Source organism: Tiliqua scincoides, chromosome 4 (genome assembly GCF_035046505.1).
Source record: "Tiliqua scincoides isolate rTilSci1 chromosome 4, rTilSci1.hap2, whole genome shotgun sequence".
NCBI classification, from domain to species: Eukaryota; Metazoa; Chordata; class Lepidosauria; order Squamata; family Scincidae; genus Tiliqua; species Tiliqua scincoides.
Window position 1 is genome coordinate 170,228,055 of NC_089824.1, and position 112,475 is coordinate 170,340,529.

Below are 112,475 nucleotides of genomic sequence, written 5' to 3' on the forward strand. Positions count from 1 at the left end.
CACTTCAATGTATCAGAGCTAATACTAGAAGTCTTAGGGCCCAATCCTATGAGCCGCACCGCCAGCTCTGGGTGTTGTGAACATGCCATAAATCATGTTTGCGGCACCTGGGGAGCAAGGCGTGCTGGCGCTGGGCCTCAGCACCAGGAAGACGTCGCCAAGGAGCAGCCGGCTTTTAAGGGCTGGGGAAGGCGGAACTGGGCATGGGAAAAGGAAGAGCAGGCCCAGAAGGGGGGCAGAGATAGCGGCAGCCTTGGCCGCTATATCCTGTACCTCCTCCCTACCCAGAAAGCCCAACAAGGGCCTCCTCAATTCTGCATCCACTCAATAGCAGGTGCAGATTTAAAGAGAACAATTGATGCCAGCTGCGTTATACACAGGGTAAGGGAGCAAATGCTCCCTTACCCAGAGGAGACTCCAGGAGCTGCCTTGGTATCCACATGATACAGCAGCGAACATTTTGGCACCTTTGTTCCTCTGGGTGCCAGGGCGGATAAGATTGAGCTGCCCTTCAGTTGTGTGAGTGTCATCAAGTTGGCCACTTTTTTTGTTGTTACTAATTTGTTGGGTGACCTGTACTATTAAATAATAAAATAATGGGAATGACACCATGAGTTAACCGTACCAGGTGACACCAATCCTAGTGATGCCACTGGTGCGAAGTTTGGCTTAGATAACTTTTAAAGTGGACCCAAGAAACTGGTGGAGGCGGGTGGAGAGGGGAGCATGTGAGGGGGTGCTAATTTCGGAGAGTAAAAAGTTTCTTATGTTGGAAGGAAGGAGGTGAGTAAAGGGCAATGGTGGAAGGATTACTATTGGGGGTTATTAAGTGAACTGTGAATTCTGGTGAGAGCAGGGACTGGGAATGGGAGGAGGGGCTTAGAATAACTCTGTGAAAGTCTAACTATGTAAAGTTTATAATCATCACAGAAAAAGGGTTCTCGTGAGTTCTGCTTTGTATACGAAGTCTTTCAAGTCACACAGAATCCCTGCAGCTCGTAGAATAGGAGGAGGGGGTTTGAAAGTTAACATGGGGGAGTGGGAAGTTTGGGTGTTGCTGGTCACTGGCTTAGATGACTTTAAAAGTGGATCTAACCATTCATGGTGGACCATTCATAGTCTATCAGTGGTTATTAACCACGATGGCTACACTGAACCTCCAGATACAGGGGCAATTTCTCACTGAATACTGTCTATGCGCAGGAGAGCATCAGCAGGGGAGGGCATTGACTTTCATCCTCTGCCTTTGGGAAAATGTTCACTCATTTATTTTCTGTCCATTATTATTATTATTATTCATTTCATGTCATCGTGACTATTACTGAAAATAATGTTGTCGTATATGGGGTGATTGTCAAAAACGTATGGGCCTCAGGTGTCAAAGGACCTAGCTCTGCCTCTGCTGAAGACCGAACTTGGTTAGAAGTGTTCCACACTATGGGGAGAGAAAAGAGGTTCAGATAGCCATGGGTCCTTCCAGAGGATATTTCTTTTTGCATCGCACTCTTGTTGCATATGCAATGCATATATGCAGCTGAGACCAAACGTGTACACCTGGGCAGAAATGGTTAAACAAATAAATCTTGCAGAGGGTAGGCCATTTTTCCCCCTGCATATAGATATATGACAATTTTAAATGCTGGGTAGAAGACTGCTGCATACCACAGATATGTATTAGATTTCACTTGCAAACTCACCAGTAAGGAGCAAGTTCCTACTGCTCATTCCTGCACCATGTTAGGATATCACAGCTTTTTTTTCAATGTTTCATAGGTCAAGTGCTTCTCTAATCCACTCATCTACCGATAAAGGAAATGGTCTACAGCAGTGGTTTTCAGACTGGGGCATCGTAACACCACAGCCTGAAGGCCCTGGCCTCTTTCCCCTTAAGGGGCAGGGGGGAGGCAGGGAGGAGGTAGCAACATGATCCCCAGGCTCACGCCGCTCAGGAGGGCTGCAGGGACTGGGATGCACTCACCAGTCCCTGCAGCAGCCGTCCCGGGGTGTCGGGAGCCCTGTGTGAGTTATCTTCTCCCACCACTGCTACCTCCCCCCACTCCCGCAAGAACCTACAGCGGTGCAAACTCTCCAAGAGACTTTGAAAACCGCTGGACTATAGTTATATATATCTACATCAAAACTGTTTTAAAGTAGCAGACAAAGTATGGCACAGCAAGATTCCTCCTTCCTGTGTATTATGGGCAGCCAGGGTGTCTTGTCCTACCGACACAGGATTGGAGGAAGCATATGTAGCTGCACCAGGGTCTGGGTTATTTTTTGTTTGCATTGGGGTTTTTTTTGGGGGGGGGGGATAGGGTTCAATTTGAATTTCTAAAAATAAAAATAATCTGGAAAGCTCAATTCATAGTTGTCGTGCAGATAAACTTTGCAAGTGAGAAAAATAAATAGGACAAGGATATTGGCATAGGCGCTGAAAGTAGAAATCCACCCAGGGCTGTCCCTAAGATGGAGGGCTCCAGGGACAATTTATCAAGGCCTATTGAAGCCAGACCAGCACCTATATGGCACCCACATTTTCTGGCCCCCCCCCTTTTAAAAGCATGAGCACATACTACCAACCCCCTCCCCTTACTGCCACTACATGCTTCCCCCACCACTGCCCCGGCCACTGTTTCAAAATAGGCATGTGCAGGAGGATGCTGAGAATGGAAGAGATTCTATTCCCAAGATCTCCTGCCTGGCCTGTTTCAAAAAAAAACAGGCCTTCCTGCCAGCACGCAGGCTGCTTGCGCTGCCGCAAAGCGCTTTACAGCTGCTTTGTGGCAGTCCACACCAATGGAATAAGCATTCCATTGGCACTAGATAGAATTGAGCAGAAAGTTCATTAACTAGCTCTGTTCAAGGTGATCTCCAAGGCACTTGTATAAGATACAAAGCAGCAGGTGTGGTAGGAGATTATTATTATTGTTTTAAAATCATGAGTCCGAAGTGAAGCTAAATGCACTTGGTAGATAATCATCTCCAGCACTTCCATGTTGCAAAAAAATAGCAGTTTCTTTCTACTGAATAATGATAGGTATAACTTTGTAGGGACGTAAGGAGCTCTAACCATGAACCAAGTCCAGCTAACACAAATGAATGAAATCTTTTCACTCTCCACCTGGTGCAGATTCCATTTACCAATATATTCCTGTTACCAATATTCCAATATTTCTACCACACTCCAGATTAATTTCCAGAGGATGAGAACAAGGATTAAAACTTACTCCAGCAAGAATGGTTTTAACAGAGTATTTTAAAAGCCAACATAGTACTACCAACATAATGTACTGAATTTATTGGCCAATAACCTAGAAGAAATTATTCAGAGTGAAAGCAGCTCAGGGAACATTCTGAAAACTCAGCAGCAGCAGAAGAGAAATTGGAGATTCAGAAAGAGTGGCTTCAATTCTTGCTTGTGGCACTTCATCAGGACACTATGATGCAAGTGAAAGTGCCACGGGGATAAGCAGGCAGGTGACCAGGCATTCCAGCAGAAATGAGACAGAGGAATGAAGAAGACAACAGTTCAGCCAATATGACTCTCAACAGCTGTCCATTCATGAGACAGACAGAAGCTCCTGATATGTGATGCAGGCTGGGGGAACATAGTAAGTGCCCCATGCCCTCTCAGCTGCTGCCCCATCCACTTTTTCCTCACCCTCCTTGTAGAGCAGGGCCTGACAAATTTGCTTAACATAAGTGCCACTGACAATAAACGTCAGATGTTTGAGAGCCACAGTATTTAAGAAGCATTTAAATTCTTAAATATATTTACTCACCCTGAGCACTAAACTTACATCCAGTGACTCTCAGAATATGCCTGGTAAATAATTATAAAGCTTGAATATTTCTTATTTACCTTTTATCTTAATTGTGATGCAAAAAAAAAAAAAAGGGAGCTCAGCTAACGTATTTCTGAGTGCCACGCTATTATATATCAAAGAGCCGCATGTGGCTTGCAAGTCGCAGTTTGGTCACCTCTTTAATACAGCAAGCAGGAAGTGGAAGGGAGGGGATTTACTCCTTCCTCCAGCATCACTACTGAAGAAATTGGTGGCAAAGTTAGAGAAGGAGGTAGGGGTGACTGCTACAATCCTATTCCCAATCACTCTCCAGAAAATCAGGAAGAGAATAGCCACCTCCCTCCAGCTTTCCCTCATTGTCTAGGCAGGGAGAAACCTAAAAGTTCTACTTTTAAGATCCTCTTCACCTGACCAGTTCTGAAGGTGTGGGGGATGGAAGTGGTAAGGCATAGGCACCAAGGAAACAAAAAAATAGGGCAGAATTTGGACATCATTTTCAGCATTAGTTTGACCCAGGCCTGGCCTGGTAGCGGCAGTTCCATGAAAAGCACAGTTCAAAAGGAGGTTGAGATTGCCCCTGGTACGTCAGTGCCAAATTGTAGATTCAAATCAAGGTTGTAAGATAAGATGCTCACCATGGCTTTCATGTACCTGGTTTGGTGCCTTTGTGCACAACAGAAAAGGCTGGAAAACCATACCAGAGCATAGAGTGCATTTGCACATGGTGGTGGTGACTGGAGTGCAGGTGGTCCACAATGATGGCGGTGTGCATTTAGTTTGTGACAAATGGAAAAACATGATAATTTGGCATTTATGATGTCATGTCCCATTTGTGCCTTTACATTTCCTTTCCCCTGGTCAGCAACTGGGGGAGGGAAGAGACTAAGCGAGCAAGAGAAAACTGTCAATGTAATCTCTCTAGTCTTGAATTCAGGCACATCCTAGCCAAGGTGTTCTAGAATTTTAAAAGGGGTCTTGACACACCCAGGCCTCCAATGACTGAATGGCAAGGAATGAAGGGATGTGCAGGAAACAGAGGCAATACCTGATTGGGTTCCACATGCTTTCTTTGCCCCACCAATAGGAAAGACAAAGAGAAGCATGGCAGATTTGTTCTTTGTGCAAAAAATTATGATTTTAATTCCAGCATTTTTTTCCTTGGGTATGCTTGAAGTTTGCCTATAGACAGAGGATTTGAATTCAATTGTCTTCTTTACTGATGTCGTCTTCCTTATACTCTTGTGTTCTTCTGAGTGTGTGAGTATACAGTTGTTTTGCATTGCTTGAGCTTGTGGGTTTTGCTTTGGTTTTAGGTGGGGCATTTCATTGGAAATCTAGTTTCCAAATAACTTTATTCTAACAACAGTCCAATTATTCCAATCATTCTCCATCATCATCATCAGAGACTGGAGGGACTTTCCAACCAGAGCAATTAGGTTCATTTAAAATTCACTTTCTAAGCAACGAATCCCAGATACTCCAGTTTTCCTTGTTTTCTGTCTCATGACTGCGGGTGCAATCCTAACCCACTTTCCAGCACTGACATAAGGGCAATGCAGCTCTGAGATAAGAAACATTCCCTTACTTTGAGGAGGCCTTTGTGAGTGCAACCCAACTGAAGGATGCAGCACACACCCCATTGGCACAGCTATGTCACTGCTCAAAAGTTGGTTAGGATTTGGGCCTGCATTGTATTACTTGGGGCAAGCTTCCTCTTAGCTGGGGCAGTAAGTTACATTCCAACACTTCACTCTTTGCTCACTGCATTTATCATGTACCTAAGGACGTTTCCTATTTCCTAACCCAGCGTAAGACAGAAATTCTGCTCACTCTTCTGCCACCCCACCAAATTCCAGTGCTAATGCAGAGTCTGAGATTGACTGCAAATGTCAGGCCATTTGGCTGCAGAATAGCAAAGGTTAAAAGGCAGAAGTGCAGCAGATTTTCCCATTGAAATCAATGAGAACAATAAAAGAGACAAATTTTGTGGCAACTTTGCATTGAACAAATTAATACATACACATTCAAGTCTTTTAGTAACAAAGTCAAATGGAAAACTAAATTTTAAAAATGTTTCCTGCACAATTCTGGCATTTGGTGAGTTGGCTGTAGTCCACATGACATGACGGGTAAGATTAACAAAATGAATACAGGTCCAGATTATTTATACACAGATTTTTTATACACGGACTTGACTCAACACGAATGGCCCCTGCAAATGAGAAGGAATGTGCTGATCCCTGGAGAGGGGAAAAATGCATCCCTTTAAAATCAGTTTCAAAAACTGAACAGTCCTTTAACAATAGCCTCCTTAATGAGGGGGGGGGCAGCTGGCTAACAATCCATCAGTCCTTCTCTCTCCAGCGGACCCCTCCCTTCCCCCTGAGCACGTGAAAGAAAGGTGATCGCTTTGCATTGGTGAAGGGAGGGGCTGAGTGAAGTGCACGACTGATTGATGAATTGTCTTCTTAATGACTCTTATCTTACATCACAAAGGTCATCAAGGCTGTTTTTAAATCACGGGAGCAAAGAAACTTTGTTTAAATTGATTTGCTATAGTGCGTTTTTTTGCCATCCACATGAGTGCTTGGAATGGAACCCACGCGAATAATGAGGCTTAACCTGTAATGGAATCACTATGGTGGAGTGGTGTGTCACCTCCCATTCACCCTATGCCAGTACAGTATTACTTCCTGCACCACTGGTATATTCTCTAAAAGCATCTCAACAGACTCATAGCCCTGATATGGTGTGGTCTCCCTGAAGTGCAGACTTAACATATGACAGTTTGCTTTGGGCATTGTGAAACTTGGACTTTGTGGCCATGCTGTACTCATTCTGCAATTCCCCTGGCCCACATGTGGGGATCAACATGGCTGCCATGTGGTTTTCAGGGACTGTAGGTAAACCAAGTCCCTACTTACAGAGAGATTAGGCTCTAACAGTGCATATGTAACTTGAAACTGACATAGACAGAAACAGCTTTTTCTTGTTGGCCCAATACTATTGCACCTGCACAGAAACACCAACAAAGGATGTACTGCATCCACATGAAAGCACTGGAAGCCCAATCCTCTGTAAGCTGGTGGCTCCGCCAGGTGCAGCAGCACCAAAACGGCTACCACTGCATCCAGCGGCACCACCAAAACTACCAGAGGTCTCCTCGGGGAAGGGGACTTTCCTCAGGAAGTGGGGCTTCTCAAGCCTGCGCCAGCTACTACTAAGCAGACTTGAAAGACTCAGTATTTGGCTTGTCAGCCCAACAAGAATAGGATATGGTAGAGCAGAACTCCGCCAGTCTCCCCTCCTGCCCCAGTTACTCCCCCTGACCCACCCTCCCCCGCCCCATTCCACCCACTCCCTGCCTCAAAACTACTTACCCCTAGCCAGCACTCCTGGAACCCCAGCTGGCCCTCCATGCAGCACTGAGGTTCAGCGGTGACTGGCGCTGGCCCAGTTCCAGTGGCCCCTCCACTCCAGGTGCTGCAGAAATGCCTTATGGCACATTTGCAACACCCAGCGCTGGCGCAGTAGCTCAGCACTGTCGCTGTGGATGTTTAGAATTGGGCCCTGTGGCAGTTGTCCATAATAATAATAATAAAACTGGTATTTATATATTGCCTTTCTGGTCATCGGATTACTCTTCTGACTTTATTCAAGGCGGTTCACATAGGCAGGCTATCTCTAAAACCCCGAGGGGATTTTTACAGTAACGAAAAGGTTCTATCTTTCAAGAACTGCACAACATTTCAGATGGATCTACTGGAAGTCTGTTTAAGCTACACTCACCCCCAAATCAGATATTCTAATTGATGAAACATGGCAGAACAGAAGGAGCACAGTGAAAGAAGTTTCCAATAAAGAGAAAAAGCATGCCTCTAAAGGTCATCATGTGAAGGAGAGGAACACAGGGCATTTCCATTCCTGTTGCAGCCACTGTCATTATTTATTAGCGTTTAAGGTGCCACAAGATTCTTATTTGCTTTTGCTGCTACCGCTCTTGAAGTTGTTAGCACTGATGCAGGTACCACACTCTATACCAGGGGTGCTCACACTTTTTTGGCTCAAGAGCTACTTTGAAATCCAGCAAGGCCCGGAGATCTACCAGAGTTTTTTTTACAATGTTCGCGCCATCATAACATATAACATTTATGTGTACAATGTATGTTGGTGTACCTTGAGCCCCACTGAGTATAACAGGACTTACTCCTGAGTAGACATGCCTAGGATTAGGCTGTGAGGCTGCAATCCTAGCCACACTTACCTAGGAGTAAGCCCCATTGAGTACAATGGGCCTTACTCCCGGCGTTTCCTCCCAGAGGCACCTGAAGGGGGGGTTGGCACTCCGCGATCTACTCATTTTGCCTCTCGATCTACCTGTAGATCGCGATCCACCTATTGAGCACCCCTGCTCTATACCATCCTATGGTATCAGGCCCACTGGCACTGTTACTTGACCAATTTCCCATGAGGTTGCAGTGTCCTGAATTAACACGTGTCTGTGATTTGCTTGAAACTTTTATATGCATCCGGATAATATTAACACTGCATGCACAATTGTGGCGAACATACACGCTGCTAATAAGAGGCAGTTTCTTTGCACACAATTGTTCTTTTTGGAACAGTTATTAGTTGCGCCAAGTCCTAGACCACAGATCAACTTCCCACCCACAGTCTGACGAATTTGTCTTCTTCAGGGCCTGCTAGACAAATATTAGGTAAGCATATGAAGAATGTGGCTCTCATCATCATCATCATCATTTTTAAATGCTTGAAACACTGAAATATATGGTCCAACTATAATAAGCCTGGTTGCAACTGGGGAAAAACAATGTGGCTACATAACAGCTGCATATGCTTTACGTTTAGACAAATTGTGGGCTCTGTGCCAAGATGACAGGCTTGCAGTGAGGCCCTGTATTCCTGCACATAAAACTTTAGGAACATATGAACTGTCCAATTGGCTCAGAGCTGTGATGCAGCTATCCCACTATATCCCCTCAAAGGCCAACTAGCACCAGATGTTTCACAAGAATGCCAAGAACCCACAGTGGGCAGATGTGGGCTAATCTGTGTGTACGGGGGTTTCATCCAAGAGCTCGATACAGCCTGAAGTCCAAAAACTTTGTTTTGGAAGCATAAGTTATTGGACCTCTGAAAATTATTTGATTGATGTTTAAATAGCAAATCCCTCATTGAATTTTCCAGCAATTCAAACAATTATTTCATGTCAAAGTGATCCATACAAATGTTAGGACTGTCACTCAGTTAAAGAAATCTTTGTCGATTAATCCCAGGAGGTTCAGTTAATTAATTAGATTTGCTTACAAGCAAAAGCAATAATACTGAAGTCATAAAGCATCCTTTTTTGGGTTTTAGATAAAGCGTGCTCATTTTGTAGCAGGCAATGTCTTATGAGATGCATTCCTCTTCTCTCAGGCACAGGAAGAAAAACCTCTTTGGTGATGGTGCCATCTGAATCTTTTGGAATGCTTTCAAGAGTTACATTTCTGTGAACAGAAGTGCACTCGGTGAAGTCATAAGAGCATAGGAACAGGCCTGCTGGATTAGGCCAACGGCCATCCAGTTCAGCATCCCGTTTCCAACAGTGGCTCACCAGCTGCTTCCAAGAAGTCCACAAGCAGGAGAGAAAGACATGGGTCTCTCCGAGAATGGAAGAAGCATTCTGCTCACACAAAGTGCTCTTCCATTCACAGAGGGAGCTCAGATTCATTGAAGCTTTACTTTGGAAGCAATCCTTTGTATACACTTGCATCAAAGATTCTTATAGTTTTTCAAAAGCCTCTGCGTGATTAATCAGGGCAACTTTCGCTATTTTTCCTATCAAAACCTTTTTTAAAAAACTCAATCAATTAAGGCTACAATCCTATACATACTTACAGGGGAGCAAGTCCCATTAAACTCAATGGGTCAATTAACTTCTGAGTAGACATGGAGTGGATTGCACAGTAAATGTTGCAGCTGAAATAGTATTATCATGATAATTGAACCAGGAGCAACTGTGTCTGTACTGCTTTGAATTTTAAAGACAAAGTTCTCTCCTGCATCTACGTATTAGACTCACACCCTCACTCCTTGTCCACCTGTTAAACTTCTCCCAACAATGACAAAAAAAGAGTCATTTGGGGAAAGGGAAACTTAATAAGTGGAAGAGGTCTCTACAAAGCCTGGTTGTGACCAGTAGTGAATTCAGCAGGTGGCCAAAGATGCTAAAAGCATCTTATTCCTGCCAGTGAATCATGGACTAATATGGCATTGAGGCACATAATGCCATCTACAGCTACTGACAATTTTGCATAGGAACCTCAGTGGTTTCAGATGATGCTGTACTGTATACTTCATTTCCCACAATGATTCATGGCACCGTTAGATGTTCCATTGACTCTTCGGAAGATGGTGCCACTTTGATTTTTTTCCCATTTATGTAACACTTATCTGTCTATGCCAAGGCAGCCAAGATGGTTCACAATACTAAGAGCAAACAAAACACGGTTATGGAACATTTAAAAAGCGGAATTATCTGAGGCCATTGGTGATTTTTGGAGGAGCTGATGACAAGGACTCTGTGACTTGGGTTTTACTCCTATGATACAAACCGAAATGATGGTGCTACACATAGAAGCATACATAATGGACAGTTCCAGAAAAGAAGGCACTGATGTCTCTCCTCAGAAACAGGGAATTCAAAGTGTCCTTCCCAATATTTAACATAGTTCCAGGGCACCCAGAAAGTGGAAATTTGGCAGTTTCCCCAATGCGTCACACAGTCCAAGACAATTACTAGAAGAGTTGACTTCATAAAATGGCTGGCATTCCAGCACACAGCAAGTGCATTTCCATCTCTTTCCAAAACCACTCCAGAAGCCCAGAAATTCACAGCCCAATCCTATCGGGGCCATTGCCCTGTAGTACAGCTGCACCAAATAGCTGCCACTGTATCCTGCAGGGCCAGGGAAGTGGCTGGAGGTCTCCTTGGGGTAAGGGAACTTCAGTTCTCTTACCAGTGCTGGGCCCCCAAAATCCCTATAGGACTACTTGGATCAGCGCCAACTAATCAGACGTGTTAGGCTCTGAGGCCCGGGGAGGGATAGGATTTGGCGGTAGCCAAGGCTGCCATCCCCGACCCTCTTGGGCCTAAACCACATCCACTCACCCCAGTTCCACCCCCGTCCTTGCCTTCCCACCACCCTCCCCCAACCAGGAATGCCTCCCTGCCACTCTGCAGGGAGCTTACTGCTCCCAGATCCATGGAGGCTACCAACTGGCCTGGAGGTCCAGTGCCTTTCCCCACCCAACTGCCCCAACATGCTGTATGACACATTTGCAACAGCCATTGCTGGGGCAGCATGCGGGCCACCAGTGCTGCCTGGCTTTAGGAGTGGGCTGCCTGGAGCAAAAGAATAGTTGGAACATCTGAGAATTGGAAGAATGCTTGTATAAATCTCCTCCCTGTGCCTCACATGCCATGAGGAGTTGCAAAAGCAGTTGCTTGAGAGAGGGTCCTACTACGTATATAAGGGTCTCTAACATCCTGAATGTTTTATTGTAATATTATATTATCCAATAAAACTGATGTAAAATTTTATGTTGTGCATCTCGATGAGAAATTGGCATAATTTGCATTGCTTAATTGACATATAAATTCTCACCCAGATTATCTATGTCTGTGTTATATAATTGTCAGTGGTTCTTTGCCATGCATTTTCTCCAGCAATTCCTCACAGTGGGTTTAATTTCTTTAATGGTCCATAAGCACTAGTTCCCTCACAGCAAAATACCACGCTTTTAAAATACTGATATCATCCACTCTTGTATTTTCAAATAAATCTTCTCACAGGCAGGGTTTTTTTACTAATGGAATGCGGGGGGGGGCGGAGTTCCGGCACCTTTTTGCAGGGGCCCCTTTGGAGGCATTCCGGGGGGGGAACAAAATAGAGGCATTTGCTGGGTGGGTGCTGGGGGGTGCAGGGTGGGCGGGCGCCTGGCCCCTGCCTGACCGCACAACGACCCCCTCCTGCCCCCATCCCCAAGTTCTTGCCTGAGCCCAGCCCACCTCCCCTCCCCCCGCGCTCTGCTTCCCCGTGCAGGTTCCAAGCCAGTGGAGGGTACAGGGGACATGCACCGATGCCTAGGAGGAGGATGGACAGCCAGCCAGCCAGGGAGACGGGCTGCGGCACCCACGGAACGCCCAGGTACTGGCTTGGCAGAGGAGGAGGGGAAGGAAGCTGGCTGGTGCAGCTCCCGTGCCAATCTGCAGCACAAGCCTAGGTGTGTCTACTCAGAAGAAAGTCTCATTGTGCTCAATGGGGCTTGCTCCTGGGAAAGGGTGCATAGCCTTGCAACCTGAGAGCCCAAGCCTATGCATATCTACTCAGAAGTAAGTTCCATTGTGTTCAATGGGGCTTACTCCTGGGAAAGTGTCATAACAACATAACATAAGAACATAAGAACAGCCCCAATGGATCAGGCCATAGGCCCATCTAGTCCAGCTTCCTGTATCTCACAGCGGCCCACCAAATGCCCCAGGGAGCACACCAGATAACAAGAGACCTCATCCTGGTGACCTCCCCTACCTCTGGCATTCTGACTTAACCCATTCCTAAAATCAGGAGGTTGCGCATACTCATCATGGCTTGTACCCCATAATGGATTTTTCCTCCAGAAACTCGTCCAATCCCCTTTTAAAGGCGTCTAGGCTAGACGCCAGCACCACATCCTGTGGCAAGGAGTTCCACAGACCGACCACGCGCTGAGTAAAGAAATATTTTCTTTTGTCTGTCCTAACCCTCCCAACACTCAATTTTAGTGGATGTCCCCTGGTTCTGGTATTATGTGAGAGTGTAAAGAGCATCTCCCTATCCACTCTGTCCATCCCCTGCATAATTTTGTATGTCTCAATCATGTCCCCCCTCAAAGCGTCTCTTTTCTAGGCTGAAGAGGCCCAAACGCCGTAGCCTTTCCTCATAAGGAAGGTACCCCAGCCCCGTAATCATCTTAGTCGCTCTCTTTTGCACCTTTTCCATTTCCACTATGTCTTTTTTGAGATGCGGCGACCAGAACTGGACACAATACTCCAGGTGTGGCCTTACCATCGATTTGTACAATGGCATTATAATACTAGCCGTTTTGTTCTCAATACCCTTCCTAATGATCCCAAGCATAGAATTGGCCTTCTTCACTGCCGCCGCACATTGGGTCGACACTTTCATCGACCTGTCCACCACCACCCCAAGATCACTCTCCTGATCTGTCACAGACAGCTCAGAACCCATCAGCCTATATCTAAAGTTTTGATTTTTTGCCCCAATGTGCATGACTTTACACTTACTGACATTGAAGCGCATCTGCCATTTTGCTGCCCATTCTGCCAGTCTGGAGAGATCCTTCTGGAGCTCCTCACAATCACTTCTGGTCTTCACCACTCGGAAAAGTTTGGTGTCGTCTGCAAACTTAGCCACTTCACTGCTCAACCCTGTCTCCAGGTCATTTATGAAGAGATTGAAAAGCACCAGTCCCAGGACAGATCCTTGGGGCACACCGCTTTTCACCTCTCTCCATTGTGAAAATTGCCCATTGACACCCACTCTCTGCTTCCTGGCCTCCAACCAGTTCTCAATCCACGAGGGGACCTGTCCTCTAATTCCCTGACTGTGGAGTTTTTTCAGTAGCCTTTGGTGAGGGACCGTGTCAAACGCCTTCTGAAAGTCCAGATATATAATGTCCACGGGTTCTCCCGCATCCACATGCCTGTTGACCTTTTCAAAGAATTCTATAAGGTTCGTGAGGCAAGACTTACCCTTACAGAAGCCATGCTGACTCTCCCTCAGCAAGGCCTGTTCGTCTATGTGTTTTGAGATCCTATCTTTGATGAGGCATTCCACCATCTTACCCGGTATGGATGTTAGGCTGACCGGCCTATAGTTTCCCGGGTCCCCCCTCTTTCCCTTTTTAAAAATAGGCGTGACATTTGCTATCTTCCAATCTTCTGGCACCGTGGCTGTTTTGAGGGACAAGTTGCATACCTTAGTCAAGAGATCTGCAACTTCATTCTTCAATTCCTTAATAACCCTTGGGTGGATGCCATCAGGGCCCGGTGACTTATTGATCTTTAATTTATCAATGAGGTCTGAAACATCTTCTCTTTTAACCTCTATCTGACTTAACTCCTCGGTTAGGAGGGGCCGTTCGGGCAGCGGTATCTGCCCGAGGTCTTCTGCCGTGAAGACAGATGCAAAGAACTCATTTAATTTCTCTGCCATCTCTAAGTCTCCTTTTATCTCCCCTTTCCCTCCCTCACCATCCAGAGGGCCAACCGCTTCTCTGGCGGGTTTCCTGCTTCTAACATATTTGAAGAAGCTTTTATTATTCCCCTTAATGTTGCTGGCCATGCGTTCCTCATAGTCTCGCTTGGCCTCCCGTATCACCTTCTTACATTTCTTTTGCCACAGTTTATGTTCCTTTTTATTCTCCTCATTAGGGCAAGACTTCCATTTACGGAAGGAAGCTTCCTTGCCCTTCACAGCCTCTCTAACTTGGCTGGTTAGCCATGCGGGCACCCTCCTGGATTTAGTGGAACCCTTCTTTCTTTGCGGTATACACCTTGCAAAGGTGTCATAGCCTTGCAGCCTGAGTAGACAGGCAGTCCTCTCCACACCTTCCTGGGAGGAAGCCCCACTGCCTCTACTGGGACTGACTTCTGAGTAGACAGCCATAGGCTTTGGCTCTGAAGCTGCAGTCCTCTCCACACTTTCCTGGGAGGAAACCCCACTGCCTCTAATGAGACTGACTTCTGAGGAGACAGGCACAGGAGGGGCTCTGAGGCTGCAGTCCTCTCCACACTTTCCTGGGAGGAAGCCCCACTGCCTCTAATGGCACTGACTTCTGAGTAGACAGGTACAGGATTGCGCCCTGAGGCTGCCATCCTATCCACAGTAAGCCCCATTCACTAAAGCAGACTTCTGAGTAGAAATGCATAGGATTGGGCTCTTAGGCTGCAATCCTAGGCACTTTCCTGGGAGTAAGCTCCATTGACTTGAATGAGACTTACTTCAACAACAACAACAACAACAGTATTTATATACCGCTTTTCAACAAAAAGTTCACAAAGCGGTTTACAGAGAAAATCAAATATCTATTGGCTCCCTGTCCCAAAAGGGCTCACAATCTAAAAAGATGCAACACCAGCAGATAGCCACTAGAAAAGACATTGCTGGGGTGAGGTGGGCCAGTTGCTCTCCCCCTGCTAAATAAAAGAGGAGCACCCACTTGAAAAAGTGCCTCTTAACCAGTTAGCAGGGGTTACTTCAGAGTAGACATACCTAGGACTGGGCTCTTAATCCTGGCAGAGATATATACCTGCACCCATTTTCACATGCTAAGGGCAGGTGAAAAGGGATTCTATGTGTGTACAACATGCTGTCCAGCCTTGCCAGAGATCCTCCTCATCCTTCCCCCACAAGCATGCCCTCCGCCAGCCAGCATTTGCAGCTCCTCTCCAGCAATGCACAGCAGCTGCTCAGGGCAGCAGAGAACATACAATTGCATGCCAAGCGCCTTCCCAAAGACAGAGTATTCTGATACCTGAATTAAACCATGTTTAATCACTTGTTTGCAAACGTAGCTGTTTCTATGTACACCTAAGGACCCCTCTCATGTAAGAATTCCTTTTTTGTTCTTACTCCCACAGTTGCTTAGAGTAATTTTACTACATGGAACTCAAGTAAGCCATTTTTCAGAATCCATTCACTGCTTCCTCTCCTGGAAGTAGTGCCACACTACATACTACACGCTACAAGTGCACCTGTACAGTATTTTTCCCCATGTGTAGAAAAAGTAGCTAGGGGGAAGGGGATGTGGAGATTGACAGCCCAATCCTATGCATGTCTACTCAGAAGTAAGTTCATCTTTAGGGGGGAAGCACATAAAAAATGGTTTAAAAATAAATAAATAAATAAATAAATAAATAAATAAATAAATAAATAAATAAAAGATTAACAAGTTGTGAGTTCCTGCACTTTTTTTTTTTTTTTTTTTACAAAAAAAGCACTGCTCACAGGAGATCCATGTATTTAAATTCTCATCTCCTTCCTTTATCACCATGATCTTCAAACTCAATCAAGGGCATAGCCTGAGCCCATCATCTGCTTTCTCTTCCTCTCTTCTTCCTATTTCTGACATTAGCCTTAACTAACAAAATGTCCAAGTTCTATGGAACCACAAGAACTGCAATCAGAATTAGGCAGACTTTATGAAACTTAATTTTTTTTTGCAAAACATATGCTATCTTGGCATGGAAACTGGACTTTGGCAGAAAATATGGATCCACTGCCTCTTCAGTGTTGCACAGTAGGGTGTAGTTGAGATTCCTAAACATACTGCCCCCACACCAGTTGTATTAACCCACAAAGTACCACAGAGAAAACTGTGGCTCTTGGTAGTGACACAATTTCTTTAATAAAAAGGAAAAACCACCTAGGAGAAAGTGCATCAACAGCTGTATTTAATTGCAAAAAAGTAAAAATTGGCCCCATCTCCCAAACATACAAATCTGACTTATTTACACTCTTTACAAGCATTTCCCAAATATGTACAAAAAAGATTGCAATATATTAATTTATCATAAAACTATTCATGAATTGCATATTTACATTATTTCAATGCCTTGTGAAATAAAATTCCATAATTTGGTGCTTATATTTGCCTATATATACAACACTATTTCCTGCTTGCCCCTGAGCCATTATAATGTATAACAGTGAGCCATTTTACCCATATTCCCTGCACAGACAAATGACATTAGTAAAAATAAAAGTCAAAGTCATTTGTTCAAGTCTTAAAAGCAACAGGAAAACCCAGCATTTCCCGCATGCAATAAAAGAGTAAAATTTTATATATATGCTAAAAAGCCATCATATTTAGGATTCCCTAAACTGTACATTTTCTCCACTTAAAATATACAGGGGAAAAAACTCTGAAATTTAAATACCTTCTATTCATTTGTTGCAAAGCACCTGAATTTCAGGATGCTCAGTCTGACCTCTGTGTGCATGGACTGCCTGCCCAGAGACTACCATGCAACTGAAGAGTGGTAGGGGTGCTCACTGCTTTGGCAGAACAGCGGTTTAAAAGAAGACCTGACTCTGCAAGCCTCAATTCCTAGCAACAGTCCTGCTAAAAACTTACAAGATGGTCAATTTCCTTTCCAGGAGCAGTACACACCTCTGTGCCACCTGAACCCACTGCCCACTACTGCCTCAGCCCATGCACGTGCCTCCTATGCAGGGAGGGTGAGTGAAGAAGAAGATTGCAGAGGAGGAGAAGTGGCTTCCACCTACCCTTCCCTTTATTTACAAAGCGCGCACCATGCAGCCTCCTTGGCCTGTGCATCTTCTGATGGAAATGAACAGGTGCAGGGGAGGCTGGGAACCCAGCATCCCTGGCTCACTCTCTCTGCAAACAGAAGAGGGGCAGAGCAGGGCAGCCACATGCAGCAACCTTTTGTAAATGCAAAGAAGGGGAAAGGCAGCCTCCAAATCATTTTTCCGTGCCTGCTTGGTGCTTTCTAAGCACCATATAGGTAGGGAGAAGTGATTTGGAACTGTGGCAGCTTCCCCCCCCCAACTTCATCCAACAGTGCTGGAGGAGGAAAGAGACTGTCACTGCTGCAATCTGCTTCAGACTTGCTCCCAGAGGACCAAAGCCTCCAGTGCAGAGTGGGCTGGAGAGAGATGGGTGGGGGAGGCTCATCCATTTGCCGCCCCTTCAGGGGTTCCACTCCACATAAATATTTCAGGCAACCTCATGGTTGGGCCACTTCTGCTCCATTCATATCCACTCCTCCTAAAGAGATGAACTACACATCGTTGGACTCTTTTCCAACTGGAAGACTCCTGCTCTCTCTATAAATGCTCACCGAAGACCCACAGTTCCTCCTGACTAGTAAAGTTACACAAGGTTTGAGGTTTTGAAACTGAAGTTCATGTTACCACTTTGAAAAATCCCAGGGTGATTTAAACACCAACTGCCCATTAAAGTGCAAAGGAACTGGGTGTGCCTCAGCAGCTGGGAACCTCTATTTGAACGCCTTGTGATCAATGAGCCTCTCCTCGCCCTTGTTCACCTTTTCCTTCCATTATGTCATATCAATTCAAATCACTGCAGCAATGTGGTTTGCTCATAGGAAAATCTCCCATTACTAAGAAAAACTGGCAAGAGAACTTTGTATCTTGACTTATGAATTTTAACAACCAAATGTGCCATTTTGCGGCACCATGACCCGACCTTCCTTGGGATCTCTGTTCAGGAATGCATTGTGGCTTGAGGCAGCAACTGTTACCCTGCACATGCTTGATCTCATCTGATCTTGGAAGCTAAGCAGGGTCAGGCCTGGTTAGTACTTGGATGGGAGACCGCCTGGGAATACCGGGTGCTGTAGGCTTATACCATAGTCTTTCGAGACTGAAGGTTGCCAACCACTGCGGCTTGAGATGGACATTGATTGCAACAAATACTGCAGCACAGCAGAAGTGACAGCTTGCTTCTCCAAGAATGGCAAAGAGCAAGCCAAGGTATACAGCTACAATCACACATAGCTGGGCAAAATGAGTAATACAGTGGATTGCAGAGGTGTGAGAAATAATGAGGGCTAATACATTGCATCTATTCATTCATTGCTGGGATGCTCTATCAGAAAGTGTGTGACTGGGTCATTTTATTACAAATCATAAGAATGCTTGGAACCTGCCATTCTTCCCAGAGTTCTCACTCCCACTTCATGCCTGCTGCAGAGTTTTGGAAATCATTCCCTTCTGAATGTGCACCACCAACACAAATTATTTGAGGTGTGTTTGCTTTTACGGCTGATATGTCTGCAAAACAGGTTTCTGTCTCTTCACACTTGCTGGGTTAGATAATCAGTTTCATAGGCTCTAAATTTTAGTTCACAACACATCCTTCTGAAGGTTCCTTTCCATGCTGCTTATTCACTGCAAAACTGTTCTAAAAACAGAAAGGTGAAAACACAAATTCTCTGACCACTGCAGAAGGGACTGGGGACAGGTGCTAGTGCATGCTTCAGAATGCTAGTTTGCATTCCAGATCAGCAAGAAAAAATAATTAAATGCTCTTAATCAGCTGAAAATCAGAGAGCTTCAACTTCTAATTCTGTTGAGCAATTACTTCTGCTTTTAATTCCTTGCAGCTTGTGAAAGGGAAGGAGAAAATGTACTGGAAATCTGAAAACAAATGATGTAAACTCCAGAGGGAATGAGGCTTGGACATGTGCACAGCACCTCCTAAGACACAGATCTGGAAACCTATGCAGAGACAAAGTGCATGTGGAAAACCAGTATGTAAGCAGGACGGATGATCTCCTGTCCAACACACTTAACAAATTCCTGATCTGTAACTGGGGCAGGGAAGAGTAACAATTTTTATGGGAACACTTGTGCAGCACATGTACAAACCAGCCTTCAAATCCACTGCTCTCTTGAGGCCGTGAGGTTAACTGGAGAATAACTGATTCCCTCTCCTCCTTGTGATTAAGCAGTCAGCATTACTAACACAGTTCCCTAAAAAAGAGGGAACTGTGTTTTCACTATTAAACTGGAAATGGTGTCCATATGGTTGTACATACAAGTGTTATTTAATCTTTATATCTTAGTCATTCAAAATTCTGGTTGAGATTGGTTTCTCTCTTTCTCATTACATAGTGCAGGGCGAACAGTACAGTCATACTAATCCTTGGGAGAAGTTATCAGAAAGAAACAAAGACAAACATTAGTAGCTTCAAACTATAATCTTTTTTCTTTTTTTAAGTAACCAAAATATAAGGAGACCTGAAACTCCCACGAGCATGTACAGAATTATGCCTTTAGCTTGCGACCCAATCCTATCCTGGGTCGGCCTTCACAGTGCAGGGCTACTGTGAAGGGCAGACACAGAGGCCACAGCAGCATGGAGACGAAGCCAACCAGGAGGGTTAAGTAAAGAAAATTTTTACTTACCTCTCCAGCCACTCCATGGCCCCTTATGGGCCAACTCAGATCTACACCACGTCTCTTGCTGGTGTAGATATGCTCGGCTAAAGGGGGTGTGTTTGGGACAGAGGTTCCGGATCAGGCAGACACTGCTGTCGCCGAGATCTACCCGCACAACTATGTCAATGGCTGGTCTACATGGTGCCACTGCTGGTGAGTGGCCTTCCAGTCTTTGCACCAGCAACAACAATTCACAGAGCAACAGAGAGGCTGCTGCGATGGGCGACCATTGCATATAAAATGGTGGCTGACCAGAAATAGAGCTTTCCGGACCATCAAGTGCCAAATATTGCAGCTTTTACAGTATTTCCTATAGTCTTGCAAATTTCCACTATGCAGAAAAGGAAAGTGAAGATTGGGGGTGGGAGGCCAGCCATCTGGTCACAAGAAATCCTGGAGAACAATGCAAATTAAATGCCAATCTTTCAAAAATCAAAGCCTCCATAGTGATATTTATTTCTAAGCTAAACTTTTAAAAGTTGAACTTTTGAACACACATACCTTTAACTTCATTGCCAAAAATTAGCCTCACACCACACAAATCAGTCTCACATATCAGCAATTAAAACAGGAAGCAGCATCTCTTGATTGTTTGCACACCACATGGGAGAATGGAACCCCAATTCTGACATAGGTCTTTAACTGCTATAATAGAAAAATATGTTGAATATATTATTGTAACAACAAAGATACAGTCAATTCTTATCATCCACTGGGGTTAGGTTCCTGAAAAACCCAGCAGATACGGAAACTGAGGTTACTGAATAATTGATCCTATGCTATACACTAGAAAGGGTATAACAGGACTGCCTGTTGTCATATTCATTTCAGTCCTCCCTTTTGCTGGATGTCCCCAAGACAGCTAATAAGCGTAAAAGAATTAAAACAATTTACAGTGTTGTTTTTTTAAAGCACACCTTTGAAGTTTCAGCAGTTCCAGAAGTTGTGCAGCTGTGGTGCTGCAAAGCATTCTACGGCACTACTGGCTGCTGCAAGGAATCGCGGGCGCTACCATTACTTGACTGGCTGGAGAACAGCTTCAGAATGGCCGCAGATAGCTCCAAAACTGCTGCCACAGATAACTTAAAAATGGCAAATACCTTCAGCGAATGCCCGAGGATAGCCAAGGACAGGCAGCAGATGGCATGACAGTAATAAATGTGTTCCCACAGATAAGCAATTCACCAGGAAGTGACTGTGCAGTTACTGAGGATTGACTGCCTAGTTTCTCTCTCTTTAAAACTGAGTTCTGTTTACAAACAAACCTTTGTTTCTCCTTTGGAAAATTGCATTGTTAACATGTTTGAAAAACAAAAGAATCCCCAGCAGTGCATAAACATGTTAAAATGTATGCCCCAGCCTCATTGCTGGGCTCTGACTTCAGCCTGACACATCTGCAAATTGTCTTAACACAACTGGAACCTAAAGATTTCCTCGTGGGAGGCACCACAACAACTAGAGTCAGCACATGCCTGAAACTGATCCTCTCTAAAGGCACCAGGCAGATGAGCCCTCCAGCAGCAAGAAGTAATGTACACAGTTTGGAAGGAGCTCAAGAATAATCAACAGGCGTTTGTAGACAAGGATTAGTATGCAAGAACATACTAATAAAACGCAGGGGAAGAGGAGAGGGCAAACATTCTCATGGCACAAACTTAAAACTAATGGTTCCAGTTCTGTCCACAGTAATTAAAGTATCCACCCTTCGGCATTTTTTAAGAGCTGGACAGTATTCAAGCACAGTTTGACGTAGTTTCAGGTGGAGATAACCACAGCAGAGTGGTGGCCAACTTGGGATGCCCAACATAGACACCTCAAAAAAGGCCCAATTGGCAGAAGAACAGTGCTCAGCACTCTCTGAAAAGAAAAAAGAAAAGAGGTCAGCCCTCCAGCAAATTGCACCAAGCAGCCAAATTGTGAGTCAGCTTGAAAAATTTTAGATTTGGCATTAAACTGATCCAGTCCTGGGAAGTGGCAAGAATACACATTTCAACATTAGTGAAAAAAGATGGAAAAAGTAACTTGCAGAGTGCGTCTCCTCATCAAATATACAAACCCCACCTCACACATTTAAAGGATGACTACATCAAGCCACACCAGTGTTTTCTTAGGGGGAAACCTGTCGTGACTTTTTTACTGGAAAAATAAAAACAATGCTTGAATGCTGTGGTAAGGCAGAAATACCATCACAACGTGGCAACACAAAACAAACTGAAGCTGTGGACAAAGTCCTTGCATCCAAAGCCATAACACAGAACCAAGACTGAGCAGACACCTTATGCAGGAGAAAAATTTGTCCCCAGATTTCAGATGGTAATTTCTGTAGTTTGCTTCTTTTGTAGACACGACCCAGACATGATAGACCAATCAGCACACCCAAAATTACCTCTCCAGGATATCTGGGAAGTATTTAGTGAAATTCCTTCCATAGTGTCAAAAGGGTACTGTCACATAGAGTACATTACAGAGCTTACATTCAGAAACCCTTCCAACTAGTTTCAAGGTCAAAACTGCACAAGATTAGAGAGAGAGGCTTTCTCCAATTTCTACAGCTACAACTGAGGACAAGTCAACATTATCTTGAAGGCCAGCAGAAGTTGCCCTTTTAAAGCACATGACGCTCTCCCTCACTGTAGAAGGGAAACCACAACCCTGGAAATTGCAGCTGTATTCTTCTCATTTGATCCTACAGTTGATTTTCACTGCAATGGTGTTCTCTCTGAATTTTTAGCTGGCAGATCCATCACAAACAACAGTAGGTTCCGATCCCCGGGAATTAAAGCTTGTTGTCCAATAATCTACATTTGCAAAGCCTTCAGGAGGAAAAAGGAAAAGAAAAGAAATTGATCAGTCTGTTCTGCAGTTTTTGGAACCAAAACTGCATTATTTTTTGACATGCTCTTTCTTCCATAAACTGGTTTTAGCTTTCAAAACTTACTTATACTGCTAGTCTTGAAGGTGTGTGCCATGAGGTACTTTTTCCCCCTACCCATCCCATAGTAATTAACTTGGAAGCTTTTATAAAGAATGAAACTATTGTTTCTAACTGTCTCTTTAGGCTTGTATTGTAGGTAGCAATGATTAGAACTGTTCAACACTTCTCCTATCCCCACATCATTGATAACAAGGCAACTTAAAGACATTTTTATTGTGACAATAAGTTTTGCAGCTCAATTTTTTTTTCAAAATCTTATACCCTTACATTAAAGACTCCTGTGGTGCCATAAAATTTAGAATGATACAAACTACAATCTACTTCAACAGATGCATCAAATGCTCTTACTTTACAAACGGTCATGCCACAATAGATTTAGGGCCCAATCCAATCCAATTTTCCAGTGCTGGTGCAACTGTGCCAATGGACCATGCACTGCATCCTGTGGTGGGGAGGCCCTCACAGAGACCTTCTCAAGGTATGGGAACATTTATTCTCTTACCTCAGCTGCACTGCGGCCGCATTGCACACTTTCCATACTAGTGTTGGAAAGTTTGATAGAATTGGGCCTTATTCATTTAGAGGTGCCACAAGACTCTGCCATTTTTGCAACAAGAGATTCACACAGCTATTCTTCTAGAATGCCACCTCTTTATGCACGAGCCCATCCCTGTTCCCTTTACAGTTCCCCAATCTCCTGTTTGAAATACGCCATCGAGTAGGGTGCTGCTCAATATGGGCAAGCCAAGGATTTATTTAGTGGCATAAAAGCCAACTACAATATGTCATGCTCTTCTCCTTCTTTGCATTTAACACCACAGTGTACTGAGCTAATGTCTTTTTCATAAGCTTTCCACTATGGCAAGGCATCACTCCAGAATGAGAGAAGTCAATTTTGAAAAACCACAATGTATACACAAAGTTCATGCTTTTATCAACTGAAAGGAAGTTGAATACATTTTCTCCTCTATTGTATAATAAAATGTAGAATAGAACATTGAGCTGGGCATAATTATCTTAATACAGCTTTTCTTCTTCCAGCACATCAGGTACAAGGCACAGTCATGAACAGGTGCCAGAACCCTATAGGAAACCCAATAGCTGGTGTTACATCATCAACTAGGTCTACAATGTCAGTACTCACCAATATCGCCAGCTTCCAGTTCTACCATCAATGGTTTGCAATGCTTTCTGCATAATGAAGTAGGGATAACGTTCAAGGTAAGCTGACCACTTCCAACCACAAAGATGCTCTGCAGCTTGTATGTCTAAAAAATAAGAAGGAGACACTTCAGTTATTTCCTGTGTCGTTTCAGATTTGCACTGGAAATAAGAGTGACTAAACACCATTTCTCTATGAGAATGACCCCAAAGGAGGCAATCATACAGAAAGACTGCTTACTATAACAATACTGATCTATACAACCAAAATCCAACTAGGGCAGACTTGACATTCCCCTTCCCATCATCATCTACACATCACACCATTGTAAATGGACTACTAGAGCCCTGCTGCTGCTTCGGCAACCTGTCCTACAAAATGAGGTTCCACCTCATAAGACTGATTTGGACAATGCACCTCTTCCCAGCTGAGAATCAGTCAAAAGTATCCCAGTTTTGAAGAACATGTAACTGAAGATGTCCAATAAACTTACAGCCTTGCCAAAGATAAGTGAGTGGAGTGCAGTAGAAGTGAATGGAAACAAGAGTTCCCAAAAAACTAGGCTAGAACTCCAACCATGAAATATGTGTTGAATACTGCATGTACAATGCTTTTGATCAGAGCACATTACACTGGTGATCTATAAATTGCATTGTATTTTATTATTACTTCTGATCATTGTTTTAAATTAGTTTTAATATTTTATTGATACATTGGGTCGCATTGGTGGCCCAGAAATATTTAAAATAAATAAATAAATAAATGTAAATTAATATACTTGTTAGTCCTGCTAAAGAAAGAGGCAGAGTGGCTTACAATATCACAGGCCAATGTCTAAGAGTTCAATCCTGGCTTACCACTGGTATGCACTGTCAAACATGCCATAAGGCATGTTTGCAAGGCCTAACACCAGGCCAGCACCCATGCTAGCCCAGCACTGGGTCAGCGCTGGGCAGGCACCTGGCCTCCACCGCTTGGCAGAGAGGAAAGCAGATTGAATTCACTCTGATTCACTACCAAACAAACAAACAGCAGTACCCAAAGAATGGTCCCTTCAGAAGAGGGTGGGACATTTTATATAAGGATTCTTCAGATATCCTGGAACAATTCGACAGGTCAAACCATTAGGCTCCTGTCACAACAAACACAGTTGCATTTTGCACTGTTTGCAGTTTTATTATCTTTTAAACTCAATTAGAGTTTAAAAAAAAAAAGAAAGAAAGACCGTGGAAAGAGATCTAGCAGATGGAAGTTAAAAAGAGAAATGGATGTTGCCATCTGTATTAAGGTACAGCTTATGTGAATACAGTATAATTAAGAGCTTTTGATCATTGTCAGGAGATGCCAACACAAACACAGTTCTGAGAGTTACTGTATTAAGTCAGGCTTACAAACCATTCTCACAATGTGCACAAGTATACTTGCTATTTGACAGATGGGTAGTACAGGAAGCACACACAGAAATTATTGTTTACAGACTTGCTCAGAAACAAGATATTGAGGAATACATAATCTTGATATTTCACTTTTGAAAATTTACAGGACAGCTCCAGTCCTTTAGAATGCATAAAACAGAAAAGGGGAATGCATTCTTAACACTTACTTTATTTTGAAGTCTTGGATGTTGAATGAGAAAACAGTTTTCCAGTGAAACAGTCTTTGGAAACAGTAGTGAAGAGAAGATAGGGAAAATCTCATGTAGAATTCGAGTTTTATTCAGTGGTTTTCGCCTATGGAGAATTTTAAAACAGAATGTACTTAATGCTTATTCAGTCCCAAACTACTTCAAATACATCTCTTTTGCAACAATTATTTTATTGCCTCAATTTTGCAGAAGTGTAATTTTAAAAAGCAAGAGACTGTTTTGACATAATTTGGATTTGATCTTGGCCTAAGTTCAGATCACTTATCCTCTCTCAAGAGAACAATGTGGTTAGGGGCTCAAGGCTAACGCAACCATCAGACACATTTTTAAACTTCTCTTTGAAGGACAAAAAATTGACCAGTTTCTTTATAAAATAAATGCTGAAGAATGGAAATAAAGGCAGGCGTCACCCCGTTCAACATTAACAAAAACCACATGGGAAAGGCTTTGGGAATCCCAGCCTATTTAGCATTCCAGGAAAAGAAAGGGCAGGGATACATTTTAGAAATCCCAGTGTGAGGACCTGTCATGATTCATACATTGATATCCTGCACCCAAATTGTCCATCACAAGTTCATAAAGCGAGAGCAGCTCTGAACAATTGAGAACGCTGTATTCTACAACCATGGAATACCTAAGTATAACTTAAAGCAAACCTCTTTGCAAGCATGGACACAATCACATTACCTCTGCCAATCCAATCCTAAGAAGTGTGCCAGGTAGGGGGCTTAGCCACCTGCTTGAGTGTAAACACCTGCTTGTGAGCAGAGGTGAAAAGGAGCCTATCATATGATATCATCAAACACTGCTTTAGAGTTATTGCAGTGGAAACATGAGGCCTTGAACAGAGTTCAGTCCACATGCAAAGTACAAAACTATTCCATATTCAGATCTAATAAGCATTGTATTAGGAGACTTCTGGAATCTGAAGCTAAGTTATAAAGCTACTTTAAAACAGACACAGCCCAGTCCTAACTAAATCCCTCCTGTTGATGCAGCTGCTCCAACAGAGTACACACTGTATCCTGGGAGGCAATCCAAAAGGCCTCCTCAAAATAGAGGAACATTAATCCCCTTATCTTGAGGTAAGCCTCCCCGATACTTCTACTCGGACCTGTGCCAGCGCTTTGGCTGGCACAACTCTGAGTGGAACCAGAGAGATAGATCAAAGCCAGGAAGGGGGACAGGATATCAGTTTAGCCACTGCCACCAATAACTGCCCCCCTTCCTGCCCTCAAACACACACCCCTCCACCTTGGTCCCTATTCTGTTCTTGTCCCCACCCATCCCATTCCACACACCCACCGTCTACACCTGCACCAACTTACCAGTGCCAGGGCATCTTCAAAGTTGACTGGTGCAGTCTACCTCTGCTTGCCATTTCCAATAGCAGCCCAGTTGCATGCAACAGCATGTCACATTTTGAATGCCAGGAAGGCCACTGTGCCACCAGAACATGAGCTTCGATGACATAGCAGCCTGTTAGGATTGGGCCCTTAGGCTGCAATCTTATACATGCTTAACTGGGAGTCAGCCCCACTGAACACAGTGGAATGTACTTCTGAGTAAATGTGCATAGAACTGTGCTGAAAGACTTCAGATACTAGACCTGCAGAGTTAACAGTGTGGCAGATCCAGTGAAAACATCTACTGAAAGCTTATGGCAGTTAAGCAAATGAAGTCCCCAATGCCGTGTCAACTACCTTGTACCATCTTATCAATAGCAACCTAGGGAGCGAGCAATTTAAAGACAGCAACCTCAGCATCATTTTTGCTTTGAAATGTACCTCTGTATGGCACAGACCTATAAGCTACTCTCTACCTCAGTACAGTAACTCAGTTTAGAGATATTAGACTTTTAAATAGGAATAGGCAAAACTATGCCCCAGAATTCTATGGAATAATTCACTCTTCAATTGGTGGGGGGTAGATTTCAGGGAATAATTGCTCTGAATAATAAAAACATGGCATTTCTCTTGAGCTACGCATCTGAAAACTTTTACTGTCAGTTCTGGAACTAGCATTGTGTTACAGGTTTGGGCCACACTCTTCAGGCAGACACTTTGCACAATGAACACAGGCGCGCGCACATGTTCTCTGCACACTTCAAAATTTAAAAAAAATTAAAAGACTGGCAGGAAACATGTGATCTTATTCTCATTTAATTGTGTTTACAATCCAACAAATCACATAGACAATTATTTGTTGGATTGTCTGAAATGTCAGTGTATTCTTCAGCTACGAACAAAATTGAGTCAGTTCTGGAAAGGGATAGAACACAACTAGTAAATGCTAGCTCAGACTCACCAGAAAATATTAAATGGAAGTCCTTGTCTTAGATGACTAGTCCATACTTTATCCAAATCCTCCTGTATCACTAAATCTGTCAATTCAGGGTATAGATATTGAAAATGTTTCATTTCAGCATATGAACGATACTGTCCTGTCTTGTAAGAAAGAGATGAAATTGTTTTAAGAGCTGCCGCTTCTCACATTCCCAATGAATACAGCACATTCTGCCAGGTATCCCACAACATACCTTGATTGAGAGAGGCTGTGATTGCAGCAGTTTTTGTGACAGCTGTCCTCGGTCAGCTGCCATCACAAGACTTTTCATGGAACAGCAGCAAGAGTGGTTGGCAGTCAGAGAAACATTCCGCCTACAATCTAGGCCCCACCAGTCTTGACACTCTTTGGAGGAAAAGGACATGAGGTTTGTGAACTCCAAGAATTCACTTAAGCAGACAGCAACAGATTCCAAATATTACACTTGTCATTGCTAACCCTGCTGTGAAATATGAGAATACCCAGAGTTTCCAGGGCTAGTTCAAGTTTAGACTTGATAAAGACAATACATGGACTATTTGAGAGCTGCCAAGCAGCACATTGCAGTCCCACCTCAAATGGAGGATCCACCAGAGACATCTCAAGTTGGTAATGCTACTCTTGAATCTTTACAGACTCTGACAATAGTAGGTATAACATTCATAGATATGTGAAGACTTACAATTTTACCAACCAAATGCAATGAGTGAGCAGGAGAACGTGAAAGAACTATACACAAAACACCCTTTAAAAGTTAGGGTTTCATGCCCTAATCATTTTAACATAAACAAGGAACATTGCAGCCCTATCCTATCCTCCACCTCTGCTAGTGCAGCCGTGCCAAAAACAGGTACGCTGTATTCAACGGGGGGGGGGGGGGAGGGAGAGTGGGTTGGGAGGCTTTGGAGGTAAAAGGGGATTTAAATCCCTTACATCTCCACAAGCCTCCCAATCTTCAAGGGTCTAGGACCTGCACTATTGATTTCACTGGCCTAAGTCTAAGGACAGAAAGGGGACAGGAAGGCTGCAGAGAAAGGACTAGGATCCAGCATGCACTATTGCTGCTGGATCTACCTTTCCCGCCGCCTCTCTACCACGTTTCACCCCTCACGGTTCCTGTTCTGCCCTCTCCCCACCCCCTCTTACCTCCCCTACCACCTTACTGTCATTAGCAGATGACCAAGGATCTGCTGTAACACACAGGAAGGCTCCATCCAGCAGTTCTCTGGCAGCATATTGCTGGAGCATGCTTTATGGCTGTTTTGTGGCCGTTGTTGCCAACGGAATGCACGTACCACTGTTGGCAAGACTCAATAGGATTGGGCTGTTCGTGATCTAGCCCAGCTCCACTGAAAACAAATGACAGTCCTTTCAAAGCACTCCTTGGAAAATCCATTTGACTAAAGGAAGATTAGAAGTTCCTGTTACAATATTATAGATTAGAACAAAAACTAAGGGAAGTTCTCTCTTTCACATTTCTATTGCTGTAGGAGTACGGCAGCACCTGAGTTAACACAGAACTCCTCAATGGGCAGAACAAGGCAGCTTATCCATAGTCACTCATGCAAACACACAAACCGCCAAAATGGCTGCTTCTTTTGCAAAGGATGTGTAACTGAAATTATGTTACACAGAAATCTATCTCAGAAGAACAACACACAAAAAGGACTGGGCTGCACTACTGGAGAGAGGCCATCTCCAGAGACAGCTGAAATCACAGTGCTTAATCCTTCACGGCTTGTTAATCTGTGATGCTGAAGGCTGTACTTCATGTGCTACCATTGGAATGTGAACTGGAAAGAGCATAATATATTGTAAAATTCTAGTCTCCTTAAGCACATCCACATAGACACACTCACATGCAAAGTGTATTAGCAAGTAAAATCATGGCTTCAACATGCTCTTCCCACTCACACTACAAACAGGTCAAAGGACCAAAAGCTCCTTCTTCTCCTCCCCCTACTCAGTTTTCATTAAGGAGGAAGAATTAAGGAAGAGTTTTTGCCAGTGAAGCAAAGTTCTAAAAAAATTACCTTCTGGAAAATGGCAGACCTGATTGATATTTCTCTGGTTTTCTATCAGTACAACCTGGGACCAAACAATAATAATTCAGAATTGCTGCTGCTTTCCCTCCCCTCTTTTTTTCAATAAGGACTATCCTGTTATGTTTTTAAGTTCTTGCAAACCATTTTCGAAGTGTACCTAGTTTGCAAGGCTGAAGTTGCAGGGCAAGACAGATTAGTATAAAGAACTCTGCTTATACTGTACATTAAACTTTTATCAAATAAGGCTCAGTTTGTCTTTGCAGTCAGTTGGGTGTCTGCATTCTCAATTACATGATTCAAGAAATTTATGTTTGCTGTGAATAACTCACCCAGTGAGTACACAAGAGTACAAGCAAGCTTTTTTTTTTTAAAGGAAAAAAAATTAATCTGAGATTTATTGTTGAGGCTATTCATTTGTAAATCAGAACATGTGTGACCTGCATGAAAAGTGAAATGGAAAGGGTCTAGCTTGATTTGGACACAAGGAGAGAAAAGGAGACATAGAGGAATAATAGACTGAGCAAATGGAAATGCAATAAACAAGGAAGTCAATTGGAGTTTTACAGAATATTCTTTTTTCCCCCTCCAATTACACTACTGCATTCCTTTTAGATTATCACCCTGCCCAGGCACACTCAAGGATTACTTTGGCTTTAAGTGCAGCAGACCTTGTATGTGATCAGTTTGTAGATTTTTGGAAATGTGACAGTCTTGCAGAACTATTGCTTTAATGCTGCAATTACAGCATGTACATTAAAATGTGAAGAGTAATTGCTCTTGACTTCTGTCACAGGATTAGTAAAATACCAGCAGTGTAATAAGCGATTTGTTGGTCAGCTAAACTTCTGCTAGTTCCAGATGTTTCTTTCATAAGCTCTTTTTAAGTCTGCATGCAGATAGCAATCTTTCAACTGCTTTATGACGATAAGCAGTGGGTCTTTATAAGCCTGCATGTTTGTGAACATGTAGCACCTAACATAGCTTTGGAATCATGCTGTATTTTCATTATTTGAAACATGTTGTAGCTCATGGTTGTAGATAAATTAAAAACACATAGGTACTTTCTGTAAAACTTACAAACTAGAACAGTGGCTCCCAAACTGGGGAGCTGCAACCCACCAGGGAATCAGAAGCAGGGCATTCCATTTTAAAGGCAGTAGCCTAGCTCCAAGGGCAGCAACATTACTGCAGAGATTGCAGCACTGCCACTGCCAAAGTGTTTTTTTTACCTACCTGAGGGAACAGTACTGGCCTCCTGCAGGGTCCTGGAGACTAGCAGCCCCCTCTGATCTCCTCCGCAGTTTGTTTACAAAGCCTTTATCTCCAATCTAAAACTACTTCTGGTTTTCTAAGAAAACAGGAAGTAGCTATACTTATCAACTTTTAGGTATCTAAAAGTTACCAATATAAATGAGCTGATGTTGCCATGACAGAAAGAGATTATGAAACTGAAGGACCATAATTCTGCCTTCATCACATGCTTTTATCTAGAAAGGAAGCAGGGAACATATTGTTAAAAATCCACAACAAGAGGACCACTTCATGTTGTTACTAAACAGTAGGCTTCTGGATAAAAGTACCAGAAGGATCTCTTAACCATCATTAGTCAGCATAATCCTACCCTGCACCTGTTCTCGCTCCAGAGTTGCCCTGTTGCCCCCAAACAAACAAAGATCCTTAACTGCTTTGTTACTTCTTTTCCCTGTTGACAAGAGGTGTAGACAAAAGCTGTTGCCAAATATTTCTTAGTTAGTTTTACTGCTTTGTATGGGATTCTGTATGCCACTCAATTCCAAACCAGCTCTTTGAACATCAAACTATATATCATGGTTACCCATTTTACTTTCCTATCTTCCTCGAAAAATAACCAAGCAAATTTTTATTGAAAAAACCCACATTCACATTTTCTCTCTTAATGTTCACTATTCAATAATCTTAAATCACAACACAGGTAACACAGGCCTACAAAACTGAGGGTCAGAAAAGTTTTTCCCAAACTTTATGGTGGTTTGATATGAATTTGGGGTGCCAACTCCAAAAATGGCATCTGTTTTGCCCTATCATGTCTAGTTTTGGAGATATAGTATAGCCTCATTAGTGAATGGTTCAAGCAGCTTCCTCATGGTGCTGTAGCTTCCTCATGAGGAAGCTGCTTGAACCATTCACTAAAGAGGCCATGCCGTGTCTCCAAAACTAGACGTGATGGGGCAAAACAGATGCCGTTTTTTGAATCAGCACCCCAAATATACCCAGGAATTGGTGTAACGTTTAAGGAAGCAAAATGTGTGTTAGCCTGTGTAATCAACTGAGAAATGCTGAGAAGTCTGTTTTAAAGGAAAGGTGCAACATGTTGAACTAAAGGAGCCAGGAAGTTAAGACAACATGAATCCAAAGCATCAGGCAATTAATTATGTCACCCCCCAAAGGACATTTTCTCAGACAACAGCACCCTGTGATGCATGCCAATTGCTTTCATAACTGAAATTTCAAAAGCAGTGATTCAAAGGAAAATACCTCCATGGCCATGCCCAGTCCTTGGAGTGCTGGACTTTGGATCCTAGATCATGTGAAGAATCTTGCTCAGAATTATATTAAAATTGGACAGACAAACCAGGACTGGAAGTCTGAAATCTTACTGTAATACCCTTCCTACACCAACATCAGTTGTTCAATTTTTAAAAAATTAATTCTACATGACTTAACTCGTGCAACAGATTGGCTCCAGCAACTTTAAATTTAGCACGTTTTGCACATCAGGAACTGAATAAGCTCAACATCACATCTTCATCATGCTTTCTATAGGTTGTCTTTCATCTGACAATCCAACCTGCAGAATCTGTAATATGCATCCATCCTGCATAGTTCCAGTAACAAACAGTACTGTTTCTTGGCATGGTTAGGTGTGAATGTCATGCCTGCATTGCCAAATAATTTGATTCAAGGGGAGTAAAGTTCCTGGCTAGCAGATGAGATCACTGAGGGGGATGCGCTGCCTTCTTGGAATTTATGCAGCTACACAAATTCAAAACAGTATCAACATGCTTTAAAAAAAATAAGAATATATAGAAGACTGACAAAACAAAAATATGTGCCAACAAATCAATTGTACTATGTTCTGAATCAGGCAACAAAGTGACTTTTTCTCTGTATCACAGACATGTTCTAATTCAAAATGTTAACTCACACCAGGCACAATCCTAACCAGGTCTACTCAGAAGTAAGTCCTATTGTGGTCAATGGGACTTACTCCCAGGAAAGTGAGGTTAGGATTGCAGCCACTGATACTGTCTTCTGAAGCTCCAAGTGTACACCTAACTGAGGCACATCACAAAGGTTAAATATAAAGCAACTCATTGCGCATTATTTTTTTAAAGGGAAAAACTGAGAATAGATTTACCTTTCACTTAAGAGGAATTAACCATAATTTTGATTCATTCAATAGAATAAACCATCTCTAGTTTCATTTACAACTCTTGGGGTAGGGAACATTGCTAGAGCAAGATTTGCATCAGAAGGTCACCTAAAAGTAACCTACAGAAAACTGGGTGGTATGGATTCTTCACATTTGAAGGGAAAAATGATGCACTGTCAGTTACTAAGCTAATCTGAAGCATGTTTACTGAGAAATAAATTCCAGTGCATCCCTTGTATAACCTGAGAGACCCCATCTGTCATTTTCTTTTCCTCTTAGCTGTGACTGGAGGTTCAGAAGTTGATAAACTGACAATAGCACTGATTTTAGTATGGCACACCAAATCTCAGTGGAAAGACTGGATTAAATGCCTCTGTTGTCACTACCTAAAATCGATGCTATGATGTCCATTAAATTTTATCTAAGCTTTTAAATTTTTTAATGGCAAAGGTCCAGAGACATCTGTGTTATGTGTATTCAGTAATAACTTCAAAATTTTCAGCTTCCATTTTAGGGGGGAAAGGTATTTGTTCTTAAGACTACTTGAAATCTTAATGCTTGAAAAGCTTGAAAACGGAATCCAAACATGAGAAGTTAATTAAAAAGTAATGCAACATTTTCAAATCTCAAATTTCAAAAGTAACAAGAGTTCTGCTGTTGTCATCCTCAAATCACCCCAGCTGGTTGGAACAAGAAAGGACATGGTTCAGCACAAACCAGATGTCAAATTGGTTCAAAAAAAAAATCCATATACATAGATGGTTTATGGGTGTGCTATCCAAAAACAGCAAAGAGAAGAGAATAGCAGTGTTATCTATGATTTAAATAATGATAAGCATACCAATCCTGGAGCAAACAAGGAAATACTTCCAGTCAGCCTTGCAAACTTGAACATTCACCTATTGAAACTGCCATTAAGACAACAACTGTTATGCGCTCTCCACATCTAAAAATAATCATTCTGTGTCCACAATAAAGTAAAAGAATTTCATGACTCAATTCATGAAACCCATTTCCTAAATTTTCATTTGAAAGCACTGGAGGGGGAGGCAAAAAAGGACAATGGAAGGATGGTAGAGCAAAGCGATTCCATTGAAGTCAACACTGTGGGACAGTAATAACTATAGTGAAGGGCACAGAAGTCTCACTCCCAGTCTTTGAGGCTGGGCCCCAAATTCTGGCCATCAGTATCTATCATTTGGGGGACAACGTCTTATTATTTTGGCAAGCTCTGGGTCCTCAATAATAGAAATAGATGATTGCCTTGTATACCCCTTAGCCTTCTCGGTGTTATCTCCACATTTTCCACAACATATCTGAATTTGGAAATGTGTAGTGAGAATGCTACAGTTGGGCCTAGTGGCTCCTATATCAGTCTTCTATAAAATCATTGCTAATTAAGGACATTCAGATTCAGAGCTTAACATTAAGAAAGTGGCTGTACTTTCTCACTAACAAGGAGCACTCAGTTTTATCTCCCCCAGTTTGGCATTGGCAGGATCTTTATTCCATTCCATCTTACTACATAATTTGAAAGCACTCACTTTACTGAAACATGTATTTTTACACTCAATTTCCACTCAAGGAAACAAAGGGCCCAATCCTATCCAACTTTCCAGCGTTGATACAGCCATGCTGATGGGACATCTAGTGTATCCTGTGATAGAGGGGAGCAGCCACAGAGGCCTTCTCAAGATAAGGCAACGTTCCCAGTCAATACCCCCAAATAGCCACCTATAAACCTCTATTATGGGCCAGGTAAATATCCTGCAATCCTAAATGCAAAACAAGGAAAGAGTTACCCGCTTTCTGGATTCTAAAAATATGGAACTGGTTTGCTATCAGAAATAATTCAACTGCTGAACAATAGCCCCCCCCCCCCAAAAAAAAACCAACCATATATAAAACAGAGCTTGCACTACTTATCCCCACAAAGCCAGCCTGGCTATTTAACAATAATATGGGCCAACACATGTGTCTGCTATTAGGCCTCAGGTTATATTAATAAAAAGGGCTGTTTACAAATGTGATTCAGCACACTTGGTAACAACATTAGAAAAATCCTACAAGAATCCTGGAACATCATTCACACCACAATGGCATAAAGATGCTGCGGCTGGGCTTAAGTAAATGGGCAGCATCCCCTTGAGACGCAAGTATTTTCTGATGGGACTTAGCAAGAACACAGCAGTCTATGATGTGAACCTTTGTGCAAGCTTTCTAGAAGAACCAGTTAATTTTATTCAGTTAAAATATTTTGACTGGACTATTCAGTTAATTTACTCTGAAGGGGCCTAGAAATTGGATGGAAGTCAAACGTGCCTCAATTTAAGCCAGGATGGACAGCCAAAAAGATAGATATTGCTGCAAATTTTCCCAGATGAGCAGAGCTTGCTAACCACACCCTTGCTCATAAATTAGGGCTTGGAGGGTTCAAGGGTTCCAAAATGCAAAGAGATGCCTTATCGCTTCAGTCAACCATAGTTATATTCCTTCAGACTTCAGTTACAATTTACGACTGACATAGATTGCTAATGTGCCATCTGAAAGTACCATTTGGCATCTCCCCCCCCCCACTACTTTAAATCATGCAGCCCTGAACATATCCAAAACTCTTAGCCAAATTTTTTCCAGTAAAGAAATCTGCACTTGGTTTTTCCCACAATGCTTAGTTCTGTTCTTCGAAGTAACCTTAGAACAGCAGAAATGCATACCAAAGAGCATAATCATTGCCGGCCTGCATTTGCTATGCTAAATGAATTCAGAAATGTGGGAGGAACCAGTATTGCTGGCACTTCCTTGTGTTACCATCACCTTAAAGCAGGTCTCCAAACCCCGGCCCGGGGGCCAGATGTGGCCCACAGCAAGCCTCTTTCTGGCCCGCAGCCAACCTCTTGTTCCCTGAAAGTCTCTGGCCCATTCAACTGAACATGACCAGAAGTGTGCTCTGATTGTATCTGGAGAGCAACCTGAGGGCCAGAGAGGTTGAATGAATGAGCCCATTCATTCATTTATTCACTCATCTAAGTTCCATCTCTAATTTATTTATTTAAATTTTATATTTAATTTTTTTTCCAGCCCTCCACAGCACGCCAGATATTTGATGCAGACCTCTGGTTAAAAAGTTGACCCCTGCCTTAAAGAGACACTTCCTGACCAAAAACAAATGGAGAGCTTCACTGTAAAGCACTTCCTTATACTTTTCTAAAGAGTAAATCATGTCCTCAAAGAACCCCACTTCTCTTTAAGTCTCATACAGTAACAAAATATATAGTTCATAATGTTTAGAATCCACATAATCTATGATAAAAGAATGGGTCTATTCTCTTGGGGGGAAATTGTGTCTATATAACTGTCATGTTTCAACAGCACATCTGATTTTTGAGACTTTAGGTGACTCAGATTAACCAAACGCTTTGTCCAATTTTGAACTAGGACATCTATAGTTTCTGAGTCCAGAAAAAGCGCTTTCAACCATATGAGATTTTCAAAAAACAAAGCAAATATACAGACCGCTTTCACTGCCTAAAATTAGAGCAAAGGGTGCTCCTGCTCCAGCAGCCATTACATAATCATGCCTTCATTCTGCTAACCTGGAGGGGGCTCAGAATGTTCTTTCAACGGCAAGAAAAGAACAGCAATCGCAGCTGCTGACAAGTGATGAAGGACTTGCATTTTTGAATTATTTCTGAGGTGGTTGATGCAACTCATATGACATTCAGCTCCATAAAAAGTGAACATGAGCTAACTGAGAACACTTGTCTCCCATCTTCCCATTTAAATGGGGCCAACAAATTTCAGGTTCTCATAACTATATCGTTGGCAGAGAATAATGAGAACGTTAAATTGCTGGGCATGTAAACATATTTGATAAATTCCTAAGCATGCCCAAGGGTGCATCTTTTACCCATGTCATGTTGGCAACCTTCAGTCTCGAAAGACTATGATATCGCGCTCTGAAAGGTGGTTCTGGAACAGCGTCTAGTGTGGCTGAAAAGGCCGATTCGGGTGTGACAGTCCCTTCCACACCGGGAGCAAGTGCAGTCTGTCCCTGGTCTGTCTCCCTGGCTATGGGCCTTCCTTCTTTGCCTCTCTGCCTCAGTCTGTTGGCCAAGTGTCTCTTCAAACTGGGAAAGGCCATGCTGCACAGCCTGCCTCCAAGCGGGCCGCTCAGAGGCCAGAGTTTCCCACCTGTTGAGGTGCATTCCTAAAGCCTTCAGAGCCCTCTTGCAGATGTCCCTGTATCGCAGCTGTGGTCTACCTGTAGGGCGCTTTCCTTGCACGAGTTCTCCATAGAGGAGATCCTTTGGGATCCGGCTATCATCCATTCTCACAACATGACCGAGCCAACGCAGGCATCTCTGGTTCAGCAGTGCATACATGCTAGGGATTCAGCACGTTCCAGGACTGTGTTGTTTGGAACTTTGTCCTGCCAGGTGATGCCGAGGATGCATCGGAGGCAGCGCATGTGGAAAGCGTTCAGTTTCCTCTCCTGTTGTGAGCGAAGAGTCCATGACTCGCTGCAGTACAGAAGTGTACTCAGGACACAAGCTCTGTAGACCTGGATCTTGGTATGTTCCGTCAGCTTCTTATTGGACCAGACTCTCTTTTACCCATATACATGTTTAAATCAGAAAAGGACTTTCTGCCATTTTTAACACCCTTCAAAATGAAATTACTCACTACTGGCAAAAGGGCCTTTTCAGGGTAGCTTAAGAATTGCAGGGCATGACTGAAAAAGCCTGGGATCCATACAGCCAACTAAATTATGGTACAGGGTAGAGATGTATTAGCGAGCTAGGCCTATTTAAGATGGAGGTTTTACTAAATGTAGAATTTTTTGTATTTCACATTGCCAGACTGTGACAGCCAGTAAGCTGTGAAGGATCAGAGACTGGTCTACTGAACAGGTATGAATACACAAAATGCACCATAGCCTTCTGCTTGCCCAGTACACAATCAGTCTTTTCTTCAAAAATATTTCAAGAGACCCATCAGACTGCAACAACGAAAAATGTGATGCAACCAGCATTACAATGGAAGGCAGGTCAAGTCCTTATCATCCAGAAACTGTTTTAACTTCTCCTGGAGAAGGCTCAAGACACTTAACAAATCTAGGTGACCCTGCTCTTTCACAGAATGAGAACCAGCGCTAACAAATAAGCAATTAATTACTCAATATAACAATCCCTGTTATGATATAGCATAACAATCCCCAATGACCTTTCAGTCCATTACAATCCAGACAGTTCTACCCACACCCATGTCTGTTTAATATTTATTCTCAGTGGTTTACTGTGTCAGAGTTCTCTATTTAAGACCTTTCTGCATTTCCAAAGTTGGAAGACCTCTGCTAAGACATGCCAGCCTATTTTAGAGTTTCCCTAGAGTGCCTTTCTCTCTTCTGGGGACAAAAATCTGATTAGTTCATTTCTTGACTTGTATATTGCAATTGCTTCGGCAAAAACAAACAAGTAAGTTCTCCTGCTCCACCAGGTTAAGCATTTCAAGTACCTGGGAATCAACTTCCATTACAGGCTCACTTGGGCTTTTCATCGTAAGGCAGTGCAGAACGCATCCAACGCATCCTCAGCTATTTCCCGTTTCTTTTTTACCTGCGGCAATGGTTATGTTCCAGCTGCTCTGGAGGCATTTAAGGGAAAGATTCTTTCCCTGGTCCTTTATGGCTCTCCCGTCTGGTATAAGGCTATTACCCAACCATTAGAACGCATTCAAGCCTCCTTTCTGCGGAAGATTTTGGGTTTACCCAGGTGCGTTCCCTACTCGGTTCTGTGTCTTGAGGTGGGGTTAATTCGGCTAAAGACGACTGCTTGGCTTAGATTACTGAAATTTTGGTTTAGGACTTTATTTAACCCTACCTCCTCTGGTCTAATGCTCCAATTATTGTCGGATTCAGTCCTGCCATTAGAGATCACTGATCTTCTAACCAAGCTCAAGTCAATAGGGCTGGACACTGCAGAGCTAGGCATGATTGGGTGTGATGCTGCTTACAGAATCGTCAAAGAAAGAATTCTTGACATCGAACAACAAGAGCTGTTTAGTGCCGCCAGAACCACATGCTCTCCACTCTATCTCCATGTTCCAATCAGTTTTGGGAAACTGGCCTCCTTCTTTTATCACCTGGAGTGCCCACAGGCTCGGAGAGCATTCACACTTGCAAGATGTAATGCTCTTCCATCAGCCGTGTTATCGGGCAGGTTCAGTGGTATTCCCTACTCGGAGAGGAAATGCAAGTGTGGTAGGGATTGTATTGAGACCATAACACATACCCTTTTCTACTGCCCACTTCATGACGTCTCACGCAAGAAATATCTAGGCCCTTTGCTAACTAGGATGCAGGGCTGGGAGGACTCAATCATGCTTCAGTCTCTCCTTTCCACATCTGACTCTGAGACCCTTGATAGGGTCGCTGCCTTTTTATCTGGGGTAATTGCCAGGCAGAGCTCTGGAACTCTGGGCAGTATGTGAGGAAAAGACTGATGTCTATGTTGTGGTGTCTTTGTATATTTTTGTTTTGTTTTGTTCTTTCTCTGTATTTTATGCCAATAAAGGTCTACTGAACTGAACTCCTGCTCCACAATGCACGAGTGGCCTGTTGGTCACCCTTTTGTAGGGTACCAAAGGGAACAGAATTGGGTCTCAGAGCAAAGCTTCCAAAAATTTACCTCCTGCACTATCAGTGCTCTAGAGCCTTGACTCTGTCCTTTATTGACCAGTGCAACTCTGTGGATCAAAGGTGCCATTTAGGCTGCTGTATCAGTCTGCCCAAAATCAGCGGATCCCACAGGTGTGTCCTGGTTCATCAAGCTTTATAAAGCCCTAGCCCCCAGAACTTGCTAGGCAGTTTGAGCAACTCATCTTGAGCACAAGGATTCTTCTGCTTCCTTTTACCATTTTCTGTCTCGGGCTCTTACCCTTGCAGGATAACCTCATGCTTAGTTTTGCCTCCTCTACCTCATACTTATTGCCTCAGATCTCAACAATGCTCCTGCCCTGGAACTCAATGTTGCCTGTTTTGGACCATATCATTGTCTGCTCCCTCTGGAATGAAGTCCAGTTTTGCTGGGTCTCAACACCCAATAGCCTGAAACAGACCCTTGCTGAAGCGTGACATCCTTGCTATGTATGTTTAGCCTGAAATCGTCTAAATGCAATTAAAGTCTTAAATGCCTAGCCAAGTGAAAAAGTCACAGTAGTTCTTTAGGATTTTAACATTTTACATGCATTGGTCTACAAATAAATCCATAGCAACAGCTGGTAACATCATTTATGTGTATGTGGTGGATATGGGAGATGAAAAGTCAGAGTTTCTGCATCCTGAAGCAGCTATCCAAAAAGAATGAAATGAATGAAAAAGAATGGAAGTCTGATCCTGAAAAGATGAGTCTGAACCTTCTTCACAAATCTGTGCTAAGGTTGCAACTTTTTTCCTGCCAGGGCTCCATGAAAGAAAAAGGCTATGTAACAAGTAAAGCATGCCAGGAAAAGCTTCATACAAAGAACTTCTACTCAAGGCAGGCCTATATTCATGAGGACAATTGAAGCAGCTACCTCAGGCAGCAGGTTTGTCCACCAACATTCTGCTCCATGATTCAATGATACAGGTATCGTGTGCATATCTATAACCCTGTATCACTTTTATGAGATGGAAATTTATGAAACAAGGGGTTGATTAGAATTGGTTAAGTTTTCTTCTTCCAAACAAACAAAACGACTTGCCCTAAAAATACACAGACATCCCCAGTGCTATCTGATGTTATCTTTGCCAATGTCTCTCTGCCTATCTTTGCTTGTGACTTGGCCTGGGATCCATTTTATGATACAAGAAAATTTCCTAGCAGGTTGCCAGGCTGCACTGTGGGGTGGTGTGTCAGAGCATGCTCGCTAAGCTTTGTATAAAGGCAAAATGAAGTCTACAAGCTTGCGGAAGAACCAACTAGTGCTGACTGCAGGTCTAAAGTATTCATCTTAGAAGCAGTTTTCATTTTGCTCCTTACACAAAGCAGAATACAATTTTTATAATACAGGCTGGAAGGAAGAGTCATTAGTGAATGTTATTCTCCCATATTAAATCAGCATTTAATATATGCCACCACTTCTGTTTCCCACATCTTCTCTACATTTGTTATGGTTAAAGAAACATAAATAATTTCCTTACTCTCCAGCATATACTTCTTGGTAATGGGTAAAGGCAGCAACCGGATATGGCTAAAGAGGGAGCCCCAAGCATGGGCGCTGGAGAGTGTAGTTTCAGGTGGTGAAAGGGTATATGGCTGGATCATAAAGTACGCAGTTAGTAAAAGTAACCCCAGGGTAACCAGGCCCTGCAAGAGAAGACAGGCATTAGATTAATCACAATTGTAGTAATCGGGCATGTCTTCAAAGCAAGAATGTTACCCAAAGCAAGAAATTAAGGAGAATGTTTGTATCTGTATTCCAGACTGTTGAGATGTGTCAGTTTAAGCCTCTGTGTTGCAAGTTTTGGTGTTAAAGTTATCATCTGATCCTTATTTGCAGTTACTCAGAATGAAAGAGAAAAAGCTAGCTGACAAAACAAGTATTCCACATTTTTTTTTTGCTCTTAGTTCCACATTGCAACCCTTTCGCTCTATGGCCATGATTCAGAGAACGATGTGACTACTTCTATGAGCACAATAGGGCATTAAAAAAAACACCATCTCCAGTCCCCAACATTGCACAATCACTTTTGGAAACTCAGGTGAGATTTAAGTGCAGTTTACAATGCAGACCAAGTAAAGAGACTATTGGAGAGGAAAAAAAACAGGTCAAAAATCTACATCTGCACACACAGTTCTCCCTCACATCAGATGGTTATCAGGATTGCCACTTCCTGTGTCAATAAGCAACACGCATTGATCAATTTGTGATTCCCAACATTTAATTGTAATTTCCTAGCAAAAAGCCATAGTTCATACTCCTTGTTTTGTATTTCTAACATTCAAACCCAAGCAAATTTGCATATACAGAAGTTACATAAGCCTGTATCAGTATCAATTACAAATGCTTTCTCCTTCATGACCCTGCATTCACATGCCCTGTCATACAGGGGTAGTTACCTGTACTAACTAGATATTGCCAAGATTTGCAACTTGAATTTAAATAAAATATGCAGTTTTGACAACTTGTTTTTGAGAAGTCTACTTATTATTTGTAAATCAGTATTACGTATTCTTGAAATATCTGCATCTTAGTAATATTTTAATCATTTCACTCCACCATATGTGATGCAACAACATTTTCTATTCATGCAATCATTTTCATCCTTACGAACCTTGATGAAATACAACTGCAAGTGAAACACACATGCACAAAACCAAACCCAGAGATTATATTTAAAATGAGGAAATGGTCATGTGGATTTTTCTTGCAGAAGAATGCTACTCAAGATTAGTAAACAACTCAAAATGAAATTCATAAGTGAATTTCATCAGGGCCAGCTTTCTCTTGAGAGAGGAAGGCCATTGGGCACCCAGGCTTAGGAAAATCACATAACCATCAGAGGGGAGTGAAGAAATTGCCAATGAGAGTCATGGAATACATGAATTACAAGAAAGCCTCAGAGATCCCTGGGGAGTCAGGATAGCATTATTACATCATTCAGTCCGGAAACAACACTTGGCACCTCCAGCCTCACCTGGTCAGATCATATGACAAGCAAGACGGAAGAAATGATTCCTAGCAGAGCCCTGAAATTGCCCAACTCTGCCAACCTCTGGTGACAGAGCTTTCCAATAAGAGCTGTTGCAAAAATACTCTGATCAACGAAGTACTATGAGAAATGCTACCTGAACTACTACATGAGGGACTCACATAGGAGCCATAGCTCAGTGGAAGGGCACGTAATTTGCATGCAGAAGGTTCCAGGGTCAATCCCTGACAACTCCAGGTAGGGCTGGCGAAGGCCCCAGTCTGAAAACCTGGAGCGCCACTGCCACTCAGTACAAACAATACTGGCCTAGATGGACCAGAGGTCTGATGCAGTATAAAAAAAGCTTCCTATACACATCCAGGTATACTAATTGAAATGTACACCATTCAGTACATGCACTTACCTATAAACAGTAGTTTGCACTTGCAGTGCACTTGCACTGCAGTCCCCAGTGTGTTCATTACACTGTTGTTGGCAATGGCCAACATAAATCAGCTACAGACAAACTGGGTCAAGCATATTGAGATCAAAACCTTTATCCTCTGCACCTTCTAACTTTCCTCACAGATAAACTTGACAGCTAAAATGATTGCAGTCATTATGTTGCTATGCTAACTGCTTTGTGAACTTTTGTTGAAAACAAGTATATAAATATTTTTAATCATAATTTCAACTTTTTATTGTGACTGTTGCATTCCACTATTGCATTCCACAAATCACAGCACACTTTCTGTGAGGACATGGCAAAGGAAACTACAGATCATCTACAAATGCTTTACCTTATAGAGAATCATCAAGAGGGGGTACCGCGGGGGACCCCTTTGGGGCTCATTTTTTTCCAGGAGTTGCCTGATGAATTTTTCAATGGCCTTTTCAGACATGCCACACTGGTAACCAGTCTGTCTCACCAAGTCAATGGTCTCTGAAAGTTTATCGTAAATGCTGAGTTCGCTGGCAGAAAGTTCCATGTCCTCTGGTGAAAAATCCTATTAGGGAAAATTTGGAAGAGTTAAGAAACAAGACATCTCAAGACTGTGCCTGAAGAAAGATCAGATGAGACAGTTTCCAATGCATGCAAGGAGGTTTGCTGTGGTACAATTGCTAAGCTGGCTGTTAATGCAGATTATAATAGCTCATATAAGCAAAAGGAGAATCACATAATGCTGCAATCAGTTACCCCTGCAGCTGTTTCAAGATTATGAATAGCAGGTGCTGAGGAACAAACAGGAAAGGTCCTATTTACGTGCTTCTTGCAAGCATCTAGCTGGTCATTGTTAGAAACAAGATACTGGAATAGACAAACTCTTGATCTTATCCATCTGGTCCTGTCTTCAGAAAGAAACATCAAGAAACTTGATAACACTTTCTTTCAACAAGGGCAAGTTAGAGATCATGGAAATTATGGACCAGATCTTCAGCTAAAGCCGTGGTTCTCAAACCCTCTGGGAGAGTCTGAGAGCCCATAAGTCCTTGCACAGGCAGGAGGAAGGCAGTGGGGGTGGGGGGAAGGCAGTGATGTGATGCCCAGCATCGTGCTGCTATGAAGGAGTGCAGGCACGCACTTCCACTCACCCCCGCCTGCAGCACCCTCCCAGGGATCGGAGCCCAGCCCCAGCCTCAGCAAGCCTCTCCACACAGTGCAGTCCACCGCAGAACACAATCGCGACCACTTATTGTTTCTCGATTGCAAAACCGGAAGTGGTTGCAATCGCATTGTGCTGGGGTCTGTGCTGTGCTGATGCCAATGCCAGGCTCCTCCGACCCCTGGAGGCTGCTGCAGGCAGGGATGAATGGAAGCACACCCCTGTGCACTGATCAAAGGCGCGGTCCAGGGTATTGAGTCTCTGCCTTCCCCTGCCCCTTGACGGGGCAGAGCCCAGGGCCTTCAGGTTGGGGCATCGCGATGCCCCAGTTTGAGAACCACTGAGTTAAAGGAAAGCAGTGTAACTGCACTGCTATGAATATACTGTTACTTATGCCCATCTTTTCCAAATGAAGATGTGACCCACATAAGATATTTCTGATCAGAGAATACCAAAAACAACAGATAGGTAAAGTTGCATGTGAAAGTTTGAACTGCCTTTATTGTTCCATAAGAACAGAAAACAAACGGAGTGTAATGCCACTCTTGGAATACTTTTGGTGTATGTTGGCTCCATGCAATGGAATGAAAGGTGTGTCGATTCCTACGCAAAGATCAAGACTTTACTAGATAACCATTGAAGAAGGGGTACAAAACAAAAGGTTAACAATTACATTATTACAAATTTATATACCATTTTTATTTATTAAATGTATATGCCATGGACCATGCTTCTTCCACATGAAATTCAAGGCACAGTTAACAAGATTCTCAGGCAGTTACCCAACCAGACAAACCAAATATGGGCCCACTTAGCTTCTGCAAGATTGATAACCATGAGGATGCAAGTCACAAATCTTCCTTCATTTATCCTCTCAGCATCTTATGAGGAAACAGAGGGCATAAGCCTCAATTCAGGCTTCTACAGATACACTCAACAGATCAGCAATACCAGTACCAGCAGCTCTAATTTCTCAGTGTTGCACAGTATGACCAGCACTGAACAATAATTCCAGATCCCAATATACTGTTGAGTGTATGCAACATACTGTGCACCTCTGTGCAACTCCTTATGCACCTCTGTTTAAAGAACCAGCCCTAGGAACCATCCAGGCAGCACAGTTCCCAATCAAGTAATGTGTCCAGAAGCCATTGTCCACGTTCACATAAAGCAACATGTTTATGCTATTCATAGGCATAAAAATGGTATGGGTCTGAGTCTGACCTAAGACCCTTTATAGTCAACAGATGTTGGTGACAGACAATAGTTTTTTCAGAGGCAATTCAGCACAAGCATCATTGCCTGTGGTGTATTCACTCATATGTCCAGAGAAAAGGTTTTGATGAGTTTCAAAGTTTGAACAGTATTTCAGGAATGCCAGTGGTGCAACAAGTCTACACATGAAAGGGCAATGATATCTGTTCCACAACACTTTCAACTCACTTCAAGACTATAATCTATATCCAAGCTCTTTACTAGATGATCAGTCATCTGGATTGTAATCTTTCTAAAACAGAGATGGTGCCATTTTATTCATCTCTGTAAGCACACAGTAGAGCCTATAAATATACTGTTTTGCTGTGTTTTATTTGCTTATTTAAAATACTAAAAAAGGAAGAGCTGGCACAGAAAGAGATTGCTTCACTCTCTTTGTTTACTTTCCTTTATCCTGTTCTAAGCAGCCAGCAAGTATTGTGATAAATGAATCAAAAGTCTGCAGTGCAAGCACAGAAATCTCTCTTTCTCTGCTGAAATAGCTTTTAATTCCTAGTGGTATCAGATGCAAGGCTTGAAACTGTTTACAAAACTGAGAATTTATTTTGTAACTGCCTAGCTCTATAACAAATTCCACTCAACAGTTTATCACAGATTTTTTTAAAGCAACATCACACACTGTATATTTATTCATTCCATTAGTTGTTAAAGTTCATCAGTGACAAAATGAGGTGTCACTCCAGCCACTTCAGAAGGAGACACACACTTGTCTTCAAGTGTAACACCAAAAATTATATTACCGTAACAGAATTCAAGACACCTGATTGCTTCTGCTGGAAAACAGTTCTAAACAACTTAGGGCGCAAACCTAACCCTTTATGTCAGTGCTTTCCAGCACTGGCATAGCAGTGCCAATGGAACATGTGCTGAATCCTGCAGTTGGGTGTCACTCACAGAGGCCTCCTCAAAGTAAGGGAATGCTTGTTCCCTTACCTCAGAGCTGCATTGCCCTTATGTCAGTACTGGAAAGCACTGATATAAGGGGTTAGGATTGCGCCCTTAGTCTGAAAGCAGGAAATTACCACAAAAGAAGTAAACTGCTTTCAAATGTTTTAAAAACAACAACACTTTTTTAAAGACTAGTTCCCACTTACGGTCATATAAGACTTATTTCCTACATAGTGTACACATCTAATGCAATGCAAATTAACTTTTCAAAAGCAGTTGGATAATATCACATCTAATGCTATTTCACATATTATAGGTCTTTCAAGTAATTATATAAGAATTGGTAGTTTGTACAGACAAAATATTTCTTCCCCCCAGGTGAGAACAGCTTTTGAATCTGAGATGTTTGCTTTTTCTGTGGTGTATTACAGAAGAAACCAATATCTCAAAATAAAATATCTCATATACTTCAGAAGAAAACAGGATAATGGTTTGCTTGACTACCTGTACCTTTTAGTACCTTTCAGGCACTAAGGGTTCAGTCCTATGCTGCTCACCTGCCAGGCAGTACAGCTGTATACTGCAAGGTAGAAGAAGCAGCTGAAAGTTTCTCAGGGTAAGGGAACATTGGTTCCCTAACCCTGTACAGCACCCCTGCAGCCCCAATGGGTCTACTTGGATCTGTGCCAGCTCGAGTCAGGCTTTAAGGCTCAGGAGGGGGGATAGGATCAGCTGGAAGCCCCTGCCGCCATCCCTGTCCCCTCCTGGGCCCAATCCACCTCCTGTTCCACCCTCCCCCACCCAGTAATTATATTAATTACAAACATTTTACTAATACGAGAGGTACAATTTATGGGACTGGGCTGCCAAGAGGTACGCAAGTGAAAAAAATGTTGGGACCACTGCTCTGTTGAGACCCACCTAGCTATACGAGGCTTCAAAAAAAAAAAGGTGATCTAGAAAGAAATAATATTTTTTATTTTATTTATTTGCAAAACAAAAATTGATCCATTTCTCATAGTAAGCCAGACCTAATTATTTGTTTATGCACGTGCAAAAATGACGCTATTTCCTCACTGCGATCATTTTACAATATTATTGAAGGTCAACATGCAGAAACCCGATTTGTTTTACTAGTAAGAGGTGAGGTTGAGGTGAGTTTGAATAATCATGGTTTGAGGGCCTTAAGGTCTATGACCCAGGTGAGTGAAAACAAGGGTTAGGCAGGCTGACAATACTCTGGCCATATAAAAAGGAGTACACATGCTAACTATCCAACTGAGCAGCTGGGGAAAAATATTTTAAGTTGCTGAGGGCTGGATAAAATCTTGTGGCCAGTTGGATGTGGCCTCCAGGCTGTAGGTTGGAGACCCCTGATCTAGACCATCCAACCTTCTGCTTATTGCATGAATTCTAGAACTAGAGTGTCCTTGACAGACAGTGGTTCAGCATTTGCTTGTTCAGCACCTCCAACAACGCTCAACCCCTGCCCCAAAACTTGGTAACACTGGTAACAGTTTTATCATTAAGAAGCTTATCCTAATTGAAACCTACCCTCCTGCAATTGAAACCTACCCTCCTGCAACTTAAATCCATAAGAACAACCCCGCTGGATCAAGCCATAGGCCCATCTAGTCCAGCTTCCAGTATCTCACAGTGGCCCACCAAATGCCTCAGAGAGCACACAAGACAACAAGAGAACTGCATCCTGGTGCCCTCCCTTGCATCTAGCATTCTGAGGTTCTCTCTGTTGGCAACCTTCAGTCTCGAAAGACTATGGTGTCGCACTCTGGATGGTGGTTCTGGCACAGCGTCTAATGTGGCTGAAAAGGCCAATTCGGGAGTGACAATCCCTTCCACGCTGGGAGCAAGTATAGTGTGTCCCTGGTCTGTCTCCCTGGCTATGGGCCTTCCTTCTTTGCCTCTTTGCCTCAGTCTGTTGGCCAAGTGTCTCTTCAAACTGGGAAAGGCCATGCTGCACAGCCTGCCTCCAAGCGGGCCGCTCAGAGGCCAGGGTTTCCCACCTGTTGAGGTCCACTCCTAAGGCCTTCAGATCCCTTTTGCAGATGTCCTTGTATCGCAGCTGTGGTCTACCTGTAGGGCACTTTCCTTGCACGAGTTCTCCATAGAGGAGATCCTTTGGGATCTCGCCATCATCCATTCTCACGACATGGCCGAGCCAACACAGACGTCTCTCGATACCGAGCTAAACAAACGCATCAGTAAAGCAGCTACCACGTTTTCCAGGCTCACAGAGTCTGGTCCAACAAGAAGCTGACGGAACATACCAAGATCCAGGTCTACAGAGCTTGCGTCCTGAGTACACTTCTGTACTGCAGCGAGTCATGGACTCTTCGCTCACAACAGGAGAGGAAACTGAACGCTTTCCACATGCGCTGCCTCCGACGCATCCTCGGCATCACCTGGCAGGACAAAGTTCCAAACAACACAGTCCTGGAACGAGCTGGAATCCCTAGCATGTATGTATGCATTCTGAGGTAACCCACTTCTAAATCAGGAGATTGCACATACAAATCATGGCTTGTAACCCATGATGGATTTTTCTTCCAGAAATTTGTCCAAACCCCTTTTAAACCTCTCTTGGACCTCCAAGGAGTCCTCCTTAAGTCCTCCTCTCTTGGACCTCCAAGGACAAGTCTTTGCCTTCTTCTCTGCAATACCCCTTCAGGTATCTAAAGAGTGCTGTCATGTCCCACCTCATTCTCTGCTTCCCCAAGTTAGGTATTTAGTACTCTGAAGGCCACACAACTGTGCTAATGCACTTACACAAGGATTTACATTGTGTAAGTCACACATGGGTGGATAAAAACATGGAATCATGGAAAAGTCCACAAACAACAGACCACAGGATATACAAGTTTGCCTATTTGCAAAGTGTATAATCTCATCCCTTGACATCCATTTTTTCAGGGCAAATAAGTAAGTACCCTGCAATATCCCCATTACATCTTTTTTCTTGGTCTTGTAACACTTAGTAGGACTACCTGCTTGCCTTAAGTGAAATATGCAAACAATCAGCATCAAGTTTCAGAAACAGTTTTAAGCTATGCAAAATTTAAAAGAAACTCTTTACTAACACTTGCTGATTACTAAGATAGTGTTTAAAATAAGTCTTTAAATGACTTTCTGCATGAATAATAAACTAGAACCATCCTTCAGTTTTTGACTACTTTAGAGATCCTAGACAGCTTTAACAATTGTATAGAAGAGGGAATTTCATAATGACAAGCTGAACCTGCTGAAATTCTCTCACTTACACAATTGTTAAAGGTCCAGGATCCCTAAAGTTGAAAGTTTGCCCACTCCGATCTACTTCACTGCCCCACAAAAGCCCATGGACATCCCACTGGGGTGACAGGGATTCACTGGCTGGCTCAAATCTGGCATATCTATCACTCTTATCCTAAGTGACTCCATGCATTGCCACACAGTGTAGCCAAGTGTTTGCAAAGACATTTTAGTGTGGGAACACAGAAACAAAAGCCCTCTAAATTTGAATAGCTGTTTTTAGACTTTCGCTTAGAGCAGTGATTTTCAACCATTTTCATCTCATGGCACACTGACTAGGCACCAGAATTGCCAAGGCACACCATCAGTATTTTGACCATTGACAAGGCACACCATGCTCCTGGTAGGAAGCTCAAATCCCCCAATGGCCCTACTAATAAATGACTGTCCCAAACCCCTGTGGCAAACCAGCAGGCAATCTGTGGTACACCAGTGTGCCACGGCACAATGGTTGAAAATGGCTGGCTTAGAGAGAATCAACCATGTTATTAATTCTCTTCCTTCCCATGAGACCTTCTTCTCTCACTGACAGCCTAATCCCATCCACACTTTCATGGGAGTAAGCCCCTTTGACTGTAATGGGACTTGCTTATGAGTAGACATGCATAGGACTGGGCTGTAAGTCCACAATCCTATTACCTTGGAGTAGATCTCATTGAACTCAATGGGTTTTACTCTGAGTAGATATGCACAGGATTGGGCTGTAATTTTCAACCTTTTTTCATCACAGACCTAAAGCAGTCAAAAAACTGGTGTGCTGACAACTGACAAGATGCACCGTGCTGTTGGTGGGGGGCTCACATCCCCCAACGGGCCCAATTATGAATGACCTCCCCCAAACTCCCTGCAGACCATGTGGGGCACACCAATGTGCCAGGGCACAGTGGCTGAACATCACTGCTGTACCTACTGTCCTCCCTGCTGCCAGGCCAGGCCCCAGGCAGCAGAGGTAGGAGGGGGCAAGGGCAGCCCTGCCCTCCCTCCAGCCCCCCAGCAGCCAGGAGGGGACTGCAGCCAGGCCAGTGCAGGGGCCCCCCCCCGACCCTCCAGGGCTGTCCCTGTTCCAGCACCCCCACCTCCCCGGAGCGCAAGGGCCCTTCCCGCCCGGCCCCCTCCCTCTCTCCCACGCCAGCGACCCTGCGCTCTCACCCCACGCACGGCTGGAGGCAGGGCAGCGAGCGCGGGCAAGCAGCTGGGCCTGGCGCTTCCTTCTTCCGGGCTTGGGCGAGGCGCACATTCACCGCCGCACTTTCGCCACCGCGGCGTCTCCTCCGCTGCGGGAGCTGCGCCGCCGCCGCCTCTTCTCCGCACGACTCAGGCGGTCCCCGGCAGCTGCTCGCAGCCCCTCACGCGCCTCCAGGGTGCAGCCCAGCCAGGGACCGCCGGGCTCTGCCTTGGGAAGCAGGTGTCGCCGCGGCCGGGGGCGCTGCAGAGGGGCTGCACGGCAGCAGGGAAGAGCCTCGGGCAGCACCTCCCTCAGGCGCCAGCCTGTCCACACTGACCTGAGAGGAAGCCCCACTGACTGAAATGGGACTTGCTTCTCAGTAGACATGCATAGGACTGGTTCTGAGGCTGCAGTCCTGTCCACACTTAACCTTGTAGTAAGCTCCATTGACTATAATGGGACTTACTTCTGAGTAGACGTGCATAGGACTGGCTCTGAGGCTGCAGTCCTGTCCACACTTAACCTTGTAGTAAGCTCCATTGACTATAATGGGACTTACTTCTGAGTAGACGTGCATAGGACTGGGCTCTGAGGCTGCAGACCTATCCACACTTAACCTGAAAGTAAGCTCCACTGACTATAATAGGACTTACTTCTGAGTAGACGTGCATAGGATTGGGACTGCAATCTTATCCACACTTACCTGGGAGTAAGCACCATTGACTGTAATGGGATCTACTTCTGAGCAGACATGCATTGGCTTGGGCTTAACCTTGGAGTAAGCTCCACTTACTTCTAGTTCTGAGTAGACATGCATTGGACACTTAACCTTGGAGTAAGCTCCACTTGCTTCTGAGTAGTCCACTGACTATAATGGAACATTTCTAAGTAGACATGCATAGACTTGGGCTCTTAGGCTGCCATCCTATCCACACTTAACCTGAAAGTAAGCTCCATTGAGACTATAACACAGGCCAACTCACATTTTGCTTCCTTAAACGTTTCACCAATTCCTGGGTATATCTGGGGTGCCAATTCCAAAAATGGCATCTGTTTTGCCCTGTCACATCTAGTTTGGGAGATATAGTATAGCCTCTTTAGTGAATGGTTCAAGCAGCTTCCTCATGAGGAAGCCTACACCATGGCATCTATCCATGTTTTCTGAGCTTAAAAGAAGCATCCCTTGAAAAGACAGCCTCTCTAGCAGTCTCTTTTTTAATGGAAAATGCTATAGGGCCTTGCTCCACACAGAGTAGCAAAAACATGTGCAAGGAAGTGTTCGATGTCTGGTGGCTGCTTTCCTGACATGATGACCTGCTCTATTGCCACGTTTCCTATTCTTTGTGAGCAACTAGCTCAACAGCATCTTCCACCATCCACGTTCATCAATCAGATCTTTCATTGTTTTTCAAGATATAGAGTGAACTGGATGGGGGCTAAAAAACTGGAGACGACAGCCCTGCTGGGTAGATAACCAGGATATAGTTATATCTCCTTGGCTGTTGTCTCCAGTTTTTTAACCCCCATCCAGTATCATCCCCTCCCACTGATTTATCTTCATACCAATTTGGTGTCGTGGCGTACCGCAGCTTTTCTGCCTCCCTGTTGGGAATCCATGATGGCTGTAAAAATATTATGTAAGCATAGTCATGTAGGAAATGATAGAAAAATTCAGGACTGAATGATTTTTTAAAAAATCCTTTTAAATGCTTATAGCTCCCAGGATGCTCATTGCTAAAAACTGGAATCAATTTTAAATTTTTAAAAAAACCCTTCTTGAAATCTAAAATATAATGATTGTGAATAGAATTGTTACAGTTGTTACAGTTGTGTGTCGCTGAACAAGAAATATAAATGCAATTAAGTCCATTGTCAAATTATTGTCCTTTGTTTATATACAATTGCAATTATAGATATAGGGCTTGGCCAAACTCTCTCTCTCTCTCTCTCTCTCTCTCTCTCTCTTTATATATATAAGCAGTATGTGTTAAAAGATGTGTACGTCCTGGCCCTTTCCTTCACTTCCCCAGTAGATATTCCTAAATGCTTGATTCCTAATTGTGCATCTGATCCACACCTAAACACATGCTAAAACCATTTTTACAGCACAGTCCTATGCACATTTATCTGGGAGTATACTCCATGGAACAAAAGCATGTGTCAATGAAACAATTATGTATTCCTCTCCTGCTTATCCTTGCTTCCATTCCCCTCTTTCTCTGTTGTCTCTCTTGTCTAGATTACAAGCTCCTCAGTGCCATGTACTTGGAAGGCAGGAGATCACCTTGGGTTGGGGTATCAAACATAAGGCCCATGGGCCAAATGCAGCCCCCAGAAGCAATTTATCTGGCCCCCATTATAATTGGGTTCTCCCAGCTTGATAATGGGCTCTCTCATATCTTGACAATATGAACAAGATCTGCACATTTTCTGTCATTTGCAGCTAATAAGTTTCTATGTGAGAAAAAGTGCTTCTTTCTGGCCATCATCTGCTTAATGATGTCACTTCCTGCCTAATGATGTCACTGCTGGCCCTCAGCAGGCACCATGAATGCTAACTTTGGCCTTCTGCTCAAATGAGTTTGACAACCCGGATCTAGGGAGACTGTTGTGGGTGTTGTCTCTACTGGGAATACAGATGGTGGCAATTCATGGCAAGCCTTCCCTTCTGTGGCACTCAGCCTGTGGAATTCCCTTCCAGTTGAGATAAGTACTCCCTCTGTAGGTGTTCCAAAAGGGGGGGGGGGGTAGAAAGAGAGAGAGATTAAAAAATCAATTAAAAACCCACTTTCCTGCAAAGTAGTACATTATTGTTCCTACAAACTCATATGCAAATATGTAGCACGACTGATTATTAAAAGTGAAAGAATACTGAAGATGCAGCATACTAGGTACTATTTTGTATACTGCATTTTGTTGCTTGGTACCCAGCCACTCTGGGTTCATTTTGAAAAGATACAAATACTGTATTAAAATAAATAAACCGCCTTGGGTCCCTTCAGGGAGAAAGGTGGGGTAGAAATACAGTAAATAAATATACTCAAGTGATTTTTGTCCCATCACAGAGTACAAGTGCTGAATGTGTGTTTTACTCATGTTTATAAGCTGACTTACCATTGAATTGATGCCTTTTTTTTCCTAATAGTGCAGCTATTATAAACAGCTATTTTCATTAGAAGTCTAATTTCACTGTTGTTTGTTTTTACATTGTTTACAGATTTAAATTCTGGAAGAAATTCAGATTGGCCCAAATCTGTTAACCCAACTCATGTATTTTAAGTTGTGTTTGCTGCCATCCTGTGGAGACAGTTCAAGCAAGAATATAATCTGCACTCACCTTCTGCTGCAGTAATTTGGTGAAGAGTTAACTGGAGTGAGAAAAGCGCCACCTTCTGTGCTAAACTGAAATAGTATCTAGGAAAAATACCTTTTCCTATATGCTGTATCAGATTTGCAGTATCGCAGCTATGCATGGATGCTAGGGAAAAAGAAAGGCGCATAAAAAGAGCAGGTTGTTTGTTTGACTAATAGATATACTAGCTCGGTATTTCGGAAATCCACAATTTCTCCTGGTATCTGAGATTCATATGGTAGTGAGCTGCTTAGTCAGCAGTGGTTATCTCTCCATGCCCTCTTATAAAGGATATCACTTGTCAGTCTCAGGGCGGAATCCTAGCCCCATGTCTGTGCTTTCCAGCACTGGCATAGCAGTGCCAATGGGACATGTGCTGCATCCTACAGTTGGGTGTCACTCACAGAGGCTTCCTCAAAGTAAGGGAATGTTTGTTCCCTTACCTCAGAGCTGCATTGCCCTTATGTCAGTGCTGGAAAGCCGGAAAGCACTGACATCAGGGGTTAGGATTGCGCCCTAATGCTATTAGGGTAATGCTGCTTGTTGGATTGCTGTAAAGGTGTAGGAGCAGGATCAATTAAAAAAGGGGAAAATGTACTGAACAAAGGGGAGCATTGTAGCAAATGTTGTGCCAGTATGGTATACTGGCTGGATTTGGGGTTAGGAACTCCAAGTTAAGAACATAAGAACATAAGAACAGCCCCACTGGATCAGGCCATAGGCCCATCTAGTCCAGCTTCCTGTATCTCACAGCAGCCCACCAAATGCCCCAGGGAGCACACCAGATAACAAGAGACCTCATCCTGGTGCCCTCCCCTACATCTGGCATTCTGACTTAACCCATTCCTAAAATCAGGAGGTTGCGCATACACATCATGGCTTGTACCCCATAATGGATTTTTCCTCCAGAAACTCGTCCAATCCCCTTTTAAAGGCATCTAGGCTAGACGCCAGCACCACATCCTGTGGCAAGGAGTTCCACAGACCGACCACGCGCTGAGTAAAGAAATATTTTCTTTTGTCTGTCCTAACCCGCCCAACACTCAATTTTAGTGGATGTCCCCTGGTTCTGGTATTATGTGAGAGTGTAAAGAGCATCTCCCTATCCACTCTGTCCATCCCCTGCATAATTTTGTATGTCTCAATCATGTTCCCCCTCAAGCGTCTCTTTTCTAGGCTGAAGAGGCCCAAATGCCGTATCCTTTCCTCATAAGGAAGGTGCCCCAGGGTTTTTTTACTAATGGAATGCGGGGGGGGGCGGAGTTCCGGCACCTTTTTGCAGGGGCCCCTTTGGAGGCATTCCGGGGGGGAACAAAATAGAGGCATTTGCTGGGTGGGTGCTGGGGGATGCAGGGTGGGCGGGTGCCTGGCCCCTGCCTGACCACACAACGACCCCCTCCTGCCCCATCCCCAAGCTCTCGCCTGAGCCCAGCCCGCCTCCCCTCCCCCCACGCTCTGCTTCCCCGCACAGGTTCCAAGCCAGTGGAGGGTGCAGGGGACACGCACCGATGCCGAGGAGGAGGATGGACAGGCAGCCAGCCAGCCAGCCAGGGAGACGGGCTGCGGCACCCACAGAACGCCCAGGTACTGGCTTGGCAGAGGAGGAGGGGAAGGAAGCTGGCTGGTGCAGCTCCCGTGCCAATCTGCAGCACAAGCCTAGGTGTGTCTACTCAGAAGAAAGTCTCATTGTGCTCAATGGGGCTTGCTCCTGGGAAAGGGTGCATAGCCTTGCAACCTGAGAGCCCAAGCCTATGCATGTCTACTCAGAAGTAAGTTCCATTGTGTTCAATGGGGCTTACTCCTGGGAAAGTGTCATAAGAACATAACATAAGAACAGCCCCAATGGATCAGGCCATAGGCCCATCTAGTCCAGCTTCCTGTATCTCACAGCGGCCCACCAAACGCCCCAGGGAGCACACCAGAGAACAAGAGACCTCATCCTGGTGCCCTCCCTTGCATCTGGCATTCTGACATAACCCATTTCTAAAATCAGGAGGTTGCGCATACACATCATGGCTTGTACCCCATAATGGATTTTTCCTCCAGAAACTCGTCCAATCCCCTTTTAAAGGCGTCTAAGCTAGACACCAGCACCACATCCTGTGGCAAGGAGTTCCACAGACCGACCACGCGCTGAGTAAAGAAATATTTTCTTTTGTCTGTCCTAACCCGCCCAACACTCAATTTTAGTGGATGTCCCCTGGTTCTGGTATTATGTGAGAGTGTAAAGAGCATCTCCCTATCCACTCTGTCCATCCCCTGCATAATTTTGTATGTCTCAATCATGTTCCCCCTCAAGCGTCTCTTTTCTAGGCTGAAGAGGCCCAAATGCCGTATCCTTTCCTCATAAGGAAGGTGCCCCAGCCCCGTAATCATCTTAGTCGCTCTCTTTTGCACCTTTTCCATTTCCACTATGTCTTTTTTGAGATGCGGCGACCAGAACTGGACACAATACTCCAGGTGTGGCCTTACCATCGATTTGTACAACGGCATTATAATACTAACTGTTTTGTTCTCAATACCCTTCCTAATGATCCCAAGCATAGAATTGGCCTTCTTCACTGCCGCCGCACATTGGGTCGACACTTTCATCGACCTGTCCACCACCACCCCAAGATCTCTCTCCTGATCTGTCACAGACAGCTCAGAACCCATCAGCCTATATCTAAAGTTTTGATTTTTTGCCCCAATGTGCATGACTTTATACTTACTGACATTGAAGCGCATCTGCCATTTTGCTGCCCGTTCTGTCAGTCTGGAGAGATCCTTCTGGAGCTCCTCACAATCACTTCTGGTCTTTACCACACGGAAAAGTTTGGTGTCGTCTGCAAACTTAGCCACTTCACTGCTCAACCCTGTCTCCAGGTCATTTATGAAGAGGTTGAAAAGCACCGGTCCCAGGACAGATCCTTGGGGCACACCGCTTTTCACCTCTCTCCATTGTGAAAATTGCCCATTGACACCCACTCTCTGCTTCCTGGCCTCCAACCAGTTCTCAATCCAGGAGGGGACCTGTCCTCTAATTCCCTGACTGTGGAGTTTTTTCAGTAGCCTTTGGTGAGGGACCGTGTCAAACGCCTTCTGAAAGTCCAGATATATAATGTCCACGGGTTCTCCCGCATCCACATGCCTGTTGACCTTTTCAAAGAATTCTATAAGGTTCGTGAGGCAAGACTTACCCTTACAGAAGCCATGCTGACTCTCCCTCAGCAAGGCCTGTTCGTCTATGTGTTTTGAGATCCTATCTTTGATGAGGCATTCCACCATCTTACCCGGTATGGATGTTAGGCTGACCGGCCTATAGTTTCCCGGGTCCCCCCTCTTTCCCTTTTTAAAAATAGGCGTGACATTTGCTATCCTCCAATCTTCTGGCACCGTGGCCGTTTTGAGGGACAAGTTGCATACCTTAGTCAAGAGATCTGCAACTTCATTCTTCAATTCCTTAATAACCCTTGGGTGGATGCCATCAGGGCCCGGTGACTTATTGATCTTTAATTTATCAATGAGGTCTGAAACATCTTCTCTTTTAACCTCTATCTGACTTAACTCCTCGGTTAGGAGGGGCCGTTCGGGCAGCGGTATCTGCCCGAGGTCTTCTGCCGTGAAGACAGATGCAAAGAACTCATTTAATTTCTCTGCCATCTCTAAGTCTCCTTTTATCTCCCCTTTCCCTCCCTCACCATCCAGAGGGCCAACCGCTTCTCTGGCGGGTTTCCTGCTTCTAACATATTTGAAGAAGCTTTTATTATTCCCCTTAATGTTGCTGGCCATGCGTTCCTCATAGTCTCGCTTGGCCTCCCCTATCACCTTCTTACATTTCTTTTGCCACAGTTTATGTTCCTTTTTATTCTCTTCATTAGGGCAAGACTTCCATTTACGGAAGGAAGCTTCCTTGCCCTTCACAACCTCTCTAACTTGGCTGGTTAGCCATGCGGGCACCCTCCTGGATTTAGTGGAACCCTTCTTTCTTTGCGGTATACACCTCTGCTGGGCCTCTATTACTGTTGTTTTAAGCAGCCTCCATGCACTCTGGAGAGACTGGACTCTTTTTACCCTCCCTTTCAACCTCCTTCTAACCAGCCTCCTCATTTGAGGGAAGTCCGCCCGTCGGAAGTCAAGGGAAGTCAAGGAAGTCAAGTTGGTCCTCACTCAGACATGAAATTCAGTGTATGGTATTGTACAAATCACTCCAATGCTTAAGCACTAAGGAGGGGCCGGAACTCAGTGCTAGAGTGTATTTTTTACATGCGAAGGATTTCAGGTTCAACTCCAGCATCTCTAGGTAGGTCTTGGAAAGACCCCCATCAAGACCTAGCCATTGCCAGCTGGTGAACATGATACTGAGCTGGGTAAACCAAGGGTCTTGCTCGATAAAAGGCCACTTCATATGTTCAGTGACACTATAAGCTGATTGTGTGGCATCCTCTGCAATTAGCCAAGGAAGATGCCCAGGTGATTGTTGATTTGAAATGCCATCCACAATTTATTGAAGGCAGTGGCAGAATACCTAGGGATTTGAGTGGTACCCTATGGTTGCCAGTTCAGGGTGTCACTTAGAGATTTGATCTGTCTCATGACCTGTGAAATATGAATAATTTGAGTTCCCCCATGAGCAACACATTCCACTCCATTATGACCCTGTCCAACATCAAGTGATGTGTTCCAGCCAATGATCTGACTGACAAAACTTATTAATCACACATTTGTACTCACACTGATGAACTGGAAACAATGAGAAATTACAGAATATTTTTATTTATAGAAAATTCCAGTCTTATTCCAGTCATTTGTCTGCTAGCACAAGACAGTCATAAACTGGTATATTCTCACTGAGGATATTATAATTTGCAGGGTAAAAGTAATAACAATATGCAGCAAATATTATTTTCTTTACATTTTAGTTGAAATTGTACATCCCCACAAAGTCCTACAAAATAATGGAAGAAAACTTTGTATATAATTATATTTTAGTTCAGATAAGAATAGGCTATGTTTTCTAAACCATATAAAAATCCCTGAGTAGTTCAAGAAAGCAAACTGAAACAGAATGGAAGGAAGGTTCCCCAGCATACCGTACATGGTGGGGAACAAAGTAGAGTTGCCCTTCCTCAACAAGCCACAAGCAGGCTGAGAAAGACTCAGTCTCTCTTAGGATGCAACGAAAAGAGAAAAAAACAAAAGTAAGACAGAGTCTTTGGACGTCCAAACCAAGTGTCTCTGCAATAATGTGCTGAATTGGGCATTCCAGGTTGCAGGTGATGTACACTAAAGGGAAAAATGAGGAGTTTTCTAACTGGAACTACTGGGACAGAAGGAATGATGACAATTTGTGATAAAGCACCAAATACCAAACTCCAAACATGATGACAAGTGCACATGGTCTGCTTGCTATTGGCGAGGAATCTACAGGTGCACCACATTTTTTTTCTCAGCCTACAGTAATGATACGAATGCGAAACTTTAGATATACATTATTTGAATTTTCAGGAGTGCGCACACAAATTTTTGGTTTCTTCAGACAGCGTAGCTGCAGCAGTGTTTCGAAATGGCGTCTGTAAGTGATGTACGTTACAAGCAGCGTGTCATTGAATTTCTCACTGCGGAGAAAGAAACTGTTGGGAACATTCACAAACATTTGTGTACAGTTTATGGAGAATCTGCAGTCGACAGAAGTACGGTTAGTCGCTGGGCACAGAGGGTGAGGCCATTAGAAGGCGGTTCGGCAGAGCTCCAAGATTTGCAGCGTTTGGGGTGGCCATCCACGGCTGTCACACCTGACAAGATGCAGCTTGCTGATGTGCTCATTCGCGAGGACCGACGCATAACGACTAGGCAGTTGGCGCTAAAGCTGTCAATCAGCAAAGGAAGTGTGGATGCAATCATCCGTGCTGTTGATTCCTCAAAAGTGTGTGCATGATGGGTTCCGCGCTGTCTTACGGTGGACCACAAATCTCTCAGAAAAAACATTTCTTCTGAGTTGCTGAAATGTTTTGAAGATGAGGGGGAAGCGTTCTTGTCCAGGATTGTGACAGGTGATGAAACCTGGGTTCACCATTTTGAGCCCGAAACAGAACGACAGTCGATGGAATGGCGTCATCCTCAATCTCCACAGAAGAAAAAATTCAAAGCAACTGCTTCCACCGGTAAGGTCATGATCACTATGTTTTGGAACTGTGAGGGCGTCACACTCATTGATGTGATGCCAAGAGGCAGCACCATTAATTCTGAAGCTTTTGTGAAGACATTAACCAAACTGAAGAAGCGCTTCCAGCGACTTCGGCGCCATAACAACCCAGGTGAATGTTTGATTCAACATGATAACGCTTGGCCTCACACAAGTTTGAGGACTTCGGAACACATCACTAAACAGGGTTGGACTGTGTTACCCCATCCACCCTACAGCCCTGACCTAGCTCCCTCAGACTTCCACTTGTTCGGGCCATTAAAGGATGCCATTCGCGGAAGACATTTTGAGGATGACAAAGAGGTGATTCGCACAGTGCAGAAATGGCTTCGTGACCAGAACAAGGAGTGGTACCGACAGGGCATACATGCCCTTGTGTCTCGCTGGAGGAAGGCCATAGAACTGGACGGAGATTACGTGGAAAAATAGGGAGTGTAGAAGAAACATCATTCTTTCTTGTGTGTAAGTTTCATTGTGTTCAATAAATAATTGTTGAAGAAAAAAAATGTGGTGCATTACTTTCTGGGCAACCGTCGTATATATGGCTACCTTACAGCTAATGATTGTATGAGTACAAGGCAGCACTACCATTAGGTTGTGTGAGATGGCCTTCCTCAGGCAGCAGGTTTTGAGATACCATTGAAGGGCAGCAAAGTCAATGATTTAGTTTGTTGCTATCATATTGGTGGGGGGACACCCTTTCAAGGTTTTCATTTGGTTGGTTGGTTTTGTTTTTTGTTGAGGTGCTTTTGAATGTTTTCAAAGCTATCTCTGCACGAATAGAATTTAAAGTCTAGTTCCTTCTCCAACCTGTTCTCAAGATTTGAATCATCTCCAGGTTCAGGGATCCTTGGCTAGACAGTCTCTAGTGGATTCTCCCACTACATACAAGGGGGCACTGGAGAAAGCCCAATTCTCAGTACTGCCATAGAGAGTGGTGGCGGAAGCAGCAGCTGTTTCTCATCAGTAGTTGCAGCTCAGGAGTTAGCAGTGGTCCCTCCCAGGATTCTGAGGCTGCAGTAGCTGCTTGAGGATGCTCACCCCTGATCCCAACTTTGGTCAAGGCAATGAAGAAGAAAGAATGGACACTGAGAGCTCAAGGTGTGCAATCAGTGGCATGATGTCTAACAATAAAGAACACGTTTTGTTGCTAGCACATCAAGTTCATCCTCCCATCTACTGGTCATGAACAGCATCCTCTTTTCTTACTAGATGGTGCCGGTAATTCCAGAAGTTCCTGTTTTAATTTGTCTTCATGAGCTTTCAACAACCTGATGTGATAAACATGGAAGAAAGCATCTTGTTTACTATTTAGCCCAAACCTAGAGGTAGGAGTTTCAAAAGCTTCCCTTTTAAGCAGTGACTCTCACTCAGTTACAGTCAGATTTGGCAGTCAACATAAACACAGTCTTCACATTGGAAGGCATTCTGTGCAGGCTACAACATTCTTACAAAGAAGGCTCTTCATGTAGGAATTTCATTTGCCTGTGTGTGATATGCTGTACAGACCCTATTTTGTAACAGACAGAAATGCAACCCCCCCCCCCCGCAAGGTGCTGCATCTGCTACTTTTGTGATTCCTGCATGAAATAAGACTTTCATGCAAGAGAGAGTAAGGGCGCAATCCTATTCTGCGCTGGAACAGGCAAGCTAAGAGGCTGGCACTGTATCCAGTGCAGGATTGTGGTCATAAGCGGCTCAGCCACAGGCAAGGGGAAACATTTCCCCTTACCTCTGGGTAAGGGCTGCTGGGCCCTATGGGTCTCCTCAGACTTGCACCACCTCTTGAGGTGACACAAGTCCGAGGAGAGTGGAGCAGCCTGAAGCCGCTCCATTCTCCCCAGGAATGGGGCTTGGGATCCAGCATAACTGCCAGATCCCAGCCCTGCCTCCCGCTCCCCCCCCCCGCCCGCCTACCCCCAGGGTCACCCACCACCCACCCTCCCCCTGCCCAGGAACACCTCCCTCCCACCTCCCCACCGCCTACCTTTCTTCCTTGCATCGGTCCAGCCATGCCAACACAACTTGCAAGGAGGAAGCCGGCGTGGAGGCTTGCGTTGGCCTCCACAGGCTGGCGCTTTTTTGAGCGCCAGCCTGGCTTCCTCTTGAGGAGGCACAAACATACCTTACGGCATGTTTGCGACCCTCCTGAGTCGGTGCAAGGGACTTGCATCGGCCCATGGGCGCCTTTGGATTGCGCCCTAAGTCACTCATGAAAGAGAGACTTTCATGAAATGGGTGCAAGAGAGAAAGAGGAGGAGCACTTCTTGATTGTTGCTATGGTGTTATTCATGGCAAGCAAAACAAGTCTATCTCCTTCCATGACCATGCTATTTGGTGAACTTCTGGTTTGGAATGTACATGTTTATCTTCCGCAACCCAACCAGGACTAGCTTCTGAAGCACAGCAAGGTTTCTGCTGGTCCAGAGATTTGTTATTCCCCTTACTGTCCTAACATTTCAAGTACCTTTACTTGTTTTAGTATTTTCTTGTTGGTTGCACAAGAAAGTCCCTTGCTATGTCAAGTCAGAGACTTTTTCTGGTTCCCACAAGCCAAAGCTGAACTTCAACTGGCTACTCACCTGACTAGCGTGACCATGGATTCAAGCACATTGTGACCTGAGGCAGCACTGCATTCGTAAAACGGGAGTGCATACTCCTGGTATAAAAGCATAAGAGATTATAAACCATGCACATCTCCTACTGGAGTGGCAATTTCCAGGTTTTGTACTCACCCATAACAAGTCAAGACCCAATTCATACAATCATAGTTTTGAAAGGGACCTACAAGATCATTGAGTCAACTGCAGGCTGTCCTCAAACTACACACATCCCCAAAAGATGGCTATGGAGAGATTACCACCTTCCAAGGCAATCTGTTCCACTGCTGAGTGGACGGTAACATCAGGAATTTCTTCCTAACATTTAATCAAAATTTTCTTTGTTGTAATTTAAATCAATTTGCCCTGGTCCTACCCTCCAAAACAACTAAGAACAAAGGCAAATTATGAACAATTCACTTTCACACCCTGAACATGGCAATTTGAATAGTACTCCTAAGCAACATTCATTCTTGTGTAGAATATTATGAGACAAGAGGTGACATTGTGTGAGTGGTAGTATTGGGTACACGCATCTGATTTCCTTGGGTCCTTACATGCTATAGTAACTTGTTTCCTTTCTCCTTCAACTCCCTGGAGGCATAGCCCCTTATAACGCTTTCAGAAACTGTATGATTGTGAATTGCCAAGAGAGTATTCTCAGGTTACTATAAGGATACAGTGAAGGAATGATCAAAATATCTATTCATTTTGTTATGTACTATGTGAACCTTTTCTTTAAAAGCAATATGCATATAAATATTCTTAATAATCATCATGCTGCTACCATTAGGACTCAATACTATCCCCTGCCAGCCCATAGCATTCAGTGCGACTGTTGGAGCCCATGCTCCATGTTGTGGGGGGAGGCAACCAGACAAGAAATAGAAAACTTTTTCTTACCTCCCCAGAGGCTGCCTTACCTCCAATGGATCTTCTCTGACCTACCCCAGCTATTTTGCTGGCATAAGTCCAAGGAGACTCAGTGGGTGGTTTAGGGAAGGGAAAGGGGGATAGGACCTCAGTGTGCACCACTGAGATCCTCCCTACCCCCTCACCCTGTCTGTTCTGCTACCCAACCCCAAACTACCAAACCCCAAACTCGTACCTCCACTGCTGACCTACCTGCTCTGACAAGGTGTCTGGAAGCCTCAAGCCATTTGCCCCAGCAGTTTAAAAGAGCATGATGGTGGCATGCTTGCATTCCACTGGTCTGAGACTTAGGGCACAATCCTAACCAGGTCTACTCCAAAGTAAGTCCTATTTTGAAGTCCTAAGAAATAGTCCTAAGAAATAGGGCCTTCTCGGTAGTGGCACCAACATTATGGAACTCCCTTCCCCTTGATTTGAGAATGGCTCCCTCTCTTGAGAGCTTTCGGCGAGGCCTGAAAACACTGTTGTTTAAACAAGCCTTCTGATTTCTGGCCTTCTTAACTTTTTATACATCTTTTAGTTTTACAGGCTTGATTCCTCGGTGATCTGCTCTTTTACTCTTTTAATCTGACTACTGTTTTTATGGCCCTGTAGTGTGTTTTTAAATGTTTTTATCTGTTTGTATTAATGTTTTTTAAATTCTATTGTTTTTTAATATGTTGTTAGCCGCCCTGGGTCCCGTTAGGGAGAAGGGCGGGATAAAAATAAAGTTTTTATTATTATTATTATTATTATTATTATTATTATTATTATTATTATTATTATTATTATTATTTTGTTCAATGGGGCTTACTCTCAGGAAAGTGTGGTTAGGATTGCAGCCTTAGAGTGGCTGACCACAAGATCCACCACTGTGTGCCCTGGGTAGGATTGGGCTTTTATTTGCAATCTATGAATCTAAGAATTCACAGAATCTAAGAAGTCACAGCAAAATATGTCCACAGAATTTGGTCAGTTAGACCATGAATGAGTTCCCAGGGGGAAGGAAGGTGATCCATACCAATGGAGCTCTCCAGAGTCTGCCACAGATGTTGCACAAGACCAGTCCATCATGCTTCCACCAAAGTTACCTTACCTCTCCACTAGGGGCAGGGCTCAAACAAAGCCTCACAATTTAAATGCATAACCAGCAACTGCTGCTCATGTTGATGAGTCCGTTTGCCTCTGTCCCTATCATGTGGAATAATTGGATGCTTGTGCACTGCTTCAGCATTATCTGTGGTAGCAGGAAAGGAGCAAGCCTCATTTGTCCTCTTACACTGGTGCATTGTTGTTGACCAGAGCCTCTGAACCTCTTGATTAGGTCCCCAAATGCCCATCTTAGGGCCAAATCCTATCCTCCAGCCCTGGGGTTGCTGCACCAATGGGGTGTGCACTGCATCCTGTGGTGGGAGGGTAGCTATGGAGGCTTCCACGAGGTATGGGAACATTTATTCCCTCGCCTAGGGGCTGCATTGCAGCAGCACCAGCACTGGAAAGTTGGATAGGATTGGGCCCTAAGTGTGCTATGGGGACTGAATAAAGAAGTGCTAGTGGGTTTCAATGGGAAAAACAGGAAGAGAAGCAGGAGGCAGAGAGGACATTCTGATTCCCTGGCCACTTTCTGATCAATAACGATTGGGAAAGTTATGTCCATTCTATTCTTATGCAGCTATTCATTATCTGCTTGAAAACTCCCTAATTATTACATGTAGCTTTTTTGTTTGTTTGTTTTACCATCAAAACAGAAGGAATGGAGAGGACAAGAGCTTATTATAGGCATACCTTGGCTAAGTATTCTCCATCCTCTGTAGACACTCTTCTTTCTGCAATGCAGTCTGTTTTGTTACCAAGCGGAAGAATGATGACTCCATCTCCTGCTCCTTCCTGGGAAGAAAATGCACGTTTTTCTTAAGGTATAAATGGAAACTTAGATTCTGCATGTGTTATGATTGTAATGTGTTTCTACAGGATAAGGTGTGAAGTAATCCTTCCCAAAGACCATTAAAGAGACCACAATACACTTAGGGCCCAATCCTATTCAACTTTTCAGCACCAATGTAGCCGCAGTTGCACCCAAGGTAAGGGAACAAACATTTCCTGACTTTGAGAAGGCCTCCATTACTGCCCCCTCACTACAGGATGTAGCACATGCCCTGTTGGCATGGCTGCATCAGTGCTGGAAAGTTGGATAGGATTTGGCCCTTCCTTGCCCTGGAATATGATACATGTGAGATCTAGTTCTACATCCTTTCTTTGAAAGAAATGAGTTTAAATTTTAAATCTCTTACAATGGGCAACAATAGTACCATCTCTCATTAAACTTTAGAACAATCCTGAGAGGCTGGTCTCTCAGTGAGAGAACTGAGGGTAAGAGTGGCTTGCTCAGAATTTGAACCCAGTGCTTTCCAACACCCTGTCTACTGAGCAACAAAATAGCATGAGTAGAAACCCTATTGCCATGATTACTCAGCTGGTTGGTTGGCAACCCTAGGCCTAATAATTACAAGAGTAACTACATGGCAAGTCAGTTTTAACAAGGTCAGATACAGCATACCTCTTGCAGTGGTTTGCTGGCAGACTACCAACTTCCAAAACTTAACAGGCAAGGAGAATCTGATAAATATACCAAAGGGCATCACAACATGACAGCTAGACTTCAGCACCATGGAGGTGCTGCTGTCATCTTGCCCACAGTTCTCCTCTCAGTTTCTGTGCATCTACTTAGGACAACTTCTGCCTTTCATTGGTGCCAAAGAGAGTGTTCCCCCCCCCCCAAAGAAAACAGCAGCTATGGAGGTCCTGATCTGGATCAGGACTGGAATTCTGGTTTTAATAGTCAATGCTTAGTCCAAGATGACCCTGAGGATATCTTCCCAGGAGGGAACAAAAGGCTTTGACTAGGGTGGAGATGGTTGAAGTGTAGCAAGAATACTGCTTCTAGGGTGTAACGTGAACATTAGGAGAGAGTGGGTATATTGGCTAGTCCTGGGCATTAAATGCCAGCTGAATCTCCCTGGCAGAGGCCTCATTTGGGCTAAGGTACTTCTCAGACATGAGCCTTGGGTTGGGCACAAGATACTCATTTAAAGTGAAGCACTCAAGGGACCACGGGTGCTTACATTCATGAGGTGGGAAAAGGGTGACTTCTAAACAGTGCCTCCTGTTGCAGTCTGGCCAGGCTTCACCAGACTTTAAGAACATAAGAACAGCCCCACTGGATCAGGCCATAGGCCCATCTAGTCCAGCTTCCTGTATCTCACAGTGGCCCACCAAATGCCCCAGGGAGCACACAAGACATGACCTGCATCCTGGTGCCCTCCCTTGCATCTGGCATTCTGATGCAGCCCATTTCTAAAATCAGGAGGTTGCAATTACCCATTATGGTTGTAACCCATAATGGCTTTTTCCTCCAGAAACTTGTCCAATCCCCTTTTAAAGGCATCTAGGCCAGATGCTATCACCACATGCTGTGGCAAGGAGTTCCACAGACCAACTACACGCTGAGTACACACTGAGACCAACTATACGCTGAGACCAACTACATGCTGACTTTCTGAAATACTGACTCATGTCAACAGAGGAGAGAGGAGGGCTGGGCAACAATGCGATGTGCAGTTTGACCCATCACCCAGTGCTTTCTGGATGGATTGTAAAACTTGGCAAACAAAGAATAAAGGTGACATCAGTTTACTTTATTCATCACATGAACATGAACAAAAAATATTTTAAGGTGTGTCGAGCATCTATATTTGTAAAGAAACAGTGTATCTTGACTAATGTCCACTGAAATAATAGGAATATACAGATTAATATTTTATAAAGAATCAGAATCTAAAATACTTCTCTATGATTTTTATGCATAATCTCTTGGTGAAAAGCGGTATATAAATACTGTTGTTGTTGTTGTTCTAGCATTAAAGTTCAATGGGGGCTAAATCTTGCTTTTGTATGCATAAACACAGTTTCTACTTAATACTAACACTAACAATACTATTTATTTTTGTAAATAGACAAAGGCTGTCCTCCTTAAATAGATTTTTAAAAGCAGGGTGAGTCACAGCAGTTGATTCCCCCTCCCTTTCTAAATAACCAGGGGTTCTGATGCTAATATTCAATCATGATATTGAACCAAGAGTACAACTTGCTCTTGTGTTTGCTTACTCACTTGCTCACTTTTGCTCACTTGTCTCTCTCACACTTACACACACACACACACACACACACACACACACACACACACACACACACAAGGTTTCAAAAAAGCACAGTTCCATTGCAATGAAGTTCCATTGACTAGTTACACTCCTTTACATTCTCAGGAGCTGAAAAAAGCAAGTGATGCTAAGCAGCAATGGAGAGTGGCTGTCCTTACCTGGATACAACTCAGCCAGTATCGCATATTTGCAAAACTGTATTCTGAAGTGATGTCATACATCAAGACCACTCCATCAGCCTTTCGGAAGAACTGCTTGGTGACACTGTGATACCTGTCAGGAAAGATTTCTCATTTTAGTTATGTACATCCTTTATAACCTTGTTATCAGTCTGCCACAAGTGAGTACTCTGTTCTTTCCTCTGTATACATAGGCCATAGGCACATATTTATATTTATATTGAATATAAATTCATATTTATATTGAATAAACACACAACTCAGTGACATGGCTGGTTGTCTCCTTCTTTCAGCCCAGATTGCACTGTACACACATGGTCAGTTGGTCACCTGAACACTAGTTTCTCTGCAGGCCTCTTCTCACAACCCCTTTTCACACTGTACTTGCTGCATGCATTGATTTCCAATCCTAACAGTCATGCACCAAAGTATGATTTCCAATCCTAACAGTCATGCACCATGTGAAAGCTGATTTCATGAATAAATAGGACTCTTGCAGCAACATCCAGACAGCCTGTCTACATCAATTTCAGTACATGGCACAGCTTTCACCTGGCTGGACATCAGTATGAACCATGAATGCCACATGAGAAGAAGTTTATAAGAGTAGGCACAGGGATTTGGCATCCCAGTGTGAGTTGAGCACTGAGGGTGCCAAATCACAATCTGGATGCTTGCAAGAAGTGATTCAAACAACCCATGTGCCACATACACAGTGTAATGCAGGTTGAAAAAAACAAGAACACACCAAGCCAAGTGTAAAGTATCAACCAGGATCTTCTGTAATGGATAGGCATTTGTCCATGTTATCCAGAGCAGAATTTTGTAGTTCTGATAGTTGCCCATAATGGCTCTAGAAGGAAGGCAGCAATCCTAAACACACACCTAGGAAGTGAGGACCACTGAACACAGTGGGACTTACTTCTGAGTAAACATTCATAGGATTGGACTGAAAAGCTATACCTTTTGCTCTAACTAGGCATACAAGTCCTGGGCGTGTTATTTATCTTGACAGTAATGACAATGTAGTATCAAATGCTTTTGATGGTTACATGTTTGCAACCATTTTTAAAAATCCAAATTCACAATCACCAAACATTTCTTTTTTCCTTTACACACAAAACAGCACGCTACCTTTCTTGTCCAGCTGTGTCCCACAGTTGTAAAGCAAAGCACTTGTTATCCACAAAGAAGTTTTTGATCCGGTAGTCCATTCCTAGGGAATACAATGTGGCCGTTTACAATATGGTTCAGTTAGTCTCAAACAGCTTCAAAGAGCTCAAGAACGCAAGCTGGAGCGTGACTGATAAGAATAAAACATGGTATTTCTCTAGTGCTTCCGTCACTGAATTTTACTGAGACTAATAAATCAAGACGAGCACAACACTGGGGAAATAGATCTGCATCATTATCAACAATGTGCAGACTGGAAGCCTGACATGGAGGGGTGAACTGGACTTCTTCCATGTTGGAGTCAATTAACCACTATGCTATAGAACAGGACCACACTCCAATAGAAAAATCAGTTGTACTCAAATGCAGTAAGCCTTGCATCTGGGTTGTAATTTATTTAAAATTCCATATCGTTCAAAAGAAGGACATGGCTGCTGTTTCCACTGTCTGGAGAAGATGCAGCCAGGAGAAACCACAATAACGCATAGCCCTAACTTCTTCCTATTTGAAAGACTCCACTTCGGTGGCAGAAGCATGTTATGCAGAATTGCCAACTCTGAAGCTATACTTGGAGATGTTATTTTTTTCCCCAGCACAATATAATGTTAGAAATTCCTGGAGGCCCTGTTACTGTCTTCAGGATTGCTTTCAGTAATCACTGGAAATTGATGCTGATTCCAGCATCAGACTTCAGGCCAGTCCCGGAGGGTTGGCAGCCCTAGAGCCACACTACCTTTGCGTCTCTATGGGACAACCCTTACTTGCTTGACACAGGTCAATCCTCAAAAGGCCACATTCCATTTGAAAGATACATTGGGACTGAGCCCCTTGATGGCCAAAGCCCTGTGTGTAGAAATTTGGCCAGCTTTGATTGGGGCTGGGGCAAGTGAGAATAGGGAGTGTAGAGATACTGTTTTCATTTGTGTATTGTTGATATGGATCAATATTATCAGCAGGAAGGTGATCCTGATGTTTTTTACTCAGCCCTTGACTGCAGTCCTATGTACACTGACCTGGGATTAAGTCCCATTGAACCACTGAAGACTTATTTCTGTATTTTTTGTTGAAAAGTGGTCTATAAATATTCTTAATAATAACAGTAATCTAAATTAACTGATTTGAGCATATGCAGGTTAGTGTGCCCCCTCTCACAGAAAAAAAACTTATCTATGTCCTTTAAATTGTCTTCAGGCAGATGCCTGTGACAGGCCTAAAGGAGAATCCATCCTGCAGCTGCCACTAGGGACCACCACCACCCAAATCATGCTCTTCCTTAGACCACATTAGATCTAAGAATTAGACCAAATTCTAATGTGGTCACTAGTCCATATGCTATGCATAGTCATAGGATCATTCCAATTTGGAGCACTTTAAAACTTCGACTGTCATGCTGCCTTCAAAGTAAAGTTTCCAGCAAACACGGTAATCAAGCTGCTACTAAAAATAAAGACCAATGTTTAACCAGGGAGGGCTATGGTTCAGTGGTAGAGCGCCTGCTTCATGTGCAGAAGGTTCCATTCCTAGTATCCCCAGAAAAATTCTGGGCCAAGGATGTAACTCAGGATATGGCAACTTTCTATGTGCTTTATCACTGGTTCAAATTGGTTTTATAGAGAGTGCCAAGCATCACTGTGGCTCTTTCTGTAGACAGGTCCAAGGGAGCCCCAATCATAGGAGGTGCCTTTAAACATTTATTTTGCCAAGCTTTTCATGGGTAATTTGTGGGAGGGGTGCACTGTAGATTCCTGTTCTTTTTATGACTTTTATTGTCTGCTTTACTGCCTGATGTGTTTTCATGATAAAAGTTCCATCAAACTTTTAATTGGGCACTTGCATTTTGTTTGTTAGCTGCCTTGAGACTTTACGAAAAACGGGTTAAAAATGGAAATAAATAAATAAATGAAATGCAAATGAAATAGCCAGAGCAATAACAAAATGCCAGACAGAAGCCAGGCTTCTCAAGTACAAGGCCTAGGTCCTTATCAAGTGTGCCCTGTTGCTTTCCAGCATAAGGTGATGGATTCATACCTATCGTTGCAGACATATTGGACCCAAATGAATTGTTGTGTAAACGGTGCAGAAAGGCGGTTTTGCCAACATTAGAGTCTCCCACAAAAAGCACATTATACAGGTGATCCGGATGATAGCAGACATCTGTAGTGCCTTCTGAACTTTCTTTAGCTGTTGCATTCTCTTGGGCATCTGGTTTGACATTTGTTTCTTCAGCCGTTTCTGCGCTGACCTCTTGATTCTTCTGAAACTTGGACATAGTCTCTGCTCCTCTGTCTTCTGTTAATGATACTTCAAACCCTTCCATGGTTTGCACCTGGCCCTCAATCTTGGACACATTCTCTAACTGGGAGTTTGCCAAAAGTGCTGATTCTGGCTTGAATTCTGCACGCAACTTGGGTAAAACTATCCTGGCTGGAAAATGAGCTGGTGGCACATCTTTCACGGGTGAGTGTTGGGTATCTGGGGTTTTAATTTCTGGAGATGTTTCCCTTCCCATTTCTTTCTCAGAATCAGCAGGCAGGCCATGAACCTGAATGGTATCTCTGCACTGTAAAGCGTGCATATGATGTTCAGGTTGGATTACCTGCTCCAAAACCAGAATGTTCCCTTCTACTGGGACTTTCTTAAAAACATTGACTTGTTTTGCCATCTCTGAATATTTTGGAGATTGAATTTCAGGAGCAAGACTTCCCCTCTGCACTGGCTCTGGAGTTCCAACTTCTCTAGACTCAAAACTCTTTGTTTTTATCATCTCCAGAGTTCTGGTCTGTGTAAGAGCTTTTCCTTCTTGAAGAAAAACATCTTGTGATTTAGTCTGACACGTAAGAGTTTCAGAAATTTTCTGAACGTTTCTCAACAGAGCTCCACATTCTGTCATTTCTTCTTGCAGGATACTTTGCTGCAAATTTTCATTTTGTCTAGTCTGGGGTAAGGATTTCTGTTCTTGAAAACCCAGATTATTACTCTGTTGTTTTTGTGGTCCTGGCACCTTGACCAGGGCTGCTATGGCATCACTCAGCTCTTTGAACAAAGAGTTTTGGCCTGAAGACTCTGGTAGGAAATATTGTTGTTCTAAAAAAGACCCTGCCAAAGGATCTTCTTCAATGGAGATCACTCTTGTTCTGGACTCCGACAGGTCTGCTTTGGTACCTGAGGTCATATCATCTGGTGCTCTATGGGGAAAATGATGAATAATTTGATAATACAGTATTTGCTATACAGAAGAGGAAATAAAGCCTTAAAAGGAGACAAAACTAGAACGCACTGTGATCTCAAAGACCTATGAAGTGCAAAAGCTCAGAGTTCAAAAGCTTCTACATTTGCTGCTTATGCTGAATCACTGCATCTATTTTTAATTTGTCCCTGTATTGTTTAACCCTATAAATGCTGTGAGGGATCATAAAAAAGGAATGTATATGAAGACCAATAGTAGATTTGGTAAATATGAAGAATCCTCCTCCAAAATAAAGCAAATGTTCATTGAAAAAAACTGAGGTGACAGGACATTTTTTAAGCAGTTAAAGAGCCTTGAATTTTTCAAATCAAATCTCATACTTTGAATTTTCAAGATACTTGAAAATCTTGAGTAGCTTATACTCCTACTTCAAGAGCATGAAGACTAAAGACTTCATGTCAGTCACAATATTCATGTGTCATTTTCCGCATGGAAGAAATTTAGAGAAAGATCACATGTAACTAGACACCATGTCAATCTAAGACTGTAATCTAAGCATACTTAACCAAATACAATAGAATTTACTTCCAAGTAAATATACTCGGAGCTGGGTTGCAAGTTAATGTGGGAAGTAGTATGGTGCGCTGATGATACCATAAATAGAATTAAGACAAAAATACATGGTGTAAGATGGTTTTCCAGATTTTTCCTGGATGCAAGGCACTTTAAGAAATGATGTTCCTATGAATGTCTGTTTAGCCCTATACAGATGTTGTCTATGCATATTAAAAATGCCTGGTCAGTTGGGGCAGAGAGCAGGCTAAGAAGCCCTGCCCCTATGCGAATGTGCTCCTGAAATACCATCCACATGCATTCAGCATTTATCTGCAACATCAAACACTACATGCAGAAATTATAGGGTGGTACTCCTGCCATGATCACCACCCTAGAATATTTCAGCATGGCACTTACAGGAAGAAACTCTCCCTACATTCAACAATTGTTGCTGAACATGCCAGAGGGTACCATTTTGGGGTGTTTTCTCTGTTCCCTCTGCCCAACAACATGTTCCTTATATGCAAATATAACACCTGCATAGTGTTCTTGCCTTTTCTTCAAGGAGCTCAGGCCAGCATACTTGAAACCATTTCTTTTTATGTTCACATCAGCCATGCAGTAGATTGGGGCACATTGGGGCAATGTGGGGCAAATGTGCAGTAGATCGGGGCACATTGGGGCAAAAAATCAAAACTTTAGATATAGGCTGACGGGTTCTGAGCTATCTGTGACAGACCAGGAGAGAGATCTTGGGGTGGTGGTGGACAGGTCGATGAAAGTGTCGACCCAATGTGTGGCGGCAGTGAAGAAGGCCAATTCTATGCTGGGGATCATTAGGAAAGGTACTGAGAACAAAACAGCTAGTATTATAATGCCGTTGTACAAATCGATGGTAAGGCCACACCTGGAGTATTGTGTCCAGTTCTGGTCGCCGCATCTCAAAAAAGACATAGTGGAAATGGAAAAGGTGCAAAAGAGAGCGACTAAGATGATTACGGGGCTGGGGCACCTTCCTTATGAGGAAAGGCTACAGCGTTTAGGCCTCTTCAGACTAGAAAAGAGATGTCTGAGGGGGGGCATGATTGAGACATACAAAATTATGCAGGGGATGGACAGAGTGGATAGGGATATGCTCTTTACACTCTCACATAACACCAGAACCAGGGGACATTCACTAAAATTGAGTGTTGGAAGAGTTAGAACAGACAAAAGAAAATATTTCTTTACTCAGCGTGTGGTTGGTCTGTGGAACTCCTTGCCACAGGATGTGGTGACGGCGACTGGCCTGGATGCCTTTAAAAAGGGATTGGACAAGTTTCTGAAGGAAAAATCCATTACGGGGTACAAGCCATGATGTGTATGCGCAACCTCCTGATTTTAGAAATGGGCTATGTCAGAATGCCAGATGCAAGGGAGGGCACCAGGATGAGGTCTCTTGTTATCTGGTGTGCTCCCTGGGGCATTTGGTGGGGCCACTGTGAGATACAGGAAGCTGGACTAGATGGGCCTATGGCCTGATCCAGTGGGGCTGTTCTTATGTTCTTATTAATGGCTCAATCCTATCCAGGCCTTATACTGGCGGATCTCGTGATCTGCCACAATAAAGCAGGGTCGCTGGTGCTCCAGCCGCTCCTGTGGTCCACTAGCAACAGTGCAAGAATTGGTAAGCCCCAAGCTGGCTATGGTGGCCCATAGAAACTCCATCTGAACAGGTAAGGTCCCAGGAGGGTGGATTGGGATCAGGATGGGCTGGGGCAATTTGAGAGGTGGATCTCAGTGGCAGCTGAGATCCACCGAATCTTATCCCCACCTCTTGGTGCAGACCCACCCCCAGAAGACTTTGCTGATTTACACCAGCCAAAGAGCCAGGGTAGTGCTAAAGAAACTCATTGGGGATCAGGCAGCCTACAGAGGGGTAAGTAAAACTTAGGCTTAAAACTGATCCTCAGCCAGTCCATAGTAATCAGCATACATTCTGCTGGAAGCAGTCCATGCTCTGGGTCAGCCCCAGATAGATCTGAGCCATGAGAAGAAAACCTGTAACTTGCCTCAGGCAACTCCAATGAGCTTCACAGCAGAAATTTAGAATGTAGCTCCTTCTGGGCCTGTATTTTCAATACCATAACCATCCATTACACCATTCCATTCCCTCCACTGAAGTAGCGACTTGTACCTTCAGAAACAAGGTGATAACCCTGTGATTGTAACTGTTATGAATATATGATATGCCTGATATGATATGCTAGTGTCATAACTCCATGCCAAAAGGAAAAATTAAAATCTTTCACAATTGGTCTGTACTACAGGAAATGTGTGTTACCTAGACAGCAAAACCTCCTTTCCAATCATGTTTATAACAGCAGGCTAATTGCTACCCATTCATGCTTAAATGCTCTAGGGGAATTTCCCAGTTCCTATCAGTGGAGTCCCAGAGAGTGAAGATCAGACTGTGTGGATTCATTAATTGTTAGAAAACTGAATTTGAATTAACCATTATTAGCATAAAAGGACACCTCCTGTACTACAGAATGCTTTGCATTTTCTTATTAGTCTACACTTTTTTCTTGTCAGTTGGATACCTTCCTGGTTGCTGGTTCTTTTGTTCCCTGGCTGACAACAGGAGTTATTGGATGGGGAGGCTGCAAGCAGCATTCACTGCTCACTTCCTTGATCCAGAGATAAAACTCATGCAGCACAATCTTATGCATGTTTACACAGAAATCCCATTGAGTTTAATGAAGTTTACTCTCAGGTAAGAGGTTTTAGAACTGCAACCTTAGAAACTGGATTTTAAATTTCAAGTGCCCCAATTTACTAATAATAAACTCCATTTTGTCCACTATAAATTGCCTCTAGAGTTGAACCTTCCATAACTCCCATCAGCCTGCCTTTTCAGCAGGTTTTGGGGGTATATAGGAGACAACTATTGAGTCTGCCAAGATTAATTTTAGGCATTCTTCAATTTTAGGCATTTTCAACCTCTTCTTGGAGGTTAAAAAAATAAGTAATTAATTAGGGTCATTTCAGTGATAGCAGCCCTAGTAGTAACTTCCTGTTAATACATGTATCAGAAGAAGTGAACTGAAGTCTACAACAGCTTGTGCTGAAATAAACTAAAGTGCTCCAAATTTTGTGTCTTTGTGATTTTTGCTACAACAAAAATGCAACAAACCCCTCTGGAACCTGCTGATATACCGTAGTGGGAAATTATCTAGTGGGGCAGGAGGTCTGGCTCAGTTGGTAGAGCTGCCGCCTTGTATGCCTGAAGATCTGAGGCTGCCAGTTCAAGACAACTGGAAGTACCCAAGAACAGACGACACGCTGATATACTGATGAGCTGACCCTCAGTGGCAGAGAGGAGTTGCCGTCAAGTGGAGCGTGGGAAGCGAAGGGCCAGAGAGAGGCCAGACTGGGAAGGAATCCAGCTGGAACGAGGAGTTCTATGAAAGGCTAGAACTACTCAATTGTAAAAATCCCTACGGGGGTTTAGAACAGCCTGCCTATGTAAACCGCCTTGGATTAAAGTCTGAGGATAAATCTGACGACCAAAGAAAGGCGGTATATAAATACCTGTATAAATAAATAAATAAATATCTAATGTTTTTATTTTAAAAGGGCCAGTGTAGAAGCACAAGGCAAGGAAACTAAAAAATAAGCTCTGCTGGGCCCCAGAGCACCCCACAAATATTTCTAGATGCAGTATATATGAAAGTTCAAGAGAACATCAGGGTTAGAGAAGGGAATAGTAAAGCCACCTAGGTGCCCCAAAAGTGCTCTAGGGCAAAGAACACCACTGCCACCGTCCCTCCAATTCATCATGTCAGGAATAAGTCATAGATGTATTTTGGTGCTTACTGCTGAGCAGAGCTGTCTAGTGTGTCTTCACATGGACCATAGTCAAAGCTTGTCTCCAATTCACAGCAGATCATCTCATGTTTGTTCAGAGGGCCCTTTGAAGAAGAAGCAATACAAAGGAATGAAGAGTACAGGAAAAAGAAAAGGACTACTTAACATGTGATTCTCAACTGTGTGCTGAATCACACTAACGCGCCAAGTGTTCAAAGCACTTTAAGTGCCTTACCTTGTTGCAATCCTTAAATCCTAAAAGGTAGATCAATATTGTTATCCCTACATTGCAGATGGCGGAAGGATGCTGAGAGCAATTGGCTTCAGAGGCATATCCTGGGGCAGCTCTGCCTGGCAAGGTGACATCACAGCATCACGTGACGTCATTTCCAGGTTCAGAGGAGGGCGGCGGCAGCTTCACAATGTGGCTGCTGCCCCCCATTCCTTCTACAGCAGCTTCCAGGCAGACTCTCGGCTTCTGCCGAGCCACAGCAGACCTCTGAGCACAGCGCTGTGCTTGGAGCTCTACCATGGGTTGGCAAAAGCCCAGAGTTGGCCAAGAAGCTGTTGCTCAGTGGCGGCCCCATCAAGTGGCACCCAGGGCACGCATCCCCACCTGCCGCCCCCTAGATACATCTCTGGTTGGCTTGTTTGAATTCATGGCAGACATGAGATTCAAATGTGGAAGATTTGGAAGATACTGATTTAACCTAAGCATATTCTCTGCTGCTGCAGTGGTACATATAAGGTGCTGATACTATCCCCATGGCCTGTGAGAGCTGAGATTCCCCTATGATCATACTTACATAATTGCCTGCAATTATATATAAGGCATCCCACTAAGACACCCAGACTGGCATTTACGTTGACCTTTCAGGATGACAATTCTGAATGAAAAATGGCTATGCAAGCAAAGAAAGAGTACCTGTGGACTTTGAGAGGTCTTGCTGGAAGTATCACAGTCACCTTTCCCACACACATGTTTGTGTTGTCTCTGTAGGTGCACAAGCCTAGACAGTGATGATAGCAGCATCAGTGATGATAGCGGGGTTTCTTGAATAGCATACAAGTCGATGGGCAGGGGGCAGAAATGATAATGCAAACAGGAAATGCATGATAACTTAAAGTTCAGGGAACAGCAGAGTCACCACATGGTGATCATGGTACCATTTTAGAAAAGCCTTGGAGAATCAACCATCTGAAGAGGTACACTGTCAGGACTAGTGACTGAAATTGGAAGCTCCACCCATACTTTTCCCTGCTGGTAGGCATCTTGCACAAGTTTTGCTAGGGGTCAGAGAACAGCCCTAATTATCAATATCCTACTTTGTCAAGTCTGACTCTTTGTCCTACCTCTTTGTCAAGTCTGACTCACATGGAACTAATGAAAGGATGCTGGTGGCATTAGGCGTTCTAATGATACAAGTGCTTGTTCCCTGCAAAAGGTCAGCTGATAAACACCCTGTTCTTTCCACCAAACAGAAAGTACTCTGGTTCATTCAACCCTGGAAAACCTTCTGAAGCTAGGAGCAGTCCCAAACTAGACTATGGGCTCCCACTGTATATTCCTGCAGGGAATGGTAGCGATTGTGAAAACCTGCTTAGGGCTCACCCGCCCCCGCCGCCTTCTTGGTGTATCTGGGATACTCTGCTCTTCATGGCATCCATGTGCTTTTGAGTCTCTTGAAGCTGACGGAGGGTTTGTTGTAACTGTTGCTCAAGAGCAATGTTGGTTTGCTTGAGCTGTTGGTTTTGGGTACTGGCCATGTGCTGATTTTCTTTGAGGTTGAGAAACTGCATCTCAAGCTGAGAAAGGAGCAGAAAACCAGTTAGAAACCAAACAGAAAGATGCTTGAAAGCATTGTGCCAGTGAAACTCTTCTGCAACAACATTTTAGAAATCTCAGACCATATTCTCAGCTGGTAGAGACTGGCAGAGCGCTGGCCACTGGTACTAGCATTGGCATCTTTTTAAAAAAAAACAACAACAAAGCTTCTCATGTCTTAACAGTTGTGTGACAAATAGAAATTCAACAGAAGCAGTGGCAAGGAAGCTGCCCGTTTCCAATTTGTACCTGTTTAAAAGATAGAGGTGATGCTGTCAGGAGCAAAGGTGGCAACCCTAATTAACACATTTTGTAGGCTGTTTGTCACTGCTAGTTAGATTTGGACCTTGAAGATAATAATGACAGTACAGAAGTAGCCTAGAAATGCCTGAGTATATCCCAGGAGACGGTGACCGATCTGTGAGCAGGATTTACTGCTATTATTCTGTAGGAAAATGCTCTGGGACAAAAGGAGTGAAAAGGTGGTCCTTTTCTCAAGATTCCACAGAGCAGACCTCTGCAACATACTCCAGATCAGTTCCATGGACGGGCTTTCCCTTAGCACAGGTGTCACAAAACTAAGAGTATGCAAAGGAGGTTACCCAATCACAGCAGGTGTCTTATCTCAGGGTATTCAGCATTGTACCACATGGTACTTTGGCTGTGGTCTGATAGATTAATCCGTTCTGCCAAAAAAAAAAAAAAAAAACTGTCCCTGGGTGTGCAGGAAATGAGGCAGCAAGCAGCTGAACAGAGGAGAAGGTTGTTAATGGATTCAGTGTGCAATCGGCCCCATTTTCCCCATTGGCAGCTTTAGCGAGAGGAGATGCTTCCAGAAGGTGGCACTGCTTCCTTTGCATTAAGCCTAGCCAAGCAGGAACGCTTTCTTCCGTGGGCCACAGTCAAGCAATCTGTGGCCTCTTTACAAGGAGCTCTGTGGTGATGTAAAAAACGGAAGAACCACTCCAGGCATACACTCTTGCCCAGCTTATGTCACAATGGCATCTTACCTCTTTTTGAACAGCTAAGAAATTCTGTATTTCCCTTTCCCTGACATTTAGAACTTCCTGCATTTCCATGCTATGGTACTGGCTTCGGGCTTCACTCTGCAATACCAAAGATGTCACTTTAATATGACAGTTCCAGGCAATTGCTAACGGAGTTGTCACACACAAGGTCTATCTGTGTTTAAGTCTCCCTATAATGAAAATATACACTCAAAACTGGCTAGAAAGTACAGCATGTTCAATTATACATCCCCATTAGCAGCATGCACATGTCCAGACAAACAGCTCAACAGAGGCTTACATGCATTTTGGGGGGCCTTGTGTAAAAACAAGGTTTCTCAGATTTGGAATTTTCCATATCAATTCAATGATGTCAAAGCAGCTCAAATTATGCTTTTGTCCTTGTAAAAAATAATGAACACTGAGACTGAAGATTAAACACTGGGGCAGCTACAATCCATTATTTTAAATGTGTTAAAATATCATCCAAAAATTCTGTGTATCAAATTCTCGGAAGAGATTCCAGAAAAGTAAACAGTAAAGAAAAGCAACCACTGGAAACTTGTTGAACTTCTCATGGAACTTGGGTATATTGGCAAGGGGACTGTCGGTGTGCAAGATAGGCTATTGGCTCTTGTCTTTAGTTCTTTAAAGAGCTAAGAATATTGTAACCAGTTGTGTTCTGCGTCTTGTCCTTTGAGGGCATGGGTGTTACAGTTGGGGGTAAGGAGATTGTTACAGCCTCACAGAATTTGTACACCTCCATTTCTAGATCAAGGTTGTGCTGCTGTGCACTGAATTGTGTAAGTTCCTGTTTTCATCACAAAGATCATCACTTCAAAAACCCTTGGGGAAAAAAATAGCATGAGGGTCTGATGAAGGCAGTATTCACGGGCTCCTACTTTTTCATTCTGAACCACAAGACAACTTCCTTATCCGCAAGTCCCAATGCCAGCAGTTCCCCCTCCTCCATCACACCACTCTCTGGGTTCTCTAAGGGAGGAGAAAGACTACTTTGCTTCTTTCCTGTGTTCTCCCCACAGCGTAATCATAGGCAAGTCAGCTCTCCCCTACAGAAGCAAAGAGAAGTCTCCAAGCACATGATTGGGGGCCCAATTCTATCCAACTTTCTAGCACCAGTGCAGTCGCAATGTGGTCTTGAGGTGAAAGAGCAAATGTTTCCATACCTTGAGGAGGCCTCTGTGATTGCCCCACCACCACAGGATGCAGCACATGCGCCATTGGCACGGCTGCACTGGCACTTGAAAATGGGATAAGATTGAACCCTGGGTCGCCTTTAGAGAATGCAGCCCAGCGCTTGCAATGATCCCTGCTTCTCCTGCCCACACTAGGGTTCTCAACTACCCTTTCTGAAGAAAGACATTTATTCCTTCACTGAATTTTGAAACCGTCTTCCTCCCTACCCCTCCAAACCCCTTAAGTGGCTCAGGAGAAAGATGAGACATCTTCTCTTGGAATGACTATGCAGTATGACTATGCAATTATTGTGCTGTTAAACACAATAATTTGATATTATTTAAAATGGTATAGTCTACCCTGAGCCTTTGGGAAAGAAAATGATTTTTAAAAATCCAATACGCCCTTTCTCATAAATCCCAGGAAATAAGCATGACCCAGCTGTGCACCTACCTCATGCTGCAGCCTTTGTTTTTCCCTCTCTATTTGCTGCTCCATTTCCTCATACAGCTGCTGCACCTCCTTGTTGTGATCTGCAACTTGTCTAGTGAAGAGGGCCATAAATGAGATTGGTTTACACCACACGGTTTGTTACCAGTAGTTCACTTACAAGAAGTGGGCTTCTTTAGCTAGTCAGCAACTACTCAGAGCAGGGGATGGAGGATGGTGAACAAGACCCTGTCCTATTTCTCCCAAGGTGACATGGCAGCAAATCTTATTACCTCAACCACCATTCCTTCCAGACATATTTCTTGCCTCTGGGTTGGCAACTGAGAGGGCAGTGTCATGTTGATTTTGTGGTTTTGGCATGAACTCAGATTGAGGAGAAACCCGGATTCCTAGAGGTAGTCCTTCTCAGCATCATAGATCTTTTAACCTGGGAACTTTTGCAGGCAAACCATGTGCTCCGCCACTAAGCTTATGCCTGTCTCACTGATTCATTTTCTCTAAATAAAAATAAAACTGAACCATTTCTTGTCTTCCCACCACTTGGGTTCTGTGTTCCCTTTTCTTGGAGCTTTGTTCCCTGTTTCAGAGAAGTGTATTTATGAAAACCCTTTCCAGGGCACCGTCTGTAGCTCAGTAACTTACGTTTTCAATATCAGCTGTAACTTCTCTTTTGCATGCTTAGCTTCCTTAATCAAATGTGTCATCTTGGCCAAGAATTCCTCCAGATTTCCCAGCAGATTTGGTTCATCCTGCCGGAGCTGCACCCAGATCTTCCAAATTTCAGACTGACTGTAAGAGAGAAGATATGGTTGTTGCTTGGTGTTTCAGATACTTTGACAGGATTGCCAGTTGCTGCAATCGAAAGCAGAAAAGTCAATCGAATTATGACATTTTGACAACTTCTGTAGGAACGTCAATCTAATTAAGCCCTCTCATTCAAAAACTGGATTAGCTATTCTAAGAGAATTTGTTTCATCCAAATCCTCCTAAGCTGGATGTGCAGTCCTTTGATGACCACAGTGAACATTTGTTTTTAAAATAAACTGACATCAGCAATTGACTGAGGGTGCAATCCTAACCAACTTTCTAGCTCCAAGGTAAGGGAACAAACATTGCCTTACCATGAGGAGGCCACCGTAACTGCCACCCAACTGCAGGTTGCAGTACATGCCCCATTGGCACAGTGCTGGAAAGTTGGTTAGGATTTGGGTCAAAGGCTCACAACAGCATATAAAGATAACACAAATCAACATACATTATATATAAAATCCACTATCAAAAAACAGACAACAAAAGAGCCATGCAAAACATTTATCTATATTAATCTGTGCTGCTGATTCAAAGCTATGTAAAGAAAAAAGGCTTTGTCCCAGAATAGGCCTTAAAGAATCTCCAGCTCATGTTTTGTCAAATGTGGTATTTCCTCCAGCCATAACCTTTGCCACTTAATCGCTTGCAGCATCAAGGAGCAGGCTGAGCCCTAAACAGTAGGAAAAGATGCCCAGGAGAGTTTGTGTCAACCGCCCAGTCACTTCCCCGTTCCATTGGTCAAGGAGAGCTTTGACAGGATTGCCAACTATGGCAAATGAAAAATCCCACAGAGCCATCAATCCCTGACCTCTTCAGAGAGCAACCTTGGATAGCCCCTGCCACTCAGTTCAGTGCATACAATACTAACTATGTGGACCAAGAGGCTGATTCAGTACAGTATAAGGCAGTGTTTCTCAACCAATGGTATTGGAACCACCAGTGGTACTTGAGGTGGTGTCTGGTGGTACTTGCGGGACCCCTAGACCCCTGCCATCTGGCAGCGAGACCAGGAACACAACACAACAAACAGCAGTAGGGCACTCAGCTTATTGGGCAGAGCTCCAAAGCATGCTTTTTCGCACTCAAAAAAACGAAGGACAAACATTGAGAAACACTGGAATAAGGCCATTTCATATGTTCAATTGATGCAAATCCATTAACTTTCAACGGCATATCATCTTAATAGGTCCTGCACCTGTGGAAAGGCTGAGAGTCCCCGGTGATGCTAAACCCTCTTAGGTAGTCAGCAGTCCATGGCAATGGAGTTATTCCATGCTGCTCCACCCACAGACAGTCAAAAACACCAAATCAAACAAGGCAATGGATTGCAGACAGGCTGTTTCCAAAGCTGAAATATTTATGTCAAGCTATATATATGTAGCATTAAAAATAACTAGTTGCTGGATCAAATGGGAAAGGTACTAGACTGGATTTGACTACTACGCTATACAGTGTATGGTACTTTGGCCCAAGAGAGAAATATTCCTTCATGAAGATCTCAACAAAAACATTCACCCATGAGAACTTATAAGAGATATACTTCTCAGGCAACAGAGCTACTCCTTTTGCTTGACACTCAAAGAATAGTCTTTAAGAGCCAGAGCTTTGGAGATCATTCCCTACAGTCAGGGTTAACAACCAGAGGTCAGTAAATCTGGGCAGCTCCCAAAGGCCTGAGGTCCATAAGAGAGCTTATTGCTGATCCCTGACACCTGCGCATAGTGTTCATGAGCAACAGAACACTCTCAACCAAGAGAGTTGCTCTGTTATTACCTTCTCTCTCCCACTCCATTTGCAAATGAAAGCTTTCCTGTGCAATGACACAGGAGGGAAATCTCCTGTTTATGGGTGGGTGCCTCCGATGCATTCTCGGCATCACCTGGCAGGACAAAGTTCCAAACAACACAGTCCTGGAACGTGCTGAATCCCTAGCATGTATGCACTGGTGAGACGCCTGCGTTGGCTCGGTCATGTCGTGAGAATGGATGATGGCCGGATCCCAAAGGATCTCCTCTATGGAGAACTCGTGCAAGGAAAGCGCCCTACAGGTAGACCACAGCTGCGATACAAGGACATCTGCAAGTGGGATCTGAAGGCCTTAGGAGTGGACCTCAACAGGTGGGAAACCCTGGCCTCTGAGCGGTCCGCTTGGAGGCAGGCTGTGCAGCATGGCCTTTCCCAGTTTGAAGAGACACTTGGCCAACAGTCTGAGGCAAAGAGGCAAAGAAGGAAGGCCCATAGCCAGGGAGACAGACCAGGGACAGACTGCACTTGCTCCCGGTGTGGAAGGGATTGTCACTCCCGAATTGGCCTTTTCAGTCACACTAGACGCTGTTCCAGAACCACCATTCAGAGCGCGATACCATAGTCTTTCGAGACTGAAGGTTGCCAACAACAGGAGTGCCTGGAAGAGGCAGTGATGGAGTTTCTTCTCTCCCATCCCATTCACAAGAAAGATTTCCTTCAGAGGTCCTTGTAATATTGCAATGGCTTGGAGAGTGGTGGGGTGGAGAAGGGGGAACTGCTGGCATTGGGACTTGCAGATAAGAAAAAGCTCCTATATGATGTGGTTGTGGATCTCCATTAACACTCATAGAGGAGATGGGGAAGGAGGAAGAAATTAGAAAGGAAGTGGGCATGTGGGGGGGAAAACACATCAAACCCATTTCCTACCTCAGTGGGGAGGTAAGCTTCTCACCAAGGTAGGATGGAGCCAATGAAAAGCATTTTGCCCAAGATTCTCAAAACCAGAAGCTGGGCCTACCTGCAGATCAATCCTGCCACCTCCCAGAGGAGTAACTCTCTCAAGCTTAGCTGTGGTGTTTACTCCCAAATCTACTTCTTTTTCACCTGCTACCATTCCTGTTCTGCCTGAATTCACTTATGTAAGTTTGAAACAAGCAAGAATTAGCAGCACGTTCTTACTCTTCAAAGATATAGTCAGCTCCCAGTTGGTTTATGAAGGCTTGAAAGCATTTTTGCTCCTCATTATCAGATTCCTCCAGTGATAGGTTGAGAGGAACCCTTGTTGAAGCCGTTTTCCTTTTCCGGTGCTCTCTGGTTGCAGTCTGGGAGCTCAGAAAATGCCCTGGAAACATGATAACAGAGATGGCACCTCTGGACATAACATAGTACAGGTGGGCCCTTTTATCCACAGATTCGAAACCCACAAATTTAACTCAGTGTGGGTTCTGAAACTGTGCTGGAGGGCCCCATCTGACCTCCCAGACATGGAGGTAAATTCAGGAGGTTCTCTGGGCCTCAGAAAGCCCCATGGAAGTGTCAGAAAGGCACTTCCAGTTTTCAGAAAATAGACACCAGGTCTATTTACAGAGCTAGTGAAAGATTTGCATTAAGTAGTTGCTGTCGACAGTGGCCCCAGGGTGCTTCAGGCCTTCAGCAATGTCCTGTTTGAAGCCCTATATTCATGCATGCACCCCTATCACTTGTTGCCCTCCCTTTTGTTACATCCCCCACTTATCTGGGTGGAACAAGAGTGGGGCAGTGCCAATCAATCCAATAATCATTTCATGCAGGTGAGCAGGCACCCCTTCCCTTCTCTTTCAGCCTTCCCACCAAGCCTGCTAACCTGGTCACACTGCCCTCTGAAGGAGAATGTGCCTGAACAAGGATTTTCCTCCCTCTCTCCTCCCGCCACAACAATTGGATGCTCCCAAGCTGCAGAGAGCATACTGCTAGGGAGACTCCCTACTACCCTAGCTGCATTGCACTGGCTGGGGGAGGGAGGAGGATGTGCCTGAGCAGCTTTTCTGAAAAACTGGAGCTACAACACCAATCTGGTTTTTTGGGGGGAGGGGGGATTTGGGGCCATCAGGGGATAGGGGTGACATGTGGGTCTTCAGCCAGTGCCCAACCTGGCCAAACTCTTTGCTGCCTATGGCTAGTGTTCTCATGACTTTTGTAAACTCTCATGTTTTCCTCTAATAAATGTGCTTGTATTTGTTACACCAGTCAAAGGGAGCATTTTGCTACAGGGATATTTTGTTGCTGGGCACATGCAATATTTGACTTCAAATAACACATTCACTGCAACTTAGGTTTACAGGATGGGATCTGGGTGCACATAATTGTGTCCGCATTGTGACCCAATGTTCTAGATTTTTTTTTTAGTTTTATTTACAGTAAGTTTTTTGCATTGGCTGAAGACTTTATGTTATATCCCTTATATACTCCTTCACAAAACAGTCCATCTCACCATAGTTGCTTTTAAGTAAACAAAAATAGAACTACAGGTATTCCTTTCCCTCAGCTATACCCACTTCTGTCACAATGCCTGTGCCATTTAGTTAATCTTGTGTTTTAGTTTTATTTCATTTGTTTCTGTAATTGGGGGGGCGGGTTGTCCTCCACTCCTGCAGGCTAGCCTGATCTAAAAGGGAGGGCCAGCAACAAAATTATCATCCCTTTCCCCAGCAGGCTATTCCCCCCCCCCCGTCAGTTTCCTACTGTTGTCAATGAAGATCACTTGCAGATGCAAGGGCTAGAATGTGTTTGTAACTTTCAGTGATTGTCAGTGCAATCTTATGCATATCTACTTTGAGTTTAATGGGATTTACTCTCAGATAACTGTGTTTAGGATTGCAGCCAGTGTGAAAAGGCCCTTGGTGGATAGCTGAATGATAGATGCACAGGTGTAATCCTGTTTAAGTCAATGGTATTACATCAAAGTAAAGTAACAGTATAACCCTTTTGGGGGGGGCCAATAAAACCATTATATCAGTAAAACAATATGATAGCCAAACAAATATTTCTGGCATAAATACTTGTGTAAGGAGACAGTTTTCGCTTCTAACATTGGTCTTACTACCCAAACTTTAGGCAGCCCCATCAGTGTCACATACTAAAAGTCAATGCATACTAAGTCCTGCAGTGAACTCTTCAATTGTTAAGTAGCCATTGCTGTCAGAATCAAGGCCATCAAAGACAAGTTCCAACTCTTCTGTACTCCAAGGTAGATCTGCTTCCAATTTCTGAAAACAACACACATATGAAATTAGACCCGATTTCAGTCTCTTCTGCAACAGCTACTGATGAGCAGCATGCTCTGCCCAGAAAAATGGCCTCATAACATCGAATAGAACCATTCTTGTAGCAATTCACTCTACATCACGGACCAGATGCATTTCAATAACCATAAGATGGGGCAAAGGGGAAATAATGATTTTACGGAAGGGCACTGATTGATCCAAACTCATGACAGAGCCAAAGTCGAGATTTTTACCAGACCATTTCTGATTCTGCATTAAGCCTTCTGCTTCCTCAGGAGGACTCATACTAAGTACCATGTTTGGCTCACAGAAGTGGATGGCCAATTTACCTGCATATCAGCACGTGTAAGAAATCCCTTCTTGTTTTCATCAAGTTCCTGGAAGATACCCAGAACCTTTTCCATGATTACAGGAGAGGACGGCTCTTTCTCTGAGACACAAGATATTTGCACATCTCCCCTTGTGCCTCTTGCTTGCTTCCAGCGATTCGACCCAAAGGTTCTGCATTTCACAGGCTTTCTTTGTTTATCCATGGCCTTATATTCCAGAGGTATATTCAGCTCTTTGGAAAGAGGAAGCAGAGGGCACAGTGTTTTTTTGTATCCTCAGTTGGCTCATTTACATTCAACACACTAGAAGTATTGCACATTATTTGTGATGTTTGATTGCATAAATGTTCATCTAACAGTTGTCTTGAAGCAGTGGGGATAGATTGCATAATTGATTGCATTAGACTTCATCTTTGCCCATGAACATACATGCATTTTTACCCTAAACCCACCTTGCAAATAAGTGTCAGGAGTTTCTAGGAATTCAAGTCAATTTGCTGCTGAGGTTCATGGTCATTAAAGGGTTCCTGCGTGACTTTGCCTCGCAGACTGGCCTTGTGCTTCCAGACCTAAAAGGACTTAAAACCTTGTGGACCAGGATGTGATTTTGCCCAAATAATGCATTTAGAGTGTTTGATTCCTGACTCATAACTTCTTGTTTCACTTAGCAGCTACCTATAGCCCATCGCTGCTAATAAGTCAACAAAAATTACTAGCCTCCTAAAATAATATTATCCTTCTTGCCCACATTCACCTGGGTTGGTTATTTGTGGCACACTGAAGGACTAAAGGGGGGATTCTTTCCCATCTAGTAGATAAATGCTTCATGGCCTACTCACCTGTGGGAGATTACTCCTGGTGGGCAGCCCAATCCTGAGCTGCCTGGAGCGTGGGGCTGTCACAGTGCCAAAAATGGCTACTGCTGTATCCTGCAAACCCCAGGCAACTGCTGCCACCTCCTTGGGAGAAGGGGACTTTTGTCCCCTTCCCCTGAGTAAGAGAAGCAGCCCTGCAATGGGGCTACTTGACTCTGCAGTGGCTCCTGAGCCAGCACAGAATCGATTAGTCCCATATTGAGCTGTGTGGCGCCTCTCTGCAGAAGCGTGCATGGCCTCTGGGAAACCCAGTGCCTCGGGAACAAAGTGCCAGGTAAGGCACCGCAAGTTTAGCCTCAGTGCGAGTTCAGCAGCAGGGCGAGGAAGCCAGGGCCCCAGACACTGCCCTTCTCTTCCCTTGAGAAGAGGGCAGCAAACCAGTGAAGGGTTTTTAAGTACCCCTAAACAAACAAACAAACAAAAAACTATGTAGTCAGACAGCCAGCAGCAGGTTGGGGGCTATCCAGTGTTTTGCATCGAGTGTAACATGTATGACTATATGCCTCTGGGGCATAAGTCATGGGTGTGTCCTCGGTGCAAGGAGCTCCAGGGACTCAGGGGACGCATCCGCTCCCTTGAAGCCTTGGTGGCCGACCTGGAGAAGCAGAGGTAGGCAGAGGAAGGACCATGGGGAGACTTCCGGGGATGAGCAGGCTTTGTCCCACCCTCTGGCATGTAGCTCCTCAGCTGCCCGGGTGGGAAGTCTCGGGGCTGGAGGACGTCATCCTGGAGAGGAGGGAAACAATCCCCCCCCAGGGGGGACCCCTTCTCCAGGGACGGGCCTGTATCCGAACGCACTCAGGATACGCTTCAGCGGGAAGGGGGTTGGGGGCTTCTGGTAGTGGGGGATTCGATTATTAGAAACATAGAGAGGGGGGTTTGCGACAGATGTGAGGACCGCATGGCGACTTGCCTGCCTGGTGCGAAGGTTGCGGACTTCACTTCTCATCTAGACAGGCTGGTAGATAGTGCTGGGGAGGAGGTAGCAGTTGTGGTGCATGTCGGCACCAACGACGTGGACAAGTGTAGCCGGGAGGTCCTGGAGGCCAAATTTAGGCTATTAGGTAGGAAGCTAAAAGCCAGGACCGCAAAGGTAGCGTTCTTGGAAGTGCTACCTGTTCCACGCGCAGGGCCAGCTAGGCAGGCGGAGATCAGGGGTCTCAATGTGTGGATGAGATGGTGGTATAGGGAAGAGGGGTTTAGATTCGTTAGGCACTGGGGAACATTTTGGGACAAGCAGGGCCTGTACAAGAGGGACGGTCTTCACTTGAACCAGAATGGAACCAGACCGCTGGCGCATAACATTAAAAAGGTGGCACAGTAGCTTTTAAACTGATCCCTGGGGGAAAGCCGACAGGAGCCGAGGGGCATCTGGTTCAGAACTCCTCATCCTCTCATCACAATGAGAGGATGCAGGGATAAAGGAGCTAATAAGCAGCCCATCCTGGGGCATTCCATGTACAAATGCTTTTATGCGAATGCCTGAAGTCTCCGAGCAAAGATGGGAGAACTGGAATGTCTGGTGACTAGGGAAAACATTGACATAGTGGGCATAATGGAAACCAGGTGGAATGCAGAGAATCAGTGGGATACTACAATTCCGGGCTAGAAACTCTACAGGAGGGACAGGAAGGGGCATGTTGGAGGTGGGGTGGCCATTTATATTAAGGAAGGGATAGAATCCAGCAAAGTAGAGATTGAAGGCGGGTCCGACTCCACCATAGAATCTCTATGGGTTAAATTACCAGGCCTGAGGAGCGATGTAATACTGGGGGCGTACTATAGTCCTCCAGACCAGAAACCGGAAGGGGACCTTGAAATGAGGATACAGATCAGGGAGGTGACAAGGAGGGACAGAGTTGTAATCATGGGGGACTTCAATTATCCTCATATAGACTGGGTCAATTTGTGTTCTGGTCACGAAAAGGAGACCAGATTTCTTGACATGTTAAATGACTGTGCTTTAGAGCAGTTAGTCATGGAGCCCACCAGAGGACAGGTGACTCTGGATTTAATATTGTGCAGTACTCAGGACCTGGTTAGAGATGCAAATGTTACTGAGCCGTTGGGAAACAGTGATCATGCTGTGATCCGTTTCGACATGCATGTCAGGGGAAGAATACCGGGCAAATCTCTCACAAAAACCCTTGACTTCCGACAAGCGGACTTCCCTCAGATGAGGAGGATGGTTAGAAGGAGGTTGAAAGGGAAGGTAAAAAGAGTCCAATCTCTCCAGAGTGCATGGAGGCTGCTTAAAACAACAGTTATAGAGGCCCAGCAGAAGTGTATACCACAAAGGAAGAAGGGCTCAGCTAAGTCCAGGAGGGTGCCCGCATGGCTAACCAGCCAAGTTAGAGAGGCCGTAAAGGGCAAGGAAGCTTCCTTCCATAAATGGAAGTCTTGCCCTAATGAGGAGAATAAAAAAGAACATAAACTGTGGCAAAAGAAATGTAAGAAGGTGATACGGGAGACCAAGCGAGACTATGAGGAACACATGACCAGCAACATTAAGGGGAATAATAAAAGCTTCTTCAAATATGTTAGAAGCAGGAAACCCACCAGAGAAGCGGTTGGCCCTCTGAATGGTGAGGGAGGGAAAGGGGAGATAAAAGGAGACTTAGAGATGGCAGAGAAATGAAATGAGTTCTTTGCATCTGTCTTCACGGCAGAAGACCTCGGGCAAATACCGCTGCCTGAATGGCCCCTCCTGACCGAGGAATTAAGTCAGATAGAGGTTGAAAGAGAACATGTTTCAGACCTCATTGATAAATTAAAGATCAATAAATCACCAGGCCCTGATGGCATCCACCCTAGAGTTATTAAGGAATTAAAGAATGAAGTTGCTGATCTCTTGACTTGCAACTTGACCCTCAAAATGGCCACGGTGCCAGAGGATTGGAGGATAGCAAATGCCATACCAATCTTTAAAAAGGGAAAGAGGGGGGACCCAGGAAACTATAGGCCAGTCAGCCTAACATCTATACCGGGTAAGATGGTGGAATGCCTCATCAAAGATAGAATCTCAAAACACATAGACGAACAGGCCTTGCTGAGGGAGAATCTGCATGGCTTCTGTAAGCGTAAGTCTTGCCTCATGAACCTTTTAGAATTATTTGAAAAGGTCAACAGGCACGTGGATGCGGGAGAACCCGTGGACATTATATATCTGGACTTTCAGAAGGCATTCGACACGTCCCTCACCAAAGGCTACTGAAAAAACTCCACAGTCAGGGAATTAGAGGGCAGGTACTCTTCTGGATTGATAACTGGTTGAAGACCAGAAAACAGAAAGTGGGTGTCAATGGGCAATTTTCACAATGGAGAGAGGTGAAAAGCAGTGAGCCCCAAGGACCTGTCCTGGGACCGGTGCTCTTCAACCTCCTCATAAATGACCTGGAGACAGGGTTGAGCAGTGAGGTGGCTAACTTTGCAGACAACACCAAACTTTTCCGAGTGGTGAAGACCAGAAGTGATTGTGAGGAGCTCCAGAAGGATCTCTCCAGACTGGCAGAACGGGCAGCAAAATGGCAGATGCGCGTCAATGTCAGTAAGTATAAAGTCATGCACATTGGGGCAAAAAATCAGAATTTCACATATAGGCTAATGGGTTCTGAGCTGTCTGTGACAGATCAGGAGAGAGATCTTGGGGTGGTGGTGGACAAGTCGATGAAAGTGTCGACCCAATGTGCGGTGGCAGTAAAGAAGGCCAATTCTATGCTTGGGATCATTAGGAAGGGTATTGAGAACAAAACAGCTAATATTATAATGCCGTTGTACAAATCAATGGTAGGACCACACCTGGAGTATTGTGTCCAGTTCTGGTTGCCACATCTCAAAAAGGACATAGTGGAAATGGAAAAGGTGCAAAAGAGAGCAACTAAGATGATTACTGGGCTGGGGCACCTTCCTTATGAGGAAAGCTATGGCATTTGGGCCTCTTCAGTCTAGAAAAAAGACACCTGAGGGGGACATGATTGAGACATACAAAATTATGCATGGGAAGGGTAAAGTGGATAGAGAGATGCTCTTTACACTCTCACATAATACCAGAACCAGGGGACATCCACTAAAATTGAGTGTTGGGAGGGTTAGGACTGACAAAAGAAAATATTTCTTTACTCCACGTGTGGTTGCTCTGTGGAACTCCTTGCCACAGGATGTGGTGACGGCATCTGGCCTGGATGCCTTTAAAAGGGGATTGGACAAGTTTCTGGAGGAAAAATCCATTACGGGGTACAAACTTCAGTTACCTCCAGAAAGCTTAAAGCGGCCAAAACTGGGGATTTCATTATCTGTGGTTTTCTGTATCTGGGGGGAGGGGGGAATTTGAGAATGGAACCCCTGCAGATACCAAGGCCCCACCTGTAGTTTGGTTTCAGCAAGTTTATCTAGTGACAAGGTGTTGCCTAGGAAGCTGTGAGTTCATATCAAAGAACAATGCATTTCTGTAAGTAGCTGCAAGAGCAGTAAGCATGATGGCCCCAAAGGAAGGTCTAAAATGGTTCAGGTAATACATATTATACCCACTTTATTGTTGAACTAAGTCAATGCTTTTGAGTTGCACAAACATTTCTCAAGTTCTATTTAAAAAGTTTTGTGTACAGCGTTACCCTAATTTACCAACACAGTCAACCTAATAAAAAGGTCTTACTTAAACCGTTAAGGATTGTGTAACCTGCAACATTTCACAGATCAGACAGGGAGGACACACTTGTAACACCCCTGTTCTCTACTGGTCTAAAAGCTGAAAGGGCGATGCTTCTTTTAGTTAAAAAATGCTAGGAAAACATGTGTCCTACCACCAATATGTTTATCAAGAATTCAAAATATACCTCAGCAGCTACAGAATGTGGAAAAAGTAGGCTGTGCACAAAACCAGGACTAGGGGTCAGCCATGAGGTCACCGGCCAAGAACTGAAAGCTGTCAAAGGGCCACAATCAAACCTTGGCACTCTTGGCAAAAAAGTTGATGGCTGCCAAGATCTGCTCCAAGCTGTTGCTACTACTGCCAAGGAAAACCTTTCCCAAACCCTTGTAGGACAGCAGTGGTGGACATAGCGGCAGCAATGTCCCAGAGTGCTCTTTAGCATATTTGTTTATTTACAGTGCAATGTTTCGATCCCTGTTGCTGCATCCAGCAATTCAGTGGCAGGGGTATTGCATGCATTATAGATAAGCAAAGATGATGGTCCACAATGCTGCTATGTGGGGTTTATTATTATTATTATTATTATTATTATTATTATTATTATTATTATTAACAGTATTTATATACTGCTTTTCAACTAAAAGTTCACAAAGCGGTTTACAGAGAAAAATCAAATAACTAAATGGCTCCCTGTCCCAAAAGGGCTCACAATCTAAAAAGATGCAAAAGAATACCAGCAGACAGCCACTAGAACAGACACTGCTGGGATGAGATGGGACACTCCCCCTGCTAAAAAAGGAGCATCCACTTGAAAAAGTGCCTCTTATCCAATTAGCAGGGGTTTAACAGCATAAGAACAGCCCCACTGGATCAGGCCATAGGCCCATCTAGTCCAGCTTCCTGTATCTCACAGCGGCCCACCAAATGCCCCAGGGAGCACACCAGATAACAAGAGACCTCATCCTGGTGCCCTCCCTTGCATCTGGCATTCTGACATAACCCAGCAGTTGTCAGAGGATCCCCATGTACTTGTTGCTGGTTGTGGCTCTGTACTATGTGGTGCTGTAGTGTTCATGCACATACATTTATGTCAACAGTATGTACAGAGATATAGAGACATGCTGCATTCATTCTCCATTAAGTGATTGAACTTCTAGGGAGCTGGGGTTGAGAACTGAGCCCAAAAGAATGACAATACAGTAATAGCAACACATGCTCCTCTGAGGGGCTTCAGAATGGCTGTTTCAGCAAAAAAAACAAAAGTGCAACTTCCAGTTTACAGAGGGAAACCGGAAGTGACTTTTTTGCCCTTATAAGTAGGGGCAATCTAAAATGGTAAAAATGAAATAAAGCAAATATATATATCACTTATATGACAGTGATTGCACCTGATAAGAAAGCTTTAAAATTGATTAAAATGTTAATTTGGAATAAAAACACATAACAGCACTTACATCAATTTTTATTTTTGGATAACACTGACATCCCTGAAAAAAATAAAACTGTTTTAGACTGCCTCTACTTATAAAGCATTCTGAGGCCTTAAAGCCCTCCAGGGGCAGCTCCAGTCACCTCCAGAGGACTCAGGTTGGGCCACGTCTGGCTCAATGTGGGTCCAGGGGACCCGCATTGAGTTAGATCCATGGATACAGAATCTGCAGATACAGTGCCCCATCTATACTTACAGAGGAGCAGAATGGCTTGTTTGTACTGCTGGGATGTGTCAATAGAATTGGCCAGTTTGAGCATAGAATAATTTTGGATCTTCACAACCAGAAAATATATTCATTAATTTCATTTTGAGCTTTTACAATGTCTGAAACTGAAAATCAAAAACGTGAGAAGCCATGATATTTTGCTAATGATGATATTCATTGTCAGAGCAGTCAATGCATTCTGGATATTTTAGATGACCAAAGTCATAGCAAGATTGCTGCCCAAAAAAATTGTTTACAATTTCACTTTACACACGATACAACCAAGTTCAGAATAGGATGGGTTCTCAGTACCAGCTGTAGGATAGCTTCATACATTTTGACTCTAGTTGTGATTGCACAGGGCCTTTAGGACTGCCAGATATCACAAATGAAATATAAACTTTTACTGGAAATTTGTAAATGATCTTAATGAAATCACCCACAGACATGGCCAGCATGTTGCCCAAGCAGAGCATTAATCTTCACAACACCCTTGTGTGCCACAAGGGTCAGTTTTTTCTTGGTACTATATCTAGAGGTGTTAGGAAACGAATAGTTGAAACAACAGGTTCCAAGTCAGAAACCAGACGCAGAATTTTATTCAAACCCTCCCAAATCTCCACTAGTTCTCTGTATCCATGCAACCTCATAACTGGTAAATCTTCCCTGCTAGATCCCATATCAGTAATCGACCAAAAGGGATCATACATCCTGTGATGGAAAACTGGATGCAATGTGAAAGGACACTGATGCACGCAAGAGTTCAGTTAAAAAATGTCAGAGATATTTCCACAAAGAACTTGGATTTTTAGATATTTCGGCTGCAATCCTAAACAACTTTCCAGCACTGGAAAGCAATGCAACTCTGAGGTAAGGGAACAAACATTGCCTTCCCTTGAGGAGGCCTCCATGACTGCCCCCCAACCGCAGGATGCAGCTCGTGTCCCAGTAGTAGTTATACCAGTGCTGGAAAGTTGGTTAGGATAGGGCCCTTAGAAGCCTACTATGTGGCACTTCTGGCTGTCTGTGTTAGAACAAATTCTGTGCTTTCAACAGCCATGTGGTAAGCAGAAATTCAGCAGGTGATGTTTGTCCTAGAACGGAGATGCAGTGATGAGAAAACACTGCTGAATTTCTACCCACCATGCAGCTGTTGCCTGGGATCAATGAACACAGCACTTCCTCCGTTTAAATACTAAAAATTTAAAAATACAATTTAAAAAAAACTTTCCAACCAAGTAACATTTACTTTTTACCCGCAAGGGAGAAGTAATCAACTCAGAACATCACAACCAAAAACACCAGCCAGACTGTTAAAAGCACTTACCATCCTGCAGCACCTAAGGCAGTTTCAGTTGCCACAAAGTGCAGGCCCCCTGCACTATCTAATGGAGATAGTTCCCTTATTTTTTTCTGGCAGAAGTTGACACGGCAGCACAGGAGGGAGGAGACTGTGGTTGCTGAGGATTTCACCAATGCCAATGAGGTGTTCTTTTGTCACTTTCCTTCTTGCTCAATTCAACTTTCCGTTGTTTACTCCACTCCGTCAGTAGTCCACTCAGGGCCCAAACCTATCCAACTTTCCAACTCCAGTGTAGTCACAATGCAAACTCATGGTAAAGGAACACATGTTTCCGTACCTCAAGAAGGTCCCAGTGGCTGCCCCTCCACCACAGGATACAGCGCACACCCCACTGGCACAACTACACCAGCACTGGAAAATTGGACCGAATTGGGCCCTCAGTTAGCAAAGTGCAAAATGCATCAGAATGCATCTTTCTTAGCTGTCTCGGTCCAATGGATTTTCTGAAAATCCCCTTTACTTTGTGGCATTTAATGCAAGAACAGAATGGCTTAGAGTCAAATCCTATCCAACTTTCCAGCCTTGGAGCAGCCTTGCCAAAGAGGTGTGTGCTGCATCTTGTGGTGGAAGAATTGTGGGAGGCCCCCTCAAGATAAGGGAACATTTGTTCCCTTTCCTTAAGGCTATGCTGCAGCTGCACGGGCACTGGTAAGTTGGATAGGATTGGGCTAACAAATATTTATGATGTATGATGTATTTTAAGATTGTTTTAATGTTTATACTGTGAATGATAGTATAGTTCAGCTGGGTTTTTGGTTTTCCCCTCTTTTTCCTCAAGGTATGTTCCTTGATACCAAGTGGCCACTGTGTATCCTTTTGAACCCCTTTATTACAAGCTGTAAGAGTGTTCTCCTTAAAAGCTCCAAGAGTGTTGTAAAAAAAAGAGGGTGGGCTTCCACTTTTGCATCCCTCTGGCAGCTGCCATTTCTGCTTCACTGTCCCTGTCTCAGGCCCAAGTAGCTTGACAAAATTCTTAAATGGAACATTTCTCCAGTGGCAAAAAGCAATCAGCTGCTGCCGCTTTTTGCCTCACTGCCTTCTTCCAAACCCCCTCCTATCCCCCTTGGTCTAAGGAACAGAAGGAGGTTAACTGAGCAGTCGCGCTTTGTGTGTATGAGTCTGTTTTAAAGACCTGTCTCCTCATTTCCTCAAAGCAGAAGGTAGGGGAATATCCTGTTCAGTATTCAAATGAGAGTGCACTAGGTTTCTGTGGCTTTACAAACTGTGGTTTGGGCGGTTGTTTTCTTCTGACTAAGTGCATCTAGTGTGTTCAGCAATGTTTCTCTTTTTTTTCTTTTTGCATTTTTCTAAAATAAATCCCTAAAAGCAATCACCTTTCATCTGAAAATGTGGTCGACCAAAAATAGGCACTTTGAACTGTCTTGCATTAACTGTGAGGTGTACAGCCTGGTGTGTGGTGAAGCAGTTTGGGTTTTGTACATATTTTTCAGGCACAACTATAGTGTACTTTCTAGCAGGGGTTGGGGGTGTCTCCTCATCCTTTGCCTCAGGCGGCAAAATATCTTGGGTCAGTTCAAGATTCCAAGAGACTCCAAGATTTCAATATGTGAATATATTCAGTGGCGTAGCTAAGGAGGTGCAGGGGGTAGCAGTTGCACCGGGCATCAAGCTTTAGGGGGGTACAAGCTGAGCTTGACACTAGTGACCAAAATTGTGAAAAACTTGTTATGTATGAATAATACCATCATGGTATATATCATTGGAAAGGTAATTTAATGCAGAATGCAATGAAACAAACTGCATTGGAATATCTGTATTCTATCAAAATTTATGGCCAATTAACCAGAAAATGAAAACACAACTGCCTTGTAGAACAAAAAGTGGATTTTCGTAACTCAAAAACAACCTATGAGACTGATTGTTCTGAGTGCCAATGACATGTTATTATGTTATTGACGTGCTGCAATGACATGTTATCATGATACAGCATGAAACCAATAAGGTGTTAATAGGAGTCAGCTCTCATTTCCATGTATCATAATACAGTAACCCCTGCTAACTGGGTAAAAACACACTTTTTCAAGTGGTGCCCCTCTTATATTTAGCAGGGGGAGAATCCCTCTTTACCCCAGCACAGTGTCTCAAACCAATCCGGAGCACACTTTTTATTTATTTACTTAATTAAATTTGATTTTGTCGGGGGGAGGGTTCAAATCTTCTTTGACTCCAGGTAGCAGATAGATGCCTTAGCTATGCCACTGACTGGGGGGAGGCAACAGAGCAAGTGGATGGTGAGCTGCTGGGGGGAGGAGGTGGGTTCCTCCCAATTTTCACTTTTTTTAAACCCCGGGCATGACGTCACTTCCAGTTGTGACATCACTTCCGGGGCAACATTTTGAGCTTGGTACCAGGCTACGCGATCATTAGCTATGCCACTGAATATATTTATCAGGATACAATGACTAATTGGCTAATTACCCAGCTGTTTTCCAGGCTTGCCAAGTTTCCCTGTAGATCTGTATAATGATTAGCTATTGTTGCTTAGCAACTTTAAATGAGCAATTATGATTGACTACATTCCAGGTAATTTTGTATTCTTACAAAAGGGGAAGTTATACATATATATGATCAGCTGTGCATTCTGTTAGATCATCATTCCCATGGGCACATGCCTGCTGCCATGATGTCTGAACCTAATCCCCAGTTTACTTTTTACATCCTGTTGTGGTTAGTACAGGGTCTTAGAAAATTTATGCATTTTGCCCTGTATTAGGCTAGGACACTGTATTATTGAGAATGTAATCCCTCCCCCCCCCCCCAATCTTGTGCTTCTTTGCTACATCCTGGAATGGTCAGAAACTCACACAGGTTTTCTATTGTTTTGAAGAACCTTTTCAAAGAAGCTAACCAGTTCTACTTCTCTTTTCTGCCCATTTCCCATCCCATTCATGGGTGACCTTTCCCATCTGTCTTGCAGCAATGAGAGAGACTGCATTTGGCAAAAAGGTTTCCTCTATGCAGAGTGGACTTTCTCTCCCCACATTTCTTATTCTCTGCTTCCTGTTGGGCTTTCCTTCAGTTTCCTTTTCCTCAACCCTCTGCCTCTTCAGATACCTTTGCATGGAGCCTCCCCGACACTTAATTTTCCCTAACTCCTGAAACCCCTTTTCATTTAGCTTCCTTATCTCAGCTTATAGTTGCTCCCAGTCCCTTTGTCTCAGTGGGTTTCCACCTAATCTTTTATTTCACTTCCTTAACAGAAAATGAACAATCTGTATTTTGTTGTTGAGATTTTCATTCTCTCAAAAGTGAGAATATTTGGGAATATTCCACAACAGAAATCAACCAATGGCTGAAGTGTATTTTTTTTCCCTGTCACCATGACACTTCAGTTTGAGGCATTGCAAATAATGAACATTAGACTAAGAAAAAGGGAAGAAACGGCTTTTGCAGCTACAGTGGAAATGGCAAGTTCTCCAACATCTCTAGTCAGGGATGGCTTTAGCTGATCCTCCACTCAAAATGGCACCAGATTCCATTCCCCATCCCTACAAGATTCCACCATCCAAGCACAATGCACTGTCCTTATTCTCCAGCACTACCGCTACTTCTTGTAAAATGGCAGGCAGGGAGGATCCTGGGAATGCATCCTCTCCAATTCCAGCATTCTCCCAATCTAGCCACTTTACAAGATGCAACGGGGGGGGGGCAGCCCTTTTCCCAAAGCATTTTCCTCACAACTGCGGCATAGCTGGAGGTAAACCTTCTTCTCATGTACAAGGAGAACAGAGTAAGATGGGGCGGCAACCAGATGGAGTAGTCTGGCAGACAGGCAGTGGATCTGGGGTACCCCTGCCAGTATACCACCTCTCCCTGTTCACCACTCATGCCAGCCTCATGACTGGACCACTCCTGTCTATACTCCATTGAGAATGTATCCCCACTACTATGTATAAACATGTATGGGGTTTATTCAGCAAACAACCTGAGCTTTTATCAATTACAGCACCACCACCACCACCCCCCAATTTCTTGAAGAAATGGATATAAAGGTTCATGACTTTGTCCCTACTCTTCTATATACAACTCATAGAAAGGAGTGCAGTCTCATTTTGCTTCCTAAAAACCTGTTTTTTAGCCGTCCTCAGATCATAAGATCCACACCCTTCAAGCTTTGTTCACACCCACAAGAAGACTGTAAAATACCAGCAGACAATTTCATTTCTCCATTAAGTTGCTTTATTTATAAACCAAGGCTTAGTTCAGCAGCATATTGTTCACAAACAAATGAATTAGTGCTTAGAGAGTCTGAGCATTGCCCTGAATGCAAAAGTGCAACAGTCCAAGTGGCCAGGCTTGTCAATGGCAGCCCTAACCCCAAAGGTCAGAAAGTCACAGAGAAACTTGTCATCTTAAGAAAATGCTTGAAGGTGGATTTCCAATGGGATGGCTCTTCTACCACATACATCTGCATGGTGTGGACCATCTCATCCCCCCACCCCAACCCTGTGAACTTCAATATATATGTACTTGCAAAGTCACCCTTAAAGAAACCATACAAGCTTGTTTTTCATGGTTAGAATAGCTATAGCTTTACAGCTCTATCTGAGAGCTTTGCACTTTGCCACTAGCCACATGTTTGTTTTGGTTTTGTGTGTTTTTCTCTTTCTCTCTCTTTAAATACTCTAACATAATATGGCTGCCAGTGCTTTCATTAGTGTGATTCTTTCATCCTTGCCACCTATTTATCCCAGGCCTTCACATCATCTCTCCCTCTCACCCCTTTTGCCCAAATGCAAAAAATACAAAAAAAGCCACCCAAAAACAGGTACCTGTGCTACCTGTCAAAGGTGTCAAACTGTACAAGTCAATAAGCTGTTCCACTAGTAGACCTCCATTTCCTGTGACTGTCATGATATTCTCTTTTCTGTGAAGCAGTCAGAGTGTATTAACTAATAATGTAAAATGGTACCAAGAGAGGTTTATGTTTTGCATGTAGGGTCTTATGGGAGCTTGCGAATTCATTAAAGTACAACACAATACAGCAAATTTTGGCAGAGAAGAATGTTGTCCTCCTCCTGCTATCCCAACACCTATTGCAATAGAGGGCAGAACCATTATTTACCAATTGCAAATTTGGCTTGCCCAATGCCATTTGAAGTGTGGCTTCTGAATTTCTAAAACCTCTCAGTGTTCAACACTTTACCTACTATTAAGATGACATTAAGGTACTGGGGACAACTGGAGTGCCAGCCTCAATTCAAAGAGAAAACCTGCACAGCTGGAATTCTTACACTCAGAAAGTAACTGCACTGAAGCCAAGTGATTTCCAGTCTGAAAACGCACCATCTTTTTAAAGAACAGTGATCGAGAACATAGGTACCCAGAGAAAGTGACAGAAAGCATGTATGAGTAAGCCTTTTATTATCCTCTATCACAAGTGCTCCATGCCCAGGGAAGAGAAGGCTAATGAAGTCAAAGGGAATGCCACATCAACCCTGGCTTCTATTCACTACAAACCAAATCACACATTATCCTCCCTCTCCACTTACTGCACACCATGCAAATTGATGTGCCAGAGGTGTTGAACTGCAGAAATCAAGGTCAGTGGCTCTGAAGGTGAAGGTCTCAGCAGGCTTTATGATAGAAGCTAGTAATGAGGTATTCAAAACTCAAGACTCATGGCTACCACAGGCTACATCCCCCCCTAGCTAGTGTTATAAGAATTAGCTAACAATAATTTTAGATAGTTATTTCAACAAAGAACAAAATTGGGGCTGCCCAGTAAAGAATTACATCAAAGTTACAATGATCACATACTTTCTAGTATTGTCTGGTAAGAGAATCTTCATTATTACTATAGTCATACAGGTATTAATTTGTAACAGTAAGATGTTCGTCTTTAGAAATGAAGGAATTAGCTTGCTAATCAAGAGAACATTTAGACTTTTGCTTCCCCCAACCCTATAAGGAAGTACAGGAAAAGTCAGACGTAGGAAAGTATTATTCTGTAGAGATATTGGTACTTAAGGCCCTGCACCTGCCAAATGACTCATGCCACAAACCAGCTTTTACCCAAGGCAGATACACAAAAGTTGGCAAGCCGGCTGAGTGACAGACAGATTCTCAACCACAAACAGAACTTGCACCAATCCTTTCTTGCAAGGATCATACTGGCCCCTTCAATGTTAGCACTTTAAATAAGTTTTCAACCCCCAATCCCCATTAAGTCTATTTTAAGGCTTAATAATAATACTACATTGCACATTGAGTTCCAGTGCTGCTCATAAATAAGGAGAAGAAATCCTACATTCTTCCAAAGTGTTATACCAGTCCATTAATTAACAGTCTTAGCAATACAAGCTGTCAGTAAGAGTTGAAGTCCCAACTGCTCCTTCCGTCAGCCATCTTGGTGATATTACTGAGTGCTGCATCCAAACAGATGATTCCAGCTAATCAAGACAGCTCAGCTCTGTTAGCCAACAGACTACATAGAAGCATTTTGGCTGTACTGAAGCCAAATAGATGGATTTCATGGATTTGACTTGCACGGGATGGTTCTCCGCTTTGAGCAGTAGAAGTCTGGAAAAGAATAAAGACAAACTGAACTTGCTACCAGAAAGAAACAGGCTAAGTGCCTGGCAGTATCATACACAATAGGTTGGCTGGATCCCACCATGGACATAGGACCATACTAGAGGACTAAACCAGATGCAGCTTTTATCACATACTTGGGGATGTTGTATAGCAGTGCAGGAAGTTGCAGGAGGAAGAGCAGAACAGCAAGGTTAAAGCTTCCTCCTCCTGCTGTGGTTGCCATTCAGATCCTTCACCCCACCCCACACTTTTCATTAAGGAGCAGAAATAAAAAATGCCCAAATACTCAAAACCAAAACATGATTAACATAGCATCCAGTGAGATTTCTAGATTAAACTTAACCCGATACTCCAGCACATTACTAGGAAGTGAGGATCCAATCCTATCCAAATTTTTGGCACTGATGCAACACTGGCAATGGGGCTCACACTGCATCCTGCAATTTAAAGGCAGTCATGGAGGCCTCCTCAAGGTAAGGGAACTTTTGTTCCCTTACTTTGGGGCTGCATTATAGCTGCACTGGTGCTGGAAAGTTGGATAGGATTGGGCCCTAAATCCACACTAAGCTCAGGAAGACTTGCTTTAATTAAATATACTCAGGATTGCATTTAGTAAAGAAAATGAAGCTCCCGCATAGCTATAGGGGGCAGCATGGTAAGTACAGGTGGAACCTCGTTATATGCAGGGGTTCCATTCCTGGAACCTTCGTGGATACCAAATTGCACATGAAACCAAATCAAACAGGGTCAACTGAGCTCCAAACACAACTGGAGCCTTGTTCCGGTCACTTCCAGAGGTGTTCTGAGGCCCATGGAGGCTGCATGCAGCCTCCACAGGCCTCCGGAGGTCCTAGACGGTCCAGGACCTCCGAAGGCCATTCTGAGGCCCTTGGAGATTGCACGCAGCCTCTACGAGCCTCAAAAGAGCCTCTGGAGGCAAATGGAGCAAGTAGTGTTGCCATCACTGCCGGAATGGCTTCAAGAATGAGTAGGAGGGGGTGCTTGCATGGCACTTTGCATCACCTGCAGTACTTATATCACCACACTCCCCACCTGCCCCACTACCAAGCTCTTGCACCAGCTTCTCTCTTCCTACCCTTTTCTGTAGGCTGCACATTTTCAGCCTATAGTAATTTTCCCCCACAATTTTCCCCATCTGCACCCCACCAATAGTTTGTCCCCACCAATTGCCCTTTCTTCCCTCCTTCCACATATTCCTTTATATAAACAAAGCAAAATACTGCAAGGCTGAGTCACGAAGTGTCCACCATGGCTAGAAATTGGAGTTTGCTCCCAAAATTCTTTGTCTACGATAATGCTAAATGTGTGCTCAGTAGTTCCCAAATATTCTATATTTGACATTCAGTTTTTGGTATGATAATAACAACTGTCTGTTGTTAAGTATCTGGTATCCAATACAAAAGCGTATTTAGAGAAATGAGTAAAGGCTGAGTTTTTTATAGTAATCAGGAAACTTCCCCTTAACTTGAAAACACTACATAACTTCCAACTGTGAATGTCAGTCGGATTTCAGGGTCAAATTCAGAGTTTAAATGCCAGCTTTGAAATAAACAAATCTGAAATTCTATTTCAGTTCCAGCTATAGCCATCACTGACATTCTGCTTCCTGCACAAGTGAACCCAGGACAAATTAAGTTAGCATCTCCTTACCTTTTATACTTGTCTGCTTTCGTTTCAAACACTTTGGAGAGCCAGCCTCACTGCTTGCCTGCATGGACCTATCCATCTTTGCATGTATCTTGAGAAGCACTGGGGAGCCAAAGCTCTTTTCACCAGCACAGGTATTCTCCTTTGGGCAACTCATCAGGTCTTGAGGTGGTAGCACATTTACATGAGAGACCTTCTCCCATTTGTACTTCCCTTCAAGTGGGGTTTCCGTTTCAAAGTCAAAGTTCCACTTCTGCTGGGCCTCCTTCAACTGGGCCCTCATCAAAGACTGGACATCCTTTTGGAACTGATCATGATCGACTGGGCCAAAGAGGTTTCTGCAAATCTTCTTGCTGCAGGATGGTCGCAGAATGTTACCCTTTGAGAGAGGCATCTTGCCAGCTAGGAGGAAGATAAGCAGCATATAACTACTTGAGCAGTTACTTTTGAGGGACTATTGAGCTAGTAGGCTCATTCTCTGCAAAGACAGTTGGGCAGCAGAATAACTAATCCATCTGGTGTCCCAAGTCAAGGAAGATTTTGAAGCGGCCCCCCAAATAGCCTCCCCCCTCTGTTGAAAGAGCTTCACAAAAATTGGAAGTCTGTTTAAAAGCTCCAAGAGCATCCCTGGCAACATGGAGCCCAGGGCACTTCCCACCCACCCCCCAGCAATGCCACTGGTTTAGCATTTTTTTTACCTTGCATTTCTACCATTAAAAAATAAAAATAAAAGAGACTGAGAACCAAGAATTATTCAAATGAAAGTTGAAACAACTCAGGATTTTGCTAGATTTTTATAAGAGTTTATGAAGAAGTCTAGGATCACTCTGAAGGAGGATTCCATATGTGAAGGGTTCAAAAGGTACAAGGATAGAAAAACCTATTCACCTTGGCACTATCATAGGATGGAGAGGCCAACACCTCCAAATATTTAAGGAATGTGAGGTTACACAGGACAATCGTTACCTCAAGCAACACCATTCCCAAAGGCACTTGAGGAAACAGTAATATAGTATCACCTGCTATATGTGGACATTTCAGGATGCAGAAGAACTGTGCCAGTGAAATACAGCCTTAGGCAGAAGTGGCCATGGAGAACTCTCTCTCTCTCTCTCTCTCTCTCTCTCTCTCACACACACACACACACACACACACACACACACACACCTGCACAAGCAATTTCTGAAACACTGGGTGCCCCATCTCAGAGCATCTGATGTCCTCAGAGCATAAGGAACTTGTGTTTTGTCTGCAATGCAGACAGAGGAGTACAGACCAAGTCTGATAAGAAGGCTAGCATGACGCATAGTCTCCATTTGTCCAAGGCTCTCCTGCACCACTATTACCTATGTTCTTCAGCACTAAAAGGGGTTCATCCACAAATAGGTTGTCTGACTGCCGAATTCTAGCTAGTCATGTTACAGATCAAATTAAGCCTCTTATGTGGATACCCCTCTTGTATTCTTTTTCTGTACAGTATATGCATGTTTGTATGGAAGGTTTGGGACACAGATATGTGTAACTGGACTACATGTCCCTTTAGTTTGGGCAGCATGTTTCCAGGACAGCATTGTCCCATTTGGGCAGCATGTTTCCAGGACAGCATTGTCTACCTTGGCCCACATGTTTGTGATGCTGCCTTCCTCCAGTGTTCAAGCCAGGAAGAGGCAGAAGTTAAAAATAGCAACAGCCTTCACGATCTCTTTATAAACAGTTATGTGGGATGACATCACTGAGAGTTAGACATACCAGAACAAGTCCTGGCAGGTAACACTGATACTGATGACAGGTCTCAACATGAAATCCTGTTAAGTCACCACTTCAAAACACTGCAGCAGAGTGCTATGAGGCACCTCTGGTTCCCAGAGCTACACACCCTGCAAGTGTTGGTCCCAATCGAACTGTGAACTACATTTCTCTCCCCCCCCCCCCCCAATTCCTGACTTGCCATCCATTGAAAACCCTTAAGCAAGAAGGAAGGGCTTAGCATAGTTTGAAGTATGGACCCACCTTCTATCAGGTGAGGATTATGCTGACATCATCCTAACTATGCTCAGTCCACCCATTCAAGTACACATGTTGGTGAAAGTCAAAGTCTAGTTACTTTGCCACTAGGGCATGTAACAGCAAGACACAAACATGTCTCAACCACACCAAATTCCAGATCCATAGCCAGCCAATCATGTTCTTCCAAATGCAGGGATAGCCTATCCATGAGGCCAACTGAAGTGACCCCTCAGGCTGCAGACCGGCATCCAACTCTGTCCACCTATTTGCCTCCAGTGCTCTTCCCTCTCCTTCTACTCCATGGACTGAAGTGGAAGAGGGGGGTAAAGAATGTGGAGGAAGGGGCATGCTGGGCAAGAACTCTGGAGAGTGGGAGGAGCAGAGGCCAACATACCATCTGGTAAGGGGGTAGCATTTGGCCTGCTGTGTCAGGAGGGCTTGGGACGGCCAGTTCATAGGCTTCAGTACACCTCCACAAAATTCAAAGAACAAATCTGACTCCTATGTACAATGGCAGGCACACATACACACACCCAAATCAGCTAGCTACAGGCTGAAAATCAGTATCCGTGCCAAGTGTCTGCCTTGAAGCAACCCTGCCCCTAAAACTTCATGAAAGTTTTAATTCACATTCAGCATGTTTGAGCTCATCATTAAGGTTCAACCCTAAGGGTTGCTATCCCCTCCCCCTCCCAGCAGAGCTCCCTACCTTGGGCAACTGCATAAAAGATTGAATTCTACAAGTCATAGGTGTCAAACTCCCTGTCAAAGTCAGGGGTGTCAACTTTGTAAGAGAGCCAAATGGCATTCATTGTGCCTGCCAAAGGCAGGATCGGGACATGATGTCATTAAGCACATCATGACCAGAAATTAGCACTTCTTTCACTTAGGAACTGGGCTGGAAATGAAAGGAGAGAAAATATCTGGATCCTATTTTCAAGACACGGGAGAGTCCAATTATTGTGCAGGCTGCCCTTTCAGCAGTGACACCTCAGCACAGCTCAGTAGCTGATGGTGGTGCTGGGACCAGATCCAGGGCCTTATGTTTGACACCCCTGCTACAAGAACATAAGAACCTAGCTGGATCAGGCCATAGGCCCATCTAGTCCACCTTCCTGTATCTCACAGTGCCCCAGGGAGCACACCAGATTACAAGAGAACTGCATCCTGGTGCCCTCCCTTGCATCTGACATGCCCATTTCTAAAATTAGGAGGTGGCACATACACATCATGGCTTATAAGTGGTTCACCTCCAGCCGGGGTAGGGGTGGGAATGCACCTGAAGAATGACTGCCTGCCATGCAGCCTGAGAAGGCAGAGCTTCTCCATGATCACAGCTCACCTATTGACCCTGGAAATGCGTTTGGAAGGCTGCTTATAAGGGACAACCAGCAGGGCCTAGGAGAGGGGGGTAAAGGGGGTAATTTGTACCCGGGTCCAGGGTCAGAAAGGGGGCCCACGAGTCAAAGGAGGGGGCCCAGAAAGTTCCTGGGATCTCACATTTTCCTATCTTGCCTGAATTCGCTGCCTGCACATGATGCTGGGGGCACAACCATGGATATGCAGTGGCAACTGCTGCTGCAAGCCATACACACCGGGCCCAAGAATGCATCCATGACCCTCCTTAACACAGTGTCAAATATGGGAGGAAACTGGCCAGATGCTGTAGCTCTTCAGCTTGTGGATCCAATGATCATGAAGAAGTGGATATGAGCTCAGGGACCCAGCTGTGCGGCTACAGGTGCTGCAAAAGTTCATTTTGGTGCACACAGGACACTTTCCATCTTAGTGTGAGCCTAATACAATGATGCTAATTTCAGCAATGGATTTTCTACATTTCAAAGATTTTAGAGTGACTTGGGCGTGTGCTTGGTTTTCTATATTACTATATTTAAATGCCAATGCTGCATGGTCAGGTAGATCTGGGCATCAAGAAGCCTGGTACATCTGGGCTCCAAAGACTATTCTGGCTGTCAGCACCCTCCCCCTGCTTTATTTTGCCCCCTGTTCTGCCTGCCCCCATTGCGCCCTTCCGCCCTGGGGAAGGGACCCAAAAGAAACTTTGTACCCCCTGATAAAATTCCTCAGAGGCCCTGACAACCAGCAATTCCCAGGTCCCCAACGTGGGAACCAAGCGCTTTCCATAATAGGAGCTCAACAGCTCAGATCGGAATGGTCACGAAGCTGCAGGTTCTAATGGTTGCAATGCAATTGTAAGCGCTGCAAGCGTTGCTGGCCTGCAGGAGGCCCATTTGCCCGGAGGCTAAAGGTCTCAGCAAAGCCCAGGAGCCCGCGCACTGAAGCCAGCCGAGGGACGCGCTTGCTGCCTCTCAGCTGGAGGCGGAAAGCAGGCGCGCGAGACGCTTGCCCGGGGATGACGTCATCTGGCCCCATTGCAGATGCGTCTGCGTCACGTGCCGAGTGAGAAGTTGCGAAACCTTCTCGCCCTGCATCCTGCCCTCGGCAGCCCCACCTTGCCCTCTCCCGGTTAGGGCGGAGGCCAGGTAGCCTCTCTGGGCCCAATCCTATCCACAGTTTCCTGGGAGTAAGCCCTACTGACTATCATGGGACTGATTTCTGAATAGACATGCATAGGAGTGGGCTCACAATCGCAGGGTACGGTCCTACACACGTCTACGAAGAAGTCAGTCCCAGTTCAGTCAATGGGCCTTACTCCCAGGAAAGTGCAGAGGATTACAGCCTCAAGTGCCTGCCCTGGCTGGCCTCCGTGCACGGGAAGAGGACAAAGGGGCGCAGGGGAGACACCCAGCAGTTAACCAAGCCTGAAGCGACGAGCGGTGGCAGTGGCGTAGCTAGAGGGGGCGCAAAGCACTCAGCTTTGTAGAGAGCTTCACTGCGGCGTGCGAGTGGACCCTCCCCTTCGGAGGCATCCTGGGCTGGGGGGGGGAAACGGGGGCCTAGCTAGAGGAGGTGCAAAGCCCTAATTTTTGCATGGGGCCCTCCCCACTGGAGCCAGGCGTATGGCTGTTTTGCTTCCCCCCTCCCCCCCAAGAGGAGGCTCCCTGCAAGACTTAGAGCAAAATCCTAAGCATGTTTACTCAGAAGCAAGTCCCATTAATGGGACTTACTCCCACGAAAGTGTGGATAGGCTTGAAGCCTAAGAACCCGTTCTTATGCCTGTTTACTCAGAAATCAGTCCCATTATAGTCAGTGGGGCTTACTCCCAGGAAAGTGGGGCTAGGATGGAAGCATTAGTGCTTTGCGACCCCTCCAACTACGCCACTGAGCTGTGGCGTTTCCACTGGGTTCGCGCTGCGCCAAGGAACGCTTCGGGGCGCTTCCGTGCAGCCGCCGCCCGGAGCGCGCCGTCGAGGCCGCGCGCGCTTCTCAACCCCAGGCTGAGCCTGTACAGGGCACGAAAATAAACCGCGTTCGGGAACAAGGAGTTCCTTCCCAGCGAGCCCAGGACAGCGGCGGCTGGGCGGGGAGCCTGAACTCGTGCGTCGGTCTTGCAGGCTCCGCCCAGGCTGCGCTGCGCTGCGCTGCGGCCTCTTGGCTTTCCGGTCCTGCACGCCCCGAAAGGTGGCGGCCGGCTGGGAAGGAGCGCCGAGCAGAGCCCGGCAGCGCGCCACCTGAAGGGGAAGTCCCCGCCTAAAGGGTCCTCGGAAGCGCCCCCAGGACCCGCCGGGGCTGGGTCTGCTGGGCTCTGACATCAGCCGCGGGAGGGGAATGACTGTCACTGAGTCACTGCCAAGCAGCAGCCGCCGCCGCCGCCTCCTCCCCCTCCTCCCCGCCAGGGCATGCCCCGACAGACTCCCTCTCCGAGCCAAGCCACCGTCCAGCGCCCCCTCTGGCGGGCTCCGCTGTCGCCCAGCCCTGGCGAAGGGCCGCCAGTGTTCCCAGGACGTCTCCATCACCAGCAGTCCGCTCGCACCTTCCCAGGAAAGCGCACCCAGACCCAGCAGCCGTGAGCCCGCAGAAGGGCGAGCCGCTCCCCTTCGTCGCGGGAAGGAAGGAAGGAGGGCATCGCAGGCAGGAGTCAAGAGCTGCCACCCCCTCCCCCGGGAACTTCCACGGAGTTTCGGTGTGGGGAGAGCACAGGTTACGTGCAGAGGCGCGCATCCCCCTCTCCTCTCTCTGCATCGGTGCCCGCCCGGCTGACAGAGGCGACGGGGGCACGGACAAGAATGAGCGCACGGTGTCGTTCTATTCCCTGCTCGCAGAAAGCACGACAGCAAAGCGGTCAGGGAGTCACAGCAGAACCCGATATGCACATCTACTCAGAAGTGATTGTTCCCACTGTGCTCAAGGGGCCTCACTCCCCCAGGAAAGTGCGTATAGGATGGCAGCCTCAGGGCACAAGCCTATGCCTGTCTTCTCCGAAGTAAGCCCCATTGTGTTCACCGGGCCTTACTCCCAGGAAAGTGTGGATAGGATGGCAGCCTCAGGGCACAATCCTATGCCTTAGAAGTAAGTAAGTAAGTTGTGTTCAATGGACCGTACTCCCAGGAAAGTGTGGACAGGATGGCAGCCTCAGGGCACAAACCTACGCCTGCCTTCTCAGAAGTAAGCCCCTTTGTGTTCAATGGGCCTTACACCCAGGAAAATGATTGCAGCCTTAGGCTCCCCGACGACAATGGACGCTGCGCACTGGGGGGAAGCGCCTGCCTCCAGTTCTAGGAAGGGCAGGGAGGGCTACTCCTCAGGTTGACCTGAGCCCACTGCTGTGCAAGGCTCTGCGGAAATCTCTTCCTTGCTCTCACTCTGACAGCAGGTAGGAAGACTCCGAGGAGAGAGAATCGCTCCGAGGATTCCCAGCCCTGCTTAAAGGAGTGGCTGCAGGCAGAAAACACGAACAGGTGGAAGATGCGAGGAGCCTCCCTGGGAGACGGGAAAGTTCGGCTCAACTCCAGGAAGGGAAGGGGGCGCAGAGAGTGACTCTCGCTACGGGGACGGGACCGGCCACTTCGCCCCTTCTCCCCCCCCCAATAACCTCCACTCAACATCCCACTTGAGCGGGGGGGGGAGGGCGCGATGCTCTCAGACGCAGCACACCCAGGGTCCCCAAGGAAAGGGTATCCAGCGTGGAAGAAGCTCCATCCCAGGCTGGAGGGGGGCACAAACAAAGGTGGCGCTGGACGGGGTGGGGAGATCTGCCACCACCTGTGTGTGACTGCAGTGGCCAAGCCAAGCTCCATCACAGCCACGGAGCCAGCAGAGGCTAACCCCCAAGATCTGCCAAAGCAACGCCGCAGCCCCGAAGTGGGGGGCAGCCCGACGCCTGCGAAAATGAAAGCACGGGGAAATGAGCGCTCACCTCCTGCTCTCCGCCGCTCCTCGGCAACTCTGACTTGTGCCGCCGCCTGCCTGAGTACATAAAGCCAGCGCAAACAAGGGGCGGCGCCTCGCTTCCCCCTCCCTCCCTCCCTCCCTCTGGTGTTGTTCGTGGGGAAGTCAGGAATTTCCAAAGAAGCGGCTTCCGTCGGCGCTGCGCTCCGAAAGCAGCCCTTCTTGGAACGAGCCTTCCTCCAGGGTTCTCTGAAAACGGCTCCAGCACTCCACAC

The 112,475-nt window shown here is 44.5% G+C and overlaps 3 protein-coding genes and 1 pseudogene across 4 annotated transcripts; 1 reads left to right on the top strand and 3 right to left on the bottom strand.

The window, feature by feature from the left end:
• Positions 1–16,069: 16,069 nt before the first annotated feature.
• On the bottom strand, positions 16,070–51,506 carry C4H6orf89 (chromosome 4 C6orf89 homolog). 2 transcript variants are annotated; one of them, XM_066625288.1, is made up of 8 exons: positions 51,284–51,506; positions 43,859–44,065; positions 41,568–41,733; positions 28,146–28,297; positions 27,914–28,053; positions 25,565–25,691; positions 23,944–24,067; positions 16,070–22,677 (listed from the first exon to the last, which is right to left on the bottom strand). In XM_066625288.1, the coding sequence occupies exons 2-8, from the start codon at positions 44,045–44,047 to the stop codon at positions 22,592–22,594; spliced, it is 984 nt and encodes a 327-aa protein (XP_066481385.1). In that variant the 5' UTR covers positions 44,048–44,065; positions 51,284–51,506; the 3' UTR covers positions 16,070–22,591. The 2 variants fall into 2 exon arrangements, with proteins under 2 accessions (XP_066481385.1, XP_066481386.1); XM_066625289.1 differs by lacking the exon at positions 51,284–51,506 and adding an exon at positions 49,114–49,179.
• On the top strand, positions 18,148–18,264 carry LOC136649815 (5S ribosomal RNA; annotated as a pseudogene).
• Positions 51,372–88,338, bottom strand: RAB44 (RAB44, member RAS oncogene family). The gene is made up of 13 exons (XM_066624649.1): positions 88,135–88,338; positions 87,676–87,787; positions 85,722–85,884; positions 82,629–82,775; positions 81,990–82,080; positions 80,343–80,438; positions 79,120–79,313; positions 71,945–73,101; positions 69,878–69,959; positions 68,723–68,837; positions 66,133–66,234; positions 63,418–63,494; positions 51,372–51,636 (listed from the first exon to the last, which is right to left on the bottom strand). The coding sequence occupies exons 1-13, from the start codon at positions 88,336–88,338 to the stop codon at positions 51,372–51,374; spliced, it is 2,805 nt and encodes a 934-aa protein (XP_066480746.1).
• A 12,556-nt stretch (positions 88,339–100,894) lies between these two features.
• Positions 100,895–112,264, bottom strand: CDKN1A (cyclin dependent kinase inhibitor 1A). Its single transcript, XM_066624318.1, has 3 exons — positions 112,229–112,264; positions 104,947–105,345; positions 100,895–103,260 (listed from the first exon to the last, which is right to left on the bottom strand). Exons 2-3 carry the CDS (start codon positions 105,335–105,337, stop codon positions 103,211–103,213), a joined length of 441 nt encoding a protein of 146 aa, XP_066480415.1. The 5' UTR covers positions 105,338–105,345; positions 112,229–112,264; the 3' UTR covers positions 100,895–103,210.
• Positions 112,265–112,475: the final 211 nt, after the last annotated feature.

What these genes read in the sequence shown, in the direction of transcription:
- C4H6orf89 (XM_066625288.1), bottom strand. Translation starts at nt 44,047, where the DNA reads ATGGAACTTTCTGCCAGCGAACTCAGCATTTACGATAAACTTTCAGAG. An exon ending in TCTTGATGATTCTCTATAAG is followed by an intron (nt 41,734 to 43,858) that starts GTAAAGCATTTG and finishes CTTCTCTTGCAG; the next exon opens with GGCCTGGTTACCCTGGGGTT. An exon ending in ACTGGAAGCTGGCGATATTG is followed by an intron (nt 22,678 to 23,943) that starts GTGAGTACTGAC and finishes TTCCTCCTGAAG; the next exon opens with GCTTTGCAAATGTAGATTAT.
- RAB44 (XM_066624649.1), bottom strand. Translation starts at nt 88,338, where the DNA reads ATGGATAAACAAAGAAAGCCTGTGAAATGCAGAACCTTTGGGTCGAAT. An exon ending in TCTTAGCTGTTCAAAAAGAG is followed by an intron (nt 79,314 to 80,342) that starts GTAAGATGCCAT and finishes CTCCTTTCTCAG; the next exon opens with CTTGAGATGCAGTTTCTCAA. An exon ending in TCCATGGTCACGCTAGTCAG is followed by an intron (nt 51,637 to 63,417) that starts GTGAGTAGCCAG and finishes GCTTCCTCTCAG; the next exon opens with GTCAGTGTGGACAGGCTGGC.
- CDKN1A (XM_066624318.1), bottom strand. Translation starts at nt 105,337, where the DNA reads ATGCCTCTCTCAAAGGGTAACATTCTGCGACCATCCTGCAGCAAGAAG. An exon ending in AAAGCAGACAAGTATAAAAG is followed by an intron (nt 103,261 to 104,946) that starts GTAAGGAGATGC and finishes ATTCTTTTCCAG; the next exon opens with ACTTCTACTGCTCAAAGCGG.